Source organism: Micromys minutus (genome assembly GCF_963924665.1).
Source record: "Micromys minutus genome assembly, chromosome: 15".
NCBI lineage: Eukaryota > Metazoa > Chordata > Mammalia > Rodentia > Muridae > Micromys > Micromys minutus.
The window spans coordinates 21623796-21745691 of record NC_137984.1 but is presented as its reverse complement, the minus strand read 5'-3'; the positions used below and the strand labels follow the sequence as shown (position 1 = coordinate 21745691).

The window sequence follows — 121896 nt, the reverse complement described above, 5'->3', positions numbered from 1 at the left end:
CCTCATTATCTTTGTGCAATGATTAATTTTATTGACTTCACTGGCTTTAGAATCACCTATGGAACACACTTCTGAATGTGTTTGTGGGCACATTTCCAGAATGGTTTCATGGGAGAGGGAAGACACAGCTTGAATGTGGGTTCTGCCATTTGGGACTGTGAGGTCCTAGAATGAAGGGGAACAAAACAGTAAGGAGAAGGTCATTCTCTGCCTTCTGATCAGCCCAGGTAGAAGCACTTTCCTCCATGATGGACCCTACCTCCTAAACAGTGACCTAGCCCAAACCTTTCCTCTTTGAAGTGTGAGAGACCACGATTCCCCAAAGAATGACACTCCAGAGTCAAACAGTGTGTAAATGCAAAGACTGTTTTATTCTGCAGAAGTCCAGCATGCTGGGGTCTCCCATTACCAGAACAGAGAGACTACCAAGTGAGACTGCAGGCTTGATTTAAAGCATATTAGGGAATCTCTGTTAACCTCTATTAACATAGAAGGTGACCCCTATGTTAATCTGTTGGGTCCATCTGCATGGTCTTTCCATTATTGGAATGTGAGGGCTGAAAACTTGTTGGGGAGGTCTGGAAACTGTTGCTGAGGAAGTTGAGGAAATCTGCAGCTGACAGCTGTCCTTGCTTTAGGCCAGGTGGCAGGGCAGCTTCTGACACCTGGACTTTCCCCGTTCTTGGGAACAGAGATTTAGGCCTAGTCTCCTTAACTGCTAATTTGAAGTCTGTCGTGGAATCAGCCTAGCCTTCTCATAAGCTCACGGTCATGGTAGTGAGAAAAGCAGTTAATAAAGGGTCTTACTTAGGTGAGCCAGGTGTAGGGACTATATCATGGGAGAAGAGGGTATCTCTAGAGAAGGTAGTGCAATTCTAGAACTAAATGAAACCCATGAAAATCAATTTACATTCAGTTAATATCCTGGAGAGGAAAATTAATCAAAAGAGACAGATACTTGAATCAGATACTCATGAAAGGGAAAAGGAATGTTTATGGGAATTGAAGTTTGCTCTTTTCAGTGTCAAAAGAAGAGAATACCCCAGTCAACCATTGCATTCAAATGTGCATGCATACATCTTTTCCAGAATTGTTAAAAATTATCATAAAATCTGGTTTATTAAATCTCCCAAAATACAGGAATTCTGACGGCAAGTTTCTTCTATGTAGGAAATAGGAACAGTATATTGACCATCCGGGGATTTCTCTCCTCCCCTAATATCTAATAATGCTTAGAGGAAACTTTTGCACAATGCCTGAAAAATGTTTTCATAGATCCTTTTATCCAGTGCATTATCGCTCTGCTAAGCATTTTCAGAGATTTGTCTTTTTTTTTTTTTTTAATTAAAATCATTGTAGAATCCACAGTATTTGTGATGTGTTTAACTCCATGTTGGAGGTTAAACTTCGGGTTCTTGAGTTGCATCCTTTAGACGCTCGAAGGCTAAGACATGAGTGATACCCTGAAGTCGACGAAGGCACAGACTAGCAGATGATCGAGTGCTAAACGCGCTCAAGGTTCCACATACCAGTCTGGCCAGGAGCAGCAAAACTAATGTCTCCAAAGAGAACAGAGGGCTCTGCATCCACTCTGGGTAGTGCGCATCACTTAGAGCGCAGTCTCTTTAAGGAGCTGTGCTTAGGGCGTGGTCGCAGCGCTCACGTGATCCGGAGTAGCCCTTGAAGCTTGCGGAAGCCGCCGGGCGGTCCGGGCGCCGGGATGGTGCGTCTGTACAACCTGCACCCATTCGGGTCGCAGCAAGTGGTCCCCTGCCAGCGGGAACCCGAGCAGTTCTGCTGCGGCGGGAGCGATGCGCTGTTCGTGGCTTCCGGCTGCAAGGTGGAGGCGTTTTCGGTTCAGGGCGCAGAGCTGTGCCGGCCGCGTTGCACCTTCTCCACGCTCGGCAGGGTTCTGCGCATGGCCTACAGCGAAGCCGGTGAGGAGCAGCTTTGGAGCTGGGTTCTGGGTAGGGAAGGGATGGTGCTTCTCTGGGCTGTCTGCTGAAGGTCCGTGCAGGTCGGGAAGTGAAGTGCTCCAGGCGCTTTGTCAGTTGTCATAGCAACCACGGATGGGGTGGGGTGTAGTGCCACGGGGTGGGGTGCTTGCCTAGTTTGCCTGAAGCCGCGGGTCTCATCCTTCTCACTCATTCTACCGGTCAGTCATTCTAGCACTTTGGAAGTAGAGACTGGAGAATCTGAAGTTTAAGGTCACCCTCTGCTGTTCAGTGAGTTCCATTTTAGCCTAGGCTACAGGTAATCTTGTCTAGAAGCAAAACAAAACAGGCACCCCACGTGGGGTGGGGGGAGGACGCTGGCCGATCCGCTCCACTTTAATGTAAGAAAATTTAAACCTGGTTCAAGAGAAAGAGGAGAGAGAATGATATCCTGAAGTTCACGAGAGGATCGACCTCAAAAGTTATCTCAAATCATAACCAGCCCTTTTACTTCTTCAGTCACTGTCACTCGTGGGTGATTTAAGACTCTTACATTATAGGCTGACCTTTAAAAATTGTTAGATACACTGTGTGTGAGAGTGTATAAAGACATAGGCAGCAAGCTTACACAATTTGCTCCACTCTTTCAAAGGGACATTTGTTCTACAACTTGAGGCATGGGTCATTTTACAAGGTTATTTTCCTGTCTTTCATTTGTGTTGATTCCTGAGGTCCTTGCATGACTACTACCTGTGCGTAGGAATCATTTAGAAAGCATTAAAAAAGATTCTTGGGTCACACCTTCCGAAACAATGCTAAGTTTCTCTGGATACAGCTCACATCGGAGTGTATCAGATGCTGGGCCCCGGTTGGGTTCTAATGACTTGAGCCACACTGACTGGAAGAGGCTAGCTAACAAACCATGATAACTTTGTTAATGAAAGCTTGAAGAACAAAGATGCTTTTATAACCAAGTCGGCTGCCTTAAAGGACTTAAGGAATCATGTGGGATGGCGTTAGTATCATGGGTCATAGAACTCAAAGGTAGCATTTAGTCCACAGTTGAACTTCTACTTCTGAGTGTAACTTCTATTAACCCATGCATGACTAACCATTAATAGGCTGACCCCTGGCTATGCCAATGTTCAGAAAACCTGTCTTTGGCTTGACATTTTTCTTTTTTTACTTCTGAGTAAATGTACCTGGAGATTTCTGGTCTCAGTGTTTTCAGTGCCTAGTGTTCTCCGCCGTAGCAAATCTACCTTGTCAAAAACCAGGATAACCTGTGCATTTATATTTACTATGAGTGTTTTGTAGGCCATCTACCCAAGCAGAAAACATTTTCTTTTTCTGTCAGGTCCAAAGGAAACCCCAAGTGGCAAACTCCGAAAGGCAGTCCAAATATCCAGAGATAAGCCGAGGAGGATTTCTGGTGTTTAGATAAAAGCCAGCATTCTTCAGGGACTTGTGGAGCCAGTTCCTGTCTATCAAAAGGAGTCATTTCCCTTACCACCGGCAAAAAGGATCTATGGCTCTCCAATTACCGTATTCCTTTGGTGCTTATCAGCACACCAAGGTCCTATTGCATTTTTCAGAATTCAGGCTAGTGTCTCCAGCCCTTCTCCCTGCCTTCTCCACTTCTCCTTCCCTGTCCACAGCTACTTGTTCTTCTAACCCTTCCGGCTAGTCTCACTGTTCTCTGCCCTTCCAATCCCACTGTGCTCTCTGCTTTCTGTACCCTGCTCCTCTCTCTCTTGTAGATAGCCCTGGCTAGGTCTATTCAGCTGGCCATGTTCAGTGTTTTCTCTCTCTCTCTCTCTGCTCTGGATTCTTCCAGATCTTCTGGCTGTGCTCTCTCTCCCTCTCCCTCTTCCCTCTCCCTCTCCCTCCACTCCTCTCTCTCTCCCCCTTTCCCTCTCCTTCCCTCCTTTATACCAGGGGGTGGTCATGTTTTACTTTGTGCCCCCCCATCCCCCCCAGCATACTAATCTGCCAAATGCTGTTCTCCCTTTGTAAATTGTGGGCACCACCGTAAGTCAGCCACGGGGCCCCTATAATCAGAGTTCTGTTGCTCATGGTTTGGGAGGGTGCAGTCCACCTTTGTGAGGGCTCAAAAGGTAGTGTAAAGCAGAAACAGGAAGGGACTAGGGGAAGATAGAGTTCCCAGATATGCCCTCTACAACATTGACCTTCCTGCAGCCAGACTCCCTTCCACAGACCCCTGCCACACTAAAGTCTCCAAGATGTAAATTTGCTAATGGATTAGTGCATTCATTAGGTCAGAGCTCATGATCTAGTCATTTTTGGAAATGGACCCACAAGAAATAACCAGAGGTGTGCTCTTAAGTGTTTCATAGTCCAAGTTGAAATGATAAGCCATTACAAGAACATTCGGGAGAAAATGAGGCAAAATTTAGGTTTTGAGTTTTTAACATTACCAGGGATGGTAGAAATTAAATTTGGGGGGCTGGAGAGATGGCTCAGCAGTTAAGAACACTGACTGCTCTTCCACAGGTCCTGAGTTCAATTCCCAGCAACCACATGGTAGCTCACAACCATCTGTAATGGGATCTGATGCCCTCTTCTGGTGTGTCTGAAGAGAGCTATAGTGTACACATATACATAAAGTAAATAAATTAATCTATAAAAAGAGGTTGAATTTGGGTAGCAGGTGTGATGTGAAGAGGAGGGATAACTAACAGACCCAGAGGCCAGTGCAGTGTGGAAGACCTCGAAGGACATGTGTGTATGGGGTAGTTGTGGGTGGAGTGGCAGGAAAGACAGGACTACACAGCTCTTCTTGCTGATCTTTAGCACAAGAGAACTGAACTAGCCCCACCTCATAAACTGAATGACATTTTAAAGTTAAATCCTCCCTTTAAAGGTTATATAGAACACTGTAGATTTTTATTCCATTTCCAGTCGTGCACAGAGTGAGCATAAGCTTTTGGGCCAGCCAGATCCCAAGGATATCTAAGCTCCATCATTTGTGTGCGTTGCCTTAGGCAGGCCGTTATTAATGATAGTCAGAGAACTGTAAAAGAGGAAGCGAGAGATTTGTCTTGAAGGGCTCTTGTAAGGATTTACAGAAAGTTTTAAAGGCTTGTTAAGGAGGCATGCATAGCAAGTGTCACTACAGCTTTTACGGAGCCAGTCATTAACTTGAAATCATACAGTATAATATGGATATTACCTACAACTTGCAGATACATCAATTCATATGTGGTATGTATATATATGATTAAAAGCTCTTATTGTAACTAAACAAATATCATTTACTAACTTCAGTATGACACCAAAAATAGAGGCAACAAAAGAATAGTAGACAAATTAAAGATTTGTGTGTGTGTGTGTGTGTGTGTGTGCGCGCGCACGCACGTGCATATATTCTAACAGTTGATGGAAAGAGCTTTCTGGAGGTCTTGAAAAAATTGTATATCATATATTTGATAAAGGACTGGTGTCTGAGAATAATGAGCTGATTTGGTAACAGGAAAACACACTGATTTATTTTTAATGAGCAGATGGAACTGGGGTAATAGCCAAGTGGCAGAGCGTTTGTGTGGCACACGTGATGCACTGAATTAGATCCCCAGCAGTGCGTATATGGCAGGAGACTTGAATAGACGTTTCTCTAAAGAAGACATGCAAATGTCCTAAAGCACATGAAAAGATGTTCCACATCACTAATCATCAGGGAAATGCAAATAAAAGTCACAATGATGTACCTCTTACTCATAGTCTAATCGTCCTTTATCATAAAGTAGTGATGGTACAATTATCAGCACTCAAAAGACCAGGGCAGGAGGATCTTGGCAAGTCTGAAGACATTCTGGGCTATGGAGTGAGTTTAAAATGTGCGTGTTCCATAGCCCAACATAAAACAAATCTCCAAACAATTATATATGCTTATTTGCTACATAATAAAGTATAGTGTTTGTGTCAACTATTTGGCATACACTGATTGGGAAATGAATTATTTTTGATATTATGTAAACAGTGAATTAATCCAGCAGCTGTATTTCTTTATCTCTGCTATGTCCCTAATAACCACACAGAGAAACCAATTTATTTCAACTGACAGTTAAATGGCCTATAATAACCCCAATGCTAATCTGGTTGCCTCCCAGTCCCATGCCATGATAGAGGTCATCTTAGAGGTCAGCGGTGTTCTTTTTTCGAGTCAGCGTTTGCTATGTTATATCATACATTCCATTTTCAGGCAGTGACTGAGTTTCTAATTCTGAGTTCCAAATGCAATCTTGCTTCCTTTTTTAGGAGACTATCTGGTAGCAATTGAAGAGAAAAACAAAACTGTATTCCTGCGTGCTTATGCGAATTGGAGGAGTAAGAGGAGCGACAACTCCCGTGTGTGTATTCGCATGGTTGGGCACAGAGTGGAGGCATCCTTCTGTGAGAGCTTCCGAGACCAGATGTCTATAATTGAAATGCCCATGTCGGAGGCCCCTTTGTGCATTTCCTGCTGTCCCATGAAAGGAGATCTTCTTGTTGGATGTACAAATAAGTTAGTCTTATTTACTTTGAAGTATGATATCATCAATGAGGAATTCTCAATGTTGAACTTTGAACGGTCATTAATTATACACATAGACAGTATCACGCCTGTTGAAATCTCTTTTTGTATTGGATATGTTGCTGTCATGTCTGATTTAGAAGTGTTACTCCTAAAACTGGAGTCAGACCCTATACACGGAGAGAGAGTTAACCATCACCCACAAGGAAGCAGCAACCCACCGGAACAGACAGAAGGTAAATAATGAATTTGACGTTCTAGTTTTAACTTTAGAGAACTTGTCTTTTGTGATAGTCTTTAAAGAAACCTGGTATCTATAGTGACATGCCACAGTTCGTATGGGCTTAGGTGTTCCTGCGGCGCGCTCCTCGACCAGTGAGGAAAGACGACCACCACCAGAGGATTCTTCTCAGATCACGCTTTATTGTGGGAGCCTCTTGATTGAAGGGGAGAGCAGGAAGCGAGGAGCCCGAACTACCCTAGCTGTCCGCTTATATAGGGAGAAGTGCATACGGGCTTGCCATGATTGGTTGTCACCAGTCTGCTGACACCAGAGGCCTCGGGATTGGCCGGAGATAGGTTATGTACTGCGCATGAGCAGGGTGCAGCGCCTTAGCTGACAAGAGCATTACTATATATGGAGTTGTTTACCTCAAACTGTGAGGGAGCCAGCGCCATCTTGTAATGGCGTCTGCATTCGGCTCCCCACATGTTTCTATGACCTTGGTTTGTGTTTATGACTATCCATAGCTTATTCTTTACTGTGTAAACATATTTCTACATGTATTTGTCAGTATGTGAGTAGTGGAACAACCGTTATTAGTTGAGGGATTTCTAAAGGGAAAACGGTTGGTGTTCTTCTGTTGAGACAGGGTACCAGTACCATTGTGTCCCTAGCTTCCCTGGAACTCACTTGATGTAGGCTCGGCTCAAACTTGGGGTCTTCCTGTCTCAGATTCTTGAGTGTAGTCATTATAGCTGTGAGTCCCTGTGCCTGGACTCTGTGGGTTTCTAATGTTTGTTCTAATATTCAAGATTTAATGACATTAATAATATTGGTTATTAAATGCCCCCCTCCCTTTTCAAATTGACAACAAGCTAGAGTGTTTTGAGAAGAATAAACCTTAATTGAAATAATGCCTCTGTGATATGGATCTGTAAGCAGACCTGTGTGGCATTTTCTTAGTTATTGATGTGAGGGGGCCCAACTCATTGAGGGTGGTGTGCCCCTGAGCAGGTAGTCCTGATTTGTATGAGAAAGCAGGCTGAGGAAGGCCTAGGGAAGAAGCCAGTACTCGGCTATGGCCTCTGGATCAGCTCCGTCCCTGAGTTCCCGTCCTAACTTCCCCAGTGATGGAGTGTGATCTGAAAACTGAAATAAACTGATCTTCCCTACATTGCCTTTGGTCATGATGATTTATCACAGCAGTGCAGACACTGCGGATACATGTGTCTAGTGTTCATTCTGGCAGATGGTAGCACGTATAGTTGTTCAATTCTTAAATCTTATTTTTTAAGATGTCAGCAATGAAACTTCACAGCTTGAGTCAGAGGATTTTGTTATCTGCCTAAAACCCATGGAACTCCTTGGTGAAAAATGCAAACAGTCCGGAATATCTGTTAAACTGGAGTCCACAGGATTAGAAGATGAGAAAGTAAAATATTTACATGTTCAGCATCTACTGTATAGGTAAGAGTATATTCACAAAACTTTTTCATTCACAAGCTTTTTAGCTTTTCCATGCCTGCTTAAAATATACGGAAATTAGATCTCTCCCCTTTCTCTTCTTCAACCCTCAGACGTTTTGCTCCAGATATTTCATTCTATGTCTTGTCTGATAACATCAAGTTACATTCCCTTCAGCTGCTACCCATTCACCAAACTGGTAAGTACAGCTGAGGTGCAGGGTCGAGAGGTTCTCCAGGCCCTGGGCTGGAGGGAAGACCGTGTGTAGACAGCATATGTCCTTCTACTGAGTCTTCCCGAGGAAAGGAAAGTCATATTGGCGAGGAGGAGAAGTGAAACCACTGGGAGGGTATGACCAGGAAATCTCATTTCCCTTTTCTTTTGACTTAGTCTATAGGCCCAGAAAAGGAAATCTGTGAGCACTATTGGAGCAGAGGTCTGTCTAGGTTCCAGCTGAGTATTTGACAAACTTTCTGAGAATGGCCTTGTAAGTGAGGTGGCAAAACATAGTTTGAGTGGAAACGCATTCAGAATACTAGATGTCAACCCTGCTGCACGCTGCCTTTACCTGGACACTTAAAATATAATGGGAGAGGTAGTGAAGCTGGTCTTGCACTTTTCTTAGCGTCTGTGAGGCTTGATTCCTAGCACTGAATAAACAGGGTGAGGTGGTATGCACATTTAATCTTATCAGTGTGGGAGGTAGAGACAGGAGGGTCATCCTCTCACTACACTGTGAGTTCTAGGCTAGCATGGGCTACATAGACCCTGTCTTTAAAAAAATGGTGATAATTCTAATTCTGACTTAACTGGACTCTTTTGAGCTTTGTCACCAGAATCCTTAAGAGTTCACCAGAAATCAGAGTCCTGCACCTACTCATGGGCTGTTCAGCATCTTCAGATGGTTTCTGGAAAGATAAAAATATTGTTGTAACCACACGTCTTTCTAACATAATTGAATAGCTACAATTGCTGACCATTGTGCTGAGTACTGAGCAAAAGCAGGCAACACACTTGTGCTTATGAAGTTAATTATCTAATGGTGAAAGCAGATACTCCTCACACACTGACAGAGCTGGACACTGAAATAGTACTTTATGGGAAACAAGCTCTGGTAAAAAGCCTGTGGCAAAAGACCCCCTATAGAAGGAATGGGTGTGTAATGTATGGATGCATCACCTGTCAGTTAAGAAGCCTATGGATTATGCAGGAAATAAAGGTGGGGCATCAGAAGGAGAAGATAATTGTGGAATAAGGGGTGAGGGAAGCTGGGAAGGAGAAAGATGCCTGGTCCCTGAGCACAGGGAACTAGGCACATGACAGTATGTAGGTTACAATAAATGGGCTATCTTATGTCATGATTCTAGTCAGAGGAGAGCCTAGCTATATGGCCAAGGTGTTTGTAAATATATTTGAGTCTGAGTCTCATTTCTGGAGTATGGGGCTGGGAACAAGAACGAGGCTCCAACTTCAACAGCCCTGACTTTTTCTGGGGTCTAGGAGGGCTGCTTCCTGAAAATGGATCTGTACGGTGAACTGTGCTGACTCGGAGACTGAGATAGCTCGGTTGGAGGGAGGGGAAGTGAGTGTTCCAGATAGGGGAACCCACAAAGTTCTTTCATGGGCACAGAATCTCGATTAGAGGAACTGAAAGAGCCAAGACCAGAGAGAGTGGAGGAAAAAAATGGGTGTGTGTGAAACAAGGGTGGACACAGTTCAAAGCCAGTCAGCGTGTCAGCTCAGTGAACCGCCCGTACAGTTGAAATACAAAGCCCATTTAGTCCACAGCCAGTGTGACCCAACTGGGCTCATTTTGTCTCACCCCAACCTGCTCACTGTCCTCTAGTCACAGTAGCCTTCCTGTCTTCCTCAGACATGCCAAGTGTTCTTTTCTGTGGAACCTATTTCTTCTGCTGAGGCCTAGAATGTGCTTGCTTCAGATAGTGCGTGAGTGGCCTCTTCACATCATTTAGTGTACAGCTCAAATGTCACCTTTGCACAGAGGACTTCCCTTGGTCCTCTCAGTTGGACTCACTTTTAAGTTTGTGTCTGTCTGTCTGACTGAGGGCTTGGCTGTGAGTGTGTTGCTGGCAGAGGCCAATGAAGACGTAATAGATGGTTGTGAGCCACCCACCTTGGGTGCTGGGAACTGAACTCAGGTCCTCTGAAGAGCATCAAGAGCTCTTCACTACTGAGCCCCAGGCTTAGGCCCCCTCTGCTCTCTCTGTTTAAAATCTCTCTTTTCCACTGTTTAAAATCTCTCCCCATCATTAGAACATGAGCACTCTGAAGGATTCACCTTGTTTTGTGAATTGTCAGAAACTCAAGCAGCAGTACTCCATGCAGCAGGTACCTTGGGAGTATTTATTGAAGGCTAAATGACTGTATGTGTGTGGTTTATATTTGAGCTGAGTTCAGGATGGGGTGGGTGGTTATTTAAGAAGGTGAAGAATTTTGCAAGACTTTGCACAAGAGGAGCCAACATATGTAAGCTGTAACATCATCATGTGCCTAGACATTAGTGGCTAGTTCTGTGTAGCTAGAGCTCAGATACATTCTGGAAAGAAGAAAAAAATGGGGTTGGCTTTGGCTAGTTACGGAAAGTGCAGAATTGGACTTTCAGAATCAATGGGGATCATAGAAGAAGGAAGCAGACTGTGTTTGTTTTTGTTTTCTGAGAAAGGGTTTTTCCATAGTCCTGTTGGTTCTGGAACTTGCTCTGTAGACCAGGCTGGCCTCAAACTCAGAGATGCCCACCTCTGCCTCCTGAGCACCAGGATTAAAGGCGTGCACCACCACTCCCAGCAGAAGACTTTTTAAAAAGAACTTTGATTATGAAAACTTTTAAACTCATTAGATAGTGAGACAATAGTACAACAGAACCCCCCCCCCCCACACACACACATCTATAGCTTCCACATGGTAGTATCCTACTGCATTCCTGGTTATTTTGATGAATATCAATACCATCTTCCTATAAATATTTCTTTAAATAGAATCTGATATTATTCTATTTTAGCGAATTCAAAATACTTTTGCATGTAAATGTTTTGTGGTTTTATTGGGTATCTTTTCAGGGTACCTGATCTTCTAAATGTTTTTCCCCCCAATATTTGTATTTTATGTGGGACTAGCGTTCTCCTTCTCTTTTTGCAATTTATGTAGCAAGAAACTGGGAATTTACTGTAAAGCTTTCTATAGTTGGAGTGTTGCTGTCTTAGGGTTTCTATTCCTGCACAAAACATCATGAACAAGAAGCAAGTTGGGGAGGAAAAGGTTTATTCAGCTTACACTTCCATATCCCTGTTCATCACCAGAGGAAGTCAGGACTGGAACTCAAGCAGGTCAGGAAGCAGGAGCTGATGCAGAGGCCATGGAGGGATGTTACTTACTGGCTTGCTTCCCCTGGCTTACTCAGCTTGCTTTCTTATAGAACCCAGGTCTACCAGCCCAGGGATGGCACCACCCACAATGGGCTGGGCCCTCCCCTCTTGACCACTAGTTGAGAAAATGCCTTACAGATGGATCTCATGGAGGCATTTCCTCAACTGAGGCTCCTTTCTCTGTGATAACTCCAGCTTGTGTCAAGTTGACACAAACCAGCTGGTACAGTTGCTGACTGAGTCCTCACAGTGTCATTTATCAGGTTCCTGTATTCCCATGTAAGTTAGTAGATCACAGTGCTTCTCAGTATATTGTTAACCATAACTCACCCTTAAATATTTGAAATATAGCTGATTGAAACCAATATACACTGTAAGTGTAAGCCATACATTAGGTTTTGAATGTTTGGTACAAAAAAATACTAGTTTTTTTATTGTTTGTTGAAATGGCAATGCTTTAGATTTATGCTGGATTACCGAGTAATATTATTTAAAAGTCTCTGTTTAATTATTTCTTTCACTATTTGGAAACAGAGAACATTGAGTCCCGGCTGTGGAGTAATTTTGTTCTCATTAGTGGATGTGGACTCATGCTTGAGGACATTACTCTTATTTGTTGTGTGTGTAATTCTGCTGTCTCTCGGAAAGCCTGTGGTCCCTGGTGAACACTCCAGTATTAATAACCACTGCTGAGTGTGACTTACCGTTAGTGCTTTGCAAAACGGTGCTTTCCTAACTATCTTCTCCCCACAGCGTTTCTCACTGTCCACTTCCCCTGAGCACCTTCGTGGTCATTGTATGATACAGTACAGTCTACGTCGGAAAGTCACAAAATGACTCTTCCCTTTTATCTACTGGCTTCATGGCATGTCTTTCTTGTGTTTCTCCAATGCAGGTTTTCATACCGATGAAAAGGATTTTTCTCAGAAAAAAGAGACGCCAAGTCTCTTCTGTTTCTTCTCATTACCTCATGTGGGCTACCTGTACATGGTTGTGAAATCTGTCGAGTTAATGTCAGTCTATTGGTATCCTGAGAAGTCTCAGCAAGCTGTGCTCACACCACAGTTCTTGCATGTCATCACAAGGTACGGCCCCAGGGTCGCTCGTTAGCCTTGGACTCTTTTTTTTTTTTTCTGTAAATTCTCAAGCTGCTGCTAAATTCTCAGGATTTTATGCCAAGGAGCTCTGAAAATTAATGAGTGTCTTGTCAGTGGTAAAAATTTAGGCTCTGGCTTTGCCACTTGGTGCTCCATTTAAATGGATGGATGACTTTGTTTCGTAGAACCTAGAGTTCTCTGGGAAAGAGACTGCTGAGCATCTTCAGAGTTGCTTTCCGTGCCTCTTCTCACGGCTGCTGTCTCCTGTCAGTGTGAACTGACTTATTTCATAATGGTTTAAAACTCACAACAGCCAGAACAGTCTGATGCTGTTCCTCACTGAGGAAAGCTGGAGAAACTGTCTCAGGGAGGTTGAAGTTCGCCATCATGTGACTAGTAGGTAATAGTGGTTTTCAGGTGTCCTGGCCTCAGCATTCTGGAAGATAAACTGATTTCTTAAGCAGGAGTTTGATATCTCGCCCCCCCCCCCATGGTAGTATTGATTTTGATTTGGTTCCTTGTATTTTTTTGTCTAGATAATTTGAGGGATTACCCTGGACCCCCTGACCAGCAACCATGTCAACTTGCTAAAGCAACAGTGTGAGAGAAGGCCAGAGACACATTTACAAAGCACTAATAGCAGATTTGGGGAAATATCTTAGAATGTATGATGTACTAAGTGTCCTGGGAAGAGGGAAATTACTTCTGGCTAGGTCTTATGGGAGCATGTAAGATAGGTGGGTGGAGTCTGAAGCTAGGCCTAGAAGATAAACTTTTGATGAAGAGATAATCATTATTTGTAGAGGAAAGATGATAAAGACTATAATTCAGGTTTTCAGAATTCTCCAGTAGCTAAGAGTATATTTTAAACAGTACAGAGAGCGCTTTGGGATTCTGATACCCACTTTTATCCAGACTTCTCCCTTCTCCTACTGTTTTCTGACATAAGGAAAAATGCTCACAGTTGGAGTATGTCAGAACACCATCCAAAAATGGAGCTCTATGAGGAGAATTCTGAGTTCTTAATAGGAAAACACAGGCTAAATCTTTTGTCCTCGGTTTCTTATAAACGGGTTTGTTCCTGGACTGTGCCTCATGCCATCCCCGGTGTAGTGAATAAAAGTGGACTTACTTTGGATTACCTTGCTACTGTTATTTAAAATCTGTACAGCCTGAACTAATACGACCCTTGCTTAACCTTCAGAGCATAGGTTGTCTGGTGCTCTATACAAAGTCGGTTATTGCATGAGACTTCATTCAGTCCACCTCGTGGTTAGGCTCCACCGAGCCAGGTCCTCTGAGCGGTGACAGGAGTGTTTCCTGATACCTCATCTTCCTACTCTTCATACTTGTGTGTAGTGACGATCTCTGAATATGAGGAGGCTAAAAATAAACACCCGATGGCAGTCCTGCTACAGAGCTAGTGTCTGTCCAGTTTTGATAGTCAAGCTGAGGAAGGCTTTTTCTTTTCCTTCTGAACAGATGAGTTCATCATCTATAAATAGGCTGTTGGATTGGCCCATGAAAGGGTATGAAGGGACTTTATATTGGACTTTATATAAGCTAATTCAGAAAGGAAAATGAAAAAAAAACCACCAGGGTTTTGAGCCTGATTCTATTTATTTATTTACATATTTATTGATTTGTTAAAATGGGGGCTTCCTAGGTAGTTCTGATTGGCCTGGTATTCTCTAGGTAGCCTACACTGACTTTGAAGTTGTCACTTCTTGCCTTGGGTTTCTGAGTGCTGGAATTACCAGCTTATGCTACTGTGCCTGGCTGATTTTATGAAATAATGCTGGTTAGAATAATGTGGGGCACAAGGGCAGTCTGGTTTAGGCCTCTGAGAGAGTGTTTATAGACTATCAAGAGAACAAGCTAAGTGGATCTATAGCTAAGACTAGAGAAGAAATCTCAGATATTTTTGGCCAGAAAGCACAAGTTGACTTTCAAAGTAGTCAAATGTCCCTGGAGACCTCAACTCTAATGAAGATTGTGTTAAAAAAGAAAAAGAAGACAAGGATATTTTAGATTTTTTATTTTGAGTGTTTTGCCTGTGAGTATGTGTACCATGTGACTGCGTATAATGTGTTTGTGCCAGCTGCCCACAGACGCTAGATGAGCGTGTCAGATCCCCTGCAACTGAGATTGTGGGTGGTTGTGAGCCACTATGTGCAGGCTGGGAACCAAACCCAGGTCCTCTACAAGACCAGCAACTCTCCAGTCCCAAGAAAAAGCTCTTTTAAGATTGACTGTCATCTCTCAGAAACCAAGGAAGTGGAGGGCGAGTAGAGGAATAGAAATACTTATTTCCATCCCATGTGCAAGGAGACTTTTCATTTTTCTTCATCTGGTTATACACATGGATATAGTACAATGAGAGACTAGTGAGCATACCTACTACAACTGTATGATATGTTACTTCTCATGTCATTATTGTGACAAAATGGTCTACAGATGTAACTTGAAGAGGGAGGATTGTTAGGCTCCAGGTTTTAGAGATGTCAGTAAATTTTGGTGGGGAATGTGTAGCTGACAAGAGCCTTTTGCATCACAGCTGATGGGGATCAGAAAAGGAACTGCTGGTACTCTGGGGGCTTTTCCACTTGTCCCTTTTACTCTCTCTGGGTCCCCTTCCTAGAGGATGAACAGTGATATTTATGTGGGCTTTGAGGTTCCCAAAGACATGGGCGATTCCCAGTGTTCTCTCTGTCTCATTGTTGTGGATTAGGATGTGAGCTCCCAGATATTCCTTCTTTCTGCCATTATGAACACTAATCCTCTGAAACCATAAACCAGATCAAACTTGTTTGTTTGTTTAGGTTTTTCAAGACTAGATCTCTCTGTGTAGGCTTGGCTGTCCTGGAACTTGCTCTATAGACCAGGATGTCTCAATCTGAGAGTCCTGTCTGCCTCTGTCTCCTAAGTGCTGGGATTAAATGCATGTGTCACCACTGCCCAGCTAAACTCTTTCTTTAATAAGTTACCCTGTTCATTGGTGTTTGCTCGCAGCAATAGAAAAGTAACTAAGACAGACATCTGAGTGCACACCCTTTATTCCTTCTGTACTTGTGTTCAGTAGTCCAGTAGGAGCAAACAAGCTTTGCTAGGAGGAAACAAGTCAGAGGGTCCTGCCTGTTCTAGTTCAGGCTTCCATTGTTGTGGACAGACACCACGACCAAGGGAACTTTCATAAAGGCAAACATTTAACTGGGGCTGGCTTACAGTTTCAGAGGTTCAGTCCACTGTCATCATGGCGGAAGGCATGGCAGTGTGTGGCAGACATGGTGCTGGAGGAGCCCCGAGTTCTATATCTTGATCCGAATGCTGCCAAAAATCTCTTTTCCACCCTGGGTGGAGCTTGAACTTAGGACCTCAGAGCACACCCCTGAAGTAACACATTTCTTTCAACAAGGCCATTACCTATTCTAACGAGAACACACCTCCTAATGGTGTCACTCCCTGTGGGCAAAGTACTCAAACATGTGAGTCTAGGGGGGCCAAACCTATTCAAACCACTACACTACCTTTTGTCCCTAGCACCTAATGATCCCTGACTGTTCTGTCCCAGCTGTCCCACTGTCACTCTTGCCCCACAGCAAATGTTGTGCCCCATCCTCAGTCTCCCTTCACATCACAACTGGCTGTATGCGCTGTCATATAAGGTGCCTACCCCTGTAAGAGGTAGTACTAGCCTTACTCTTTGGTCACAGTCAGTGTTTGAGATTGTCCATTGAGGTAGTCCACAAACACACCTCAGGGACTCAGCCACACTGTCCCAATCTAACTCGGTATCATGTGACAGATAATAGCATTGTCTTCTTCCCTGTGCTACCTCCCCACTGAGGTGGGTGCATTGGTTCCTGGCTCCCACTTTGCTTAGTGGAATATCTCTTCTTCCTTAGCCAAAGCCTGCAGTGCTTCACGGTGAGATGCAGCGCAGCGGTGGCTCATGAGGAGGACCTATGCATGGATACTACACTAAAGGTTAGTGCTGGCCCGTTGACAGTAGAGCACTGAGCTGGACGGAGCACATAAATGCTTACACACTTACCTTTAGGCCTGAAATTGGTCAAGACGGAAGGCCCCGAAAGGTTGTATTCATTGTGCTGGGTAATTTTATGTCAACTGGAGAGGAGGGAACTCCAATCGAGAAAATGCCTCCAAAAGATCACACAAGCAGTGCATCTTCTTAATTACTGATTGGTGGGATAGGGTCCAGCCCATTGTGGGGGAGCCATCCCTTGGCTGGTGGCCCTGGGTTCTGTAAGAAAGCAGGCTGAGGGAGCAAGGAGGAGCAAGCCGATGTTCTGGCCCTTCTTAAATTCTTTGTCCTGACGTTTTTTCAGTGATGGACTATGTTGTGGAATTGTGAACCAAATGACCCATTCTTCCTTCCTGGTCTTGCTTTTGTCATGGTGTTTCATCATATCAATAATGCTAATTAATGCATTCATTAAATTAGGAGTTCTGGATAGAAACTAGCCAGCATTTCTGATGTGTGATTGGACAGCTTTAAAGTGTTATAAGCGGTAGGTATGGTGTGCCTTTAGGGTGACATTTCTCAACCTGTGTGTCTTGTCCCCGTTGGTGAACCTCTGTTTTCAAAAATATTTACATCATGATTCATAACACTAGTAAAATTATAGTTATAAAGTAGCAATGAAAAGAATTTGATGGTTGGGGCATACCATAATATGAGGAACTGACTTAAAAAGTCACAGCATTAGGAAGGTTGAGAACCACTGCTTTAGAGGACAGTTCACAACTATGACACAGTATTATTCGTTTTGTTTTGTTTTTAGCTTTTCTTTCTCCCTTCATACAGTAGCCCAGGCTGGCCTGGAATTTGCTATCTAATCCTTTGTCAGTCTTTTTAAAGTGCTGGGATCACAGGTTTTACAGCCTTGCTTTTAAAGACGTCTTGGTAGCAATTGTGCAGAACTATTGAGACAGTGTAGTCAACATTGTGCAATTGAATGTGATACACAAAAGTTGTTTTATTTTTACTGTCATCAGAACACAATTATTTATTTTCCAAGCCTTCCTTACAGGATATGCTAGATAAACCATCGGTTCATTTGTGTTTTTCCTAAGAATAGCCTCAATACCAGAAAAGCTTGGCTTACAAGTGAATGTGGGAATGGAGTTGTTGATAATCATCTGACCTTGAGTTTCTTTTTCTGAGTAACGTAGTCATCATTTGTATAATATAATCTGTGCTGTTTACTTCTAAGGTATAAATTAACTGAATGAATATCTGTGATGTGTGTGTGTGTGTGTGTGTGCATACTTTTTGTCTACATACAACCTTTAGCGCCTTTTGTGGGATGGGTGGTGGGGTTCGGTCAATGATTATTAACAGATAAGATGGTTATTAATAAATAGCTATTTGTTCCTGCCTAGGGAGCTAGAGGTGCTGTTTTGTTGTTGTTTGTTTTGTTTTTTGAGACAGGGTTTCTCTGTCCTGGAACTTGCTCTGTAGACCAGTTTTGCCTCTAACTCAGAGAGCTGCCTGCCTCTACCTCCCCATGAGTGCTGGGATTAAAGACATGTACTAGCACCACCTAGCTGAGGTACTGTTAGCACAGTACTACTAGCAGATATCTGGAGAGCACTAGTGTCCTATGTCCTATTGAGACACATGGCTCAGGCTGCTACATCTCCCAGACTTTGTTCACAAGAAAGGGGTTCAGGACAGGCAAAAATACAGACTTTTTTTTTTTTTCCACGCACTCTAGTAGGCCCAGAAACCACTTATAAAGATTTCTCTGATGGAAAAGGAGCCTAGGCTTCTCTTCCAACAAGGTCTTCAGGGACTACGCTGCAGTAGCTCCCACGGCTGTGACACCCTCTCAGTATTTATAGTCAGGGGAAAAAAATCTGTAAGGGTTACTGACATGCCTATCTATGTTAGTATTCTAAAGAACAGGAACCGAGTGGAGGATTCTGATCAAATGAGTGACTGATTTTGTTGGTTTGTTTTTAAAGACAGGGTCTCATGTATCTGAGGTTAGCCTCTAACTCACTTTGTAGCGGACTATAACCTTTTCTGGTCATCTTGTCTCTACCTCAGTGGGGATTATCGGTACGAACCACTACCCCTGGTATGCTGTGCAGGTAATTGATCCCAGGACTTCATGTACCCTTCCAGCTAAGCTATATCCCCAGCCCTGACTTCTGAAGATGAGGTTCACATACCTTCATTCCTGGGGTTACAATGTGTAATGTATCCTTTACTAGGCTTGCCCGCCTGTCAGTATGGACGTTTGTGCTCTAAGGATACAGCTTTTCATAGGGTTGAAAGCCATCTGTCATTTTAAAAACCACATCATACTTCTGACGAAGGCAGAGCCCGAGGCCGTTCCAGAGAGAAGAGAGTCACCCAGGAGACGTCTGTAAGCATTCTCCCTTGCCCTACCCATTTCTGCTAGTTTCTGGAATGAGGTATAACTGGTATGTTTTATGTTTATCTTAGCTTTATTGTTTTAGTTGAAACTAAGATTAGATAGATGGCCTTTCCAGAGAAAATAGAGAAGGTGTAAATATTTCCATAATATTGCTTATATTTTACCACGAGACTTTTGTAAGCAATACATTATAAACTAGTTTGAGTAGCTATCATCTGCACTATGAATAAGAATCTAAAAGACATGCCTTCTCTGTACAGTTATGGTGATAGAAACTGTAATGATAGTTCTGGCCACAAAGGTCTCTTTACCGTTTTTCTTCTTTGTCCTTTAAGCACTTGCATTTATCCAGTGGTCACTTTTATACTGTAAAAGAGCATACTGGTATATTATTTAGATTAAGGAATAATCTGTTTTATACTAAAGGAAATGCATCACAGTAACAGTAAGAGACATGATAATGTTGCAAGCTAACTCACAGGCTTATGCATCCTGAACATTTTCCAGTGATGTGAGTGTTTTCCATGTTGCTTCTGTTATGATTTCATGGTCCATGGTATGGTGGGACTCATGGAAGTCCTGGAGGAGAGAGCCAGAACAAAGCTGATGCATGCCTGTGTGACGAGCTTAGTGTTAGAGAATTGGAGGCAGCTCGGCTTCTCGGTTTATGACAGGATAGGAAGTGCCACGTACCGTGCAGTTAGTTGTGTGGACTGTGGATACCGGCTATATGCATGCTAATTAACCAAGGAAAAATTAAACAGAAGTGATGTCATACTTGTATTATTTTATAGTACCCAATGTTTACTGGTGAAAGCTGTCACTTATTAATAGCATGCCTTCTAATTTTGATCCTTTTCAGTTCTAGAAAAAATGCCAGTGTTCAGGGCAGAGTCCCTGATGTAGCTGAAGCTGGATGGAATCTGTATATCGTGAATACCACGGCACCAGTTCAGCTGTACAAAGAAATGGTATCTCTTCAGACATCTTCATGAAACTTCAGAGTGAGATTGGACACCAGAGGCTGAGTCTAGGCAGACATTGCTCTTGTTGCTGCCTAATCTCTGCTGCAGCCTGCGAGGGGCCTAGAGTGGGCCTTCCTGTCCTGGTCTAACAGGCTCATTCCTTACTGGCAGTTAAAATACTTGTCTTTAAATAATACCAAGCTTAAGAGAAATAGTGAGAAAGAGAACCTTACAGCTGACACACAGATCGACTTTTGACTATATTTCTCCTATTTGCCCTCATGGTGTATTCTGTCATTTATCAACAGTTATTTCCCAGAGAGACAGATTTTCTCTCTCTGTTTTCTTTTCTTTGTTTTGAGAATGTTCTTAATTTGGTTACTTTTTTAAGTGATTGGATTATGGTAAAGCATTTGCAGGCAGAAAGCTGCATAGATAGTGTTGTATTCTTTACATTGTGGAAGCAAACGACGACCGTTGATACTTCGCTGGGGATGTCGGTCTGGAAGTACGGCTAAGTATCACTAACTTATCTCTGCCATTTTTACACTAGTAACTATGTCAACTTTGTCATGGGAAGTCTTAGATCACATGTGAGTCCTGGATTCTGATGACTCTGGTTATTGAGTTATTGGATGCCGGGCCTCATCCCACTGTGAGCTATGGAATTGGATGTCACAATTACAGTCTCCAGCGAAACTCAACAGGGCAGACGTGTTCTTAGTTTGAAAAAGCTAAGTCACAGACCTTTACAGAAAAAACTGATTATTTCAAATATGTTCAAAAGCCTTATCAAATTGGGAACAAATTATTGATAACTACCTTATTACTGTTATATCATTTGGAATTTCTTAATGCTTTAAGCTGCTAACAAAGTAATGTGTATTACATTGGTCTATAGATTGTGAAGAAAGAAAACTCTGCTCTTTAATGACCAGGTTAGGGGTTTTGTTTTTGTTTTTATCAACTTGACAAAAGCTAGAGTTATCTGAAAAGAGAAACAAGAGAAACCTTGTTCGAGAAAATACCTGCATCTGAATGGCCTGTAGACAAGTTTGTAGAACCTTAGTCCCCAAGTTGCCTTTGATTTTTATCACAGCAATAAAAAGCAAACCAAGGCAATATGCGGCCATTTATTTAATTTTAGTGTTTAACATGCCCATTTATTAATTTTGATAACAAAATGTAACAGAGCTCTTTGTGTTTCAGGTAGACTATAGTGACAGCTACAAGACTGTGAAGACCGAAAGCTGTCTCCACTTGCTCAGCGAGGCTCATCTGCTAGTGAGAGCCGCCCTGATGGACGGCAGCCGGCTGGAGCCTGCGGAGAAAGCCGAGCTCCTGGAAGCTTTCAAAGAGAGCTGTGGACACCTTGGAGACTGTTACAGCAGGTCGGCGCGCCCTCTTAAGCTTGGTTGCAGAGTTTCGCGTGCACTTACCAGGCTTTTTTAATCTCTGGGAGTTGGTTCATTTTCTCATTTGTTGCACATACTGCACACGCAGGTGTGTGGTAGGCGTAGAGATACAAAATGAATGTGACCTGCCTAGTGTCTGGAAGTACCACAGTTGGTTAAAGGCATAATAAACCCACCTAACTCTCATGTTCGGAGGGTGGTCTTATTTATTTACTTACTTGCTTTATTTTGCTTTCTCAGGATCATTTTATTTTGTTTTCAGGATTTGAGGGGCACATGCTCACAGAAAAAGAGCTGAGATGGTTTTGGTACTTGTTTGTCGCCTGGTAGTTCGAGGGAGGGGTGTAGCTGGAGCAGTCTGAGATACTAATATTAGCACTCAGTGCTTTCACGCTATCAGAAAGCCTTATTAAGGTCAGTAGAGTTCTGTATTTCTGAGAGCCATTTTTTAAAATTTTTATTGACTTACATCATGCACTCCACTCCCACTCATCTCCCTTTTCCTTTACAACCCCCCCCCCCAAAAAAAAAAACCTCCAACTAAACCAAAACCAAAAGAAAAATCAACAAACAGTAACACAGAACATCTCTTCATGGAAGTTTCACAGGGTGCACTTTTGTCTACACATCTTTACTGGCAAATGTTTGTCATAATGAGTCACTGGCATGTTCTACAGTATCAACCCTGGATGTTCACTGGGACTCCTGTCTGCTATCTGGTTGTTGCCCAGTGTCAGGAGATTCTGAAGTTTTGGATCTGCTGAACCAGCCCCTTCACGAGATCCATTAGTTCATAGATGAGGTAGATGTTAGGGTGGCCCAACATCTGTATCTGCCTTCTATCTGGGCCTGGTTGATAGCTGGGTTGGTCAGCCTGCCAAAGCTCTCCCGCACTCTCACAACCAGAGCCAGCACTATCCTGGTTAGCTCACCCAGTGCTGCAGCCTGTAAGGACCCAGGCCACCTCTCCGCTCTCTTGACCTAAGGGCCAGCCACACTGCTGCCTAGGTGAGGTGCAGTGCTGGCTTCGCCTGAATGCTGGAGGTGGTAAGGGGCAGGGCCAGCTCTCCAGTTCTGAGAATCATTTTTATAAAAGTTTTTGTAGACAATGTTTCATAGACTTACTTCACCTCTGTGATTATCAGTGACTGAGATAGACTATAAATGCCATTTTTAGAGCCATATTAAATATTAAAATGTACTTAATGAAGGATCGCTTTTCTACCTTTAATATGCTCAGGAAAAATGCTAATTAGAGTGACTTTATAAAGTCAAGCTGTGAGGCTTATGTCTTTGAAAAGCATTATCTGTTTTATTACTTGCTGGCATAGAAATGTACATTTGAAGCCCTTTACAATTTCTTCTCCTTAGGCTTAACACTGAGCAATCCCATCTCGCTTTGCCATACTATAAGATGTCTGGTTTGTCTCTGGCTGAAGTCTTGGCTCGTGTGGACTGGACAGAAGAGAGTGATTCACAGAAATATGAGAAAGGATTAATATTTTATATTAATCATTCTCTTTATGAAAACCTGGATGAAGAATTAAGTGAAGTGAATATAATTTTCTATAAAGTTATAGCTTCTCTTTTTAACTTTATATAGTTTTTTATTTTATAGTATTTAGAATTTAAGTTCCAAAATTTTTGTTTTTCCCCCCTAAAAATTAGCATGCCCTTTACTTATTTAATTGTCTTAGAAATATAGCTTGGAAAAGAATTTAGGTGTCACCTTCTCATGCTTCCTCAGTATTCAGCCTGGAGGCTGTTGTGGCTGAGGGACCTGCCCACAGAGAGATTGAGTCTCAGGTGAAGGACAAAATCTGGTCCCTGCCTTCCTCTGCAGTATGTTTCTCCCCACAACTCCATTTGCCCTATCTTCAAGTGTCTAAACTTTATTTAAGGGCCAATGACCTCTTAACATATCATTAAAGATTATTTTTAGCATCCTTTGTATTTTAAGTACTGTTGGGAATTGAAATACCATATATTTGGAGATTTCAAGAGAAGTAAATTTTTTTACCTGAATTCTATTATTGAGTATACTTTGAACTAAGGTATAGTTTTTAAATTATAGATTTTTAAGTACAGTAACATTTTCTCCTATGTGATTAAAATTAGAAATGCTGGTCCAAATTTTACTTTTTTTACTGCATTTATTTTCTTATTGTATCTCTGCACACAGATCATATTGGCTCATTTTTGGCCTTTCAAATAGTTTCATAATCTCTGTGTTTCTCAATAATAACATTATATTATTTATCTATTGCATTTTTATACATATTCCTTTTGTTCCCTGACTATATTGTTTCCTATTGGCTAACTGTTTATTTTTTGTTCATACTCATCAAAGGAATTAGCCGCAAAAGTGGCTCAGATATTTCATGTGGCTGAGCCGAAGCAACTGCCTCATGTTCTCTCTAGTCCTTCTATGAAGAATATTGATCCTTTAACTGCCTTGCATTATTTAAGGAAGCTGGATACTTGTGGAGTTTCGCCAGTCTTAGTAACCTTGACCAAGGCTGCAGTGGCCTTGAAAATGGGAGATCTTGACATGTACAGAAATGAAATGAAAAGCCATTCAGAGGTATAGTACAATGCATGGTATTAACTGAAGTCTGAAAGAGAATTGGAGTAGTTCTCGAGGCATTGGACTTGATTCTGACTTCTTTGCACCTCATGGTTTCTTAGTAACAGATAAAAGTATTAGATGGAACTTTAGATCCATCAAATGGAAAAAAAAAGATTGATAAATATCAGCAGTGGCTACTGAGAGATCTTTCTTCATTAAAGTACCACATATATTCAGAACATTATGTTTGTACAGAAGAATAGAAAAGCTATGCCCAACGCCAACAATCAGAGTAGGTATTCACTGAAAGCACAACAGTGATGAGTTTCTCAAGTATAGAAAGGGGGATGTTAACTGTAAGCCACAGGAGTTTGATAGGATCAAAAATACTGTCCCTTAGGAAAATCACAAGTGACACCAAAGGCGGAAATGCCATTTCTTTTAGAAAAGGGATCATTGAGGAATAGAGGCCAAACATGTTAGATACTTCAGGGTGGTGGCAAGGGGATCGTTTGTGGACATGAGTTCCAGGCCTGTTCTAAATGGCTTGCCTGTGTCATTTCACTTAATTCTTGTTGAGTGCTGAGATCAGTGCTACTGTGACTGTCATACACTCAAGAGCTAAAATGGCATGTTTGTGATTGCACAGTTGGTCAATATTAAGCAGGCAGGGTGACTTTAGAGCCTAGGCCTTCCTTGTTCTTACTGTTGCCTGGTTGGCCAAATGCTCATGGTATAACTGTGCTTTCTGAAACAGGGAAAGCATCATTATACCAGGAGATGGTTCGCTGTGAAAACAAGTCAGCATCGCCGAATCTGCTTTGAAGAGTAGAATTCTGAAAATCAGAGTTTTCTTTCTACAACTTTGAAAAGACTTAGGATGTGTGTATGTGTGTATATATGTACATACATACATACATACATGCATACATACATATACACACACATAGATATGTATATATGTATGTATTTCTAATCTCAAACTTTACAAAAATGGGACATCTCTAAGTTTAATTATCTGTTAATAATTTATATGAGAAAGACAATAATATTCTTCTTGGGAATAAGAGCTAGTTTTTGTGGCTAAAAACCAGAAATACATGTTAATAACTTGCCCATAAATCATGAAGACCCTAGGATGGGATGAATATGTGGATGCAGTGTACATTTCACTCCAACGTTTATGTTTTTAATCTGAAGATGCAGTTGGTATATGGCTTCATTCTGGAACCTCGGCTGTTAGCTCAGCAGCGCAGAGGACAGATCGTTCCTACTGAACTTGCAACTAACTTGAAGGAAACTCAGCCTGGATTGCTTGTGGCTTCAGTCCTAGGCTTACAGAAGAATGGTAAAATTGGAACTGAAGAAGCAGATTCTTTCCTTAAGGTTCGTGCAGTTGAAGACGTAATTTTTCTGAGTGATCGGACAGAAACCAAAGAAGAGTAGGGAATAGAACTGAAGTTTCATTCATCATTGAAAAGCAGACTTCTGTATGATCAGTTTATAATGTAAACATACAGATTAAAAGACTGTTTGTGCAGAAACTAACTCCATGCCTGCCATCTACAGTCTGTGTCTTATTAACAAAAAATGTGTAACTTTGCTCTTGCCCGTGGCAGTCAAGCCAAAATTATGAACTGCATGACCACATGGTGGAGCTATTGCTCTGCTGTCTGACCATGTGACCATAGCTCTGCTGTCTGACCATGTGACCATAGCTCTGCTGTCTGACCATGTGACCATAGCTCTGCTGTCTGACCATGTGACCATAGCTCTGCTGGCCATTCTAGGTGCTGTGTGGAAAGGATGAAGACACGGTCCCTCAGCTTTTGGTAGACTTCTGGGAAGCTCAGCTCGTAGCTTGTCTCCCGAATGTGGTTCTCGAGGAACTCTTTTTCAAGCTCATAGCTCAGTACGTCTGGAGGTTATCTAAGAGGCACAGTCCTGATACCTTACCATTGAGAACAGCAGAGGATTTGGTAAGACAGTGAAATACCTTAAATGCATACACTGTGGGCTGCAGTCCTGGTTTTCAGAGAGGGAGCTAGTGCAGTGCAGGTGCACAGATACAGATGCCCTATGTACAGACTAAAGGTCACTCTCAGGCGTCATTCTTAGGGACTCTGTCCATTTATTGTCAGCCAGGGTCCGTCGCTGGCCAGAGGCCTAGGTGTCCTCTGTTCTGCCTCCTCAACACTGAGATGGCAGACTTGTACCACTGCACCTGACATTATCCAGGTCCCAGGACTCTAAGTCAGGTTTTCATTTTTGTGAGGTAAACACTTTACCCCCTGAGGCTATCTTCCTAACCCCTACCTTATTTTTAATGCTTAGAACGTACCTATGACTAAAGTTACCAATATCTTACATACTTTCCCATTCTAAAGACTACCATCTGGGGCTGCTGAGATTGCTTATCCATCCGGTAAAGGCCCTTGGTGCCAAGTCTGGCCACCTAAGTTTCATCCCTGGGAACCACAGTAGAAGGAGCAAACTGACTCCTAAAAATGTTATCTAAGCACACACACACACACACACACACACACACACAAACACACACACACAAGTAAATAAATTTAAAAAAATGGTAAGACTATCACCTGGAAGTCAGGTGTCTTGGTAAATGCCTTTAATCTTTCCATTCAGAAGGCAGGGCTGGTAGATCTCTGAGTTCCAGACCAACCTGGTCTACAAAGGGATTTCCAGTCCAGCCTGGGCTCCATGAAACCCTACCTATCCCAAGTTCCATACGTCAAAAAAAAGAACATGGCCTTCATTACCCTTATTATTACTCATTTCTTACCACCCTGCAGTGTACAGTGTATGAGGGGTTTTCCCCAGAAGGGTTGCCTCTGAGCAGTTTTGAAAGGGCTGAGGTAAGGGGTACTGCACTGTCCGATTTCCTGTCAGGGCGTACTTGGGCCTCGGGTGTGTTGTAGGCAGCTGTGACAGCCTATGGCACCCATCCTGCTCTGTTTTCCTTTGAGTCCCGCTGCTGTGACTGCTGAGGGGACTATGCAGTGACCGGAAAGGTCACCAGTGTAATTTCTTGGATAAAGGATGCTTCATGGTAACCATCATGAGAACCTAAGAGGCTTTTTTGTCACCCCCAAAATGCTATAAATAAAAATTATCCCCACTGTTATCTTTTGCTCTTTTTGAGTGTAATTATCTTAAGAGCAGTGCTATTTTTTTCTTTTCTAGAAAGCACTTCTCTAGAGTATTTTTAAATTTTCAGATATTAGGAAATATTTATTGCAGATTATTTAATGTGTAAGAGAAAAATATTCTGCAAAGCTTCCTTTTCCTAGAAGAGCATGTAACTCAGCCTGAGATGTGGCAGAGGATTAATGAATGGATGAAGAAAGTGTTTGTTTTGCTATTGTTATATTTGGCTTGTGATGCATTTCTGTCATATTTCAGATAAATGCCTGCAGTCATTATGGCTTAGTATATCCGTGGGTTCGTGTGTTAATGACGTCTGATTCCTTAGCTGATAGGAATTACACAGAAGACCTTTTGAAATTACAGGTAAATAAAAACACCTTTTTTACTTTTAAAATATGCAGTGTATTATGATATATTATACAATGTATATATGGTGTGATACCACATGTCTTGTTAATTTAGAGTATAGCAAAATATATGACAGGCAAAATTCTATAGTTGACCACATTTAGGACCTTTGGGATCTTGGCTTCTGGATGGAACTGGGGATGGATGAAGCATCTGAGCTGAGGGACTGGTCTTGCTGCAGGTGAACAAGCTGTACAACCGTCTTCATTTTTACACCTGTGGAAAGACAAGTGTCCAAATATATAGGGATCTTTTGTAAGCAAGAGCTTTGCTTAATGTGGCTTAACCTAATTTAGAGTAAATACCCACCCAACCAATACCATCTGTCATGAAAAATATGTCAAAGTAGCCAGTTTATCTGACCCCAGAAGAGAATTTTTCCAATCAATTATGGGACACTGTTGCTGTAGTAAAAAAATGAAACCTTGTATCCTGCACTAGTGCTGCTACAGGGAGGTGGGGATGGGGGGGCATGGCACTATGGGGATCTCTAACTCGGTGGCTCCATTCCATGCGGGGTTCACTCCAGCACCCCTGCTGCTGTCCCTGGTGGAGCAAAAGTGTTGTTTTCACTCACCTTCATCCACCTCCCCAAACAAACCTGACCCCACAACCATCAAGTTATCAATGTTTTATATGTTAAATTCTCAATCTACAAACCCTCTACACAATAAGCTCACAACCAGTGAACAAAGATATAAACTGCCCACCCAGATAGATAAGTTAGACGCATAGAAACCCTTAGAAATAATCGTAACAACCTTATCAAGCTAGAGATGTGCCAAGAGAAACATTCACATCTGCTTTAATCTTCTTCCTCCCTTAATTTCCTCTTCCTCTCCCTTTCTTCCGCTTTTCCAGACTCTTTCCCCACCTACCTTCCCACTTTCTCACCATGTGTTGCTTTAACATAAACCTACAGGACATAGTTATGGTATATGAATTCTGACTATCACTGTTTCTGCATGTAACATGGTAGGTCAGGCTGGGCTAAATGTATCTTTTAAAAATCATTTGCTGGCCCAAGGACTGAATATAATTTTCGCCACTCTTTTGTTTTGTTTATTCACTGTAGCAAGCCATATATAGAAATCAATATTTTATATTAGGAATTCTGAGTTAAACAATACTTTTGAAAAAAAATTCAGGAGTACTGGCCACCTGTGCCCTGCTGTATAGTGTTTCTTATTATACTGATGTTTATAATTCTTAGTAAAACTTTACGCCTTGTGCTGTTTGGACTAGCTTCATTTCAGCTGTGGTTCGGTACCCATGCTTTTGCCTCCTCCTATCACATTTAACAAGGAGTCTGTGCCTCCTTCCATATAAGTAGGAGAGTCTCACTTTATTTCATCTGTGCTGTGTCACTACCAGGAAATTATCCAGATGGATAAGAAAATATACCAACCTTATTTTCCTGGCTACTCCTTGGTAGATGTTTGGAATAAAATGATCATGCTGACTAACATTGTGTAGAGGCTGTTCCAGGTCATCCTGTAACTCTGAGATGATGCTGTAGCAGAAGAAGATACAGGAAAGGAAATTAAGTCATGATTATATCTCTTATAGGAAAAGGGAAATGAAGTTTATTTTGATGTCAGAATAAAACGTGCTAAAGAATGTAAAAGCTAAAAACTAGTAAAGTTGCTTAAGGAAAATACTAGTAAGTGAATGAATATTGAAGCAATGCCTGCCATTAGTCTGTGGGAGGTGGTGTTGATACAAAGACTGGGTTCTAAACGATCACGTTTAAAGGAAATTTTGCTGCTATTGATTTCGGGGAGCAGTGAGATTGAGATGCGGGGCACAGTATGCTGGTCACGCGGTGGGGAGCATAGGGAGCTCCCTTCTCTCCTATCATCTTGGTCTCAGGGAATGGGCTCAGGTCATCAGCCATTTCTTCCTTGCACAGTCACTTCTCAAATGTACAATCAGTTGTCCCTGTGGTCATTGTTCACTTACACTGCCTGGCCATAGTCTATGGTTTAGGGAGGTCAGGTGAAGGGGCCGCTCAAGCAGGAGCCTGAAGACAGGACTGCCTGCTAGTCTACGTAGCATTACCTCCAGTTAGAGAATTCACGCACAGCCAAGGAAGCTCAGCAGCTCAGCTCATGCTTGCCTGGCTTCCTTCCTTGTTCTCTTCATAGTGACTTTCCAATCACACACCCTAGTCCTACTCATCTCTCCATTCCTTCGTATCACCCTCTGCCCTTGCAGTCACCCCACAAAAGAAAAGGAAAAACAAACAGAAAGGAGCTGGGGACACCTCACCATGGAAGCTGTGGTGTCACTCTACCTTTCTGTCTACTCGTCTTTATTTACAGAAGCTCACTGCAATGAGTCATTGGTCTCCTTTGAGGCCTCTGGCTTCGACTACACTATCAGTACTGGAACCACACTGGACTCCTCGCAGATACCCCGTTGGTGCCCTGTGTCATGGAGATCTTGCAGCTTTGGATCTGCTGGACTGGTCCTTCACCAGCTCTAGCAGTTCACAGATGGGGTAGATGTTGAGGTAGCCCAACTTACAGTCCTTTATTTGGGCCTGAGTGGTAGCCAAGTGGGTCAAGGCTACCTCCTTATACAGCCAAGGACCAGTTGTCCAGGGAACTGCTGCTGACTTCTCCATCAGTTAACAACCGACTGTACCTCGCAGACACGCCACAGGCTAAACTAACCAGGGAACTCAATCCACTGAGACGCTTACGTTTTTTAAAGTAAAGTTAATACTAATGAGGTCTCTCTCCCCCTCCCTCCCCCCCACATACACACACACACACACAAACATACTATGAGCTCATCATTTAAATTTTATAAAAAACAGAAGTGTTAAAAGAAAACAAAGCAAACAGGATTTTGTTCCAACCCATCAGGCACTGAGTTAACCTCTTTTTCAAACTGCAGTATTCTTCCAGAGATCTGTCTTACTATACAAGTTTTATACAGTGCATGGATTTCGCAACGTTGGTCATATTCTGTGTATAATTGTATCTCAAGATGTCTTGGCTCAGTTTTGTCATAATTTTCTCCTAACTGACCTTTGGAAATATAATTATAAAATAAACCATAGTTTACTTTTTCTGTTCCTTCTTGTTGGACTTACAACCACTCATGGTCTTTCAATATTATAAATACTTGTGCCAAACATTATGGGGCATAAATCTCTAACCACATGGTGGTCATATCTTTAGGCTAGAGTCCCAGTGTTATTAAGCAGCTTTTTAAAAAGTAGAATTGAATTTAAGATTATTTAGTACCTCAGTCCAAGTATTCTAGGGTCATATTCATGTTTTCTAAAATTGTGTTCCCTTTCCTATTTTGGCAAAGTTGAATTTTATTATTTTGAAAAAGAATATACTATATGTTTGTTGTGTGTCTGTTTGGGATGCTTCATTCCATAATATTTCACTTTTCCCTTTCTAGTCTCTCATATGTAGCCCTTCCTTGGATGTCGCTTCCATTATTCCGTTTCTAGAGCCACTCTCCGAGGACACTATTGCTGGCCTTAGTGCTCACGTTCTATGTAATACACGCTTACAAGAGTATGAACAGTGCTTAGACACATTGCTGGAGAGATGCCCAGAGGCGGTCATTGCATATGCTAATCAGGAGCTGAAGGAGGATCGCTGGGTATGTATTTCAGACTATGCTTCTAGTCTTCATCAGTGGAGTTAAGATTTGGTACTTGGGTTGGCTTATCTGCAGAATGAGGACTATTGATGTTAGTCTAGTTTTACAAGTGGCGAAAGAACGTGTATGTTTAATGGTGGACATTTTGAATACTTGTAGATGCTATAAAAATGCATGGGGGTGATATATCTCATCTCTAAAGAGTTCTTTTCAGATAAGATCATTGATTAGTTGAAGGTGTGGGAGTCATAATGTGTGGTGGGGGAAATTCCTTCTCTATATTTGGTCTTTAATTTAGCAGTTAGCTGAGTTTCAGCTTTAGCAGTTTTTTTTTTCTCCCCCCAATTCTTCCCAACCATGGTAAAAAGAGGATATATGCATATTTTTCCTTGAAAATAAATGTGTACATGTGTACCTCAAGTTACAGGCCTGCCTTTTGTTTTAAGTCCCATCAGAAGCCTAGCTGCTGATAAAAATCCTTGTTATAATAGAGGTGATTCCTTAAGCAAAGGATATAGTTGCTCTGTGTGCTCTGTCCTGCATAGCCTTTTTATTCTCATTCAAAGTCTGAGGATAAGATGCACCAAACTAAAATGTGTTTATTTTCCATAAGATAGATTCTGTGGTGGAAAAAGCTACTGCCTGAACTGTGTCATAGAGTCAAGAGTGGCGGAGAGAGGTACCACCTTCACCTGTCATTGTTAAAAGGTAATGGCCCCTTCTTTGGATAGTTGTGAATTTTACTTGCAGTTTTTAATTGCACAAGTTCTTAACTTCTCTAGTGTTGTTTGTTTGCCACTGTGATGTCAGGTGAGGTACCCAGGGCGCGGGAGTCACCTGGAACGTCCTCTCACTTGTTCTCATCCAGCATCTCTAGTCACGGTGCTGACAGCCTTAGATGTTAACGTGTCCAGAGTCTTAGCAGATTATTTTAATAGAAACTTAAATTTTCAACATTTAAAATATTACAGCAGTTTAGACCACGCTAGGTTTTTACTTTACTTCATGTGGGAAATTAAGATTAGTAAAAATAATTTTAAGTGTTGAAGAACAGTGAGTTCTTTAAGGATTTAAATCTTGAACTTGTAAATTACAGTTTTCTGCATCTTTGTAAATATTTCAGTTTTTATAATCCGGAGACTACCATTTATCAATCTTGATGAATGTTTTTCTGTTTCTATCCTATCATGTGTTACTAGTTAACACATGGGGTTGTGGCAAAGGGTAGGGCTACTTTGGGGGTCAGTCATTTGATCTTACAGCTGCCCTCCATCTTCACACATTAGCAGTGTCATTACCCAATCAGGAGACTCTCTATTCTTCCTTTGTAGGAATGTTTTTATGTATATACTTTTGTGTATGTATTATAGCATGCATGCTGTATTAAGAGTTCTCTAGAGAAACAGACTGATAGAATGTGTAAGGTGTGTGTGTGTGTGTGTATGCATGTTTGTATGTGTGTATGCATGTATGCATTTATATGCATGTAGGTAACCTCAGAGACCCAAGGTTTCAGTCTAGAAATGGAATTATTGGGGGTTATAAGCCACCTGACATGAGCTCTGGCAACCAAACTAAGGTCCTCTGGAAGAGCAGCAGGTATTCTTAGCCGCTGATCTATATTTCCAGCCGCTGAGTAACATTCTTAAAGTCACTCGGCATTCCGGTGGAAGAGTCTCCGTCTCTTCTCAGATATGTCTGTCTGCAAAGCTAAAAGTCCTTCCCGTATGTCACTGTTGTGGAGTTGTTTAGTTTTGTAGTGACAGGGCAGGCCATCCCACTGTGTGAAGGGTGATTTAGATCGACAGAGTGGGTTTTACAACAGCCCTGCAAATGGGTAAGGATCACACAGAAGACGCTGCTCAAGTGTGAGTAGACGTGGAAGAAAGGAATGTTTATTCATAGGACAACATGATCTCGAAGACATTCTTATTATTTATTCATTTATTTTTGTAGAGTGTATGAGGGCATATGTGCATCTATGTGTACAGGACAAAGGGCATCATTTCTCAAGCATCATGGGTTTTTGAGGCAGGGATCTCACCGGGGCTAGTCACATGGAACCTGTGTCTAACTTAACCAAGCTAAACTGGCTGGACAGGGAGCTGCAGGAATCTATCTTTGCCTTCCCAGATCTTGTATTAAGGCATGCTACAGTGCCTGGCTTTCTTTTCCATGGGCACTGGGATTGAATGCAGATCTTCAAGCTTGTGTGAATGAATCGAGTTGTCTACCCAACTCTCGGAGGGCAGCACTAACTAAGAAATAATAGGGACAAAATTATATAATTATCTCCTTTAAAATGATCAGTAACACCCCCATCACCCCAGCCACACTGCCTTGTGTTCTTTTATTGGTGCTGAGGATTGAATCCAGGAAATTGCACATACTAGGTAAGGGTTCTAGTGCTGAATGTATCCCCAACTCTATTAAATTCCTTAATATTGAAAATGGTTTTTATAGCACTTTACTATGTAGCAGAACAGGTGTGTGGTCATCACAAAACATGTACGATTATTATTAACATGAAAATCTCATTACAGAGAAAAACCTATAGGAAAATGTTTTCTAGTAATTAATGGTATTCCTGATCTAGCAAACAATCTTTATATACTAACTGCAGTTCCAAAATTAAGGCAGCATCCATGTGTTAGTATGTTTTATTAGTAAATGGTAGGTTCTGACTAAAAGATAATGTAACAATCTACCAGTGAGTTAGTAACTCAAATTCCAGGGGCTAGACACAAAATAAATGTTGAAGGGCTTTAAAAGGGATAAATTAAGTATGAACTAATTCATTCTCTTACTTTTATAATTCATTTTGTTACTTGAACGAATTTCAAATCACTAAGCAAACTGGAAAACTGAGTGGGACTTTTGGTTGCATCTCATGTGCACTTCTTTTCCACAGAAACCTTGTCGGTTGTTGCTGTGGGACTGGACCTAAGGGATTTCTTGAATGTTCTCCCAGAAGATGGGGCGGCAGCATTTTTCCTGCCCTACCTCCTTTTCTGTAGCCGGAAGAAATCAGTAACTTGATGGTATCATTCGCGGCACAGTGGCATAAAAGTGACTGCATAATTTATCTGCTCTGTCTCAGATGGAATAAACTCAGAGGGTTTGTGTTAACATGTCATAGCTGTGTAAAGGGTGCATACCTTACCATGTAATTGCAGCCGTTCGCTTAATCTATAACCTGAACCCATTCACTTGTCTCGAATGTAAAAACCTTCAAAGTGTAAGGCCTCTCCACATGCATTTCCTTTGGTTTTTATTTTATTTTTTACTCTGTATTTTGTGTGATTCTGGAACTGTGAATCTTGTTCTGACCTCAATCTATGCAAATCTCACAAGCCTTGTAAGTGTAGAGGGCCATGAATGTATATTCAGAGTCAGACCCAGGCTTCTGTTGTGGGGGCTAGCATGGATTCCGTGCTGAAGGTGTGGCAGTCCTGTCCACACCAGGTCTCTGGAAGGAAAGACATCTCAAGGATGCTCAAGTGTCCCTCTTCCTCATCAAACAGCATCTCAACTGTCACAGATTTTTCTTCTGGGTTACTATTTTGTATTTTTATGTAAGTATGATAAAGATGTAATGTTTCACCCCGGTGAAAGACTTGGCTTTTGAGTTCCTTTTGAAACTCATGGTGTCTCTCTCACAATCAGATAAATGAACTCTTGTCTTGTTGAGTTGACATATTTTCATCCAAAGTCTTATTTCTGTTCTTTACATGTATATACTCCCATTCCTTCAACCCATAAAATACAAGAGAATAAATGATCACGATGTTCGTATCTGTCATTTTAGTTGCTTATTTGCTGGGTTGATTTGGTTTGTTTTAAAGGCGTGGTTTTTTATGTGTATGTGTGTAAGTCTGAGTGTGTGTATGTGAGTCATGTGCATGCAGAGACCCCAGGAGGCAAGAAAAGGTCACTGGGTCCTCTAGAACTGGCGCTGCCTGTCATGGGCACCCGAGCCTAGGTCTGCTACAAGAGCAGGTACTTTTAGCCTTTGAGCCAGTTTCCAGCCCTGTTAGTAAACTGCTGTTGCAGACCCTATAGTGTCCCCCAGCACATTGCCAGAGCCCGTGAACCCAGTAAAGGTCTGCAGTATGTCTATTCAACAGTGTTTCATGGAACCCCAATTTCAAGTTCTCTTATTAGCATTTTTAAATTCATTTATTATCTGCATTTTATTTCTTCAAAATGTAACATATTGGATTCTGACTTTCTCTATTTTCAGACAGCGTCCTTTGACTATTTTTCAGATTTTCACAAAGTGCATCTCGGTGTCTTCATCTCTCCTTCTGTTCTGTACCCCCTCGCCCCATGGTTTGTTAGACTTGATGAGAAGAGTGGGAGACGGTTTAGTAAACTTTATAGTGATCCCGTGAGAACATCCAAGGACAGCGTCTGATCACATGGTTTTCTTTATTTGGTGCCACTTTGCAGAGTCCTTTCAGTGCAGGTGTAAGTGGACTGTGTAAAGCGATTTTATTACCCAAGGAGCAAATACGCCTCATGATACAGTCTGTTGATCTGTCCATCCTTCGTATTACCAGTCCCCTCACAGATGAACAGTTGTGTGGCTTTGATTTTTTTTTTTTTTTTTTTTTTTTTTTTTTTTTTTTTTGGAAAGGTTTGAAATGACTCATTGCTCTCCTTTTCCACTTAGCACCAATTTATTTCTTTCAGCCATACTTAGTCTATATAGAAAAAGAAGTTGTAAGATGATTACTTAAAATAGTATATTTTATAAGGTTAAAAAGTCTGCACATGGGTGCTATACATGTATTCTGTTTTTTTGAAAATATTAGTTACTTTGATTAATTCTTAATCCATTCATTTTTAATATATATTTTAAAATCTCCCATTTTACTGCTGCTTTAGTGAAAGAAAATGTATTTTCTTCTTTGCAAAAGATCCCAGTCATAAAGGTGAAAAGTAATAAATGCACTGTAGAGGATCTTGGCAGACACCACATTCCCCAAAGCTCAGAGTTCAGCCGTGATACGGATGAGCACATCCAGGGTCTGTGTCAGCCTGAGCCTCCCATGGTGACAATTGTTCTGTTTTACAAAATGTCCCTGAGGGGATTAGACCTGGGTTTGGTTCCCAGCACCCACATGCTGGCTCACAACTATCTGTAACTCCACTTCCAGAGGATTTGGTGCCTTTTTAGGACCGCATGAGCACCAGGTACATACTTGGTGCTCAGGCATGCTTGCAGGCAAAAGATCCGTGCACATAAGATTGAATTTAAAACAAAGGCAAAATTGAGATGCTGTCCCTCAGGATCTGTGTATGAGCTGGGGTTTTCCTTGAGTATGGTGGGATGGTTGCTGAGATCGGAAAAACAGCTCTAGCTTCTAATCATTTTAAAAGCAGGTCTTGGCAGTGATGGTGGCTACACAGAAGAAGGTATTTGTGAAATACAGATAGACATATTTGCACAGAGATATATTCAAGTGCGATACAAAGGAGGACAGGACGGGGGATGGAGAGAGAACAAGAAGGCAAAGGTAACTTTACAAGAACAGAAGGAAGGTTTGAGAATTCTTTCTCCTGTACCCTTTTCTATGAGCCTTAAAATATGTCTAAAAACTATTTCAAAAACTCTACCTCGTCAAATGAGTAGTTTTAGATATTCACCGGAGTATTGTAATAGATCTGTTTAGCTAGAACTGCAGGTATGTGCTGTCTGAATTTGAGAAATTGACAATTAAGCCAGCTTTCCCACTTCAGTTTGTATCATAAAGGTTATCTGACAAGTTAAAGTTCAATAAAAGTGCTCTTTACGCTTTATGCTCAAAGGAGGTATTTATGTGTTTCTTCTGATAGGGAAAAAGAAACATCCAATCGACAATGGTAGATTAGCCACTATTTTTAACTAATCTTTTTTTCTTCAAGAGACAGTTGTCACCTGATGTATAATGTTAACAGGTATCATTTTATTTCTGTATGGTTTTGTTAATGAAAGGCAGTGATTTTTTGAGATGTTGAGCTTTATCTAACATATTTAAAGATTTAGACTTTTCTATGGGTAGTTCAGACCTGTCGTCTGGTACTCTTTCAGTCATATATCTTTTCTTGTCAAAGTCAGATTTCTTTTGAATATTTTCCATGTTCTTTTTTCATATTGGTTATTTGCTCTGTAGTTCCCTCTACTGTTTTAAAAGCACTCTTCTTCTTAAACAGCCATTACCTACCTCTCCCTTTCCCCCAGGTTTGTTATGGAAGGTTTTAGCATTTTTATGTGCAGGACCACCCTGTGGCAGTATCTCCTGGGTGCTAAACATTTGCATACATAGATTCTCAAGTGCACCTTCCTCTCCATTACTTTTTGCATGGTTTATGATGCAAGCAAGCTCCTTCCTCTCTCATTCTTCCTCCTCCCCTCTTCCTTCTCTCTTCCTCTGCTTCCTCGATTTTCCTCCCTCTCTTTCCCTTCTGCCCTCTGCTTCCTCGATTTTCCTCCCTCTCTTTCCCTTCTGCCCTTTCTTTCTTTGATATGGGTATATTACTTATATGTATGTGTATCTGTACGCAGTTGTGTGACTTGTATCCAGAGACCAGAAGAGGGCATTAGATTCCCTAAACTGGAGTTACAGTACACAACTGGAATCACAGAGGGTTGTGAGCATTTAGGTGCTGGGAATTGAACCTTGATCTTCTGGAAAAGCAGCCAGTGCTCTTAACTGCTGAGCATCTCACTAGCCCTGCAAGCTTGTTTATTTAGAACAAGGTTCTCAGCCTTGTAATGCTGCAAGCTGTTAATACAATTCTTCCTGGTATGACCTCCAACCATAAATTAATTTTTGTTACTTCATAACTTTAATTTTGGTACTATTATTAATCATAATGGACATATCTGTTTTCCGATGCAAACCCTGTGAAAGGATCCTTGGACCGCCAAAGGGCATGCAACACACAGGTTGAAAATCACTAATTTAGAGACTGTTTCCCATTTTCTTTCTTAGTCTTGTTGACTTTTTACTTTGGGTCAAGTTATTGGTATTAAACCCAGCAGTTCATTTGCTTTTTTGAGTCTTGGGTAGTTTTGTATTACCAGTAACTGCTCTAATGAAAGTAGTTTGTTTTTTGTTTGTTTGTTTTGTTTTGTTTTCAGAGAGATATTGGTGTAAGAGCAAAGGTGACATCTTTATTTATAATAAGTATAATCTTGAGTGACTTTTAGATTTGTAATACTTGGACTGAGGGTGCAGTTCACTAGTAATAGTCTTTCCTAACATTGACAAAAACATGGACTCTGTCCCTAGGACCTCAGCATATTCACACACACACACACACACACACACACACACAGACACACGCACACACACACACAAACACGCACACACATGCCTATTTTATTTTTAAGGAAGAAGCATATTCTACATGTAACTTTCTCCAGTTAGATTTGCCATTTCTAATTCCAGTAATTTTCAGCTCAGAAGACCTAAAGCCTGTAAAGTACAGCGCTGGGATGTCACTCTGTATATTTTTGTTGGTGGTTTGTATCCACAAAAAAGATGCATTTTCCTGTGCTCTGTGTATGTACACACGGGTGTGTATCTGTGTGTCTGTGTGTACTTATACATGTCCGATCTGAAGAGTAAATATTTGTAACTTTAGTTTTTTTCAGATCCTTTGTGAACAGAACAGCTCTTCTCTGCCATCTCGAAAAGAACTGTTCTGGGTGGTGACTGAAATCACACTTGGTTGACTGGTGTTTCTCTTAGGCGGGAGCTGCTGAAAAAAAGTTAATGTTTCCTCTTAAGAAAGAAGTAAAATCCTAAATGTTCATTTGTAAGTCATGCTTGCTCTTTTGTTTAAAAAAAAAAACAAAACAACTACTAATGTGATTGTTTTCTTAAACCAGCTTTGTTGTGATGATATTGTCAAGTTTGTGTCCTTTGTGCACTTAGCCTCAATACCATTCTAGCTGTCAGCCAGTCAGTGATACCTTCCGCTGGCCTATCAGTAAAACCTTCCTATTTGCAGGGAGAGAAGGAAGGCACCAGGACAGCCAATTCACAAGTGCCTTATACTGGGAGATGTATTTAGGCAAAGCATTCATAATGTCTATCTAGAGACACTACCTGGATATTCACCTTGATTTGGTAAAACAGTGTAGGTAGTCACCATCCCAGCATGAACATGGTCGGTCACGTGGCAATGCAGTAGCCAGGTTCCAGGTGTTTGGGGAAACATTTCTAGGGTTTGGTATGTTCCAGGAAAAAGGTCAAAGACATCAGAACTGTGCATTCCCCTGTGCTTTATTAGAAAAATGACAAATATGAGAGTTTATTTAATAATCTTTAATTCGCTGGGTCAAAATATTAAAAAAAAACATTTTTTTAAAAAAGAAAAATGAATCCCTCCATATTTTATGTTCAGAAATTTGTAGTCCTCACCTAAACCCTCAGAACTCTGAGGCATGAAGGAAAATGTGGAGGGATGCATTTATTAGCCAGGACTGTGCCCAGTGACTGCCACAGTTCGGGCTTGCAAGCACACTGTGGTCCCACATCAACTTTCCATGGTGCTTGGTTTATAGACTTACCTTGTTTATCAAACTGTAAGGCAAAGAACATGTAAAGGAAGCAAAAGAGGATCGACAATCTAAATCACACAGACATATTCTCAAACATGTTGCTGGCATATTTCTGTGGCAATAATACTGAAAGCTCATAGTGATATATGTATAGAAAACAGTACAGATTATAAAATGGACATTTTTCAATATGCCTGTGGTTTTTTGTTTGTTTTTGTTTGGTAGCTTGTGAAAATTCTACATTAATTTAAAAACAGGGACAAAAATGTGTCTTCAAGAGGACGGTTGGTTTCCCAAGGTGTCGGTTGGGTAGAACTGTGTTCTGGGGATGTCAGCTTGAAACCTAAATGATACAGTTTAAGATGTATACATGGTACAGTTCACCTCATACAATGTAAGAGAGAACTTGGAATGGGCAGAGCTATAGTGAAGCCTTGTTCTCATCTCTGCTTCCTCACCGTTATGAGAATTGAACACTTCTGCCTTCTCTGTTAGCCTTTCCATTCAGAATATGTGTACAGAACAAAAGACAGAGAAACCTGCAAGGGTAAGGAGAGCCAAGTGTGAGGGGCGGGTGTGTCAGTGGGGACTGCAGTGCCCTCCCTGCAAGCTAGGCCAGTGTCTTTCACAGGTATCTCTCAGGAAACGCATTCTTGGCTTAATTGTATTAAGCAGAGCAGGAGAGAATGCTGTGGGCGTCTCTTACCTTGTACTGGAAGCTGTGGCCGTGGAAGTGTACAGTGTGCAGGTCTATCTCATTGCCCATTCCCATCACATACCAGTTGACCTCATCTCCCACATGCATCGTGAGGCCTTGTAGGTTTCCGAACATTTTCCCATTAATAGCTGAGGGAAATGTGATATGTTTCAGAATGGTTTAACCCGTAACAGTAATAGAAAATATTACTAGGTTAACATGACAGAGCTTACTTCACTATAGATGGGGAAAACAGTGCTTTCAAGTTCAAAAGTATCATTGATACTTTTCAAGTTACTTATATGAAGAATCTTAATCCTAATTGTGGATTTATTTAAAAAGGAGTGAGGATTTGAAATTGGGAGAAAAATGAGTAAAGATTTTAAACATTTTGGTTTTTGAACAGAATTTAATGTTATAATATTTTAAAATAAAACAGCCCTACAACATGATTTCCTTTGAAAGAAGAAAAGGGTAAAAAAGGAAAATGGCTTAGAATAGTGTCTCATACCATGCATTTTATTGCTTTCTATGAATTCCTCGTTGTCTTTGTTTACTTTCTCAGGGTGATCAGAGTATGTTTTGATGTTATCATCTAAGTACCAAGACTCATTCTCATCAAATACTAGAAACAAAAGGGAAAACTCCATTTTCTTTTTAGGATTGAATACTTTGACATAAGATTTCCGACAAACAATCAATGGGCCGATTAGCCCACTATAGAGATCCTGAAAACAAGCAGAAACTACAGTTATCCTAGAAGTGATGGTCAGGATTTCAGAGAGCTGGGACCTTACCCGCAATCCCAGCCCTTTTGGAGGGACTGACTTTAGTAGGGTACCTTGCCCAAGGGGAAGCTTTAGCATCTTCATACTTAATGTGGTTGAGCTGAAACAGTGATGAAGAGTAGGTTATGTGGCTGATGTGGAACTTAGATACGTGCAGAGGCCAAGGACTAGCCTAACTAGTGAGCTACCCAAGTGAACAGTGTCGGTTGTTTATTTCATAAACTCATGAACTCATCACTGTGAGCCAAGTATTATGCCAGTTATTTCATATCCACGGCTAAAGGAACCACCTTTCGCTACAGGAGCTCATAGGAAGAGAGGCAATGTGTGGAAGCCCAGGAAGTTGTCCATTGTCATGGAGAAACAGTGCTAATGAATACTGTGAAGTGAACTGTGAACGACCACAGTTAACTCTAAAACAGCATTTGCTGTGTGTGGCCAGGCGTCAGTGATGGCCGACTTTGTCTCGGATCATCCTTGAGCTGTATTGTACTAATGAAATTCAAGTCGTGTCATAAGTAGTTTCTGAGACATGATGACAGCAAATCCACATTTTAGTCTAGTCAGATTAGTCACATGAAGGTAGACTTAGGGGGGAAAGTGTGTAGCCTGGGAAGCAGCGTTTGGAACACAAGAACTGACAGGGCTGGAGCGGGCTGAGCGATTGTAGGGTCAAATTGGGTGAGAAAAGTGGTTCCAAGCTCCTGCTCGGTGAACTTGTGCTGCTGTTTGTTTGTTTAATATATTTGCTTTACATCCCAATCGCAGCTCCCCTACCCCCATCCTTCCCTCATTCAACCTCCCCCCCATCCCTCCTCCCCTTTTCCTCTGAGAAAGGGGAAGCCCACTTTGGAATCACCCTGCCCTAGCATGTGAAGCTATTGCAGGACTAACTAGGCCTCTCCTACTGATTCCAAACAAAGTGACTCAGTTAAGGGAAATAAGATCCACAGGAAGGCAACAGATGCACCCCCCCCCCCCAATTTGGGAACCCACAAGAAGACCAACTGAGGCATCTGCTACCAAAGAAGAAGCATGGGCTGGACCTATTCTCTCTTGCAAATATGTAGCAGATGTGCTGTTGGGTTTTTTGTTTGTTTGTTTGTTTGTTTGTTGCAACAGGAAGTAAAGGAGGTGGAGGAAGACTCTTTTAGAAGGGTACCTATGTCTGGGGATTTCTGGTGTAGATGTCCAGCAGGCATCTGCATTGACAGTTCAGGAACTGGGAAGGGATTCTGATCCAGATTGAGTCCTGCAGAGCTGCGTGCTTGAGGTGGCCATTAGGTGTTTTTATTTTTACAACATTTTAGTCAACAACACCCACAGCTCTGATTAGCTATTGGGTTTGCAAAGTACTCTGAAGTGACACATCTCAGTTCTTTGCATTTAGTGTTTTCATACCAAAAGAAGCCTGAAATACATTGGTTTTAAATTCTTATTAGGTGCTATCAATAATCAATAGGTATGAGAGAATTATAACTTCATATTTAAAAGCAAACAAACCAAAAGTGTAAACTGAACTAGATTAGAGAACAGTTTATATTTCTGGGATTTTGACAGATTGGAGCACAGGACAACTCTGGTAACTGTATCTGCTTTCAGTTGTCCATCTGGAGAATCTTACAAAAGAGATGGTTTCAAGTTTACCTTAACTCGATCCACGGTTGAGTAATAAGCCCATGGAATGCAAGGTGAATCCTCTCTTCCAGCACCCGACCTTTCTGGAATTTGCCATATATAAACACGAGTTTCACCTAAATTAACCAAGAGTTACATGTCTGGTTACATTCAGTTAGTATCCAACACACATAATGTGTTTTATATGCATATACAATTTATATACACATACAATATATATACACATATAATGTATATGCATATATTAAGCCTTGATAACTAGTGATCCAGAAAGTAAAGATGTCAAGATGGTTGTTAAAAAATAATAGTACTCAAAATTCTTCCAGTAACTTAGCTTTTTAATAGTGAGTGTATATGTATGCAAGCACACATGTGCCACATGTGAAAGTATATGAGAGTTCTGTGTTCCAACCCAACCATATGGGTTCTAGAGATGGAACTTGAGTAATCAGCCTTGGCAGTAAGCACCTTTAACTACTGAACAACTTCGATGGTTTGGAAGTCTCTTTCTAAGACACACTTAGGCATTTTATGTTCTTGTATATATATTATGAATTAATCAGCTCTTATTCACTTGCTGAACCAAAAAGACTTAGGAGAAGGAGGGGAAGTAAAAAAAAAAAAAAATAGGGTGGTCATTTTAATGTCATAACTTGAAAAAACTGCATGGATCCATCTTTAACTACTCTGCCACAGAACTTCCGTCCACAGGCCTTTCACTATATCTACACACAGGTTCAGACTCCCCTCTGTCTGATTTGTTTACATAGACCTTGCCATTTCCTGCAAACAACACTATCTGGTTAACACTCTGGGGTCTGAAATCCTATACAAAAGAACCAAGCAAGCATTGAGGTCTTGTCTTAAGGGATGTGTAGGCGTGTTTCCCTTCCCTCAAACTATCACTTTTAGCCCCAATTTCCTCATTTCTTGCCCAAGCAGAGCATTTCACTAAGAACAGAAAATGTAAATGTTAAACATATAATGTGAAAGACCCATCCATTTCCTGCTGGCCACATTTATTTCTATCAATCTGTCCTTTGAGCCTGCTCTGTTCCCAGGGATGGGTTCCTAAAGCTGTAGAGTCATCCTCAACACCTCCATCCTTACCTCAAGTGCCCAAGTCCCAGCAGGCCCTTTGGTGTCACTTTAAAGTAGAATTGCAGGATCATAACCTCTTGCCCTTCATCTGGTTCAGGGCCATGCCAAATCTTATTTATTCGAATTCTTGTTGATTGTAATTTTTTCCCAGAGTTTAGTGCAGGATTTACCTAATTGACCCCTAATGTTGCCCTTTCTCCCCTACAGTCACTTAATCATCATGAATGGTCCAGAAAGCTGCTTAAGATCCTTAATCAGATAACTCATCCTTTGGATCCTTAGGTGAGTGTGTAGTATAAACCCCGAAATTCCTAATCATAGACCCTAGGGCCCTTCCTCCCTGTTACCTGAGCTGCACCTCCCGAATCAATTACATCAATTACGTGTCACCTCCAATGTCGGGCTCTACTGTTTGGCTTACCTGACAGATACCATTGTTACCTTGATGAGTCTCTTTCATAGCTTTGCTAACAACTCAGTGTTATCTATGTTTATCTTCCTTAGCCGATCAAGTGAGAAGTTTTGATTTATCTTCCTTTAAGTTGTAAAAGTAATTCTATGGAGCACTCGTTTTATTTGATATATTTGGGAGCTGATACATTTTTTTAAACCTTTTTCTATCAAATAATTTTGTTGTTTTACTTTGGTGTGTATCATATACCTCAGTTTTTATCTTAACTAAACATCTGCTGCGCTCCTGGGACATGCCAGAGACAGGGTTTAAACTCGGGTTTTAAAGTTCTCAACTGCAGACATTGTCTGAGAGACTGGTACCCCGTGGTGCAGTGAATGCCACCTCAAATATGGTCTAGTTGAGTGAAGGGGGCATCTTTCTAATTTAGTCTTCCATCTCTGTCAGTTTCCAGCACCTTCATGTTTGTTTTACAGCCCTTTGGCAAATAGTTTTGGTATAAAATGTGTGTGTGTGTGTGTGTGTGTATGTGTGTGTGTGTAACCAAGAGCCAAAAGAGCTGTTCCTTGTATGCGCTCACCTTCCTTTGCATTCCCTCTCAGCACGCTCATTTGGAAGGACTGCCCTTTACAACAGCTAGCCTTTGTGGAGTGGTACCTGTGCGCTACATTCCCCTCCGCTCAGTACCTGGTAACGTTGGGACAACTGTAGGACTCTCTGTTTTCACCCCATGGGCATGTATTGAATATGGCCTTGTTGCCATATTTTTAAAGACGACTTTAACTTTGTCTCCAACATCTGCATGAATCAGGGGACCTGGTAAAAGCGAAATGGAAGGTTAGCTTAGTAGATTGGAATTTCTGTCAGTGATAAAGGCAAAAATCGGGTAACTTTTCAACTTGTTCTTTTCTTTTTTGCCTGTGGTTCTGTTACAGTTCATGATTTATTTCTAGCCCCAGAAGATACATATAAGAACACTAGAGATGGCTTCTCTAAATATAAAGAGCATAATGTATCTCTTATGCAGAGGTGTAGCCTAAAAACCCCCGAGGGTCTAGGTCTAACAGGGAGAGCTGATGGCAGGCCAGGAGCTACTTTGCACAGCTTCCTCTCAGGACTCAGTATTTGCCCTTCTGCCCCCCCCATGAGCCTGGAGTTAGGACTGAACCCCCCCCCCCCATGAGCCTGGAGTTAGGACTGAAACCCCCCCCCCCATGAGCCTGGAGTTAGGACTGAAGGCGGTCCTTCAGCTTCTGCTCCCCAGCTAACTGTAGCTTTTCCTGCATACTTCTGCCACCCATTAGCACTAGGGCAGTGTTTTTCAACCTGGGGTGTCAAATGACCCTTTCACGGAGGTTCCGTGAGACCATCAGAAAACAAAGATATTTTACATTATGATTCATAACAGTAGCAAAATTACAGTTATGAAGTAGCAAAGAAAATGATTGTATGTTTGGTGGTCACCACAAAGGGTCACAGCATTAGGAAGGTTGAGAATCACTCATCTAGAGGATCTCAGGAAGGAAATTCTGATGCCATGGGACCACGGAAAGGCTCAAGGGTGTGGCACCTCGTGGATTTCAGGTTGCACATTTGCCTTAATGTGGTTCCCGAAAACCTGAAGGTAACTTTCTCTTGGTTCTCTGTAAGGAAACACATTTTCTCACCCCCATATATATACTTTTTCTTGTAACTGATTACATCTTAATTTTTCAAGCAAAAGAGACATTTCTTTTGGTGGGGGTTGGTAGAATAAAAAAGAATTTGGTTCAGGTATTTATTCAGAAGTATTTCCTGGAAACTTCACCAAAACTGTAGGCACCAAGCACAAATAATTTTATCGGTCTGTGGAATGATGCACTATTCCTGACAGAAATAAGTGATATCCTCTGTCTTCCTCAGCAAACACAAACTTTTCTCTGTTTTAATTGGATGATTTTTTTTTTGTTGTTCTGTTTTGGTTTGAATAGCTTTGGCATATGAAGTAGAAAAATGCAGCCTCTGCCCATGATGCCACAGGCAGGCAGCTCCTGCCACTAACACAAGGCTACCAAGATGGGGCCGCCACCTTACCAAGGATGCTCAAGTGCTTGTCCTCAGCTTTTCTCTTCACCTGTTCTCTGAAGGTGCTGTCAGTGAACTCTCGATACACAACCTTCTTATACTTTGATCCTATAAAAAATTCTTCCTTATCCAAAAATGCATTTGAAACGCTAGAAAAGGAGAACCCGATACAGGTTAGTATTTGTTTCCACGGAAGAAGAGAAAATAAGTTTTGAGTAAAGATTCTTGTGAATAATTATGCTCCTTAAAAGCTATTTTCCATCCCAGTGAGAAAAGAAAGCTTTAAAACAGTGAGATGTGAGAGAGAGACCTGCCCAGGGCGCTGCTTCAGTCCTGGTCCTGACTCTTGCCTCGTTAAGTGATGTCTTGATCCTTGCTATCTGGAGAAAGGAGCCTTAGTTCTTATGCCCCTAAAGAGAGGCCCAGGTCAGATCGTCTCATGGTTTCCCACTCTAAAATGCTATGAGTCTATGGTCAGTCAAGAACCAGTGCAATCTTTTCAGTCAATGGGAACTGAAATGGCACATTTTCTTTAAGTTTTAGTTAAATAATGGTTCCTTTTAACCACTCTATTCAAATCCCCAAAACAACCTTTTAGCCCTGTCTATATCTCAGACCACACTTAGCACCGAATTCACAGTATCAAGCTAGCCACTGTCAGCCAGGGTACTAGGCACCCTGGGACTACCTGTCCCACTGCTCAGACTAGTTCCTCAGATCATGTTCACATGAGGTCACATGATGAAGGTGACATGACAGAGGAGGCATGCCTGGGAAAATAAAAAGAGGGCCACTTGGAGCATCAGGTGATACCACATGATGCCGAGATGAATGTTTCTAACATTCCCGAGGCCATTTTTTACTTGGATTTATTCTTTCTGATACATTTTTTTAAACAGTGTTTGCGTCATGAATGGCCTTGGATGTAGTTTTCTTTAGGATCTTAGTGGAAAGAACTGCTGAGGAGTTAAGAAGCTCATAGCGGATTTAAGGCTACGGCATGGCCGATTATTAAACTAGCAATGAAATCAGGAGGATGAAAGAAGCCACACTGGGTGAGTTGGAAGGTGAGTGACAGTCCACCAGCAAGGCAGTGGGGCCGCAGAGTCAGTCGGAGTAGGTCACAGAAGGTATCTTAGGATGGCAAGAGAAGTGGAAATGAATGGCCATAGGTTCCCAGGAAGTGATCGCTGCTGTGGTCTAATGCAGCTGTTGCTTTGTTCTGAGGGTTGGCAAACCCTAAGTAAAGGGAGACAGAAAATTATAGCTGAGCACATCAGGAATCTGAGACTGGAAAGTTACTTTTGCTCTTGCAAATGATGCAGCTCCTTTTCCCAGTCCCTGCTTGGTGCATAATCCCATTCCACCTCCACCGCTGCAATATAGTAGGTCCTTTCTCCCAGGTAGACAGTGACATCTTCAAACTGCCGCTTGCATTGGCCCACAGTGTATTTTTGCTTCATGCCACCTGTGTAGTGATCTGTTGTAAGACACTCAACATCAAAAGACCCTGGAGTGGCAAAAGAGGGAAACTTGTCACGTTTTTCCTCAGTATTTTTATTTCCCAAACTTAGAGTGAATTATTACCTCAGGCCATTAGGCTTTCCACACCCCTGATCCTCACACCACCCACTGCTCACCCTTCACCAAACGAAGAAGTTTGTTCGTTTGTTTGTTTGTTTGTTTTTCACTGTTCTAAGAACCAGCAAAGGGTGTATCTGTCTCAGGACATCTGTTGGTCTCCCAGCCCAGAACTTCACAGATGAGGGCATATAGCTCATGCTCACTTTTACCCATCACCCCTTCTCCTTCCTTTTATTCATGGGATTACAGTTACCTGATCCCGTAGCACACAGTGAATCAAGTGAGGCCAGAAACAGGTTATTATATTCTCACGATCTGATTAACATCCTTGCCTCCTTGTTTTAAGTTGACTTAAATCATTGAGAGCCAGGCCCACAGATGTGTCTAAATGTGCTTGTCTACAGTTCTGGTAAAGAGCACCCAATTGTAATCATCCAGCAGGCTAACCTCACATCAAAACTGTAGAGGCAATATGAAAGCTTATGTGCAGAGCACAGGTAGGAGTCATTTTTGCCTGCTTATCTTTAAAAGTTATCTTTAAGCCAGTTATCTTTAAAGGGACCTTAACTGAAAAGGGCCCATCTTGGAGTCGGAGATTCTGCTGTTTGAAACAAGGATCTCTCTATCTCTCTCTCTCTCTCTCTCCCTTCCTCTCTCCTTCTCTCCCTCCCTCTCTCTCCTTCCCTCCTTCCCTCTCCTTTCTTCCCTCCCTCTCTCCCTCTCTCTCCACTTTCTCTTTCCTTCCCTCTCCCTCCTTCCCTCCCTTTCTCTGTTCCTGCCTCCTTCCTCTCTTTCCCTCTCTCTCCCTTTCCTCTCTTTTTCTCTCCTTATATCATCCTACTCCACCCATGTGTCAGAATTAGGTCCACCTGATGTCTGCTCCAACAACAGAGGCCCAGTAACCCTCCTAAGAGAATGTCTACTTGGGAGGCTTTTAAAGTTTATCACACCGTATGCTTTTCTATAGAGTTTTCAACCAAAACTATATTTACTGTCTTGGTAAATTTTATTTCAATGTGACATGAGCTAATATTTGAAAGAAGAGATACTCAACTGAGAAAATGCCTCTATAAGATAGAGCTGTAGGGTATTTTCTTAATAATGGATGGGAGAGGGCCTACCACCTTGTAAGTGGTTCCGTCCCTGGGCTGCTGGTTCTGGGCTCTATAAGACAGCAGGCCAAACAAGCCACGAGGAGCAAACCAGTAAGCAATATCCCTTCACTCCCCTGCATCAGCTCCTGTCCTGCTTGAGGTCCGTTCTCTCCCAACTTCCTTCAGTGATGAACAGTGATACAGAAGCTAGAGTCAAATAAACTCTTTTCTCCCCAAGTGTCCCTGGTCTTGGTTGTCCATCACAGCAATAGTAATTAAGGCAGTGAGCAATAAGAGAAATGTACCTTCCATGTCAGGCTCCATGAGAAGGGTGACACTTTTATGTGGGAATAGGTTTGCAGTGTCTCTTCTTTCCTCTTTGGACAGGTACGTATTTCCGGAGAAGTAAATCCCATGCACATCCGCCTCATTTCCAGCGCTGAACAAATACCACACAGTAGATTCTCCTAGACACATATTGAGGCCAGGCTGATTGCCATACATGTATCCATTCATGGCTGCAGAGGTTGGAGGAGGAAGAGAAAAAGGTTTAAAGATAGCATATCCTGTGAAATAAAAAGTCCTTCGGGACTTCCTCATGTAAGGCCACATTTAAGCCTTCATGTTGTGTGTCGGTCAGAAATGCCTCTGCTATCCCCAGAGCAGCCTGGACACAGGGAGGAGATCTGAGTTCACACAGCATGCACTTGTGTGTCCCACCACCCCGGGCCGTGTTTGTGAGCTTGTGTGTCAGGATAACACCAGCTTACCCTGAGTGTCACACCTTGGCAGTATGTTTGTTGTTTCACATGCAAAAAGTCCCTGACTCATCAGAAAAAAATCAGGGAAAATCATGTGTAGGGAAGTTTCTCACTCTGCTGATTCCAAAAGATGATATTGTAGAATTTAAAGTAATATTTTAAGGATTGTGGGTAGTGTGACTAAAATTATTGCAGCTTAAAAATTAATCTGTATTGCAACTTTATAATTTTTACTTCTACCAACTACAATACTGTTTAAATTAGCTAAAACATAATGTATCGGATGATCATTTTCATTTAAGCAAAATGGCTTGGAGGCTCCCTTGGGTTTTAATAATTTTAAAAGTTGTAAGTTGTTTCTGGTGAGCACTCAAGTATAAAACTCAGGATGGCACAGAGCTCTTCTTTTTGGGTCATTGAAAAGTAAGAGAAGCCTGTCCTTACTGGGCTACGAGTGAGAAAAGCAGCTGACCTATTCTCATATTGCGTATGCCGTCAGAACCGGGTAAAGGATTTGTTAAGTACACATTCCTGGGACTTTCTCCAATGTTTATAATTCAGCAGCTCAAAAGTGGGTCCAAATATTTCCAGTTCTCGCGAGCTTTTAGGTAAAACAGGCTGTTGATCTAGGGACCACACTTTAAAGACACGTTCGGGGCCAACAAAATAGCTCAGTTGATGAAGGCACTTGATGGTAAACCCACTAGCCTCAAGTAAACCCCGAAACCCAAATGCTGGAAAGAGAAAACTGTTGTCCTCCGATGACATGCCACCTACTAGTACTCTCTCTGTTCTGTTCTTCCTTCCCATCTCCACTCTCCTCTAAATAAACACATAGTTTTTAAAAGACACATTGGATATCCCTGAGTTCGAGGCCATCCCGCTCTACAGAGCCAGTTCCAGGAAAAGAAAGTCTGTCTCAAGAAACTCAATAAGTAGATAAATGAATGAATGGATTGATGACACCTTCATCAAATTGGCATGTCTGCTATACTTGGCTCTTCTGAAGTGATATTGTTTTTTTTGCTCGTTTGCTTTTTATGACCAAAGATATTGCCTTCAGAACACTTCTAAGTATTTGTTGTATATAATGGATGCAGAGTAATGAAAATTGCTGTTCACTGGGGTTTTACTGATGCCATTATCTATATAGCACTGAAGTAGCCTGGGCAGGTGAAAGAGATACAGGACTCACAGTGCATCTTATTAGACTCCTGAAAGTCTTCATCTTCCTTATCCACATGATCAGGTGCAGTTGTGAACATCTGGATATTATCATCCAAGAGTAAGCTCTCATTCTCATCAAACACTGTGGCAAGCAAGTAGAACTCCTTGTCTATCCCTTTCTGCAAACCAAAACAGCAATGAGACGAACATAGGACAAGTAAAGCAAAAGAACTCTGCATACAATACTCTGTGTATAAGCCATTTCTAGAGGAGTGAACAGAAGTTTCAGTTTCCCTTTCAAACTTGGCCAATGATATATTCCATTCGGCCACCCAAATTTTTGCTTGTGTCTGTTGAGGTAACCTTTTTCCTTCATGCCCATATTGCCAATATAAATTGAACCACTAAAATAAGTTATTCAAACACATGTGTTGCGGTTTAGAATTGAAATGTCTCAAAAGTCATCTGTTAAAAGATTGGTTTCTAGCTGATGGCTATTGGGTGGTAATGGAGACTTTAGATTAAGTTCGGTTAAAGGGACAAGGTCACTTGGATTGTACCTTTGAATATGGCAGAATCTGTCCCTCTATCTCTCTCTCTCCCATCTCCTCTCCCTCCCATCTCATCTCTCTCGCTCCTCCCCACTTTCTCCCTTTCTCTTGTATACTCCTTGACTATCTATGAGCAATCAATATGTTTCCATCATGAAGAAGAGCTTTCTTCTAACATGCGCATGTCTGGTTCGCTACAGCCCAGATGGAATGAAACTAGCTGACTATGACTGAACCCTATAAAACCAAGAGCCAAAATAGATCCCCATCCTTTAAGTTACTTGTCTTGGCTATTTTGTTGCAGTGATTAAAAAAAAAAAAAAAACAGACAAAACTAATGTGGGAATATCTGTGTGCTAGAAATCAGGAAACATGCCCTCCATGTTCATGAAACCAGCAAGCGTTCCTATAGGCCACAGAGATCATCTGTATTGAGGAAGTGGCATGCCAAGGAGCTAGAAGATGGATCCATACAACCTTCAGGCAGATTAAAACAGAATAAAGAAGAAAGTACAAACACTACCTAGTTTAGAAAATTGTCCAGTCATTCTGAAGGCAGTAATTCCATGGAATCAAAGCAAATGAGCTCTCGGGGAAGAGAACCCTGAAGCCTTGTTTGTGTTTCTCTTATGATTCATTCAAGTGGAACATAGTTGTCAAAGTGAGAATGGCTAAGTACTGTGCAGAGTTGACAGTTAGATCCCTCACAAAACTGCATCAGCGATGAGGGTTGTCTAGTCTGAGTTTCTTGATGGTTTAGATACATTTAAGTTACCCAAGCTCCTGTAAGTAACCCCAGTGAAGTCACTAGTTCATTGAGCTAGACTTGGGTAGGATCATTTCTTTGGGCTACCGATAGCCTGTTTGGGGTGAACAGATACTTATTTTCATCTTCATGGGAAAGCTCTAACTACTAGTCTTAAACGTGGTCGCCTTTCATTTTTGGTTTTTTGAGACAGGTTTACAAGTTTCTCTGTCTAGCCTTGTCTGTCCTGCAACTTGGATCTATAGATCAGACTGGCTTCAAAGTCACAGAGATCCACCTGCCTCTGTGCCTGAGTGCTGAGATCAAAGGTTAGTGCCACCGTTCCTGGCCAAATGTGGTGCTTTTGTCTCAAGCACTAGGGCTGCAGAGCACGTGTCTCCAGGTCCAGTTCAGAAGACCTTGTCTGTATAATTGTACTTGTTTTGTTTGTTTGAAATAGGGCCTCATGTAGCCCAGAACTGCCTCACACTGTAGGTAGCTGGGAATATTCTCAAGCTCTTTATTTTTCTTCTTTGATTTCCCAAATGCTGGGACCACAGGTATACGGATCACGTGACAGGATTCCTTATCTCCAGAGATAGATCATAAAACACTTACTTTATAGATTTAAAAAAAATTGATGGGGTTGTGGTGGTAAATCAAGTGGCTGGTTTTTGTTGCTAATTTTATCACAAAAACAATTATGCGTCCCATATATGATTCAATTTCTGATCCATTTGAGATATTTCTATGAGAAAATAAATGCATAATACTTTTTGAAACTGTATGATCTTACAATGAAGAGCAGAATGGTTTCACACTTTTGACCCTCCTGCCTTACCATACCATAGCGTTGGCATTTCAGGCGTCCATCACTATGGCCAACCATAATAGTAATCGTATATTGGAGAAAAATTTAAAATAATACAAAGATCTTTGGTGCCTTAAAGCCTAGAATTATTCTTACAGCATAATTTAAAACACTTTAAGTGTCCTTTTCCTTCTCCCTGTGTGGGCTTACCTGTCTCCCATCTGCAAGTAAGCTGTCTTTCTTGCATATTTTCATTGGTCCAATAAGCCCAGTAAATATATCTTTAGTGGGGTCGACACCAGAATAATACATCTTAGATAGGCACACAGGATCTTTATAACCGGGTCCCATTTCTTTGGGGACAGTCCATTCATACATAAAGGTTTCCTTGGGAGCCACATGGGAGGCTGCTTGAGAATGAAGATATAAGAATGGTCACAAGAGAGAGGTCACATGTGCTTTTGAATGTGACTACTGTGCCACAGAATAGGTTGGGTTTAATAAGACACTTCTAAGTTCCTTGGTCCCCATTAGAATAGAATTCCCCCTTATGCTACCCTGTCATGCCTGACGGACTGGCGCGATAAACTCAAGAAGCCCCAAATGTCTGCCTAGGACTGACTTCCCTCTTTGTGTTCAGATAGGCAGTATGAGTATTTTCTCTCAAGCAGAACTAATGTTGACGGTAGATTCCATTACCCCTGTCCTGTGTGAGGTGCAACAGTGCCTGGCGGTAGTGGGTCATCAGTTCACTTTCCGTAGACCAAACTGAACAGAAAGTACTACTGGAACTGAAAGGAACTTAATCCGTGATCCTTTGCAAATTATCTAAGTGTTCACCTATGAGGATTCCAGCCTTGCGGTCTACCATTACCTTGGGTGGTCGGTTTTGTTGCGGGCACCTTTATCACTTTGCTGGATTAAACTCCATGTTTTGTACTAAATTTTGAGTGCTTTAAAAATCAGCTATAGTGTAAGTAAATCTGTCTACTTTAAAAGACTGGAAATGAAAAGAAATCTTTGCCAAATCTTTGGCAAATACTGGATTTGCATATGCATTAATCAGTATCCGAAGCTTCCGTTAAATCTGGGGTCCTCACAGTCTTCTCTATAGCACGGTTTTAAAGCCTGCCTCCTTTCCATGCTGTATATATTCTGTTGTGTTTGTTTCATTGTCCCACACTTAACTCGGGTGTGCTAAAATAAAAGTAACGTTTTAACAGTAAAAGAAAACAAAGCTTCAATAACCAGCCTATAGTCATGTTGCAATTGGTAGCAAAATTGGGAGTTTTCATTGATAAGCCTCAACAAAAATATTTGAATACATTTTCATTGTTGGATAGTCTGTATCACTGAAGTCATATTAATAAATGGTTATAATGGTAAGAGAGCAAACCACAAAACTGCAATGCCAGTGTATTTATATGGTATATTTAAAGTATGTTATATATACACAGATGAAAGCAGAAGGGTTAAATATACATACATATATTTATAAGATATTATGGATTACTAATAGTTTTGGTTATAGATTGATTATAGTTTAAATGTCCTAAAATGAGCCTCTAACCTTCATATTGCAGGACCTTAAAAAACAACTCACCTAATAGTATTTCAGAAATGTATAATTGATACAGCTTAACTAAGTTAATTAATTAATTAATTAGGATTGTCCGTAGTTATCCAGTTAAGATATAACAAAATTCTGCAAACTGATTGGAAAGACTAGGAAAGCGTTTTACTTTCTGCTTGTGCTATTCCTAAAGTTATACGGGCAGTGTGTGTTATGCTCCCTTCAGCTTTCCCGGGACTGAATTCCCCACTCACCTTGCCTTGGGGAGCGGCCAGCTGGGCCATAGAATGTTCCCTCGTTTTCCACGGTGAATCTTACCCCCATTGGCTGAATGCTCAGAGGATATTGTCCTTTGTTATGAAAGGTGACTTTAATGGTGTCCCCCACTTCTGCCCAGATGACAGGACCTAGGGACAAAGAGCATCCGTTATCTGTTTGTCCTGTGGCATACAGCGTGGTGTTTTTAAAAGTCCACTATTGCTACCGTGCAGTACATTTGGAAAAAGGAGAGGATTCTTTCTTATCCAACTTGAGAAAAATTGCTTTGGTTATTGTCTTTCTTTAAGTGAGTAAAATTTGCACATCAGAAAATGAATTGATAATGTTTACACACCTACAAAAACATCTGGAGTAGCTACACTTTCTTCAAGCTAGTTGTCTGGGCTGTGTGACCTTTGACCTCAGTTATGGTACGTTTAAGTTGGGTGTGACAGATAACTTTTAGAATGTGAAACTCTAATGTTGGTGTTACCAATTGTGGAGTAAAGATACAGATATATGGTACACAAATGCTTGATGCAATGTCCAAAAAGACACTTATTGAGGGCATTTTATCCTTTCTTCTAAGTGTTCATGTCTAACATCTAACCCATACTATAGTTTCACAGGGAAATAACCTTTTCCTTTTCAATTTTATAGAAAAGAGCAGGCGAAGAAATTTAAGATACATTAAAGTACCCAGCTAGCAGATAAAGGAAAAGACCGACTCTTAAGTCTAGACCATGATTACCAGTTAGGAGAGAACTCGGAACTGGGAGGAGCCTCTGGGACAGATCCAGTCTGGGTCATTAGTAAGCCCACATTTGGTTTCTGAGAAAGTACACCTTTATAAGTCAGTTACTTAAACCATCTCAAACTGTTTCCCGTATCTCTCTGAAGAGATAAGCACACATTTGCAGCCATCATGAATAGTGAAAATGGATGGCTGATAATTTTGGGGACAGGAATGAGCTGCTGCGTCAGGTGGTGCCGATCTGATCTCCCCAGCTTCTAAGACTCATGCTGCAGGTCCTGACTCTTGTTCTTCCTGAGGTTGGGATAGCCAAAGAAGGAAGTGTTTTAATCATGTGTGTTCTGCTTGAACTCACCCAGAATTCCAAGATGTTCCTCATCAGGGCCTCTTTGTTTTCGTTGTGTGAAGGAACCATCTGTATACTCACGATAAACCAGTTTTTTGTAGGAGCCACCAATTCTTGTGGCACCCTGCTCAAAGAATACCCTCGAATCACTGCCAAAAGGAAAAAGGGGGGTTGATTCTGGTGCGGAGTTAGTACAGAGGTGGCTAATTACTTAAGATCCTAACTGAAGAGTCAGGCTAGTGCTTAGCACTGCATGGCAGCCATGGTTTACCGTCCACACTGATTTCCTAAGGAGGCACACAGACCCAGACCACTCGCGGTTTGGTGAAGGATAGAAAATCAAGGAGGAAGTTACATTTTAAAGTGAAGTGAGAACATTTCATTACGATTACATCACCCCTGTTCTACAGTAGACCCTTCACCCCATGGAATAGCAGCTGCTTTTTGTCGGCATAAGCATCAGCTTAGCGCCTGCATTTATTTGCTAAGTCAGGTGATAGTGCAGTTGCTAGTTTTCTCCCCAGTTACAAACGAAGACATTCAATCTTAGAAACGGATACGATCTTACAGAGTCACCCTATTCATCTGTTCTTCTGTTTGACAAATGGGTCGGCACCAGCTTTTTGCCAGGACGTCTGTACTGTGTTGGTGAAACTGTGCAGGGTGAGCCGAACTCCTCGTGCAGACGGACCACACACCTATCAGAGGAGACCCTAGCTCTGGTTGTACGGGCTGAAGAAGTCGAGTTACAGAGCATTTCTCCTGAAAAAAGCAGGGGCGGCCACTCTACAGAAACCATTAACATGATTTCCTAAGACTCTGAGGTAAAGGAGAGTTATCAGAGCAATGCGTGGATGATGGAGAGAACCTACCAGAAGATTACAAAAATGTAACAGTCTGGGAGGTCTAAGAATAAGGATGTTATGAGTATGTTGTGCTCCACAGAAACACTCCATGAACCTTCCCACGCTAAGCTCTCTTTTGCCTGAGAAAAATTTACAGAACCCTAGGTACAGAGATAGATAAAATAGGTATACAAATCAGATATTGTTAGGAGAGTACAATAAACCATAAATTTAAGACAAATTTTGAAATACATATAATTTTGCCATTTATTTAAAATGAGATAGATGTGTATTTATCTTTACCGAAAGAATTAACTGTTTGGCTGTATATCTAATGCTGCAGAACACAGCATCTTCAACATTTTTCAGAACAGATTAATATTTTGGTTTATAATCATTAGTATGGCAAGTATACAGTACAAATGGGACAAACAAGGATGTTCAGGGTCTTTGAAAACCACTGGAAATTCTGCTTTAATCCCAAACAAAAACTCATGTAAAAATGGTTGAGTTTGTGTGTGTGTGTGTGTGTGTGTGTGTGACTCAAGTCAGCAACTCGAACAGCAGTTTTTAAAATCAAACACTGTAACAAAAGATATGCCAAAACACTGTACTTGCATGCAGTGGTGAAACAATGAGATTTTGTGTATAAGAGCAGAAATCTTTGTAATTCATAACACACAGTAGCCTTGGATCTGAGCTGATGGGTTCAGTAGGCTGAGGTGACACAGTGGGCTGCAGAGGCAAAGTGTGCATGTTCCACATGCAGGCCCAAGGCTGCAGAGACAAAGTGTGCATGTTCCCCATGCAGGCCCAAGGCTGCAGAGACAAAATGTGCATGTTCCGCATGCAGGCCCAAGGCTGCTGAGAAGATGTGGGGAAGCACAGAGGAAACCACTGTCGAAATCACCTTGGATCCATGATATGTAGGTTTTTAATTTTTGGTTGTTGGGTATTCAGAAACCATTCACTGTTGACAAAATGTTTGTGCCACCCACGTTCATTTGCTCCGTCCCTATGGCGGCCCACAGTTGAAGAAGATGGGCCCAGAAACCACAGCAGAAGCAGAGAGTATAGGACAGAGGAGTTAGGAGTGAGGCATGGAGGGATAGAGTGGGCTAGGGGACCTGGTCAGGATTTCGGCACTCTGTTCCATGGCAATAAGGATTTAAGACTTCTGTGTGTGTATTTTACAGGAATCCCCCCAATCGCTGCATAGAGAACACATTAAGAAATAAAGACTATATGAAGGATAATTTCTGTGGAAGACAGTGAGGAGTCTGGTCGTATTGGTGAAGAGGATGGAGGAAACAGTTTTCAGAGAAACTGATGAGGGTGAAGGCAGCATTGGTGAAGGAATGGGAGTCAGGACAGTGTGTACGGTCTGGAGCCTGGCACGTGGGTGAGTATGACACTGTTCACTGAGTGCAGAGGACACTGCTTTTCACAGGACACAGTGAATACAGGTTGGGCACACTGAGGTGGACAGGCCTCAACCAAGTAAAGGTGTCACTAAGCAAAACAAAAATGTAAGTCTAAAATTTGTAAGAGTCTTGTAGGTCCGAGACGCAGCTTTGGGAGTTGTCCTGTGTGGCTGTCAGTGTAGCCTGGGCCTTCTGTCTGTGCTTTCGCAGTCACAGACCTGGGCACAGCCAGGCCTAACACTCCAACATTGGGCAACACAGAATAAACTTTAAACGACAAAGGTTTAAAAAGGAAAATTTGAAGATGGATCACAGACAAGGATTCTGTGAAGAAGCACGGGGACATGAGCAGACATATAGATCAAGGGAATTGTATTGTTGACACCTATTTTCTGTATGTGTAGCAATGTATGCCATGGTGTATATGTAAAGGTCAGAGGACAACTTTCAAAAGTAAGTTGTTTCCTTCCACCCTATGGGATGGAACCCAGTTCATCGTTGGCAGCAAGCACCTTTACCCACGGAGTCAGCTCCATGATGCCTGCTGACTTTTAAGATAGCACCTTCTCTTCTTTGTGGAAAGTGACAGATAGAAGAGGAAGACTGAAAAAGAATGAATTATCTTATAAAAACCAGCTCGACATATCCAAAGAGTCACTTGTGCACATCTTTGATGGTTTGTATACGCTTAGCCTGCGGAGTAGCACTATTAAAAGGTGTGTCCCTGTTGGAGAAGGTGTTTCACTGTTGGTGTGGGCTTTAAGATCCTAATCCTAGTAGCCTGGAAGCCACTATTCGGCTAGCAGCCTTCAGATATAAGAGGTTGAACTCTCTGCTCTGCCTGCACCATGCCTGCCTGGATGCTGCCATGTTCTCACCCTGATGATAATGGACTGAGCATCTCAGCCTGTAAGCCAGCCCCATTAAATGTTGACTATAAAAGACTTGCCTTGGTCATGGTGTCTATTCACAGCAGAAAAACCCTAACTAAGCATCAGAGGATACCATGCAGAGAGGGGAGGACTACACAACGGGAAAAATACTCTGATGAGGAAATAATATTCAAGCTATATAGAGAACTCCTAACTAATAAATACCATCAGAAACAACCCATGTCAGAACTAGACAAAGAACATAAGTGGACATTTTTCTGAAGAAAATCTATGTATGGCCGGTAAGCCCTATATAAATACTTAACATCCTTAGTCATAAAGGAAATGGTCTTTGTGGGGTACTACCTTTCCAGAGCAGTTAAGTTGTCTCCAGTGAAGATGTCCGTCCCAGAAGGTGCATAGTTCCAGATGATCTCCTCGGCAGCAATGTAATAATGTCTCACATGTCTATCTTGGATATTATCCTCTGGTGAGATCTTGTTACAGTCACGAACCTGGAAAAAGGCCTGCAGACCAGCTGAAAGAAGCCCAGGGAAGGCTCTGGTGAAGAGTGACAATTGCTAATGTGCTAATGAGGTGGCACGTAGACATTGAATCAATCCACACAGGTAACACCACAGAGCATGACAAACTTCGTTTACAGACTACTGGTGGAAAGTTATTTTTAAAACAGACGTATGTTTTTATGTATGTATGACATTAAGGTGCATGTGCATATTCAAAAAAATGTTGGATTGTTCTTGGGAGTGTAAACCTTCATTTGTCACACACCCATGAACTGAATCAGCCTTTTATTTTGAGGGGACTTGGCTGTTTTAAAACATTAGTCTTTGAGGGAATTACCTTTCAAGGGGTAAATTTGTCAAAGTCTAATTTCCTCTGGGAAGTAATTTCACATATAGGTTTTAAGTGTTTTTATACCTTGCATCACAGAGAGAAATGGTATTTACAAGCTAAGGAAAAGAACAGACCAATTACAGATGAATAAAACAGTTGGTTTGACTTGGCACAAGTCAAAAAACAAGCTACTGTCCAGCATAACATATAGGTCTGTTTTTATGGTACTTTATTCTAACATTGATGCTATATTTCATGGCAGAACCCATTACTATATTCTACAAAATAATATATTTTCTACCTTTCATTACTTTATAAACATTTCAGGCTTACCTGCTCTTACTCATTATGATGTAAACCTGGAGATAATTCTAATTCAATGTTCAGATTACTTGATTAGCTTATTGGTTCTGTTTCTCTTCTACCTTCTACTAATAGATTAAGACACAGCTTTAAAAAAAAAAAATGACAGCTAACTGAAGGTGAAGAAATCTTACCTTTCAGATGGTTTAGGTTCTGGCAACTGAGCATCCAGACTCCAGGATTCTGGGCCACCATGTAAGCATCAATTAGGGTGGCAGGGAACAGGTTGATTATATCAGTACGATAGTTCTGGCTGGTCAGGGCTTGACCATGAAAGAAAGCTGAATGCACATCAACTTCATTACCCATTCCAAAAAGGTACCACTTCACTCTGTCTTCTGCACACATCGAGAGCCCTGGGAGGCTTCCAAACGTGTATCCATTTATAGCTGAAAGTCAAAATTAAGAGTTTTTGCCCATAGACATTTAGTGCTTGGGCTAGTGATAGTTACCTTTACACAATACAAAATCAGTTTAGTAAAGAAAATGTCTACCACAACAGTAATTACCCTCTCCCCCTTATCCATGCCAGACATTGCTAATCAATCACATATTTTTTCATTTTTGGACTTAACTCAGGCTAAGGGTGATTGTCAATGCTATACCAAAGATGAATATCAGATGCGATATTAGAAATAAAGCTTATATGATCTCTGATGTTTATAAACTATGCACATTGGTTTTATATATGTGTGTATATAAATGTAGATGCATCCATATACATATAGAAAGTACTCATTTAAAGATAAAGTACTAAATGTTATTTAATAATCAGTTATTAACCGTGCTTGTAGGTAAAGGGCAAAAATTTTTTTTCTTTTGCTTAAAATCTTTTCACTTGTATGAATTTCTTTTGTAACAACAACAACAACAAACACAAGTGAAAATATTTCTAAGATTGAAAGACAAAATTCAAAGAGATTTGAAGAAAGAAAAGGAATTCAGGAAGGGGCGGAAATGACCAGAACAGGAAGCCCTGAAAGCTCAGAAGTATGATGGCCTGAGACCTTTGGAAGAAACTGAGGGTCACTGTTCAGTTGGGCAATTCTAGGAAATTTCGTGGGGGAGAAACATTAATGTACCAGATGTGCCAGAGGTGACAAACCATATCCATGCAGACTAGAAATTTGGGTGTATTTTTAATGTCTGTTTTTGTTAGCAGGATAACAGAGGCAAAGGTGAAAATATGTAGAAAAAGAGATACTCATGTCAATGAAAACCAAACAAAAACTTTTAGATAGAAATTTTTAAATAACCTCATCTTCTAAGTTGGAAGCACAGTTATTGTCTTCACTGTTTTTAAATGAAGATCATTTTAGAGAAGCTAAAGGAAATTAACATGTATGCTTTGGGATCTAATTATTATTAAGGTGCTTAATTTTCCACGTAAGTTCTCAGGGATAGATAACCCAATCTCATTATTTTTATCCCTAGGAATTAAGGAAAAGACATTTTTAGGAGACAGTTGGCACAAGCTAAAGTCATCTGAGAGGAGGGAGCCTCAACTGAGAAAATGCCTTCATAAGATCCAGCTGTAAGACATTTTCTTAGTGATTTATGGAGGAGGACCCAGCCTGTTGTGGGTGGTGCCACCCTTGGCTGGTGGTCCTAGGCTCTATAAGAAAACAAGACTGAGCAAGCCATGAGAGGTAAGCCAGTCAATGCGCTCTTCTGTGGCTCCTGCCTCCAGTTCCTGCCCTGACTCCTTCAATAATAGAATATAATATGAAAGTGTAGGCCAAATAAACCCTGACTCCTCAAACTTGCCTTTGACCATGGTGTTTCGTCATAGCAACCTAACTATAAATTCTAAGACATATATGAAATTGCATTTCCAATATGCTTTTGATATCAGGGCCTCAGGCTAGAAGTATTCATGTGAGGGAATAACCTTAACAGTTATTAAAACGAAATGAAACATGTCTTTTGTAATCTTACAGTACATCCTGTTGCTTTCCTGGAAGTCCTCATTGTCTTTATCAACTTTCTCTGGTTCAGAGCAGAAGGTTTTGATGTTATCTTCCAGATACCAGCTGAGATTTTCATCCACCACAGAGAACATTACTACAAATTCTTGGTCGATGTTTTTCTCTTTTTCCTTATATAGGGAACCTGAAGTAGAAATTTGTTATTTAGTAGATCTGAAACTTTAGCATGGGATTCAACTTTTATTTTTAGGATATTTGAGCTTCTTCTAAAAGTTTAGTATTCATGTTCTTAATACACAGGTGTGTGATATCTACTCCACTTCGTAGGAACACTCAGCAAAGCTCACATGCTATGCACTGCATATCTATATAACACTGACATAAACATTAAATGCATTTTGGCTACCGAGAAGGTTACAATTCAAATGCATCCAAATGTACATACATATAGCCACAAGCCAACACATGAAGGTGTTGCAGGTAACTACAGACACAATAAACATTACACCCTTGAGTTACACTATCTCCGTGAGGCAAGGAATAAAGGTACTGTTGCACTTACTAATACAATATATATAACTCCAGACATTGCCACGGAGTGCCCCTGAGGTAGTCACAAATAGTAAAGTCATGTTTCTCTATATCACAACATTGCGGAGTGACACCCCGCAAACCCTATCCTTCACAACACTGGTTTCAAGTATCCTAGCTTCACAGTCATTTTCCTTCTAAAATGCTTGTCCCATTTTTCATGTCCTCAAGGCCTCCCCTGTAACTCCCCTATCTTTAAGGAAAACAATTGAAAGAGAAAAGAAACAAACTATACTGTGAGCAGTGAGGAGATATACCTTTTTTACAGAGTATTAAAGGTCCTATGAGTCCTGATGCAATGTCTTTTGGAGCATCCACATGGGAGTGGTAAATCCTGGTGACACAGTTGCTGTCTCCCTCGCCAGGACTTTGCTCATTGGCGTTCAGCACATACAAGTACTGTTGTCCGGGCAACACTTTGTCGTCGGCTTTCTGAGAATCAGTGGTGTTGTCAGGGTAGATGGCCCCTGGAAATCATCATGCAGTGGAGTTAGGAACAGTAAGTTTGAACACAGGTGAAGGGATAGTCAGTCCTCAACATCTAGTGGGTGACCTTTGGACATTTAGTAATGTCCTATTTGGACTCATTAAAAAAAAAAAAAAAAAGAAATGAGAAGCTAATGTCTAGGGAGCCTGTAAGCCTCACAGAAATGGTTGTTGTTAAGTTGGCAATCAATTGAGTCGTATCCAACAGATATCTCAAGAGGATCGTGGCCTTCACCGTTTAAGGGAAAGCTTTTACCTTCGGTTCACGGTGTAAAAAAATTAACCAGAGTAACCATCTGATACATTTTGGAATGTCCTATATAATATCAGATCTGTGTGTGTGCTGTGATTACTGAACTCAAACAATTTACACTTAACTTTAGGAATTTTTAAGCTTTTGCCTTCCTCTAAGTATTGGTGGATTTCCAGTGAACCTGTCAGCCCCACTTTTAACAATGGTGAAACTGAAAGCCATTCTTGTTTACCTCCATAACCCACTCGCCTTTATCTCCAGCTAGATGATATACTTTTTAAAGCAAATTTCAGACATATTTAGTGACTAAATATCTGAGCATGTGTCATTAAAAGACAGGAATCTTTTTTTTTTTCTTTTAACAAAATTGCAAATCTACTGCGGTCTTTTGAAAATTAGCGCCAGCTCTCCAGTATAGCATGTGCCGTAAAAGGGACAAAGCACGTGGCCCCTTGTTACACGATTAGAGGAACCATTTGGTCCAGAGAAACAGAAGAGAAACGATGCAGTGCGGAGCTCTGTCCTTTCGTTATGATGTGGCCATTGCGGTTTTGCAATCAGAGCAGCTGTGGTTATTTACAATAGACCCACAAGACTGGGCCCAGAGAATGATGACTCAGGAGGTGCTTTGGGTGTTCCAGGGCAGCCCTGTCCTCCCTAGGATGCTGCCTGTGTGTTGCCATGATCCTGTGGCCAAACCTAGATAGAATAATTTCTTTAGTCTAATCTTTTTTTTTTTTTTTTTGGTGTTCTATCTGGGATAGAAGACAAAAGTCCATGTGAAAAAGACACACAACATCTAATATTCACTTCCTAAAAATTCCTTTAAAAATTAAGATTTATTTTACATGTGTTCCTGTGCATATGTGCATGTGTGCATGTGCCTGTGTGTGTGTGTGTGTGTGTGTGTGTGTGTGTGTGTGTGTATGTATGTGTGTTATGGTGCACATGTGGAGGTAAGCTGAGAACTTGGGGGAGTCAGTTCTTTTCTTTCACCATGTGAGTTCCAGGGACTGCACACAGGTCCTCAACCCGTGTGGCTGATGAATGAGATCATTTGGGCTACCTTAGCTGGGTCGGAGTTTATGAGAGGTCAGAATAGATGGTGACACCAGCTATAGTATGCTCAGTGGAAGAACTGCAAAGATAAGACAGCTTCCACCTGAATCCTTCTCTTCCCTCTGACTTCATGCCACTTCTGCGTTGTCGCTCCTCACCGTCTCATCTTCTTCCTCTACTAGACGAGGAACTAAGTACGGGCCAGCAGTGGCTCTCACTACCAGCTTGTAGTCCATTTAGTCATGGGTGGCATGTTTACTACTCCAAGTCATAAAACCGGAAGACACGCAGCACTGTCGTGATGAGTTCCAATCCCATTATAAAACAGATTGGTGATCAAGGGTGTGGTTATAGGTTCTAGCTAAAGGTATCAGGTCTAGAAGTCAAAAGGTTTTCCTACTAAGACTCCAACTACAATACACACTGAACTCACCCTCGTACTCCTTGGAGTAAGTTACCCCATGTGCATGAAACGTGTAGGGTCTAGAGGCAAGGTTCTTTACGTGAACATAAAGTTTATCACCAAATTCAGCTTTGATGATAGGGCCCAAAAACCCCATCCAGGCTGGTTGGTCTATAGTCTTCGTAAAGGTACCATCTGTGTACTCAGAATAAAGGGCCTTCTTATATTTTCTTCCAATACGATCTGGACCATTTTGAAGATAGAAATTGAACTGTTCCCTGAAAAGGAAAAGACACTTTCATCCAAAGCCATCATTTCTGGAGATAGCATAAGAACGTAGGATCAATAATCACATCACATTCAGTCTTTGCCTATAGTAGACTCCTCCAGAAAGCAAAGGAGGAAGTTGATGAATGGCTTTATTATTTTAATTGTATGAGGTATTTTATATCAGGCATATGGTAGAGAACCACATGTGAAGACAATCTAACACCATGGTGCAAAAAATTAAAGAAAACTGAGTGGAACTAAATTCTGTGTTATAAATCATTTAGGGTGTGTGTGTGTGTGTGTGTGTGTGTGTGTGTGCGCGCGCGCGCGCGTGCCCGCGCGCACTCGAGTGCGAGAGCACACATGCAAGCACACATGCACATGAGTGCATAACCTGTGGATGTAGAGCCTAGAGGTCTATGTTAGGATCTTCCTAGATCACTTCCCACGTTAATTTTTGAGACAAAGTCTCTCACTACAATCAGTGACTTCAGCTGACCAGTGAGCTCCCCAACCCCATCTGCCAGGGTGTCTCTTTCTCCAGTGTACTCAGCTGTGCCCTGTTTTATCTGAGTGCTGGGTATCAGAACTCAGGCCTTCATGCTTGCACAACTCGTACATTAACCCGGATCTTTCTCTCCAGCCCCAATCTATCATTTTCATAGGACTCCGAGAATTGATTTGTGTAATATACCTGGGATTAAGATTCACCTTTGCATTTCAATTACCATTTGTATTTTTAACCCTTCCCTACCATAGAATAGGGAATGCTTATATTCCAATTCATGCCAGTTAATAAGAGAACTGAAAATTCTCTTAAATATACCAACATAATAAATAGAATCAGGAAGGAAGAAAAAGAAAAGAAAGAGGGGCATATATCTGATAGTTGCACCCAAACTGAACTTACAAAGTCAGTTTTCAGTGTGATCTGTTACTGAACAGTGCCATGAATCCATTCATAAGGGCTCAACTAAATCCTGGTCTTGGCGAGTTTCTCCGAAACCAAGGTCTTACATTTGTATCTGTGTATGTCCGTGCTGTTACAGTTTTCAATACTTTACCATGTTCCAGTTAATCATCACCGAGTAGGGTACCCTGATTGAAAAGTAAAGTTGATCATGTTTTCTGGGTTGAAATAACCAGCAAGGGTCAGATATATTTTTCTTTTCATGTTCCAAGACAAAAAGGGGGCTAGTTAGGGGCTCTGGAATTGTCACAAGAGTTGAAGACATGATTGTCAAAAGTCTAGGACACTGGTGTCATGTTGTCTAAATATTACCTGAAGAGTTAGCTACTAAGGCACTATGAGATATAGAGATACACTCATTCCTGCCTTCAGTTTGTTGATTCTTACTGGGGACAGAGGGGTGTGAAACACAGTCATCTGCATTTTTTTTTAACACACAGGCTAGTGTATTCTGGTGCAGGCACTCACTCTGGACTTGTGAGAACCTGTAAGATTGAAGGTGATGAGCAGCCAGTGCAGAGGAAGTGGGGTTGCTATGAGACAGGAGAGTGGAAAGTTTTCTTTTCAGTTGGTACCGTGGTGGTGCCAGATCTCTCCATTTTATGGCTGTACAGATGAGACTTGGAAAATGTGCTCAGGAAGCACTGCTCCTTGTCAGTGTTTCTGGTGGCTGAATTTGGGCAGAGGGAACAAGGAAACAGAGCCGCATTCCTCCAGATAGAGGAAGGACTTCTAGGGTGATGGACTCTGAGACAACCATGCTGACTTCAAACATCCCTGATGGTCTTAAAAACACAAGAACTCTCAAAGAAGGCAAAGCTTCATACTGAAAAATGCTGGAGATGGTGGCTGTGGCTTCTTCACGCTCATTCCAGTGTCATAGATACACCAAAAGCCACAAAAGAATAAAGCAGTTAAAAAATATGTCAGTTGTGGAATGGCAAAATCCTGCCCAAAACACTTGCCCTGGTGTGTCCTGCTGGTGTTACCTTATACACTCCTTGCGTTAAGGAAAGGCAGGAGGAATGAATGAGATGGCTTGGGGACTTCAGAAAAATCCATAAATAAAGAAAAAAACAGAGGCGTGAACTCTGCCCCAAACCCACAGAATTAGTGTGGACCAGAGAAATCTTAATAAATATGTGCATTAACAGGATCTAGGATGTGCGGCACTGAAGACCCCTGAGATACAGGATGTCTAGAGTATTCAGAGGAGCCCATAAGGGACAACTTCAGTCACAGCCAGCTGTACCCAATGTCTCCTTTCTAGCCAAAAGAACCTTGGACTAGGCTCAAGCACATTTGGCTAAATCTCAGGAAAAATCGTGTCCAGGGTTTGGCACCATTTCTAGGAGACTTGTTTGAACACATTAGCAAAGATTGTAATCCACCATTGACTGTTGACCCACATTTTCCACACTTCCAGCTTTTAACTCAGTGCTCACATCCTTAGGGCTTTATTGAAACACCTTAGGCATTCATTTTCCTGAATGTGACTCTTCAGCACCCACACTCCATCCCATAGACTGTAGCAGGTGTCCACTAGTCAAAATGCATCCACTGCACAAGTGCTTTATTACTCATTTCTTAAAATGGAAAGTGCTTAGCTTTGTGACTCATTTTTTAAAAAAAGATTTATTTATTTATTTTATGTGAGTACAGACACACCACAAGAGGGCATCAGATCTCATTATGTGAGCCACCATGTGGTTGCTGGGAATTGAACTCAGGACCTCTGTTAGAGCAGTCAGTGCTCTTAACCACTGAGCCATCTCTTCAGCCCCTGTGACTTATTTTTTTTCTAGACAAAGCTTTTGGAGGGGATCAAATATTGATAAAAATTACCTTTAGAATAAGAATTGATCCGATGCCAAATGTATTCAGAGATTCTATACATTTGGACTATATCTATATCAAACACACACACACACACACACACACACACACACACACACACACACACAGAGAGAGAGAGAGAGAGAGAGAGAGAGAGAGAGAGAGAGACACACATCAGACTGGTTTTTCAATTTGGCCTGGGCACTGTGAGAATTTTTCCTTAGGAAATTGTGAAATATTTAACTTGGGGGAGGTCTGTTTGCTTATGGTGATGTTCTCCAAAAGAACATCAGCAAGCCATTCATGGTCTGGGGACAAAAGGTCAGCTGCCTACTGGAAGCTTTTGGGGATCTTGCCAGTCAGCTGAATCTATTATAATTGATTTTTGAAGCAAACAAATTATTCAGATTTATTTTCAGTCCTTCCTAATGACATCTGTAACCTGCTCCTTTCTACTCATTGCAGCAAATGGGTTTCCTTCCCAGCAGCCACATTTTCTATTTTCGTTCCTTTCCCCCTTTTAAAGGAAAGAACAAAAAACAAAAATGAAACAAAACAAAACAATAGCAATACACTGATTCCTGTCATTTCCGGTAGGCTCCAAACCAGAACTGAGTTTTTAATGGCAGATACTTTGTCCTTAATGCCACTATAGTTAGTTGATAGTACCATACCACTGGTGACTTCAGAGTTCACTGAAGTGGTTTTAGTTTATCCTTACCCTGGATACTAAAGTCTCCAGATTAAAGCGGAGTTTTGACTTCACTAGTTGAAATGCTTCATTTCATGTTCATTTCTGCATAACAAATCATCACACAGCACCCTGAAGCAATAGCTCCTAATGACCTCATAGTCGGATGAGTCATCTGTCTGACAGCTCATGTCTGTGTTCCCTGTTTTGGGCACTGTGGCACTGAAATCAAGACAGTGCTAATCCTGAAGACTTGTAGAAAAATCTACTTCCTGAACAAGTAAGGTTATAGGCACAATTTTGTGTCTTTCGTCTGTAGGACTCTTTGCTTGTGGCTGATTTCTGGGGGCCTCTCTCCGGAGGCTGCGTACATGCTTCTCAAGTAACCCTTTCCAACTTACAGTCAGCAACAGCACACAGACTCTTTCTTAATCCTTGGAGTTTCTAATGTTCTCTTCAGCAGCATGAGGTCCTTCTGCTCTCCCAGCCCCACAGCAACTCTTGTGTTCCTCCCCTATCCCAGCCAGCTATGCAGTTGACTAAAACATGAATTCTGTAAGGGATGTCTTATCCCACCCACAGATTCTAGAGTTTTAGGCTGGAATTTTTTTGCAAGCCATTTCAGTAATACTTCCTTTAATATATAGAAATCACGGGCATATTGCACAAGCCTCAAATATAGTTTTTCTCTACAAGCATAGCAAGGATACAATGATAAATCAACTTTCTTCTTAGGAGAAATGGAATTTGTTGTAGCAAATAACACATGGACACCATGAAATGTTAAAGTTGTTTAGTGTGTCCTTTATGAGGGGCTTGTTCCTTACAAACCATTGCTTGTTATTTTTATTTAGCAGCCCTAGAGAATGGGGCACTGTACGTGAATTTTCCCAATAATGCTGACGAAGATTTGTACCTCATTAGAGGATTCAAAAAGGAAGAAATTGAGGCAGTGTCTCATGGACTTCAGGTTTGACTCCATCTTACTGAATGAAATTGAGGACATGACTGCTCATAAGTATTGTTGAGGAGAAATGTTCTGTTGTAGATCTGAGGGAGATCACATCTAGAGACATCTGGAAGAGTTCAGACTGAGAGGAGAGAGAGGAGGAAAGTGAGAGAGGAAGAGAAGACAGTCAAGAGGACAAAGAGGCCAGGAGCTAGCCAAGAGAGATCCAAGAGAACCAAGAGACATGGATGGAATGACAGGGTTATATAGGAAAAAGAAGCCGAGGAAAGGGAAATTAAGTGCCTGGGATGGAGAGGTTTAAGGTAGGGAGTGGGATGAAGAAAGCAGAGAGGAATCACAGATACTGAGAGAACCTGGAGGGCAGCTGTATACTCCGGTATGTTAATAGGCACCACAGTAAGCCACTTGTCCTGAGTTTCTTTGGGACCTGACACCTGACACTCACCATGCCCTCTTTGAATAATTTTAAATTATTTTTAAGGGAGTGGGGAAACAATTAATTGGGAAGCCATTCAGTTGAGCCAGGTCTAGCAACTTGGGTACCTACATAAGCAAATCAAAAAATAATATAATGTAAAAGAAGTATTCAATACTTGACATTGCGTATGACTGCCACTTTCCATAGCTGTCGTGTGATAGCCTTATGTGGCCTGTGGAGCCCAGGTTGAACGTTCCTGACAGTAAACAGTAAAGTGAGACATCACAAAGTAACCAATCACAAACCTCTAACATCTAACTAGAAATTTTTCACTCTAACTAATCAAATGTATTCTTCCACCCAGTCCTCTACCAGACACTTGTGCTGGGCTCTTTGTTAATGTATTCTTCAACTTGTTTATTTCTGCTTTGCTTTGTCCATAACACAAGAAAGAGAACTACCTATGTCTGGTGCCATTTTACCATGTTCCAGATAGGACAGAGGACGTAGAAAAGAGTTGCTACCACACTCCTCTGGGAAAGTTCAGCATAACATGGGCAAGGCTACTGAAGACACAACCCTTGTTCGTGTAGATGATGAGAGAAAACATACAGATTCTAAGATGCCAGTGAAGTCACAGGAGACAATAGAGCAATCATTAAAAAGAAAGCTGGACGCGGTTGAAAAACTGAATGCCATATTTTCTTTCTGTGTACCTTTGAGTGTCCCTATTAACAATTATTATTAATAATAGGGTAAGAAAGCTTATCTTCCATGCCATTAGAATATTTAAAACAAAGAAATCACATGTTGAAGTTCTTACCAAACCTTTTCATCCTTCTACTTCCTCGTACACAGAGTTTACCACCTTACAACATGGCCAGTACATTACAGTTTCTACTCAATGTCTGACTTGACATTTTTATTGTCTATAATGGCAGGGCTGTGGATCAATGAGTAGAACAGCTTTCTACTCAATTAGGTACCACTGAGGTACATACTCAGTCCAGTACTTTTTTTTTTTTTTTTTTTTTTTTTTTTTGTAGAGCATTTGGCCCCTTTCCTTGGAAATAAACAATATTGATAATTCACATTTTAATCAGGAAAACAATGATCCACACATAATTAGGCTTCTCCAAAAAAAAAAAAAAAATCTGTAAAAATAAGACCAACTCTTGGGAAGAGAATACAACCTCAAAACCATGTTTTAAAAATCACAAGTTCTACTTGTCTTTGTAATCAGTTATCAGTTCAAACCTTTTCCTTACTGATTAATACTAGGTTAATAAAGTAACAAATCAGATATTTATGAGTAGCACTGCATTTTTCTTTCCATGAAAAATGTAACCATATATAAAATGAAAGCCATCAGTGACTCAGTGGCTACATGATTCAGCTCAATGATGGAGCTGTTTTTAAAGAGACAGTCTTAGTAGCTGCTGCTCATTTTGCTCATTTCATTTCTCTTGTCATCCTCATACATTTGCTAACATAGTAAATATTTGCTCTGAACGCCAAGTTTCCATTTGTCGGTAAATGTTTAGATACTATTAATAGTGATGGCCTTAGCTCAGCGAAACTTCCAGGAGACCCTACTATTGTTCTGTATAAAGAACACTGCTTCATATCAAGCAACTAAAACACAAAGACATTTAAGTTACGTGATATTTTATCAGGACCTCATAAGAAGAACAAAACGTAGCTTGCACGCGTTATGTGGGGAGCACCGTGCTAAGAGCTTTGCCTGCAGTTTTAAAGCAGTCCTGTGTTTTATAACTGGGCTGTCTTGTTTTATAGATAAGGACTCAAAACTATAAGCTGAGAGTCACTCTCACTCACTGTCCTGAATCACACACAAAGTATTAGGCAGAATCCTGTTTCTTTATTTCTGTATTTGATACTTTGAAAGATTAAAAATATTGTACTTTCACCATTAGGAACAAGTAGTGATATAGTAACAGTGTATATAGTAATAGTGTATGTAGAACTTTTACATCCAGAGGCAGAACACACTTGGGAGATAAAGGACTGAGTAGCCAAAAACATAGGAGAGAGTAAAAAGCCAACCTAGCTCTCTCAGACCAAGAGAGAAGAAACAGGGCAGCTTCACAACAACAAATATTAGGGACAATAAAGAAACTAATAAAAGCATTAAATTTTCAAGTCAACAGTTTGCATTTTCTGTGTTTACATTGCTTTTCTTGTTGGCCTTGTTTTACTTAAGGTAATAAAAACTTGTAAGTTTGGCCCATAAACAACAAAGAATAGAGACTCACGTGTCAACTGAAATAAGTTTCTTTTCTTCATTGCCAGGAGCATAGTTCCATAATACTTCAGTAATTCCGATGTAATAATGCTTATCTCTTGTCCAGGCTACGGAACTATACAGAAATAGAAATGAACTAAGCAGCAAAAACTTCATCTTTCTCCCTCTTGGAGCCTGCGACACAATAAAGTGAAACTAGAAGCAGGAACTTTTATAAACAGGGCTTTATTTGCCTGACTGACACAATTTAACGTTGCACAAGAGTAAATAATTTCATTAAAGCAAATAGCACTTTCCAACTCAGATTGGTTCTGGTAAACCATGACGGGGAAGCAAAACAAAATAAAACAAAACAAAAACCATTCCTAGTGACCAGGCTTCTCTAAATACAAAAGGATGTCATTCGTGTGTGTTGGACATGCACAGCTTGCTTAACTCTGCATTTTCTTCCGTTCATCGGATAGAAATATCTGCTTCCAGGATAGCAGAAAACATCTCTAAATGCTCCCTTTGTTCTTCTCAAAATCCCAGGCACTGCAGCACCTCACCCAGAGCCAGTTTCTTTTTAATAAGCCAGGGTAAAATGAACCCAAACATGCCATTGTAGAAAACTAACAAAAACTTACTTGTAATTTTAGAGATATGAGGCATATTTAGCACATCATAAAAGTAGCCAATACAAATTTTATTTTGAAAAAAAAAAGGTTTTGTACTGTTGATTATAGACACTTTACCAAGTTTTCATGGACTGCTATGTAGAAATTAAGAGCAGAATGTACCAGGAACTGATATTTTTGCTTGAATTACAAAAGAAATCAGTTATAAACCAAATAAGCTAGGCATGATGATGTGTGCTTGTGGTCCCAGTCACCAGGGAAACTGGCACCTGACAGTTTGTTGAACCTGGATTTTAGTACCAGTCTGTACAATGTACTAATACTTTGTGTGTGTGTGTGTGTGTGTGTGTGTGTGTGTGTGTGTGTGTGTGTGTGTAAGAGGGGGGGAAGGAAGAGGGAGGGAAGGAAGGAGAGGGATGGAGGAAGGGAGAGGGGGAGGGAGAGGGAGAAAATGGGCAAAGAAGAAAGAGGAGGAGAAAATAAGAATAAGAATCAGAAGCAGTAGCAAGAAAGGGAAAGAGGAAGAAAAGAGAAAGGAAAAGAATAAAAACCAACCGACAACAAGTAAGCCTGTTTTCAAAAGCAAAGAATGATTTTACTCAGCTGGACAAAGAAATTAGTTTATTAATGTAGAATTTCTCTTTGTAACATGTGTAAGAGCTTTAAGTTAAAAGACCTTTGCTTAGAACTCTGTTTAGCTGTGGCATGTAGCTAAATGTGTGAAATGTTTTCTTTCCCTAAAGTCAAAGGCAATCCTGATGATAACAGTTAACATCTTGTGTTAATAAAGCCATTGTTATTGTTTTCTTCTAGCTTTAAAGGCTATTTGCTGACATTGACTGGTATCAGAGCATGTACCCTTACTTAACAAATACTGAATGAGCTCCATTGTGTGTGCAGTTCTGTCCTCAGTGGGCAGATAACAGCAGATAAAACTCCACGGAGCACACATTCCATTTAGAAGGAACTAATTACAAACATGTGAGAAATGAAAAACACACTGTCAGCGATACATTCTGTAGGGCTAAATCAGGGAAGAAGTGAAATGAGTACTAGGGAAAAAAAGTCAAGATAAAGTTTAGATTAGATACTGTCAAAATTCTTCACCTCATTTGTAAAGGTCAGTCTGGAGGGAAATCAACCAGATTGATTGAAATGTCCTTGCAAGCTACTAACAACTGTGTGTGTGTGTGTGTGTGTGTGTGTTTGTGTGTGTGTGCATGTGTGTGTTGAACACAGGGATTTAGGCATCCGTATGTATAACAGACAAGAGCCCTACTCCTGAGCTACCGGGCTATACTAGCTAGTAATTATGACTACAGCAGCCGCAGTCTCTTATTTTCACCGTTCACAAACCTTGTGCACTGCACAATCAGAATGAGGTGCCCTCCACAGGTTGCAGTCTGCTTCTGCATCCCCCGCAACCCAGAGTAGGGAGGGAACAGGTCAGAAAGGAGAAGAAGAGTCAGAGACTCATGACAGTGTCAGTGGGGGAAACAGAAGGAGAAGCCTCCAGAGAAATCTAATTGAAGCATCTACCAGCACCCACAGTAAATTTAAACATGGAGACAGGTAAGACCAAGTAGTGGCTTCTTGTCATTTAGAGGCACACACACACCCCTCCCTCTAGAGAACAAGCTGTTAGAAGATGCCTTCTAAATCGTCTATCTTGGGGGAAAGAACCTTTTGGGACTAAGTTTCTTACAAAGCATGGTGCTTGATTGGTGAAGTCTGGACAAAATTTCAGACATACTCCTGTCCTCTCTGTGGATGTGAAGGAAGAGTTGTTCAGGGAGGCTCGAAAAAGAGGCTTGGGACACCTGGCCTCCTCTAACACAGTTTTCTGTATCAAGTCATGTAGTCAGGGTTTTTACTAGCTAGGATAGCCGAGTAGCTCAGTAGTAGAGCACTTGCCTGCCTGCTGAATTTGTAATCCACCCCTGGTGGTGGCTTTTCTTTCTTTCTTTCTTTCTTTCTTTCTTTCTTTCTTTCTTTCTTTCTTCCTTCCTTCCTTCCTTCCTTCCTTCCTTCCTTCCTTCCTTCCTTCCTTCCTTCCTTCCTTCCTTAAGTTTTTCTTCAAACAGATGTTCTGTGGGGAAAGTAGGCAGAGAGTTGCAGAGTGGAGTGAGACGCTGCCCAGGGAAAGGCAAACCAGCCTGGCCCACGGGGACTGAAGTATGTCTCCACTCGGGGTTTAGCACCATCTTCAAATTTTGAGAGGCAGATGGACAGATAAGCTGACAGACAGGATAGTACTGGGATGGGCCAGCCTGGGCTATTATCCACAGGAATAGCGAGGACTTCCTGTGGGCTTCTCTGTGCTGTCCTGTTCTGTCTCTTGCCTTGCCCTCATACCTCCTGACCTCCATCTTTCTGTCTCCGCCCCTCCCCCCACCGACATCATCTTTCTCTTTGGTGCACACTCCACTCAGTCATTGTGATGAGGAATGAAAGTTCAAGGAGACTTCTCTCGAACTCTCCTCTGGCGCAGCCTAGAAAGGATTCCACATGGCAGGGGTGGAGATGAAGCGACTCAGCTCAGGGAGCTACCAGAGAAAAACAGCAACTGGTGTGGGTGCCTTTTAAAAATATTTGAATAAAAATAATTAGAAGTGATATTCTTTGATAAGATGCTGTCTCCCCTTTCCTGCTCTCAGCCCTTTCTGCTCCTTGAAGGGGGGAGGGATGGTGACCCACCCTCAGGGTTCTAAGTCTGAGAAGATGGGCAGGGGAGAGGGATGGGGGCTGGGCAGATGGAAAGTCGTCTGCAGATATCATCCCTAGGGTACCAATGTTTGTGGTATTAGGTTTGCTTTGCTTTGTTGTTGATCTTTTGTTTTATTGAAGAAAAGCTAAAGACAGTGTGAGCCCTGCTGATGGGCTCTCCCTGGATGTAGCATACGAAAGAAAGCTTTTATATTACATTTTTAGTGATTATTTTATAATGTGGGACTCAGTCTTGGAAGAAAGAGGAGGGTGTCTAAAGCCGGCCCATCTCCAATGCTCCAGCTGAGCGGCTGCCCCACACAGGATGTACGTTGGGACATGGAAAGGCCGAGGCACCCTACAGCTTCCTGAGAGGCATGCCATCGTACCTGTCTGGAGTTTGTCCGTCTGTCTCTGGGTTTCAGATGGTCATTGGCCACCACTTGTTTGTAGGACCCCCTTTCGGGGACCCCCACTCGAGTCTCAGGACACGGGGTTACCCAGTGAAACTCGAGAAACCTTCTTGCTACAAAAGCACGAGGTGGTTTAATTACGGAGCTCCGGGCCAATACATATCTCACACAGGAGACAGAGGTAACGGCCACGAGGATTGAAAGCTGGAGGTTTTTATAAGGAGGGGGTTAGGGGGCTGGGAAGAAAAGCTTGCCCAACACTCACTGCAGTCAGGAAGTCAGGAGCTCGAGCCCCACACAATGACCTCTTCCCCCTATGTGAGAGCATGGGCCCTTTCAAGGACCTGGCATTTACACAAGAATTAATTACACTCCAGTTCCACAGTCCCAGGCACTGTGGTGTTTATACAAGATAAATCACAGCTTCGCTAATGACTGTGAATTCCAGCAATCGATGGTGCCCAGGTGTCCCGTGACGGTAGTAAGCCCTAAATCTCCTAGCTAACAACTGACAAGATACTTCTCTCTGTGTGCTCACCCTGCATTCCATCTCCGTGAATAAGAGACAGCCTAAACAAATTATATTCAGACAACTAAAACTAAGGAAAGTATAGGAAACATTATTTCTCCTTAAAGAGCGAATTCAGCATTGCAGAGACTGACAGATTGTGGAAGGTCTTAATTGTTAAGGACTAAAATATACTATGAAGAGAATACCAAAAACCAGCAACAGGATTATCAGGCCTTGAATTTAATTTCCTTTCAGTTAAAGTTCTAGACAAGAAGGAGGGTTAGGGTGAAAGAGAGTTATTCCTGAAGAAGAAAGAAAAATTGAAAAGTCATTGTAATGAAGCTTTTTATATTTTTAAAAGTCATCATTTAATAAATAAAATAAATAAATAAAATAAATAAATAAATAAATAAATAAATAAATAAATAAATACATGTACTGTGGGCTTAAGAAGGCCAGAGCATGCATCTCCACAGTGCCTACTTCCCAAAAATTCTATCAACCAAAAAAATAAGTGGGATCATAAGAGGAGCCCTATAGCTATAGGACCCTACAGGTGAAATGAAATGATTAAACGTTAACCCTAGTTGGCCCCAGTGAGTCCCTTATATATAGTCTAGGAGAAATCATTAAGCCTGTTGTCCCATTTTATGTGGATTATTTTTCCCACCGAGAAGCATGTGACTTGCTGTGTGGCAGGAAGTGGGGAGAATCCCACAAGTTGTAGGGCTGCTCTTACAGAAGGAAAAGTTCTAAACAACCAGCTGTTTGCAGAGCCATTAACATTAAACACCACACATCACTCCCCAGGGCAATCTTAGAGTTGATGTGCAAAAGGAAACTTTGGATAATAGTTGTAGTTGAGTTTTCCCTGCACTCAAAAAATACAGCACAAAAATACAGACCAAGCTGATCAGAAATGTGCACAGGAGTCTCTGAGGGACCAGAGCAAACACAGGACAAAGCAAAAGAGGCGTCCCAAGCCTCAGGCATCATGGGTGTAAGCTAACTGATGTCAGTACAGTTGTCGGGCAAACGTTTCAATCATTTCTCACAGGCTCTTTCTCATTGTCTTGAAGATATGTGGGCAGAGGGAGTGTCCTCTATATTCCTCATCAAGATTCTGAAGTTGATAATGGTTAAAACCAAGGGGGGAAGGCCCTCTTACTCACCCCACCTTGGTTTATTTCTGTCAGGTTGAAATTTCTCTGAACCTTCACTATTTCTGTTCCTATTTCTTGTGGGTCTAGTAAGAACTGCTAACCAAGAGAATTACTAAAAGATGAGTTAGCATTAAGGGCGGCCATCGCTCTCCACAGCAGATTGAGTATAAAAAGAAGAAAAACAGCATTTCCCCAGAGCAGTCTCACCATACCCTGCTGACTTTTACAGAGGAAGTTGTGCAACCCTGGAATGTTGTCAGTGTCGGGGTCACCTACAGAACTTTCATTATGAGTACACAGTGTTAGCCCAGCACAGTGTGAACACTGCCAGGATTTTCTGTTCCACTGACCATTTCGTGGCTGTTTAGGGATGGTGGTTCTCAGAAAGCTCTAATTGCTCCATACTCCTTCGGATGCCAAGGGATAGGTCATGACCCTGTCTATCCATTCTGGTAAGCAAAGCCCTCACAGCGGAGAGGAAAAGTCTTGTTGCTGCCAAAGCTAACAGTACAACGTGAAACAAAAGGACCCTTTTAATTTTAAGCAGTGGAAGGGAATTAATTTACTTTCCATTTTCATTTTCTTATTACTTTGGCTGGTATAGACACAAAGCCTATGGCTTATCAACAGTAAACAAAACCTTAAAGACTGAAGTGGGTGAGTTTATGTTGTTGTGGTTGTGTTTGTTTGTTGAGACAGGGTCTCACTCTAAAACTCAGGATGTCCTGGCACTCACAAGCCCTGACTCATATGGACCCTTCTCTCTCAACCTCCTAAGTGTTGGGATTACAGGAAGGAGTGACTGTGTCCATCTAAAGACTTTTCCTGAGGTTAGGGGATATGAGGCAGGGTCCCAGCATGTAGCCTTGGATGGCCTGGAACTTTCTGTATAGACCGGGCTGACCTCAAATTCATAACATTGTGTTTGCCTCTGTCTTGCCTCTCAGTTGCTGGGAATACAGGCAGGAACCACCACTAACTATCCACTGACTAACAGAGTTATTTTTAAGAATAGAAATGTATTCTTTAGATGTGGTTACCGCCAATGTCAGTGGGAAACATGAAATATTCTTGATCTTAACACAGTTGACTCTATTTCTCTCGGCTTCTGCTCTACGGTGGGCGATAAGATTCTCCAAGGTCCATAAATGTTTTGTGTCAGAAATTAATTTGCAAAAAAAAAAATTGAGTGATGACATAGACCATTGCACCTCAAGTTTTGAAAAGCTTATTAATGCTCACAGTTCCCCCTTGAAACTAAGAGGACAGAATACAACACAGGGCCACACAGGGAAAGCACTGAGGCTGCTCAGGAGAAAGGAACAGAGGTGAAGAGAAACACAGATCGCTGGCCTTTACTGGCAGTGCAAGGCAAACAGTTTAGGATTGGCTAATAAAAAAAGTCCAGTGTATTTAAGGGCAGAAGTGCTGTCCCTCTGTCTAGTATCTTTTATCCTTCTGCCTAGTATCTTGTCCTCTGATAAGTTTGTATGGAGAAAACAGCGGCTTGGCACAGGAGAATCTAATCAAGCAGGCTTTTAGCAGTATGTGACAGACCTATTTGCCAGGAAGTTGTTTGCTAATCCTGTGAGTTAACTTGCTTTGGAAAGGTAGGATTTCTCTGCTCAGAAAAGTCCCCTTCTCAAAATGTCATAACACCATAAAGTATGAAAAATTATACAAACCAGCACATACTTTTTATTATTATTACTTTTATTTTTTACAATCCAGTCCTTGGCTCCCTCCACCTCTGCCCTCCCACAGTTTCTTATCCCATTCCTCCTCCTATTCCTCCCTAGTCTCCAAGAGAATGGCTTCTATGGCCCAGCTAGGCCTCCCCCCTCCCTAGGGCCTCAAGTCTCTCAAGGGTTAGGCATATCTACTCCCACTGAGGCCAGATGAGGAAGTTCTCTGCTGTATTTGTGTTGGGGCTCTCAGACCAGCTCTTATATGCTGCCTGAGAGATCTCAAAGGTCTGGGTTAATTGAAACTTCTGGTCTTCCCGTGGGATTGCTTCCTCTTCAGCTTCTTCTAGCCTTTCCAAAATTCAATCCAGGGGTTTCCAACTTCAGTCCAATGGTTGGGTATAAGTATCTGCATCTGTCTCAGCAGTATAGACTTCATATTAGAAGTAATGTGTATCTGGCTGTCTCCTTTGTTGGATCAAGCCTGTTTTGTATTAAATCCTAAGTATTTGGACTGATATTTGACATACCAGTTCAATCAATACTGAAAAAAAAATGTTAACTACCACAATAGTCACATTTCTTGTATTATCACTGTTTGTAAAATTCTATGCCAAAAATTATATAAATTCTCTCATTTAATCCTTATACAGCTGATTAGGTAAATATATTATTTCTGTTGCCACTGTAACAGATCACCATGTACCAAATTTGCCTCATAGTTTCATATGTCTGAAGCACAAGTCATTGAGCTAAAATTGAGACTCAGGGGAAGCTACATATCTACTGCGAGGTTATGGCGAGAATCTGTCACTTTCTTGGTGGTCATGGACTCTAAGTTTGTGCAGTCGTTAAACTTCTGAGTATGGAGCAATCCGTTGAGTTGTCGTGCTAACAGGAACAATACTCTTAGAAGAAAACTTCTCTGTTGCTCCTCTGGAGACATCAATTGTCCATAGTTCCTCGGTGTCATAGTTACTGTTTTATTATGGTGAAGAGACACAATGACCAAGGAAACATAAAATATTTAATTGGGGACTTACAGTTTTAGAGGGTTAGCACAGTTCTGTCATGGTGCGGACCATGATGGCAGGAACAGTAGAGTTCACATCTGATCCATATTTGCAGGCAAAGAAGGGAAAATAGAGAGACAGAAATACTGGGGCTGGGTTGGGCTTTTGAAACCTCAAAACCCACCACTAGTGACAATCTCTTCCAACAAGGCCACACCTCCTAATCCTTCCCACCCAATCCACCTAATAGGGACTGCGTACTCAAATACATAGGCCTCTAGGGCCATTCTTATTCAGATCACCATACTCAGTTAGGTGTAGGGGATTTTAGCCTTTCCCATTCCACGCTAGAATGTTGAATGTGTTTGTCATTTGCAGGCAGCCATAGGTGCTGTGAGATTACCATATCTGGAAGACACCGTTTCATTCTATGTCTTCCTGAACTTTGGCTTCAAAAGGCTTTCAACTTCCTCTTTTGCAGTTGTTTCTGAACCTCATATGATGGTACAGAAGTCCAGTTTGTGGCCTTGCAGACCACAGATATTTCTGCATTAAATATCATCTACTGCAAAAGAAGGAATTTGTATGATAATGTCTGAAAGCTTCTCTAATCGATGGCTAGACAGATATGGCACTGTGATCATTAAATCCTGTGTCCTTGAACTCCCTAACCCTGATTTCATATTCAGACTTATAGGACCAGACATGTGGTTCCTCCTATAAAGAGGGCACTAAATCCAATCGAAAAGTGGCTAGTTACCTCTGTAATATTCACGTGATTATACATCAATAGCCATGGGCTTATCTTTCCATGGAAATCATTATTGCAGTTCGTGGAGTTCACAGCTGAGTAAGACTATGGATGATTCCCCACACACCTGGATGGCACTTAGCATTGCAGTCAAAGCTACTAGAGAGGAAGAACTCCCTGATCAGTACCAACTTGATTTCTCCACATCCTGTGACTGATGTCTTACGATCTCACTAGTATTAAGGTCTTCCTATCAAGTTCTGGTGGTAACCTAGAGCAACAGTAATAGCTTGTATTACTTTGGAGGTGTCTAGAATACTCCTGAATAAAAACTTGAGGTGAGGTATGCCACACTAGAAACTGCTTTTTCTTTTTTCCATCGACAACCTCTAACTTTTAGGATGAGCAAAATTACTTATGAAAGGTAATATTTTTATTAGAATTTTATTGCTGTGGAACAAAACCATCACCCAGGAAACTCTTATAAAAAATATTTAATGGGGCTGGCTTACAGTTTTAGAGGTTTAGTCCATTATCATCATGACAAGAAGCAAGGCAGCCTGAAGGCAGACATGGTGCTGAAGGAGCTAAGAGGTCTACATCTTGATCTGAAAGCAATCAGGAGGAGACTGTATTTTTGTGCTGGGCAGAACCTAAGCATCTGAGACGTCAAAGCCCACCTACCTAGTAACAAACTTCCTCCAATGAGGCCACACCTCCTAGGAGTGCCATCCCTATGGCTATCATTTTTTTTAACTTTATTTTAAAAAACAAAGATAAAAGAAAAAAATTTTAAACATTTTTTGCATAAATGTATACACATACATTTTTGTCAGTGCTTGGCTTTTCTTTTGCTTTTTTTTAAGGTTTGATACTCTGCATTAAGGTCTTACTAGTTACAATGAGCAAAAAGTACATGTAAAACAGGTTGTAACCCGGAATTAGTCAACGTTTTCTTGGTGTGTAAGGATTGAGCATAATGGTTTTTTTGTTTTGTTTTGTTTTGTTTTTTTCTTGAGCTTCACACAGTCTGTGAGTTGTTTCTGGGGTAGTCAGAGCCTCTGGGGTTAGCATCCCACTACCAATGACTACATATTATGTCTGTTCTTTTGTGACTGGGTTATCTCACTCAGGATAATATTCTCTAGGTGCAACTATTTTCTTAAGAATTTGGTTAAGTCATTGTTTCTGGTGGCTGAGTAGTACTCCATTGTGTAAATGTACCACAGTTTTTGTATCCATTCATCTACTGAAAGACATCTGGGTTCTTTCCAGCTTCTGGCTATTATAAATAGAGCAGCTATGAACATTGTGATGCATGTATCTTTGTTGTATATTGGAGTGTCTCTGGGGTATATGCCCAGAAGTGGAATAGCTGGGTCTTCAGGTAGTACTATGTCCAATTTTCTGAGAAATCGCCAGACTGATTTCCAGAGTGGTTGTATCAGTTTACAACCCCACCAAGAGTGGAGAAGTGTTCCTCTTTCTCCACAACCTCGCCAGCATCTGCTGTCATCTGAGTTTTGGATCTTGGCCAATCTGACTGGTGTGAGGTGGAATCTCAGGGTTGTTTTGATTTGCATTTCCCTGATGACTAAGGATGTGGAACACTTCCTTAGATGTTTCTCAGCCACTCCATATTCCTCAATTGAGGACGTTTTGTTCAGCTCTGTACCCCATTTTTTTAATAGGGTTATTTGATTCTCTGGTGTCTAGCTTTTTGAGTTCTTTGTATACCTTGGATATTAGGCCTCTATCTGATGTGGAGAAGGTAAAGATCTTTTCCCATTCTGTTGGCTGCCGTTTTGTTTTCTTGACAATGTCCTTAGCCTTACAGAAACTTTGCAATCTCATTAAGTCCCATTTGTTAATCTTTGACCTTAGAGCTTGAGCCATTGGTGTTTTGTTCAGAAAATTTTCTCCTGTGCCTATGTGTTCTAAGGTTTTCCCTACTTTCTCATCTAGTAGTTTCAGTGTATCTGGTTTAATGTGGAGATCTTTGATCCACTTACACTTGAGCTTTGTACAAGGAGATAAGAAAGGGTCTATTTTCATTTTTCTGCATGCTGAGTGTCAGTTGGACCAACACCATTTGTTGAATAGGCTGTTCTTTTTCCATTGAATGTTTACAGCTCCTTTGTGAAAAATCAGGTGACCATATATGTGAGGGCTCATTTCTGGATCATCTATTTGATTCCATTGATCCACGTGCCTATTTCGGTACCAGTACCATGCAGTTTTCAGCACAATTGCCTTGTAATATAGCTTGAGGTCAGGGATAGTGATTCCGCAGATGTTTTCTTGTTGTTGAGGATGGATTTCGCTATTCTAGGTTTTTTGTTATTCCAGCTGAAATTGCACATTGATCTTTGCAACTCAATGAAGAACTGGGTTGGAATTTTGATGGTGATTGCGTTGAATCTGTAGATTGCTTTTGGTAGGATGGCCATTTTAAAAATATTGATCCTTCCAATCCATGAGCATGGGAGATCTTTCCATTTTCTGAGATCTTCCTCGATTTCCTTCTTTAGAGGTTTGAAGTTCTTCTCATACAGGTCCTTCACTTGCTTAGTTAGAGTCACACCAAGGTATTTCATAGTTTTTGTGACTATTGTGAAGGGTATTTTTTCCCCAATATCTGTCTCCACATGTTTGTCCTTTGAATAAAGGAAGGCTACTGATTTGTTTGAGTTAATTTTATATCCAGCCACTTTGCTGAACTTGTTTATCAGCTGTAGGAGTTCTCTGGTGGAATTAGTGGGGTCACTTAAGTACACTCTCATGTCATCTGCAAAGAGTGATGTTTTTACTTCTTCCTTTCTGATTTGATCCCTTTGATTTCCTTTTGCTGTCTAATTGCTCCAGCCAGGACTTCCAGCACTATGTTGAATAGGTAGGAAGAGAGTGGGCAGCCTTGTTGAGTCCCTGATTTTAGTGGGATTGCTTCAAGTTTCTCGCCATTAAGTTTGATGTTGGCTGTTGGTTTGCTGTATATTGCTTTTATTATGTTTAAATATGGGCCTTGGATTCCTGTTCTTTCCAGGACTTTTAACATGAAGGTGTGTTGAATTATGTCAAATGCTTTCTCAGCATCTAGTGAGATGATCATGTGATTTTGTTCTTTGAGTTTGTTTATATGGTGGATTACATTGATGGATTTCCTTATATTAAACCATCCCTGCATCCTAGGGATGAAGCCTACTTGGTCATGATGAATGATAATTTTAATGTGTTCTTGGATTCGGTTTGCAAAGATTTTGTTGAGTATTTTTGAATCAATGTTCTTAAATGAGATTGGTCTGAAGTTCACTTTCCTTGTAGGGTCTTTGTGTGGTTTAGGAATGAGGGTAATTGTAGCCTCAAAAAAAAATGAATTAGGTAGTATTCCATCTGATTCTATCTTGTGGAATAGTTTGGAGAGTATTGGTGTTATGTCCACAATAAATGTCTGATAAAATTCTGCACTGAACCCATCTGGACCTGGGCTTTTCTTGGTTGGGAGGCTTGTGATGACTTCTTCTATTTCTTTAGGTGTATGGGATTGTTTAGATGGTTTACCTGGTCCTGGTGTAACTTTAGGATCTTGTATCTGTCTAGGAATTCATCCATTTCCTCCAGATTTTCCAACTTTGTGGAGTATATAGGCTTTTGTAGTAGGATCTGATGATTTCTTGAATTTCCTCAGTTTCAGTTGTTATGTCTCCACTTTCCTTTCTGATTTTGTTAATTTGTATACTCTCTCTTTGCCCTCTAGTTAGTCTGGCTAGGGGTTTATCAATCTTGTTGATTTTCTCAAAGAAGCAGCTCTTGGTTTTGTTGATTCTTTCGATGGTTCTTTTTGTTTCGATTTGGTCTATTTCTGCCCTAAGTTTGATTATTTCTTGCTGTCTACACCTCTTGCGTGAATCTGCTTCCTTCTGTTCTAGAGCTTTTAGCTGTGCTGTCAGGTTGCTGATGTAAGCTCTTTCCAGTTTCTTTTTGGAAGCACTCAGAGCTATGAGTTTTCCTCTCAGTACTGCTTTCATTGCTTCCCATAGGTTTGGGTATGTTGTGTTTTCATTTTCATTGAATTCTAGAAAATCCTTAATTTCTTTCTTTATTTCTTCTTTAACCCTGCTATCGTTTAACAGAGCGTTGTTTAGTTTCTATGTGTATGTGGGCTTTTTGTTGTCTTTGTTGTTTTTAAAGACCAGCCTTAGACCATGGTGATCTTAGAGGATGGATGGGAGTATTTCAATCTTCCTATATCGATTGAGGCTCGTTCTGTGTCCAATTATGTTGTCAATTTTCGAGAAGGTGCCATGGGGTGCTGAGAGGAAGGTGTATTCTTTTACTTTAGGATGATATGTTCTGTAGATATTTATTAACTCCAGTTGGTTCATAGTCTCTGCTAGTTTTACAGTGTCCTTGTTCAGTTTCTGTTTCCATGATCTGTCGATTGGTGAGAGTAGGGTATTAAAGTCTCCCACTATTATTGTGTGGGGTGAAATGTATTTTTTGAACTTTAGTTGGGTTTCTTTTATGAATGTGGGTGCTTTTTCATTTGGAGCATATATGTTAAGGATTGAGAGTTCCTCCTGACAGATTTCCCCGGTAATGAGTAAAAAGTGTCCTTTCTTTTCTTTTTTGATAACTTTTGGTTGGAAATTTACTTTATTCGATATTAGAATAGCCACTCCAGCTTGCTTCCTGGGGCCGTTTGCTTGGAAGTTTTTTTCCCAACCTTTTACTCTGAGATAGTGTCTGTCTTTGTCTCTGAGATGAGTTTCCTGTATGCAGCAAAATGCTGGATTTTGTTTATGTATCCAGTCTGATAGCCTATGTCTCTTTATTGGGGAGTTGAGTCCATTTATGTCAATAGATATCAATGAATAGTGGTTGCTGTTTCCTGCAACTATTATTGCTTTTGTAGGTTGAGTTGTGTCTGTGTCTCTTTCTTCTTTTGGTTTTATTGCTTAGGAGTTTTCTTGTTTTTACTAGGATGTAGTTCCCCTCATTGCATTGGGTTTTCCACCTATAATTTGTTGTGGTGCTGGGTTTGTGGTCAGATAATGTGTAAATTTAGATTTGTCTTGAAATATCTCCATCTCTCCATCTATGGTGATTGATAGTTTTGCTGGGTATAGCAGCTTGGGCTGGCACTTGTGCTCTCTTAGGGTCTGCATGATGTCTGTCCAGGCTCTTCTAGCTTTCATAGTCTCTGTTGAGAAATCAGGTGTGATTCTGATTGGTCTGCCTTTATATATTACCTGACCTTTTTCCCTTACTGCTTTTAGTATTCTTTCTTTGCGTTGGGCACTTGGTGTTTTGACTATTATGTATCAGGAGGAATTTCTTTCTGGTCCAACCTATTTGTAGTTCTGAAGGCTTCTTTTATGCTCATGGTCATCTCATTCCTAAGAGTAGGGAAGTGTTCTTCTACAATTTTGTTGAAGATATTTACTGTGCCTCTTAGTTGATATTCTTTGCCCTCTTCTATTTCTATTATCCTTAGGTTTGGTCTTCTCATTGTGTCCTTGATCTCCTGGACATTTTGGGTTAGGAGCTTTTTGGTTTTTGCATCTTCTCTGACTGTTTTGTCTATGTTTTGAATGTTGTTTTCGGCCCCTGAGAGTCTCTCTTCCATCTCTTATAGTCTATTGGAAATGCTTGCTTCTGTGACTCCTGATTTCTCTTTTAGGTGTTCTACCTCTAGGGTTATCTCTTTTAGTGTTTTCTTTATTGTGTCAATTTCCGTTTTAAATTTCTTCTTCCATTCCTTCATCTCTTTGTTTCTGTTTTCCTCAAGTTCTTTGAGTTCTTTGAGTGTTTTTCTTGTTTCCTCTTTAAAAGCTTCTGATTCTTTTTGCTTTTCCTCCTGTTCTTGTTTAAGGATCTCTATCATTGTCTTGAGGTATGATTTTAGGTCTGCGCCTTCTTTTTCTGGAGTGTTTGGCATTCCGCTGTTTGCTGTGATGGGAGAGCTGGGTACTGGTGTTGCCAGGTTTTCTTGGTTTCCTTGGGATATACTCTTTCGCTTTCCTCTTGCCATCTTTTTGTCAGTGATATGTTCTCGCCTTTCCCTTGTATCTGGTCTGTGTCCCTGGATCTCCACTGGTCCAGGTGGAGGATGGTCTGAGCCCTGTTCTGCACCCCAAAGCCGCTGGGTGGGAACAGAGATCCCAATGCTGGGTTCCTGGTCCCTGGAACAGGCAGGGCAGGGGCGCACTTTCCGTAAGCACTCGGCAGAGATCTCTCTGCCCCCTGGCTACTCGGATCTCCTTCTCACCAGGTCTTTACCTTTGGGAACTGCTGGTCCAGGTGGCAGATGGGCCGAGCCCCCTATGACTATCATTGATGGAAATTTCCAAAATGGAAGAAAGGGAGCATAGTAAGAAAATACTTCACCAAAGTAAGATAAGAAAAATCAGTTGGGAACACTGCATCTCTATGTTTGATGGCACGATGTTCTTTAGATGTTCAATTCTTTTCAGCTTTGTTGACTGCAGCACATTTCTTTCCTGTGGGCTGGTTACATTACCTATTATCAGCTTTCCTCTGCAGATATCCCATGGCTCTGGCATCTTTTTAGCCTCTTGGTGTCTCCAAGGTGACCCAGGCTTAGCAGGGTGGAGTCTTATCTTGAGGTCACTTCTACTTTTATTCTACTTCTTAATATATTGATCCCCTTTAACATAATACTTAACTCCATTCCGCTTTGTAATGTCTCCTCTTGCCTCAATCTGTATATCTTGCATTTTTTTTCCTCAATTTGTTTCATCAAAATACCCTTTATAAGAGTCAATAGTAGTAATCATGTGATAGATTTTACTATCGTGTTTTTAAATTCCCTTTTGCAATTAACCTATCTTTTTATTTCAGCCTCACAAAGATACTTCATACAAGTGCAAAAACCAGCCACATTCTTCACCAAAATATCACAAGAACAATCTCTAGGCATCATACTAAAATTCTCTGAATCCTTTTGAGCCAGACTACCAGAGTTCAAACCACCTGCACTGCCTTCCATATTCCTACTAGGATGGCTCATGAAACTGTACTTAAAGCATCTCACTGCTTTTGTAACCCAAAGTCCCAAGGTCCACATTCCTCTAAAGAAAAGCTTTTGTTCAGGCCTATCACATCAGGACCCCAGCACCTTGTGCCAACTTCTGTCTTAGGGTTTCCATTGATGTGAAGAGACACCGTACCATGGCAACTCTTATAAAAGAAGATATTTAATTGAGGCTGGCTTAGAGTTTCAGAGGCTTAATCCATTATGATTATGGCAAGAAGCACAGTAGCAAGCAGGCAGACATGGTGCTAGAGAAGAGCTGAGAGTTCTAATCTTGATCCACATGCAGCAGAAGGAGACCGTAATACTGGGTACGTCTCGAGCATAATGGACCTCAAAGTCATCCTCCACAGAGACACATTTCCTCCAAAGAGGCCACACCTCCTGATAGAGTCACTTACTATTGCCCAGCATTCAAACACATGAATTCATGGGGCCATTCCTGTTTAAACCATTACAGAAACTTTGAATTAGAAAATCAGTTCAATTCTTTAAGTGGGCCTAAACGGGCCACTGTAGCAGGACCATGGAAGACAGTGGTGCTGACAATAATTTGAACTGTGAGGATCAAGAGGCTTCAGAGGTAGAAACTGTTAGTATGCAGCCTAGAAACTACTCTTGTAATATTTCAGTGAAGAATGTGGCTTTTTGCCCTTGTCTGAAAAGTCTGCCTGAGGCTAAAGTCAAGAGTTTAGGATTAATTCTGTTGGCATAGGAAATCTGAAAAGACTATATCAGGTGGCTATTAATTTTTATTCTTATGAAGATCTATAATAAAAAGAAGCAAGCCTCATAAGAAAAATAGAAAATTTATCATTTGAGGGGGAAAGGGGCACCAGGAAGTACAATATAGTTAGATCTTGTGTTCAAGGAGAAAAACAGATGGAATACCTGGTATTAAATGGATTAAAGCAAGTGGTGACCTCAGGACAAGATCCCACCAGCTAAGCTTCTAACTTGTGAAAGTAGACTAAAGAAATGCTCATAGCCAGGCATGGTGGTGTATGTCTTTAATCCCAGCACTCCAGAAGATCTCTGAGTTCAAGACCAGCCAGGTCTAAAGAGTGAGTTTCAGGACATCCAAGTTTAGGCAGTGAAGGAAACCATCAAAATCAGGAAACAATAGAACAAGGGGCCTCCTCTCCTTTTCTGACTGCAACCATGAAGGCTGTTCCAGAGAAGAAAAAGAAGGTTGCTGTTGTGCCAGAAACCCTTAAGAAAAAGGGTACGTCTGTGCCAAAAAACCCTCAAGAAAAAAGTTCCTGCTGTGCCAGAAACCCTTAAGAAAAAGCGAAGGAACTTCGAAGAGTTGAAGGTGAAGCGCCTGAGAAAGAAGTTGAAGGTGAAGCCCTGAAGACACTGCGGAAGGCAAAGACGAAGCTCATCTATGAGAAGGCAAAGCTCTGTCACAAGGAGAACAGGAACACATATTGCTTGTTCCTAACAACAGTAAGAACAAATGGATTTGATTGGTTGGGCAGAAACACTCACATTTAATGTCACTTGACAATGATGGAACGGTTGGGAAAATTCTAATCCCTGAGTACTGACTGGTAAAAATTATAAGTGTAATGTGACCCAGATGTATGTGTGTTTAATGCTTACTTACCCTGCCTCTGTCCCCACTCAGTACTGCCAGAAGAAACAAGACTCCTGAGTCCTCTGGTGGACCAGATTGTCTTTGCTTATGTGGTGGAAATAATAACACATTTTGCTGTTTTGCAAATCCACAGGTGTTTTCTTTCCCCTCCCTTGTGGTGCACAATGGCCGTGGTATAACAATATAACTCTCCTATTTGGTGTGTCATTAGTTTATTTATTCATGTTTCAACTTGCCAACCAGGAAGTCAGTTACCCACATATGTATTTCCCTCTGCAAAGCAGGAAGTCAGTTACCCATGGAGTTCTTGGGAACTTAAACTTAATTTTTTTTCATTTTTATAGGATGTTCTCTGTATTTACATTTTAAGTGTTATCTCCTTCCCTCTTCTTCCCCTCCCCTTGCTTCCATGAAGGTGCTCTCTCTTCCAACCTCCCTCTCCACCTCAGCACCTTGGCACTCCCCTACACTGGGAAAACAAGCCTTCACTAGACCAGAGGCCTCTCTTCCCACTGATGCCAGACAATGCTATCCTCTGCTACATATGCAACTGGAGCCATGAGTCTCCCCATGCAAACTCGTTGGCTAGTGTTTTAGTCCCTGATAGTTCTGACGGGTTTGATTAGTTAATAATTTTGTTCTTCCCATGGGGTTGCAGACACTTTTAGCTCCTTCAGTGCTTTCTCTAGCTCCTTCATTGGTGTTCCTGTGTTCAGTCCAATGATTAACTGCAAGCATCCTCAGCTGTATCAGTGTAACTCTGGCAGAGCCTCTGAGGAAGCATCCATATCTGGTTCCTGCCAGTAAGAGCTTCTTGGCATCAGCAATACTGCTTGGGTTTGGTGGCTGCATATGAGGTGGGTCTCCAGGTGAGGCAGTCTCTGGATGATCTTTTCTTCAATCCCTGCTCCTCTCTTTGCCCCTGTATTTCTTCCCATGAGTGTTTTGTTCTCACTTCTAAGAAGGATTGAGGCATCCATATACTGGCCTTTCTTCTTTGTGAGCTTCATAAGTCCTGTAGATTGTTTCTTGGGTATGCTGAACTTTTGTGGCTAGTATCTGCTTATCAGTGAGTGCATACCATGGATGTTCTTTCGTGACTAGGTTATCTCACTCAGGATGATAGTTTCTAGTTCCATGCATATACCTAAGAATGTCATTAAGTCATTGTTTTAATTAGCTGAGTACTCCGTTGTGTAAATGTACTACAATTTCTATATCCATTCCTCTGTTGAAGGACATCTGGGTTCTTTCCAGCTTTTGGCTATTATAAATAAGGCTCCTATGAACATGGTGGAGCATGTGTCATTGTTATATGTTGGAGGTCTTTTGGGTATATGCTCAGGAGTGGTATAGCTGGGTCCTCAGGTAGTACTATGTCCAATTTTCTGAGGAACCACCAGACTGATTTCCAGAGTGGTTGCACCAGCTAGCAATCCCATCAACAACAGAATAGTGTTCCTCTTTCTCTGCATCTTTGCCAGCATCTACTGTCATCTGAATTTTTGATCTTAGCTATTCTAACTGGTGTAAGATGCAATCTTGGGGACTTTTTTTGATTTGCATGTCCCTGATGACTACAGATTTTGAATATTTCTTTAGATGCTTTTCAGCCATTAATTATTCCTTAGTTGATAATTATTTGTTTAGCTCTGTTCCCCATATTTAATAGGGTTATTTGATTCTCTGGAGTCTAACTTCTTGAGTTCTTTGTATATATTGGATATTAGCTCTCTATCAGATGTAGGATTGGTAAAGATCTTTTCCCAATCTGTTGGTTGCTGTTTTGTCTTCTTGACAGTAGCCTTTGTCTTACAGAAGCTTTGCAATTTTTTGAGGTCCCATTTGTCAATTCTTGATCTTAGAACATAAGTCATTGGTGTTCTATTCAGGAAAATCCCCTGTGCCTATGTGTTCTAAAGCCCTCCCCACTTTCTCTTCTATTAATTTCAGTGTACCTGGTTTTATGTAGAGGTCTTTGATGCACTTGGACTTGAGCTTTGTACATGGAGATAAGAATGGATCAGTTTGCATTCTTCTACATGCTGACCACCAGTTGGATCAGCACCATTTGTTGAAAATGCTATCTTTTGTCCACTGGATGGTTTTAGCTCCTTCGTCAAAGATCAAGTGACCATAGGTGTGTGGGTTCCTTAAAACTAATTCAACCCTTATCCAAAATTGGAGTTTTACTCAAGATGGCTTTAGTTTGATTTCTTCTCATAGAGTCAAGAATAGAAGAGAGGAGTTATGGAATCCTAGTCAGTGACTAAGGAAAGTTACTAAAACGAGGTAACATGGATGTCCCTTTCATTCAGGCACTAAAGACCATTATGTAGAGCTGTGAAAGTGAAGCCTAGATTGCCTAGCAGAGCCCAAAAGATTCCAGAGCTCTGGGGTATATTCCAAAGAAAGCTCCTTATAGGAAGTGTACAGGTTGATGTGCTCAGATCCATACTATAGTGTTGTCCTCAGAGTGAAACTGTGGGAGCCAATAAAAGGATAAGCCATCATTTTAATATTGACTGCAACAGGCAAGACTCCACCAAAAAGTTAAGGCTTCAGCCTAAGAATGAGAGAGAAAGTTTTATTTTCTAAGTAAGAGGGGACCAGCACCATGTTGAGTCACTTGATGTCTCAAATGCAGAACATTAAACAAAAGAAAGACAGAGATAGCCTCTGCTGGCAGGCTGTGGGTGTCCTGCTATTAGAAGGCAGCCTAACACAAAATAAAAAATTAAAAGCTACTTAATTCTTTGACAGAATTGTTTAGAAAATTATTAAAAGCTGGCTTGTTTGTTTTCAAAATGGTATAAAGAATTAATGTATAAGACATTTTATTTTTGTTTTTCTAGATAGAAGAAGAGAGTATAGAGCTCACCCAAATCATGTGGGAATTTTCACCCGAGGTTTGGAGCTAAGATAGAAGTGTGTACACCAGGCAGAGTGAATACAGACATATATTAGGGAAGTTACTAATAAACAAAAATCTGACATTCCAGATTGAGAGCTGGGCCGACCAAAATACTTTGGACTAAAGTTCTAGTTTTACAAATTGCTTACTTATAGATCTGTAATTCATAGTAAGTTAATTTTATGAATTACCCTGCTAAGGCCATAATGAATCATCAGATCCTGGCTAGTGAAGGTTTGTGGTTATCTTAAAATTACCACAAGAGTCTCATATTCTCTCAGCATGAAATCTATAGGAATTTGAGTTGATTTCTTGACGTGACAGATTATTAGAGACCTAAGAATAAGATCATACAGTTTTTCAGTTTATTCTTTTTTTAAATATGGTTTTAAATTTCAAAATATGTGTGCTGTTGAGTTTTGTGGTTATATTATTTCTCTGGGAAAGAATTCAAGATACAAGAAATTCTAGTTGCCAACTAAAGGACATGCTAATTTTAGAGAAAGGTTTTTGTCTTTGTGCTTTTAAAAGGTGTTATTTGGCTCTGTGTCCCTTCCAGAATTATGTGGATTAGACTTGATAGAGATAGACCATCTGAAAAACTAAGTTCAAGAGGTTCAAAATAACATATATCTTGATACTAAAATATTTTCTGTTGAGTTTTATATATATTAAAGATTGTGCAGGCATGGTGAAGCTTGTCATCAAAATGCTAACCTTGCCTAATTCCAGACATCAGAGACTACAACAACAGTTCCACTTTCCTTCTTGAGGCCTGGCTGGCTTCCTCTTTCTCCTACCCCCCTGTAAATTCTCAACATCCATATATTCAGCTTGAAGAAGCTATGAAGAGTTGTCACCTGATTCCCTGGACTTTGGGGGGTGAAGGTGGTTACTGTAAGTTTGTTTTATGAAGAATTTTAAAATGATCATAATTTAACAGGGAGGAATTAGCCAGATTGACTTGCATAGCTATAACCTTCATTTGGTAACTAAGATAAAGTCATATTTTACATTGATAAAAATCTTCCTAATTGATACAAAGTTGAAGTTATAATATTTACAGTGGTATAGATTTTATTTAATACAGATTTAAGGTTTTCAGTGGTATAATTTCTTATTGATTCAAAATTGAGATTAATATTGTTACTTTCATACAGCTATTGTACTTACAAAATACATTTGGAATGAAAGGCTTAGAACCAGTCCTATAACTGCTATTATACACTGATTTTTGTTGATTAAACAATACTAGTTAAAAACTGGATAACCAACTCATGGTTCTGAGTCAATAAAAGGGTGCTTTTGAGATATTTCAATTAAAAAATGGCCAAGAGTAGTCAAGCCTTAACAGTTGAGAAATGCTTTTTTTAGTTAGATGGTTTTCAAAAACGTCAAAAATCCATAAATTATGACATTTAATATTATTTACCTTTTGTTGAGACATATCTGCTCCTTACAGTTCATCTTTGGTGGATTTAATGTTGCTAACAGGGACTGCTAGTGGAGATTTGTCTCTACAGCCTGTCTCTGCTCTGGAAACCGTGTTAGGCTTCCTATGTTTTTAGATATTTGGCCATTCTCAGACTTCTGATAGAGTTGAAGACTAGTTTAGTTTTATAGCCTACCAAAGCTAATTAACTTTGAGAAAACATAGTCATTTAGAGTATTTTTGAGTGGTAATAGTTGTGCACAGCTTATATTTGAGGGGAAAGTTTTTTTTTTAAGTAAATAGAAAGGGTGATGTGTGGGTTGATGTTAAGGTGATACATGATTGAATAGTAGAGAGGAAGGCAGTAAAACGGCTAGGAAAATGAAAGAGGAGGAGAGAGGAGAGAGAATTCCAGGAGGGACAGAGATGGGGGGCAGATGTGTATGTTTCTCATGAAGCATCTGTAGTTTGATGAGGTTGTTATTATTTCTAAGGCTTTCTATGGGTCCTATTATCTCATATAAAAGGACAGTTTGTATCTTTGTCCATTAGTTGTAAGCTTATTGTATGGACGTTTTGTGGATTGAGAATTTAATATATAAACCTGCTTGATAAGTTACTGGGCTTTGGAGTCATGTTTGTACCGGGCAGTGGGGGAAAGGAACATGGTGGGGCGGTCGTATCCACACGGGACAGAAGCAGCAAAGGGGTAGTAAGTATAGTGAACCTTGTTAGAGTTCACAGAGGCAGCATAAGGCCACCAAGTTAGAATTCCCCATAGTGCCAGATGGCCACGAGGGAACAGGTAGTCAGAGTTTCAGACTATAAGAGAGACAGCTGAGAGAGGGCAGTGTGGGGACTGAAAGTGTGTGCTCAGTTCCACATGAGTGTGACGTCCATGGAGTGAGACCATGAGGGCCGATAAAAGCTTAAGCCATCTTTTAAATATTTACTACAACAGAAGTGGAACGGGGGGGGGGGGAATAACATTTGAAATGTAAATACAGAGAATATCTAATAAAATAATTTTAAAAAATAATAGAGCCAGAGAAAGATGTGAGTTGCAGTCAACAGAATTGAAAGGAGTCGAAGATCTGGAGAACATTTTGACATCAGACATGGGATGCAGTGTTTGGAGTTTATCCAGCTGGTTTTCCTTCTTGCTTTGGTCTAGTGTTTTCTCACTGTACTCCCTTTGGGAAATGTAATGCATGTCCTGTGTCACTGATTGTTGGAAATATGTGATCTACTTTTCCATTTTGATTTTACAGTGGATTATGGTTAAGAGATTGTGTGAATCTTAGAAGAGATTTTTAACTTTGGACTTTTAAGCAGGTCTGAGACTGTTTAAGACCATGGGAACTTTTGAAGTTGCCCTAAATGCATTTTGTGTTGTGATGTATCTACAGCCTATGGGAGCCAGGGAGTGAAATGTGGTAGTTTGAATAAAATAGTCTCCATAGACTTACATGGAATGGCATTATTAGAGGGTGTTGTTGAAGTTGGCCTGGTTGGAATAGGTACGGCCTTATAAGAGGAAGTAGATCACTGTGGGGGTAGGTTTTGAGGTCATTTTGTTCAGGCTCTGCTCAGTGTGGCACACAGTTTTCTTCAGTTGCCTGTGGATCAAGATGAAGAACTTTCAGCTTTTTCTCCAGCCTGTATCCCACCATGCTTCTTGCCATGATTGAAAATGGGCTGAATCTTTGAAGTTTTCCTTTATAAGAGTTGCCATGGTTATAATGCCTCTTCAGAAAAATAAAACCCAAGACAGGTTGATTGTTATGTGTAGCTCTTTGCAACCCTGCCATGCTTCAGGAATGGGCTGAGCTACTAGCCCCTGCCCTGCTTCCCTTGAATCCTTGGATAAAAGACGTATACACAGTTGTTTATTTTCAATTTGCCTTCTTGGCACAATTTCTGGGCACTAATATTTCCCACCTGGAAAACATGCTCTTATCTTAGCTCTAAACCTCCTACCTTCCCGGTGGCTAGTTCCATCTAGCCTCTGCTAAACATCTCTGACCACCCACTGATAGGGGCAGCCACAGCCCCCCACTCCTCTCAAACCTCACATTGCTGCCTGGTTCTTTCCTCTCCAAAGCATTGTGAATTCCATTCACCTACCTTGCATCTCCCTTTTCTTCCAGGAACCCAGAAGGCCTGCCTGTACCTTTTGCCCAACAACTGACCCATGGCTTTCTTTGCTGTCCGAACAAGAAAAGATTGGGGAACAGGACTTTAGCATCAAAACCACACTGACAGTTAATAACCATTCTCAAGACACCAGAATATACTCAGTAGGTACCTAGACCCTTTCATCACTGAGAGAAGGTGGCTTTAGGCAATGTTCTGAAATGCATACAAAAATCAGGCTAGAAACCTCAAAAGATGGCTCCATGGTGTCCAGGAAATGCTGAATATGAGGCCCATACCTTATTATACTTAAGTAGCTAAATTTGACCTCACAGTGGAGATACTGATACAGTCACTTGCAGTGATGTGATGGAATTGAGAGCTGGTGGCAGGAGGTTTTTGTGCCATGCATGGGATCATTCTTTTTTTTAATCTTTATTTTTTCAATTGACTTTACTTTACATCATGATCACAGCTTCATCCCTCATCCCTTCCCACCTCTACAATTGCAAATCCCTCCTGCCATTGTCCCTTCCCTTTCTTCTTAGAGAAGGGGAGCCTCTTCTTGAGTACAACCCCAGCCAGTGGGCCAGTGTTGAAATCCAACTTTTGCTACACCCACTTACAAATACTAAGGGAAGTACTTGGGACTGTTAATGCTGCACTCCATTCCACTGTAAGTTGCATATCACACATAATATCGTTCTATGAATATTAGAGATATTTGCTAAACTGAGGTATCTATTGTATTTGATAAGCCAAATACACTGTAACCAGATTTTAACCATATTCTCCTTTGTGCAATTTTTATATTCTTTATGTACATGGTAATAATCCCGATTTCTAGCCTATATTTCTATACCACAGTTGTCCAATTGATAGATTGACTCACAAGACTGGGGTTTGTGTGTCAGTAAGTCACTTGCACATATATGGCCTGTGTGTCATAGGCACAAATGACACCTACCATACCCAGATCCAGATCATTCAAGAACAAACTACAAATACTCCGGAGTGCCAGTCATTGTCTGCTGCTGGGTAAGTCTTTAGGAGACACTAGGAAACATCTAAAAGGTAATGAAGAAAATTCAGGCAGAAGTTGACTGGATGACATTAGAAATTCAGTAGAAAGAACAGTGTTCATTGAAAAATGAATGACCGATGTCCTTTCAGAGAGCGACAGAATGGGAGCAGGACTGCACTGTGCTGAGCGAGTTGGTGCTGTCACAATGAGGACAACATGAACAGAACTTGGGAGATCTGGTGATGCATGGAAGACAACAGTAAGTTTTCTGCGCGTGGGGCATACGGTGCAAGGTAGTTTCTGTCTCACTGTGAAGACTGGGACAGGCTACCCAGCATGAGAAGGTGAGTGATAATTTAGAGGCTCAGTAGAATTGTTTTTTTTTTTTTTTAAATGTCATAATGAGTTGACATGGCAGCACTGTTTGAGTGTGTGATGTTATTACAGTCTCTCTTTTCTGTATTGTTAAAAGTTGAAACAAACCTTTCCTGAATTCTAGATGTGTTAGGTTCATAGTATACTAAGACATGGGTTCTATTGAATATATATATTGTAAAGATAAATGGACTAAGAATGCATGATTTGGCTTGTACAAAGCCTTTTTGAGTATGCTGTTTCCCTTTCTGTTCCGTAACAAAAACAGTTCATTCCCTTTAAACTTTATTTTCAAGAACAAAACTTCTTTATGTTGTATAATGTTACATAATAAGCCAGCAGAATCACATAGCAAACTCTCATTACATGTGACATAGCTCTACTTCCTTTTCTGCTACCAATAGTGATTTGAAGCAAACTGTGGTATAGTTGCTAGGGATCAGATCCATCCCGTTAATACAAACAGATAGCTCTAAATTTTGCTTTTCAACCTTATATCCTATTGATTTTCCACATACACTGTGACCTAATCACACCCATACCTTCTCCAGTATCTGTGTCACAACATTTTGAATACATGCTACTTTCTTCTTTATTTACCTTCCCATCATGGTGAGATTGGAATCCAGAGTTCTGTATACTCTACCGAGGAGTCTGACCACCGAGCTAAGCCTTACTCTTTACGAATGTTAAGCTCTTATTTTACTTGACTGTAATCTCTGTGGGAAGGTCTGAGCTTATGTCAATTGCCATGTGTCTACTGAACGTTATGAGAGCTGATCGAGAGCAGACCCTTCACATACTACTCTCCACGGAGAGGAGGATATAAAACCGACTCAACTTTATTGGTCTTTTTTACTTCAACACCAGATCTCCCATGTCCTTTACTGAAATGTCACCAACGGCGCTATAGGCCTAATTAGTATTAAGAGGATAATTAATAAAATAATTAAACAGCCGGTGGGGTGAAATTTAGATGTCATTAGATTAATTCATTTTAGAGGGATGGAGAGATGACTCAGTGGTTAATACCACTGTCATCCTTCCAGATAATCTGGGTTTGATTCCCAGCACCCATAAGGAGATTAATAACAATCTGTAACTCCAGTTTCAGGGGATCGATCCCCTCTGGCTTCTATAGACACCAGGCACATACATAGTATAGAGGTGCAGGCAAAACACTAATAGAAATTTAAAAAGTAGAGATAAAGCAGTTTTCTTTAAAATTGGTTTGAGTATTTTGATTTATATACTTATAAAAATTTTAAATGCAGGTATATTTGGAAAAAAATTGTAACACGTAACATGCTCCAAACCTTGCCTGAATGATTGGGAAGAAGTTTTATACCAAATTCATAACATAGATTGGTTTTTTTTACCTTCTAAATGCAGTGAAATGTGTTCTTTGAAAGCTTTTGGCTCTTCATAAAATATTTTATTAGTTCCATTTTACCTATATTCTCCATTGCCTCCTGGATGCCCATATTAAAAGTATTACATTAGGCTTCACTTTTAAGGAACTCTAATGCTGAGTTTGGGTGACACTGTATTTGCAATAGGATTTTGCTCCAATGAAGTCAATAACCTATTGCAAACAACCTGCCTTTTGTATGGTTTAAAGCACCCCTCCAGGATCACGGCTAATAAAAGTTCCGAGAGTTAATGCCAATTCAGTGTCACTAAAGCTTCAGTGATATGACTGGATTCAAGTCCAACCACCACATGGCATACCGTGATACTGAACTCTTAAATGTAACTCTACAAGACTCAAGAGGCATTTCTGCACATGAATTTGCCAGCAAAGATGAAGATTTAGATTTAAGAATCATTAGGAAACATTTATGCTTTTACCATCTCAAGAAGATTACCAAATACTTAAACAGAGGGATCTCCCAGCAAAGTGGCCTTGGCTTTCCTCCTCCTCATTCTGCTTGATGTCTTACATGAGAAATACCATGATTCCAACTAAAGGGAATAAGAGCCCGAGTTCCCAGACTTTCCAGAAAAATATAAAGTCACAAATTATCTCATTAGCATGACTCAGTTTAACAAGTTACTCAGGACTAACCCTATTTTTAACCGTTGGCCTACATTTCTCCATTTCTGAATTAAATATGGACATTTTGGAGTGTTCTCTTCTTTGCAATTGTTTTTGCTTGTTTTAAGAAATGAAAGAAATAGTCAGTCAGTGTGGTTAAAGCCTGGGAGGAGGCAAGAGGCCAGAGCCTAAAGGCTCTCTGATTTCAAGGCCACCCAGCCCAGAGAAAAGAAGAAAAAAAGAAGGAAAGAAAGAAAGGATCAAAGTAAGAAAGAAAGAAAAAGAAAGAATTTAGCATAGGTTTTTTTTTAATGTGTATCAAACGTATTAACCCGGTGTAATAATGTCCAAAATTCTTTATGTAGCATGTAAAATTTCTGGCCCTGTAGCCTGAGTTTTAATTCCACCTATTGTCTCATTAGTTTCGGCCATGTGTGCCTGTTCCTTTAACCTGACACCTATTCATCTTCCAGAAAGCAGTTCTTCCTTTGCAGTGGTGAGGGTTAGACTTCTCCCAAAGGGGGTGCACACTTCATGTTCCTCAAGGACAGATAGCAACTGTTCAATCTACAGACTATTTTTTTTTCAATTTTATTGGATATTCTCTGTATTTACATTTCAAATGTTATGCCCTCCCCACCCCCCAACTTGCTTCTCCTCTCTTCTCCCCCTCAACTTGCTTCCATGAAGGTGCTCCCTCTCCCAATCACCCTCCTCCTCAGTGCCTTGGCTGGTTGATGATGTTGTTCTTCCCATGAGGGTGCAAACCTTTCAGTTCCTTCAGTCCTTTCTCTAGCTCTTTCAATGGGGTCCCCGTGTTCAGTATGATGGTAAACTGCAAGCATCCTCATCTGTATCTGTATGACTCTGGCAGAGCCTCTGAGGAGACATCCATGTCTGGTTCCTGCCAATAAACACTTCTTGGCATCAGCAATAGTGCTTGGGTTTGGTGGCTGCATATGGGGTGGTTCTCCAGATGAGGCACAGACTATGTTTCAAAAGCAGGAATGGAAGTCTTCTGTTACAGATTTTTACTAACCAATATTGTATGGAATTGTCACCATATTAAATTATATTTGTTGAATTTCAGTTCAATAGTGTTAAATTACTATAATTTCCCTATTCTTTCTGTTGATTCTTTACAAAAAGAGAAACTGCTCTATTCACTTTATATTTAGTATATCATTTATACTTTATGTCATATAAAGAAGCATCTTTTCAATCGTGGATGTAGCTTAGTGAAAACCACTTGCCGATCACACACAAGGCCCTAGATATGAATCCTCTGGCCAGCAAAGGGTTAAAAACATTCAGAGAACCATTTTGTTGTTGTTGTTGTTGAGTGATAGGGCAAGCAACAAGAAAAATTATAAACCTGGAAATCACACAGTTAAACCATACAAAGCTACTTATTAAATCAATGCATATATTATTTTGGGGGAATATGAAGAAAGATCATGATGCACTGCTGCTTTGTTCAACTGTTAGAAGTTCTGCTGTTGAGAGGATCAGTCTGCTAGTTCAACAAGTCAACAGCATGGTAGGGTTTGTGCCTCCCTGTGCCATTCTGGTCCCATGAGAGCTGAATGAATATCAATTCAAATATGCTTGTCAAATATTCATTCAACGACTACAAATCTGGATTTTGTACATGGACTACTATATTCAAAAATACCTACTTCCAAAATAAATTTATAAGTAAAAGTGGACTACATTTGTATATTTAAGCAAAAGTTAAGCTGAGTGTTTGAATTAAAAATAATAAATGGGATCATTACCGACATACATTCATAATATCCACTCCACACCTATCTATTTGAAATGCTTTTACTCAATAAAATCCTGATTGCATTTCATTCATCACACTGGCTTTGAATATTCAGATTCGAAATTAAACACTAATGCTTCAGAAAATACTCTAGCTTTCTTCAGGCCATCCATAAGGGAAAGAATGAATTGATGTAATCTACTTCAAAGGCACAATATGTTGTTCTCCCAGAAGGTGAGAATCCAGGGAGTAGAAGCACAGAAAGTAGCACCAGAGCACCTATTAAAAATTAAGCACACATAATTGAATTTCAATAATAAAATCCAGCAATGAACACAAACATCTTTCTTCAAATCTTACTTAAAAGTATACCTTTTTAGCATTTCATGGTTGTACATCAAATGTAGGTCGATATTTACAGAAAGCACTAAACACTGCTCTTTGTTTTGTTTAGTTTGGGTAAAGCTAATTCTTATTTGGGGCAATAAAGAGCTATCAGTGAATTTCATATTCTATGAAGTTATTATTGTTGTGTGTGCATGAGGACTGTGTATACCGCAGCACACACAAAGGTCAGAGCACACACTCATGGAGTCGACCCACCTTCATGCAAGTTCTAGGATGAGCTTGGGTCATCAGGCTTCATGGTTATGTGTCTTTATCTGTTGTGCCATCTCCCTGGGTTCTTATATTTCTTTCTAATCTACCTACTTATAATCAGTTCTGGTTAGCTGCAAGACAAAGAAATGGCAATGGGAGATTTTGCACCATCCGGTTTTTGATGTTAAAGAGAAAGAGAGTGGAACTGGGAAAAAACAATAGAAATGTTCCCTGGAGATAAAGGCATCTTACTAAAATCCAAATTTCTTTGACTCCTCTAAGGCTCTGTAGACATTCTTGCTGCTACTTCTGTTCCTAAAGTTTAGGTCAAACAGTAAGCTTGAGTTATCTTTCTCTAAGCTATTCCCCATTCTAGAAAAAAAAGCCAAGATAAACAAACAAACAAACAAACAAACAAATAGTTGGAAATGGCTGATAACAGAATTGTGTCTGTTTTCCCAAGGGCCTTAATGGCTGGCTTTATTTCATGGATGGTGGTTAGGGACCCCATCTACCCCGAGGAAAGGCCTTGGTCACTGACTCTGTTCAGGAGCATGTGTGGGTTGCCTTCTTCTTTCCTGACTCTCTATTTACAGCTTCTCTCATTCCAAGAAGAAAATCAGTTTCTGTGTCACACATGTGACATCCTGGGGACATATTGAATCACCTTACTTTAGCTTTTAGAGTTGTCTTTTATCCCAAAATTCTTGTTCCTGGAGGACCTAAACATTCTTCAAATATCATATGTGTGTTTTCAGTTTTGAAAAACACTGTATTTAAAAGCAAAGGGATAAATGGTATTAAACACCATGCACTCAACCCTCCTGACATAGTTGGAACTCTGAATCAACAGGGTTCCAGTGAGAGGCGGCTAATTTCATCAACCTGCCTCACGCATGCCTTGATTTCCCTTTTCCACACCGTACCCACATGCCAGTGCTAGAAAGCGAAACTGATGAAGATGGACAAGCTCGGGAGTAAGTATGCATTGCCTCGGGAGTAAGGGTGAGGATGAGTTGGACACTGGCGTCTAAGGGAACGAAAACGGGAAAATATAAACAGAAAAGGAAACTAAAAGTGGGAAGCTTTAAAGTAACTCTTCCAGGACATTCTAGATTAGAATGGGACATTCTAGTTAGAAACTGGGTGGCAGCTGGCTTAGAGTAAAACAGAAAGCAACAAAAACAATCCTACTAGGACCAAAAAGAAAACGCCAACCCATCACTGTCTTTTTGGCATTCCAGATACTCATTTTCATGAGGTTATTTATTTAAGCTCTACTTGGCCAAGGCCTGCTGGCAGCTATGGGGAGCATTCCGAAGGTCCACACTCATGGGGCCCTGGATTTTGAGGATCCAGTCCTGACAAGTCAGGAGCTTTGGCTGAAGCATGTGACTCTTCCACTGAGCTCTTAACCTTTTTCATGAATATTCCATGTAATTTCCCCCACTTCCTCAAGGAGTTTAATTTATCGTGAAACTGGCGCCTCATTTGAGGTCCAGACCTCAGGCCTCCCAGGTCAGCTACTCACGTCCCCTGACTCCATCTTCTATCAATGCCTCAGGCTGTGTGAGCTGGTCCTGTCTCTACAGCACACACACCTAGAACATTCTCTTTCCTTAAGACTGGCACCTATGCACCTTCCACATTCTCTTTTCTGGAAACATCTCCCCCTTCCCAGCCACACCAGTCATTCCCTGGACAGTCCCTTTCCCTGGCTTCGGTTTCTCCTTTTCATTTGTTTCTCCTCATGGCTCAGAGGGTCTTCCTTTAGCGGCCAGTCAGTAAATACTTGATTGATAGCTCTACCCTGCCATTCCAAAATCCAAATCTGGAATTCAAACATCCAGGGAAGGAAAAGGTAAGAGGAGACAAAACATAAAGCAATGCTGACACCTAGTGGCTACTTACTTGCTGCAGGGACCAGCTGGGTATTAAACTAAGGACAAAAGAAGAAAAAGGAGAAAAGATATCTGAGATCAGTGGCATGGCTGCCTTGTCCTGTCCTTTCACATTATTTTAAGTTGTAAAGCTAATTAACCCACTTCTGCCCCTTATCTGAGGGTTCTGCATGGCCCTCTCTTGCCTTCTGAGGATGTGCCCCTGGGTTGATTTCCTCAGTTCCTCACTATCTATCCTACTGAGATTCATGTCTGAAGCCCTCGGGCTTGTTCATCCTTTGGTTCTAGCCCTGGCCTTCATCTGCAGGCTGTTTCCTTACAGTCGAACACATTTCGGGCCCTGGCAATCAAGTCCCAGCTTCCAAGCTAGATTTTGCTTTGGTACTGAGCTCTGGCAGTCTTAAAAACTAGGCTCAGTCACTCGTCCTCAACAGGCCAATTAAGAAGCCAAGAAAGTCAAGGTCAGAAAGAAATTTATTCAATGTGGATGCACTAGGAAAGGAGTCTCCAGTGTCCCCCCTCACCCAATTTATTGTCCAGTATCCTGAAGTAAGGTATAGGTTTAAATGAAGGGGTGGAGAGATGGCTCATCAATCAAGAGCATATACCATTCTTCCAGCAGGCAGGGAATGCTTCCAAGACTCTCTGTTCACCTGAATTGTTGCTTCCTTCTCCCGCTTGTTTCCCCACTCTGCACAAGTCTTGCACACTGGGGTTTGTTCCTGGCCTGCCTTCAGCCACCGTTCCTTCTCCCTCATAGTCTCACATATACCAAGATGCCACATATCTCTCCACTTAACTCTGTCTTTGCCAGTCTGCTTTCACTGCCACTTCTCACCCAGATGTTTACTAGTTACCAAATTGGCATCCCAGCTGCTTCCTCGTTAGCTCTTTTCCCCAGTGTGGTCACAGACATTTTCCCAATGACCTCACCTTTTAAAGCTTCTTCCATGCCAAGTAAAGTTCAGACCCTGTAGATTTATGTTAAGTTGATATGTGATTGGACAGTGGAGAGGTAGGTGAAGAAAAGGTAGGAAAACGAAAGAGGAACAGAGACTGGAGGAGATCAAGATGGAGATGGAGAAGGATGAGCTGGATGCAGGTGGACTTAACTGGTGTTAGGTGGCTGTGAATATTTTAAGGATTCTATAGGTCTTTTATCTCACATGGAAGGGCAGTTTGTATCTTTGTTTGTTGGATGTAATCTTATTGTGTAGAGGGTTTGTAAGTTGAGAATCTATTATATAAACCTGTTTGAAAAGTTACCAGGCTTTGAAGTGATGTTTGTGACGGGCGGTGGAGGAAAGAAGACGCCGGGGTGGTGACCACCACCTGAGACGGGGTCAGTAGGGCGAGCAGAGTGAACGGCCTGGGAAAGGAATCTCATGACGAGTATGGCTCTTAGACCGAGCGACAGTCTGTGTGCATGGCTCTGTACTAAAAGCCTGCCTCCGGCTCACTCAGCAAGGTCACTTGGCCTGGCTTTAGCCCCTTTTCCAGGGGTCAGAACTAGCTGCCAACGCTGAAATGGCCGTGACGGTAAGAAGTCTTTGAACTTGAACTTCAGGATGAGCAGTTTTGATAAAGTTCTCAAGATGCCATTGTTTGTACGTGGATACTTAGAACTGTAAACTGGCAGGTCTCAGCGGGGCATCATCTGCAATGCATGCCCCAGGGTCAATACAGATGGCCAAGTTATAACTTTATCCAAAGCCATTAACAATCCAGTATTTTTTATTAATTATTATGAGCTTTCCTTGCAAGTTCTAAAAGTAATCCTGTAAAAATGAAGCACTCACAAAGTAACCTTTAGACAAATTCCTAATTTCAAACTGCTATCAACTGGAACTTGGCAGATGAAAAAGATCATGGACTGGTAGGATTAACATAGTAACAACGGCCATCTACCAAATGCAAACTACAGATTCAACGCAATCCCCATTAAGATTCCAACACAGTTCTTCACAGACATGGAAAGAATAATTCTCAATTTCATATGGAAAAACAAACACACAAAAAAACCCCAGGATAGTGAAAACAATTTGTTTTTAAAAGGGATTTATTTTTACGTATATGAGTACCACTGCAGCTGTCTTCTGACACACCAGAAGAGGGCATGGGATCTTGTTACAGATGGTTGTGAGCCACCATGTGGTTGCTGGGGAACTGAACTCAGGACCTCTGGAAGAGCAGTCAGTGCTCTTAACTTCTGACCCATCTCTCCAGCCCCCTCCCCTAAAAATTTTATCTATTTTTATTTAGTGAAAATGATTCTTAACAATATAAGAACTTTTGAGGGAATCACCATCCCTGATCTCATGCTGTACTACAGAGCAATAGTGATGGAAACCACATGGTATTGGTACAGAGACAGACAGGTCTATCAGTGGAATAGAATGGAAGATCCAGAAATAAACCACACACCAAAGGACACACTAACAACGAAGCCAAAATCATACAATGGAAAAAAGAAAGCATCTTTAATAAATGGTGATGGTCTAACTGGTGGTCTGTATGTAGAAAAATGAAAACAGATACATATTTATCACTTTGCACAAAGCTCAAGTCCAAGTGGATCAAGGATCTCATCATAAAACACTGAACTGGATAGAAGAGAAAGTGGAAGAGAGTCTCAAACTCATTGGCACAGCGGGAAATTTCCTAAATAGAACTCCAATGGCCTAAGGCTCTAAGATCAATTGGTAAGTGGGACCTCATGAAACCAAAAAGCTTCTGGAAGGCAAAAGACAGTCAATAGGACAAACTGGCAACCTAAAAAATGAGAAAAAAAAAAAAAACACTTCACTAACCCCACATCTGATAGGGGGCTAATATCCAATATATATGAGAAGCTAACCTCCAGAAAACCAAGTGACCCAATTAAAAAATAGGGTACAGAGCTAAACAGAGGACTCACAACAGAGGAATCTCGAACGACTGAGAAGAAATGTACTCAAAGTCTTTAGTCATCAGGGAAATGCAAATCAAAACCCAGAGATTCCACCTCACACCAATCATAATGGCACAGATCAAAGAGGAGAAAGAGGAACACTGCTCCACTATTGGTGGGATTCCAAACTGGTATAACCACTCTGGAAATCAATCTGGTGGTTCCTCAGAAAATTACCTGAAGACCCAGCAATACCACTCTTGGGGATATACCCAAAAGATGCCTCACCATACCAGAGGGACATGTGCTCCACAATGTTCACAGTGGCCTTATTTATAATAGCTAGAAGATGGAAACAATGCAGATGTCTCACAGTGAAAGAATGGACACAGAAAATATAGTACATTTACACAATGGAATACTCAGCTATTAAAAACGATGACTTCATGAAATTCACAGGCAAATGGATGGAACTAGAAAATATCCTGCGGTTGCCCAGACTCAAAAGGACATATATTGTATGTACTTACTGATAAGTGAATATTAACCAAAAATTACACAATCCCTAGGATACGCCCCACAGAATTTAAGAACTTTAGCAAGCAAAAAGGTCAATGACGCTTCAATCCCACTTAGTAGAGGGAAGAAAATAAACACAGGAAGCAGAGGGAAAAGGGGAACAGGACCACTTATGGGAGTGGGGGGGGCACAGACAGGTAAGAAGCCCAGAGGACCAACAGAATGATTGGAAATGTACAGCCACAGAAGATGAGAGATGGGGAGACTCTCTAGAAAGTACCAGATACCTGGGAGGTGAGAGACTCTCGGGACTCAGTGGGGGTGACCTTAGCCAAAATGTCCAGCAACGGGGAGAGCGAACTAGAAGAGTCCACCTCCCGTAGATAGACAGGGCCTGAAGAGGAGGGATGGTGTTACCAACCCAGTCAACATTTCTGACCCAGAACCGTTCCTGTCTAAAAGAACTGCAGGGACAAAAAGGGAGAAGAGACTGAGGGACAGGCAGTCCAGTGACCAGCCCAACTGGGACCCACCTCATGGGGAGACACCAAAGTCTGGCACTATTACTGATGGCATGATGTGCATAGAGACAGGAGCCTAGCATGGCTGTCTTTTTAGAGTCCCAATCACCATCTGACCGAGACAGATGCGGATACTTACATCCAACCATTGGACTGAAGTCAGGGCTATGGTTGAATTAGGGGAAGGAAGGAAGAGGCAGAAGAGTGGGACCCCAGAGGAAGACCACAAATCTCAACTAACCAGGATCCCAGGAGCTCCCACACAGAGCCACCAACTAGACAGCACCCTTGAGCTGGTCCGCCGTCCCTGACACATATATAGCAGAGGATGCCTGGTCCGGCCCCAGTGGGAGAAGATGTGCCTAAAAGAATCAGGTGAAGAGACCTGAGGTCTCAGGGAACGGGGAGGCCTGGTGGTGGGAGAGCATCTTCTCAGAGACTGGGGAAGGAAGAATTGGATGAGGAACTGTGGAAGGGGGAACAGAAGAGGAGGGGCAATGGCTGAATTGTTAAAAAAGAAAAAGAGCATGGTGTCCACTTTTTTATTTTAACCGAAAACACCCCTCCCTCAATAATGGACTTGCTATTAATAATTTTCAGGATATTTGTGCAAATTAAGTTTTTTGAAGATCAAAATAAGTCATTGATGTCAGGGGAAAAGCATCCAGACAGCTAAAAAAAAAAAAAAAAAAAAAAAAAAAAAAAAAAGCAACCTCCTGCTGGGTGTAGCTGCTCATCTATAATCTCAGCACTTGGGAGTCAGAGCCACAAGACTTCGAGTTTCATGTCCGCCTCTGCTTCATAGTGAATGCCAGCCCAGCTCTTTAGATAAAACTAAAACCCACACCAATTAAACAAAAGCCAGTGGTTATAAACAAAATGACAAGGATTTTCTGGGGTAGCAAGGTTAATTAACATTATTTCCTGTGGTTCCAATTTACCATTTAAAGCAATGTGTTCGTCTGGCCAAATGCACCGCCTTAACCAACATTGGTTGTACTGTGTTTTCCATAGTCTAGTTAGCACCAGATGAACTTCTGAGTGTTCCTAGTACAAGTGACTTTCTTTTAACCAGTTTTAAAGCACACTCTGTATTGGTACCCAGGTCACTTGCTTCACATACAACTTCTACCTACAGTAAGAGTTAAAATTAACACCTGATATCATACCTTTACAATACATGCAAATCGGTTTTTCCCATTCTCCCTGCTTTGATACATATATGAACTGTTACAAAAATACTGTGGAAATGTTAAAACCAATCTACCATGCCTCAGAAATCTCATCAACCCAGTATCCAGAGTCAAGATAAAAAGGCAAGCTGTTAACTTATTCCTGGTTATTATTTCTGTAAGTGTCATGCTCTCAAACTAGAACTATAATTTAAAGCCAGTATCTCCGTTGTGGGAAAAGCATAGTCCAGCATTGTCCCTTCAATGTCATGCTCAATACAGGCAGCGGCAAGCTGCAGGCTTAACCTTTAGAACAGAGTCCTAGCGTGGCAGAACCCCTTCCTCCTCTCCCCACCTTCGTGCGGACCTCCTTTCTTCTTGCCACCTAAAGCAGGCTGCCTGGAATCCTTCTTGGCTCCTGAGCCTCTCTTCCTTTTCTCACCCTGGCTTTGTGTTGCCTTTTCTCTTGCTCAAGGGTCCTTGTTGGATCCCTTTTCTTTTGCCTTTCTGGCTCATTTTCCTCCTCTTGGTCCTCCCTCATCTGCTTGTTGTTGAGCCCCACCCCTTCCCGCTCACATCCAGCTGAGCCTTCTTGCTGCTCTTGACTTTTAGTAGCTCCAACTCGGCTTTTTCTCGTCTGCAAAGTCCTCAAAGAGGGACTGAAACTTCCTCTACTTCCCGGAGTCCCGAGCGTCTTCTGTTTGGGGAGGCGCTCCTGGAAGTGTCCCACTGAAGCGGTGGAGATCTTGGCCACTTGCAGGGCGCGGCGGCCCAGCTCCTTACTCTGGTGTCCCGTAGGGTGCAGGCTGAGCATCTTGTGCGCTCCTTACAGGTTCCACAGCCAGTTTAGCTCGTTCTTGGCCACGCGTCCTTTCTTGGCCTAAATCTGCACCTTGATCAGCCATTCCTTGGTGCAGTCCCGGGCGCGCTCCTAGCCCCAACAGCGGAGCCACCGGGCACTCACCTCGTCCCACAGGAAGGTGATCTTCTTGGACTGATGCCCGCGAACTGCTGCCAGCCGGTGAGCGGCCGTGACCGGGACAGCCAGTGACGGGCTCCAAGCGTGCTACCACCGGGTTCTTCACCCGCTCGGTCGGTAGCTGCGTGTTGTCCCGCGCCAGGGCGCGGAGCTCGGCCAAGGCCTGGAGAGCACTGTCGGGGAGTGTGGTCCAAAGCCGGTAGCTTCCCAAAGTCGAATTCCTGCTCCAAGCTTTCCTGTGCACCGGGATGCGTTGCAACTTCTCCGCCTCCTCCTGCTCCACCTGGCCTGCAGCATCTCTAAGCTCTGGCTCTCCATGACTCCCGCTACTGGTTCGGGTTCCCTCACTTTGGGGGCAGTAACAGAACGTATTTCACTGCAGCAGCATCCAAATAACCGGCAACCACAGGTGGACCGCTGGACTCGCAATCCGGAAGAGAAGAATTCATTTCCGGGGTACTTGGAACCGGTTAGCAAAGGGCAGTTAGGGAAAGGCCGGCAGAGGGCGCCATAGGAGAGCTGATGTGCTTAGAGGCTGGATTCGCAACCGGATATGGCCCTACAGGCACTGAGGGTTGGCTCTATGAAGACCAAAATGCTCAAGGACTACGTTTCCCAGCGTGCAGCGGGCTGTCCAAACTCCCGGGGCTGCAGGCTTAGTTGCTTAGTGATGTAGTGTGCATATCCACTGTCCGCGGGTAAATCAGTTACAACAGTGTTTGGGGTGAGACAAATTATCTTCTCAGAGTCATAACTAGTTCTCTGTGCTCTAAGAGTGAGCGATCCCACAGACATACTTAAAGGCAGCTATAGAAGATTGATTGTTAGAGCAGGAGGTCCTGCTGTGCTAGGTGTTGCATCGCCTAGGTTCCAATTCTGGCTGTGCCACTGTTTAATCCTGAGATATTTATTTAAGACTGAAAAATCGTGTAAGGCGGTAACTCTAATAGTACTCCCTATTCAGGACAGTTTTAAAGGTGGATGTGTTAAGGAAGACTGAGATATCAGTGAAAGCCAAATAGTTTTTATTTAATAGTTGTGGTGGCTTGGGCGTCTAAAGCCATATTATACCTGTCTCAGTTTACTATTTGATAGGTTGTTTCATCCTAGTTCTGTTCTGTATAAAACCTTAATTAGTAACTGGTACAAAGGAAGTTCTCAATAAATGAGATCTGTTATTTCCACTGATGGAAAGGCAGACTTAGGAGGCAAATTGGCTTTCATAAGGTTAAACACTAAGGAAATATGAGTTCCACAGGCATTATGACCCATGTGTTAGAATGGCCACATTTTCAGTGTAATGCCATCCAAATATTTTTTTGTTTGAATCATATTAGTAGACTTTTATTTTACTGATTTTTTTTTCTAGTCTAGATCACATGAAATTGAGGCAGAGCTCAAACACCCTATGCAGTCAACGAGGGTTTGAATTCTTGATCCTCCTACCTTTCTCACAAGGACCAGCATTACAGCTATGCAACACCATACACAGCATTTCTAAAACCAAGTTTTCTGTTACAATACAAAATAATAGTTTTCAGTATGGTGCTTTTATACATGTATCATTGTTGTCTCGATTCTTCACTGTCCACCCCCCCATAGATATTTTAAAATGCAGACTAAACTGGGTATGGCATATGCCTATAATACCTCCATGGCCTCTGCATCAGCTCCTGCTTCCTGACCTGCTTGAGTTTCAGTCCTCACTTCCTCTGGTGATGAACAGCAATGTGGAAGTGTGAGCTGAATAAACCCTTTCCTCCCTAACTTGCTTCTTGGTCATGATGTTTGTGCAGGAATAGAAAACCTAAGACAGCTTAAATGCCATTGCTGTATTTGCTGTCTGTTTTATGCTTGAGAGTGGTCACCCCAAATATAGATATTTGATGGACAATCTCTTTAAATATGTTTTTGGCACTTTAGAGCTGTTGGTAGCAGAGAATTACATGATCACGTACTTAAATGGTACGACAACTGAAAGGAAAATGCCTGGTCTGGGATGGCTCAGGAGATGCTACCAGCAAATTGATAGATGATTAAGGGAAAACCTAAGGTACACCCCTCTTGGTTTATCCCAACACTTCTGGCTGTTACAAGACCATTTGTCAGTTCAAATTTCAGTCAGAAAATGAGATACATCTTTAATTTGGCAGAACTGGCGGAGCTTGTTCCCATGGAGTATGTTGGATGCATCACACAAGTTGATCAAGAGCTCAGTAGAAAACAAGAACCACTGGGCAGTGAGCAGTAAGTTCCGCATTCACCGGGGAGGTGGGGCTGAAGTGCATCCTAGTGCACTTGTGGCTCAAGAGTTGATGTAATCTGTTACAACATTCACTTGTCTTTTTCCAAAAGGACTCTTGACCGAGAGACTGTTCACTGCAGTCATGGTTTGCAACTCTCGAATTTAGCTCTTTAATGAGTAATTGTAATCATTTTATATTGCTAAATAGCAAAGAACTACACTTTATATAAAGCAATTTTATATCTGTTTATTTGAATGGTACATCTTCAGTAAAGTATTGATACACATAAATGACAAAGAAGTAATATATATTTTTTTATGTTGGGGGAAATATGTTTTAGTGTGTACCTATCTTGTGGATGAATTTATACAAGTAGATAAGACCATGGTTTAAAGTGTAAAGTGCAAGAAATAAAAATAAAATTTCAGAATATTAGTAAGAGACCTGGCAGCAAAGAGAAAGATACATTCCAAGAATGTGGCCAAAGGATGTGGTTTTTTGTTTTGTTGTTGTTGTTGTTGCATATAACAGACTCATGGTTAACCTTGGTCCTGTTTGGTTTTCACTTGTCTTCAAGTTGCTCTTAGAAGTCAGTCTTGTAAGTCAGAATAGCTTTCCCCACACTTGTTCTAGCCAACTCTTCATCTTACTGATCTCTAGAGCTCTAAAGGGGGAAACGTGATGAAGGATGACAATGTGTGACCTTTCTCATCAAATGAGGTTTTCTGTTTCTTGTTCCCACCTCACCACAAAGAGGGACAAAAGGTGTAAGGATATCAAGTTAATACTTTTCACCATCTCTCAACACATGGTTACTTTCATCAGAACAACTGGTTGTTAAAGCAAATTCATCAGTCTTTAAAACGACAATAATGTAGATCTACTTTCTTTTTAAGGGATGAAACCATGTAACTAATTTATTTGTTGTGTATATGGGTATATCTGTGCTATCACACATATATGAAGGTCAGAGGACAATTTTCGGGGGGGGGGGGCTCTGAGAACTGAACTCAGATTTTACCTTGATTTCTCAATGCTGTTCAATTTGCTTCCTTTTTGATGCTGGGAATGATTAAGAATGACCTATCCAGTTTTTGAATCTGCAGTGAGCATTTTCATCCAAAAAAAAAAAAAAAAAAAAAAAAAAAAAAAAAAATCCAGTATTGGTACCAGTTAATTTGGTAAAATATTAGCTAAGAGCTCTTAAACCACTTAAATTATTTCCCCATGGTTTACTTTTGCTGATTCATAGTTTTGCATGGGAAATACTTCAAAGGAAGAATTTAAAAAATTAATTGGTGTGCATGCAATTAAAGTGGTATATAACAAGAAAATAAACAAAAGCTTCACTTTGACCATGCGGCTTAGGCCTCAAGTCCGGCCGAAGTCATATTGCAGCTTTAACTAACTTGTCTTTTTCTTTCAATCCTTGCTTTGGTTCTGGGTGGACCTCTTGAGAGTTCGAGCTGGTCTTGGACAGTTCTAGAAGGAGATTAATTCATAAATGAAGGGTTTATGTGTATAGGAAAGATGAAGTTCTTGAATTTTAGGAGTATTTGTATTTAGTGTATCCAACTAGATAAAATATAGGTCTACTCATTAAATGATTATTGTAAAATTACATTTAAATTTGTGAAAGCAAGATTGCAATGAACAAGAAATCATAACTGGCTATGGTAGTATATGCTTGTAATTACCATGTAGGGGGATTCTAAATTTGAGACCAGTTGTCTTAAAATAAATACCCTTAAATTATGGGGGCAAGGGTAGGATCACATTATGTAGTCTTGACCAGATTGTAACTAGAGGAATAAACTAGACTGGCCTTGAACTCCTTTTCTGCCTAAGCCTGGCTCTCCTGGAACTTGTTCTGTAGACCAGGCTGACTTTGAACTCAGAGATCTTAGTGCCTTTGTCTCCTGAGTGCTGGGATTGAAGGATGTACCATCATGTTTGGGCCTAAAATTTTCTCTAATTCCTTTTCACCAGATGGGGGTTGACTAGGTGCGGGTCTATCACTGGGGTCAGCACAACCTTTATTCCATTTATCTCCCTGAACACAGACTTAACTGCATTCCATTTTTGGTGTCTCTTTTACCCCTTAATCTGTATATTTTGTATTTTTCCTTGCCCAGCGTGCTTCTTTTCATCTCTTAGCCTCAGGCAAACTCTTCTGAAGGGCAAAATACAGCTCCATTCTTCACCAAAATATCACAAGAATAGTCTCTAGGCCATGTACTAATATTCTTCTCCTGAAACCTCTGGATCCAGACCCCACAGTTCCAATCAATTTCAGTACCACTGCCTTCCATATTCCTGTTAGGATGGCCCATTAAGTTTCACTTAAACCATTCTTCTGTTTTCCTAATTCAAAGTCCCCCAAAATCCACATTTCTCCAAACAAAACATGTCAGGCTTATCACAGCCCTGTAGTCCCTGGTCTTAATTTGACTTTTATTACTGGAAAGAGACACCATGACCAAGGCAACTCTTACAAAGGAAAACCTTTAGTTGGGGCTGGCTTACAGTTGCAGATTAAGTTGATTTTTCTGGCTGGAACATGGCGGACTACAGGTAAGCATGGTGCTGGAGAAGCAGTTGAGAGTCCTACATCTTAATCTTCAGACAGCAGAAAGAGACTGGCACATCGGTCATGCCTGAGCATTGGAAACCTTGAAGCCTGACCTCACAGTGACACAGTTCCTCCAACAAGGCCATATCTCCTAATTGTTACCCTTCCTATGGGCCGAGCATTCAAACATAAATTTATGGGGGCCATGCCTATTCAAACCACCACAGTTTCTAATCACTAAATTTTGGTTGATGAAAATTGTAACTGTAACTTGGCACCGATGTTTGTGGTCGTTTTCTGCTTAAGTACTTGTGTTCAAATCTGTACCAGGTTGTTTTGGATTCTTGGAACCTAACACTGAGAAAACAAAACAGTAGAAACTAAAAGTGTTTTTGGCTACACTTTTCTTTCCTAAGTGTTTACACGTGCCAGAGGGAGACAGCAAGGAGAATAACCTCCTAGTGGCAAGTAGGTGTCACTGTATCCTTTAGCATCAGAGCATCTGCAGCCTCTCCAGCCCTGGGAGCCTCTGTTGCAGCAGATGTGGTGGGATATATATATATAAATGATATCCCTGGCATTCCCTAGACTTGACTTCCTTTTGACTCTTTCTCTCGGGTATGTGACTTTACCGATGGATAAGCTGAACCCTGGTTTCTTTCCTTTAGGATCTCAATGGGAGGAGAGTCTAAGCCTCAGGTTCTAGCTGAACCCTGGTTTCTTTCCTTTAGGATCTCAATGGGAGGAGAGTCTAAGCCTCAGGTTCTAGCTGAACCCTGGTTTCTTTCCTTTAGGATCTCAATGGGAGGAGAGTCTAAGCCTCAGGTTCTAGCTGAACCCTGGTTTCTTTCCTTTAGGATCTCAATGGGAGGAGAGTCTAAGTCTCAGGTTCTAGCTTACTCATTTGGGAAAATGAAAGGTTTCACTAGGTCGATAGTATGACTCATGTCTCTGATCATTTCCTCTTGTTACAATCCTGTATTTAGGTGCTCCAGTATTATTTTTTATAAAGCACTTTCTTCTCTGGACGTCCTCCTCCTCAGTCATGAATAGACTTTTTTTTTTTTTTTTTTTTTTTTTTTTTTTTTTTTTTTTTTGGTGAGATAACCTGACTTATGACTGTCACTTAGAAAACTCATCTATTTTTGTGAGATAAGGTGCGTGTCTGATATGGAAAGGAAGGACAGAGGAACTTCCCTGGAAATCTCAGACATTTTAAAGACTAGCTACTTCTTTGCCTATGTGTTTGAGATGGCTGATCTGGGGTACAGATGGCTCAGCTGCTGAAGGGACTGGTCATCAAGCCTGGTTACCTGAGTTTGATTCCTGAAACCTATACAGAGGGAAGAGAGAACTGACTTCTACAAGTTGTCCTCTGACTATATGATGGTTTGTATATGCTTGGCCCAGGGAATGGCCCTATTAGGATGCATAGCCTTGTTAGAGTAGTGTGGGATTTAAAACCATGCCAAGAAGTTTGGTAAAGTAAAGCAGGTTGAGACTAGGAAACTCGGTGGGCACACACCGGAGACTTAGGTGACTCCTAGCTCCCTGCCAGACTTCTAACTTGGAACACATGCCATGCTTCTCACATAAAAGAAATAGTGTCCTACAATTACATAGGTCCACAACAGAGTTCTCTATACCAATGAGGTATAGAGAACTGGAGAGCTTAACCAATAAGCTTCCTTTCCAGACATTCCTCCCTCCAAAAGGTATTTACTCTCAGGCCTACCCTGAGAAGTGAGTATGGTTTTATGTTTCCATTTTGCACCAAGAACAACCAAAAAATTGTTTAGAACCATGGACAATCTCATTAAAGATTTGCCATGGAGAAAGCATTTGACTATAGAGACACAGTTTAATTTTCCCATTGAAGGCCTTTCTGTGCTCCCAGCCACCAAGCTAGGGACAATCCTTGCTAGGACAAGCTCCCCTCTCCCTTAGCCCCAAGCTAGACTCTGTTCCCAGCCTGTGGGCTCCCAACTCCATTCTCTGCTCTTTGAGACTCCCAGTGGTGCCTAGATATCTAAGAGTCTAAAAAACCCATGGTGTGTCACTGTGGGCATGGGCTTCAAAACCCTCATCCTAGCTGCCTGGAAGCAAGTATTCTGCTAGCAGCCTTCAGATGAAGATGTAGAACTCTCAGCTCCTCCTGCACCATGCCTGCCTGGATGCTGCCATGTTCCTGCCTTGATGATAATGGACTGAACCTCTGAACCTGTAAGCCAGCCCCAATTAAATGTTGTCTTTATAAGAGTTGTCTTGGAGAGGACACTGTCATTAGGACAAAACAGTAACCAACAGATTGAGAAAAGATCTTTACCAACCCTACATCTGATAGAGGGCTAATATCCAAAATATACAAAGAACTCAAGAAATTGGACTCCAGAGAATCAAATAACCCTATTTAAAAATGAGATATAGCACCAAATAACAAATTATCAACTGAGGAATCTCAACTCAATGAGAATCACTTAAAAGTTCAAAGTCATTAGTCATCAGGAAAATGCAAATCAAAATGACCCTGAGATTCCACCTCACACAAATCAGAATAGCTAAGATCAAAAACTCAGGTGAGAGAAGATGTTGACAAGGATGTGGAGGAAGAGAAATCCCATTGCTGGCAGGATTGCAAGCTGGTAAAACCACTTTGGAAATAAATCTGGTGGTCTCTCAGAAAATTAGAAATAGTTCTACCCGAAGACTCAGCTGTACCACTTCTGGGCATGTACCAAAGAGACACTCCAACACATAATAAGGACACATGCTTCACTATGTTTATAATAGCCTTATTTATAATAGCCAGAAGCTATAAACAACTCAGATGTCCTTTAGCAGAAAAATGGATACAGACAATGTGGTTCATTCACACAATGGAGTACTACTCAGCTATTAAAAACAATGACTTCATGAAATTTTTAGGCAAATGGATGGAACTAGAAAATATCATCCTGAGTGAGGTAATCCAATACCAAAAAACCACACATGGTATGCACTCACTGATAAGTGGATATTATCCCCAAAGCCCACAATACCCACAGTATAACCCACAAACCATATGGAGCTTAAGAAGAAGACCAAAGTGTGGTTGTTTCAATCCTACATAGAAGGAGGAACAAAATAATCACAAGAGGTAGAAGGAGATAGGAATCTGGGAAGTAGAGAGGAGGAGGAGGAAAAAGAGGGGGACAAGATCAGACAATGGAAGGGACAGGAGAAAAGTACAGAGGGTCAGGAAATCAAGTAGAAATAATGTAGCAATTGGGAATGGGGAACTGGGGGTATCTAAAGTCTCATACACCAGAGAAGTGAGGGGCTCCCAGGACCCAATGGGGATGACTAGCTAAAATACGCAACAAAGCAGAGATAGAACCTGTAGAGACCACCTCCAGTCAACAGGCAGTGCTCCCAGTTGAGGGATGAGGCCACAAACGCATAGTTAGCACAATAAAATCAGTGTGGTACCAGACACTGGGGTATCGCTGTGATAGGCATGACAACGCTTTTGTTTAGAGGAATGTAGACTTTTGAGACTTTGGTTGAACCTGTAAGCCAGCCCCAGTTAAATGCTTTTCTTTATAAGAGTTGCTGTGGTCATGGTGTTTCCTCACATTAGTAAGAGAGCCTAACTAAGACAACCAGCAAAGGTAAAACTCCTACAAGAATCTCTTTTTATCAATTTTCAGAAAGAAAAATGTGTTGCTTTCTGCCTTCCTCCACTCCCACCCCCAAAGGCCTTGCTCCATCTTCCAGAACACTGGGGTAGGAATTTGCAGGCTCCGTAGACAAATGAGCTGCCCAGGTAGCACTTCCAGTGACTGAAGTAGCTCGGTGTTGAAGAGCCTGTTGACAGTCTCTGTCTTTACCTGGATAGTTCAGTTATTGGTAGTCCCTGGAGTTTAGGATGGGTGTGGATTTAACTGCCTTTTATTTGCATAGTCCTCGTTTCCTATCTCCTAGATTTATTTGGAATGAGAATTTATTTCCTATTATTCATCTCTTCCAGTTGTTTAAAGTTAGATTGCTTTTTTCAAGTTTTTCTTTTGTTTATATTCAGTTTAGTGAAGTCTAAGGTTTAGTAATGTCTAATACCTTAATGCCCTACAGAATGGTCATTACTTTGTCAAGCTGTAGTTACTGATATCAGCTAGTATTTTCTTTTATCTTAAAAAACAGTACAAATTAAAGCTGAGCCTGTGTTTGGGGGTCTTTGACAAATGTGAGTTCAAGGTCAGGCGGGTCATACAGTGAGAAAGTGTTTCAAAAGTAAAACAAAGTGACTCAAAATTAGACCTAATTATCATTACAGATAATACATTTCAATCATCAGACTAGTTAACTGTTAACAGTTCTCACTCTTTGAAGACAGTATTTGTATTGTCTTTTGTTTTCATGCCTGTTCTTGAGAAATGAGCTTATTTTCTTTTAATTCTATAAAATTATATCAGTATGAGCATAGTGTTTTACTCTATGTTTTCTTATATACTTCATCTTGTCCATGAGACTATGAGCACAACATTTTCTTTTGGTTGAAGTGTTTCACTGTCACGCTATTTCCAAAGGCGGGGAGGGGAAATGAATATATATGTGTATGTGTATGTGTATGTGTATGTGTATATGATGTCTATCTATGTCTATGTCTATGTCTATGTCTATGTCTATGTCTATGTCTATGTATATGTATATGTATACATATATGATATATATGATGTATATGTATGTGTATGTGTATGTGTATGTATATGTATATGATGTATATGATATATGTATGTATATGTATATGTATATGTATATGTATATGTATATGTATATGTATATGTATATGTATATGTATATGTATATGATGTATATGATGTATATGATGTATATGTATATGTATATGTATATGTATATGTATATGTATATGTATATGTATATGTATATGTATATGTATATGTATATGTATATGTATATGTATATGTATATGTATATGTATATGTATATGTATATGTATATGTATATGTATATGATGTATGTATATGATATATGTATATGATGTATGTATATGTATATGTATATTTGTGTATATGTGTGTGTATATACATATATATATATATATACATATATATATATATATATATATATAATTCTTGTATGTTTAAGACGTTTTCTTGAGGCTGGAGAGATGGCTTAGCAGTTGTGTGTATGCTGCTCCCACAGAGGCCTCAAATTCTGTCTCAAGCATGGCTGGGTCACAACTTTCTGTAACTCCAGTTCATGGAATCCAACATCGTTTTCTGACCTCCGCTGGTTGTCGATGACATCTGCACAGATGTGTCATACACTCACATAGGCAAACACATACATATAAGTAAGATGTTTATAATTGTAAAATTACCTTTGACTTCTTCTGTGGTCTGAGCCATAAACTGAAGGCATTCAGATTATCACTGGCTTAGTCACATAATGGTGGAAAATCAAAAGGGAGGGAAGCACCAATGATAGGGCTCTTCTATGTCCGCATAAATTATATTTTGATTGGACACAGAATTCTTGAATCATACTTCTTTTTCTTTCAGAAGATGTTAATACTGCTAACTGGGTTCAGTGTGTTCTGGAGGAGTTTCAGGTTCTTGTGTCCTGGAGTAAGAAACTGGACAGATATAGGAGGGTGGAAATGGGAGCAGAAACATATTATTAAAACAAGATTCACTTCCAAGGCAAGGAGCAGGTTGGGAAGGGTCAACAGCTCACAGGGCAAAGCTGTGCGAAGGATCACACTTCCTGGGCCATTTGCATAGTGCCATCTTTCAGGCACACGTATCGTCATGTGCAGTGTGTGCTGGTTGTGTCATTACATCTTACAGTCCCCCAAGGTACATGTTTTAGTTTCAGGAGTCATGGGTCTCCTTCGGGCACTGTGGTACCTCTGCACACTCCCTGCCTAACCCTCTGACCTCAGTATTATTCCCTTTCCTTCCCTGCTTTCTGATGCTACCAATGAGAAATATGAGAGCAGTTCTGATTTGCTTTGTTTGTTCATTTCTTTTTGACTATTTTGTATCTGTTTATGTGTGCATACGGGAGCGTGTGTGTGTGTGTGTGTGTGTCTGTGTGTGTGTGTGTGTCTGTGTGTGTGTATGTGTGTGTGTGTGTGTGTCTGTCTGTGTGTGTGTCTATGTGTGTGTCTGTATGTGTGTGTGTGTCTGTGTGTGTGAATGAGAGAAAGAGTCTCTATTCTGTACTGGAGCTTGCTGTATAGACCAGGCTGGCTTTGTACTCACAGAGATCCTCCTGGATCTTCCTCCTGAGTGCTAGGATTAAGGGCATGTACCACGTGATGAATAATATTAGGTTTTGATGTAACATAAAGTGTCAGCATGAAAAGGGGAGGCTGGAACTGTGGTCATGGGGAAGTCTGGCTATGGTGATGTAGGAATAGAGGCAGGAGCTTAGGACAACTGAAGACACATTCATTCATTCATTCATTCATTCATTCATCCATCCATCCATCTATCCATCCATTCATTCATTTATCAGATACTGAGTATTGAACATAAATATCTAGGATTTTGAAGACATCTGGAGGAAGAGAGGAAAGAAATAAAAATGGATCAAGAATATTTCTTGTATTTTTAAATATTATTTTCAATTGTGTGTGTTTGTGACCAAAAAGAGATGTGTGTTAGAGTGCTGGTTTCTAGGGATAG

The 121896-nt window shown here is 41.1% G+C and overlaps 2 protein-coding genes across 6 annotated transcripts; one reads left to right on the top strand and one right to left on the bottom strand.

Moving 5' to 3' along the window:
• Window positions 1-1720: 1720 nt before the first annotated feature.
• On the top strand, window positions 1721-34957 carry HPS3 (HPS3 biogenesis of lysosomal organelles complex 2 subunit 1; the record flags this gene model as incomplete). 3 transcript variants are annotated; one of them, XR_013975343.1, is made up of 17 exons in its annotated part: window positions 1721-1937; window positions 6213-6704; window positions 7987-8158; window positions 8269-8354; window positions 12434-12623; window positions 16541-16622; window positions 18879-19033; window positions 19908-20016; window positions 21220-21401; window positions 22797-22977; window positions 23776-24009; window positions 25195-25380; window positions 25785-25973; window positions 27418-27525; window positions 30994-31200; window positions 31814-31908; window positions 34112-34228. XR_013975343.1 is itself a non-coding variant. In XM_080929406.1 (17 exons), the coding sequence occupies 17 exons, from the start codon at window positions 1721-1723 to the stop codon at window positions 34237-34239; spliced, it is 3009 nt and encodes a 1002-aa protein (XP_080785532.1). In that variant the 3' UTR covers window positions 34240-34957. The 3 variants fall into 3 exon arrangements, 2 of the variants coding, with proteins under 2 accessions (XP_080785532.1, XP_080785533.1); XM_080929406.1 differs by having other exon boundaries at window positions 31818-31908; window positions 34112-34957; XM_080929407.1 differs by lacking the exon at window positions 25785-25973 and having other exon boundaries at window positions 31818-31908; window positions 34112-34957.
• Window positions 27565-72769, bottom strand: CP (ceruloplasmin). Of its 3 annotated transcripts, none has more exons than XM_080929403.1 (20): window positions 72615-72769; window positions 65214-65461; window positions 63240-63449; window positions 62402-62575; window positions 60598-60852; window positions 59609-59780; window positions 56111-56250; window positions 54998-55150; window positions 53381-53580; window positions 51092-51242; window positions 49441-49653; window positions 47760-47967; window positions 46467-46606; window positions 45081-45209; window positions 42890-42996; window positions 40966-41182; window positions 40464-40603; window positions 39315-39477; window positions 28979-29083; window positions 27565-27786 (listed from the first exon to the last, which is right to left on the bottom strand). In XM_080929403.1, exons 1-19 carry the CDS (start codon window positions 72758-72760, stop codon window positions 28992-28994), a joined length of 3258 nt encoding a protein of 1085 aa, XP_080785529.1. In that variant the 5' UTR covers window positions 72761-72769; the 3' UTR covers window positions 27565-27786; window positions 28979-28991. The 3 variants fall into 3 exon arrangements, with proteins under 3 accessions (XP_080785529.1, XP_080785530.1, XP_080785531.1); XM_080929404.1 differs by having other exon boundaries at window positions 53381-53577; XM_080929405.1 differs by lacking the exons at window positions 27565-27786; window positions 28979-29083 and adding an exon at window positions 35791-35906.
• Window positions 72770-121896: the final 49127 nt, after the last annotated feature.

What these genes read in the sequence shown, in the direction of transcription:
- CP (XM_080929403.1), bottom strand. Translation starts at nt 72,760, where the DNA reads ATGAAGTTTTTGCTGCTTAGTTCATTTCTATTTCTGTATAGTTCCGTA. An exon ending in TACTTGCAGATGGGAGACAG is followed by an intron (nt 51,243 to 53,380) that starts GTAAGCCCACAC and finishes TTTGGTTTGCAG; the next exon opens with AAAGGGATAGACAAGGAGTT. An exon ending in CACTGTTTTACCAAATCAAG is followed by an intron (nt 29,084 to 39,314) that starts GTGAATATCCAG and finishes CTTCTGCTACAG; the next exon opens with CATCATCTCAGAGTTACAGG.